Source organism: Megascapheus bottae, chromosome 15 (assembly GCF_031878675.1).
Source record: "Megascapheus bottae isolate mThoBot1 chromosome 15, mThoBot2.hap1, whole genome shotgun sequence".
In the NCBI taxonomy this organism is placed as follows: Eukaryota; Metazoa; Chordata; class Mammalia; order Rodentia; family Geomyidae; genus Megascapheus; species Megascapheus bottae.
The window spans coordinates 15,930,104-16,074,282 of NC_143523.1; the positions used below are offsets into that span (position 1 = coordinate 15,930,104).

The 144,179-nt window shown below is 39.4% G+C and overlaps 1 protein-coding gene across 7 annotated transcripts; it reads right to left on the reverse strand.

Moving 5' to 3' along the window:
- Positions 1–23,843: 23,843 nt before the first annotated feature.
- Add3 (adducin 3) lies at positions 23,844–113,838 on the reverse strand. 7 transcript variants are annotated; one of them, XM_090345918.1, is made up of 15 exons: positions 113,738–113,838; positions 54,306–54,529; positions 43,872–44,010; positions 40,755–40,906; positions 39,775–39,855; positions 38,182–38,331; positions 37,635–37,778; positions 37,423–37,521; positions 35,554–35,736; positions 33,555–33,812; positions 31,931–32,050; positions 31,425–31,511; positions 28,928–29,051; positions 27,266–27,361; positions 23,844–26,375 (listed from the first exon to the last, which is right to left on the reverse strand). In XM_090345918.1, exons 2-15 carry the CDS (start codon positions 54,498–54,500, stop codon positions 26,083–26,085), a joined length of 2,121 nt encoding a protein of 706 aa, XP_090202044.1. In that variant the 5' UTR covers positions 54,501–54,529; positions 113,738–113,838; the 3' UTR covers positions 23,844–26,082. The 7 variants fall into 7 exon arrangements, with proteins under 7 accessions (XP_090202044.1, XP_090202045.1, XP_090202047.1 ...); XM_090345919.1 differs by lacking the exon at positions 113,738–113,838 and adding an exon at positions 110,725–111,003; XM_090345921.1 differs by lacking the exon at positions 113,738–113,838 and adding an exon at positions 105,274–105,289.
- Positions 113,839–144,179: the final 30,341 nt, after the last annotated feature.

Sequence of the window (144,179 nt, forward strand, 5' to 3'; positions counted from 1 at the left end):
GGAGAATAGTAACCTGAGTTCAAGTTCCAGTATTGAAAAAAAATGTAAGTAGCTTTCTGGAATCACATTCTTTATGATTTACCTGAAGACTCATGTTCACACAAAACCTCTAAAATGGATGTTTACAGCAGCTCTCACCCAGATTTGGAAGCAACCCAAGTATCCTGTTGTAGACAAGTTGAGAAACAGAATGCAGTAGAATTCAGCATGGACCTCACTTCCTCTCAATGCCAAATAATATCCCATGGATGGAGACCACACCAGGTGTTCAGGGTCGTTTCAGTGCTGTGGATGAGGCTGCTGTGACTCTCCACCAAGACATTTTTGTATGGACACATGCTTCCAATTCTCTTGGGTGGATCTGCTAGGTCATTGGGTAAAGCTATGTTTAACTTTTGAAGAAAAGTCGTACTTTGCCAAAGTGGCTGCATACTGCCAAATGCGTGTGTGTGTGGTGTTAGGGATCGAGCCCAGGGCCTTGTGTATGGGCAGAAGTGCTCTGTCTCTGAATCATTCTCCAGCTGTGTTTTTACTTTCCATTTCATTATAGCCAACTCAGCCAAAGTGAAGTGATATTTCCTTGTGGTTTGATTTGTGTCTCCCTAATGGCTAATGATGTTGATTGTCTTTTTATGTGCTTATTGACCGTTTTGTATGCCTTCTTTGCATAGCTTTGTATTCACATCCTTTGGGTTAGTTATGTTTTTATTAAATTAGAATATGTGTATGTTCTGGGTATAAACTCCTGATGAATAAGATACAAGATTTTTTTTTTTGGGGGGGGGGTGTTGGTGTCAGTGTTTGAACTTGAGGCCTCACAAGTGTTTTACCACTTGACTCATACTTTGGTCTCAGAACCATTTTTTCCTCATTTATGTGTTTTTACTGTCTTTTTACATTCTTTCTTTTCTTTTCTTTTTTTTCTTTTGCCAGTCCCGGGCTTGAGCTCAGGGTCTGAGCACTGTCCTTGGACTTTCTCAAGACTACAGCTCTACCACTTGAGCCTCAGCACCACTTCCAGCTTTTTTTTTTTTTTTCTATGTATGTGGTACCGAGGAATCGAACCCGGGTCTTTGTGCATGCTAGGCAAGCACTCTACCACTAGGCCAAACTCCTGGCCCCTTTTACTTTCTTAATGATGTTTTTTGAGGTCCTTTTGAGGCAGGATAGCCTAGGGAAAATGAGATGCAGTAAACAGCTGCCAGGGATTAAAAGACCCAAGCTTAAAGCTTGTCCATCCACTTCCTGTAAGATTAAGGGAGCAAAGTCATTTTAGGGGAAAGGTATCCAGACAGACTAGGGAAAATGAGGTATGACTAGCTTACAGAAAATACAGGAGATATTCCTTCATATACTTCCTTTAAGATTAAGGGAACAGTGGGCCGGGAGTTTGGCCTAGTGGTAGAGTGCTTGCCTAGCATGCACGAAGACCCGGGTTCAATTCCTCAGTACCACATATATAGCAAAAAGCCAGAAGTGGTGCTGTGCAAGTGGTAGAGCCCTATCCTTGAGAAAAAATCCAGGGACAGTGCTCAGGCCCTGAGCTCACGCTCAGGACTGGCAAAAAAAAAAAAAAAAAAAAAGATTAAGGGAACAAAAGTCATTTTAGGGGAATTGAAGCAGGACAACTTAAGGAAACTGAGGTATTTAGAAACATAGAAGTGCTATCTTTGCTTCAAAGAGAAATAACAGGATGCATTTCTTCCTGAGGGACGCATTTCTCACCCAACTTAACAGCTAATTGACAGAATGTATGCCCACCTGAGAAAACTTAAGCTACCTGCCCAAAATACAGATAACAGGGCCTCCTTGTGTCAAGGAGAAGCTTCTGTTTTCTGGCAGGATGCATTTTTACCTGCAAACTCAAAGTAACACTAGGTGTAGTTAGAGCAAAGACAAAGCATCTGTCTTTGCATAACACTGAAGCCAGACCCCTTGCCTTTACCCTATAAATACCCCAACAGCCCAAGGAGCTGTGTGCTTCTCTGTCATCTCCCTATGAGAGCACCCACACTCCATGATAGTATGTGCGCCCCTGACCTTCTGTTTGTCTATTTGTCTGATTGCCTGTTTATCTACTCAATAAAACTCTGCCAAGTTTTCTTACCATAGTAACTTGTCCAGAAATTCTTATTCTGCATTGAAGTCAAGGACCCTAAAGAAAGAGTTCTTGTATTTTTATTTATTTATTTTAAATGTTATTATTTTGCCAGTCCTGAGCCTTGAACTCAGAGCCTGTACACTATCCTTGGGCTTTCTTAAGGTTAGCGTTCTATCACTTAAGCCACAGCACCACTTTTACCTTTTTCTAGGTATCAGATTCTGGTCTTCCTGCATGCTAGGCAAGCACTCTACCACTAGACCAAACTCCTGGCCCTGAGTTCCTATATTTAAAGGGAAGCATCACTAAACTTCACCTGGTGACCCTTTGTGGGGGGAGTGAGGGCAGGGAGGCACCAGTACTAGGGCTTGAACTTAGGGCCTTGCATTCTTATTTGGGTTTTTTGTTGTTCGTTTGTTTGCTTGTTGTTTTACTCAAGGCTGATGCTCTACCAATTGAGCCATACCTCTTCTTCTGGCTTCTTGCTGGTTAACTGGAGGTAAAAGTCTCACAGATTTTCCTGCCCAGGCTAGCTTTAAAGCATAATCATTAGATCCCAGCCTTGTGAGTAGCTAGGATTACAGGTATGAACCTCCAGCATCTGACTTTTGTTTTGTTTTGCGTTTTATTACTGAGGTTTGAGCTCAGGATCTTGCTGAGCCACACCTCCAGTGTACTTTTTTGCACTGGTTATTTTGAGATTGGGTTTTGCTTTTCAGCCCAGGTCTACATCTGGACTGTAATTCTATGTTATCTTTCCATCATAGCTGAGCCACAAACCTAGCTATTGGGTCAAAAGATTTTGTAAACTTTTTGCCTGGCTACCCTTGAATCATGATCTTCATTATCTCAGCCTCTTGAGTAACTAGCATAGGTATGAGCCACTATATCCATCTAAAGCTTTTCATTTTGATATGTCTAGTTGACCCATCTTTTTCTTTGGTAACTGTGCTGTGTGTGTGTGTGTGTGTGTGTGTGTGTGTGTGTGTGAGACAGAGAGAGAGAGAGAGAGAGAGAGAGAGAGAGAGAGAGAGAGAGAGAGAGAGAGAAATAGGAAATCACAGCCAAATCCAAGATCACAAAAATAGATTCCCATGTTTTCTTAGTGATAGCTCTTACATTGAACTCTTCACTGAGTTAATTTTTATACGTGGTGAAAAGTTAGAGGCCTAGTTCCATTCGGCTCTCTATCTAAAACTATTTGCTGAGGTGACTCTTCTTTTCATTCAAGACCATCAACTTTTCAATAGAATGAGTGCTACCTCTGCTCTCTTAATTCAACTCACTGATCTATTTACCTTTAGGCTAATACTACACTGCCCTAATTGCTGTTTTTTTTTGTTGTTGTTGTTGTTGTTGGTTGTGGGGCTTGAACTTAAGGTTGAGCTTTTATTCTTTCTTTTCTTTTTCTTTCTATTTTTTGTGGGTCATGGGGCTTGAACTCAGCCTTGCCACTGTCCCTGAGCTCTTCAGCTCAAGGCTACCACCCTACCCTTGAGCCAAGCCCCACTTCCCATTTTCTAGAGGTTAATTGGAGATAAGAGTCTCAGGTCCTTTTGTGCTGGGGCTGGCTTTGAACCTGGATCCTCAGATCTCAGCCTCCTGAATAGCTAGGATTACAGTAGCTAGGATTATGAGCCACCACAACTGGCTTTGTTCCGGAGCTTTTTTGTTCAAGGCTAACAGTCTACCACTTCTGGTTTTCTGTTAGTTAATTGACGATGAGAGTCTCATGGACTTTCCCCCCAGCGATGCCTTTGAACTACGATCCTCAGATCTCAGCCTCCTGAGTAGCAAGATTAGAGGTATGAGAGCCAGTGCCCAGGCCATTTGAATAAGCTTTTTTGGTTCACTTCAAAATTGTCTTAACTACTCTGGCTTCCTTGTGTTTCTACATTAATTTTAGGAACAGCTTAACAACTTTTATAAATAATCCTGCTGAAATTTTGGTAGAGACTGCATTGAATCTGTAGATCAACTAGGAAAATACTGCCATCTTCCAGTTCATAACTGTTGAAGATTTTTCCATTTATTGACATGTTTAATTTCTTCCATCATCAACTACAATTTTTATAGTTTTCAACGTGCAAATCTTGTACCTTTTGTTAAAATAATTCCTTAGTATTCTATCTTTTTGATACTATTTGAATGAAATTGTTTTGTACATTCTATTTTTGGACACTTTATTGCTTGTATGTGGAAATACAATTGATTTTTGCATATAGATATTGTTTGCTGAAACTTTGCTGAGCTCAGTTACCAGCTCTAGCTGTTTTTATGTCTGGGTAGGGGAGAGGCACATCTTAAGATTTTCTATGTAAAAGAACATCCATCAAGGGGCCAGGAGTTTGGCCTAGTGGTTAAAGTGCTTGCCTAGCATGCATGAAGACCCGGGTTCGATTCCTCGGTACCACATACATAGAAAAAAGCCGGAAGTAGTGCTCAGGCTCAAGTGGTAGAGCTCTAGCCTTGAAAAAGTCCAAGGACAGTGCTCAGGCACTGAGCTCAAGCCCAGGACTGGCAAAAAAAAAAAAAAAAGAACATCCATCAATAGAAAGACACTTCTTCCTTTTCAACTGGAATGTCTTTTATTCTCCTTTTGCTGTTTAATATCCCTCTTTCTAATCTCCAACATAATATTGCATAGAAGTGACAAGAGTAAATAAACATCATGGTCTTCGGGAAAAAGCTTTCAATTTTTTAACTATTATTTATGATTTTAGCTGTTTATTAGATAATTCTAAGTTTTCTAGGAACCATAATAAAAAAGGAAAATAAAAAATAGTTTTACTATTAAACTTAACCCAATGTGTAAAATATCACTTATCATTACAGGTATTATCAACATTATTAATAACATATTTTGCCTTGTTTACATGCTATGCCTTTGAAATCTGGCTTGTGTTGTATACTTTTCAGCATATCTCAATTCAGAGTAATTTAATTTTAAGTTGTCACTCAACTGGACAGCAGAGATCAAGAGAATGCGTGGCTCAAAGCAGTAAGAGCTAATATTTACTGAGCACTTCACTACAGGCAAGCCCTCTCCTAAGATTTTTTGCATCTATTTACTCAATCTTAACCACAGTCCTATGAGGAAACTAAGGCGTGAGGAAGTGACATTACTTGCCCCAATGGCTGGTAAGCGACTAGCTTGGCTCAGACTCCAGAGCCCCAACTCACAATTTCAATCCACTCTATTCCCACTGGTTTTCCTATTCAGGACATTTCATATAAATGGACTCAGGATATACGCTCCTTGGGGATATTCTTTTCCTTTAGCATAATACTTTCAAGGATCCTCCCTGTTATAAATATATATCCATATTCATGCCTTTACATTGCCAAATAATATTCCATTATAGAGGTAGTTGCTCAGTGGTTGGACAACTAGGTCATTTTTACTTTTTTGTCATTGTGTCTGACGTTACTAGGGCCATTTCTGAGCAATTCATTTATTTTTACCTATTTTTGTTGTGGTGATATTGGTGCTGTACCACTTGAGTTGTTTCCAATACTACTTTTTGCTTGATAACTGGAGATGGAGATTATTAAATTTTTCTGTCCTGAGTAGCCTTTAACTAAGATCCTTCAGCATTCAGCTTCCTGAGTAATTTGGATTATAAGCCTGAGCCACCAGAGCACAGCTATATATTATATATTATATACATGTGTATTTTTTTTTTGCCAGTCCTGGGCTTGAGCTCAGGGCCTGAGCATTGTCCTTGGACTTTCTCAAGGCTAGAGCTCTACCACTTGAGCCTCAGGACCACTTCCAGCTTTTTTTTTTCTATGTATGTGGTACCGAGGAATCGAACCCGGGTCTTCGTGCATGATAGGCAAGCACTCTACCACTAGGCCAAACTCCTGGCCCTGGAACAAGTTTTTATGCAGACATAATTTTCCATTTATCTTGGGCAGATAAGGAATAGAACTTCTAGCTCATAGGGTATCCCATACTTAACGATTTGAGGAACTGCTTCACTATTTTCCAAAGTGGCTGTTCCCCATTCCATTGCCATTGGCCATATCTGAGATTTCCATTTATCCAAGTCACTGTCAACACTTGTTATTGTCTGTTGTTTTCTTCACAACCATTCTAGTTAGTGGCTGTGAATTGGCCTAGACTTTTAACTATTGTTCTATGCAGAAGGCACTGAATGAATGAGTGAATGAATGAATGAATGAATAAAACATATCCTCTTTTGTCTGTCAGATGGGGGTTCTGGATAATGGAGCAAAATAGCTCCAAACTTGCTGTTAAGGCGCTGAAGCAGAAGAGGGTGCTTTCTCTCTGATCTCTTGGCTGTAGGACACACACAAGTTGGTATTTGTAGCCATCCAGACTCTGTAGAACTGTCTAGAAGGCTAGGCTATGGTGTGGAAGAGCATGGTCTTTTTTGGCATCGATGCCACTTGCCAGTGGATCAAAGATAAACAAGCAAGACTCACTGAGCACTTATCCATTGTCTCTGGACCCTCACAGGCTTCACTGACCTTGCTCAGTCTTCATATTCCAGCCTACAAGAAGGTGCTGTACGGGGAACAGAAGAGAAGAAGTCCAGCAGAGGGAAATGTGGACGATGGGGGGACTGTTGGACAGTTCCTGAGTCTGGCAGCTGACCTGACTCTTGCTGTATTATGAAATTCCGTCCTCAGCTGTGCCTCTGCCCAGTCTGGTGTCCATCTGCATGTTTGTGCTGGCCACTCGCTGCCCCTTCCAGGGACTCCAAATCAGGAAGTGGCCTTAGCACCCGAGGGGCAGCGGTGGAAACTTTTGGGTGCAGTATACCCCTCATTTTAATAAATTTGCATTGAGGAAACCAAAGGGCTGAGACATTAAGTAAAACTTGCCTAAAATCACAGAGTAATTCTTTGGAATTACTAGGTGAAGTTCTCATTTTGTTTTTGTTTACCTGTGAATGATGGCATTCCCTGAAAACACCCATGTTAAACTCCTAACCCCCCTCCCACCAAAGTAATGGTGTTAGGGGTGAGGTCTTGGGAGGAGGGAATACAGGGCGAGTGCCCCTTCTAAGAAAGGCCCAAGAACCCCTGACCTTCCCATCATGTGAGGACACTGAAAGCAGGAGACTGGCCCATCAGACACTGCATCTTGGGCTTAGATTCTCCTAGCCTCCAGTACTGTAAGAAATCATTTTCTGGGGTTTAGTGAGTGGCTTTGTGGTGTGAGGCCCTGGGTCTAATTTCCAGCATTACAAAAATAAATCAAAGTATCAGTCAGGCCTTCGTGACTTATGCCTATAACCCTAGCTACTTAGGAGGCTGCGGTTTCAGAATCATAGTTCAAACCAGCCAGGGCAGGAAAGTCCATGTGACTCTTACCCTCCAATAAACTACAAAAAAAGACATAAAATACTGGAAGTAGAGCTGTGACTCAATTGGTAGAGTGCTAGCCTTGAGAAAAATAGCTCAGGGATCGTGCCCAGGCCCTGAGTTCAAGCTGCAAGACCGGCACCAAAGGAAAAGAAAATCTATCTCAACAAAGCAGGAAATTTCTTTGAGCTACTCAGCTTGTAGTATTTCATATGGAAGCCTGAATAGACTCAGGTTCTCCCAACCGATGTGTTCTCTTTATCTTCCGTTAATGATCATTAATTTGGTGCCAAATTTGGTGGGTCCCTTTGAGGCTGTGATGAAAGCTATCTCCCATAAAGGATCATCCAGGGAAGTGGGGTGCAAGGAATTAATTCCCAGAGCTCCACATTTATGGGCACTCTAGCCTTTATGGGCAACTTAGCCTTTCTTTCTTTTTTCTTCTTTTCTCCTCCTCCTCCTCTTCCTCCTCCTCCTCCTCCTCCTCCTCCTCCTCCTCCTCCTCCTCCTTCTGCTCCTCTTCCTCCTCCTCCTCCTCCTCCTCCTCCTGACCTCTCAGTGGAGCAGCAGTTTCATAAGATGGGAGAGATGGCATCCTAGAAGAGCTAGTCGACTGCAGGCCTGGGTCTCTTCTTCACAGTCCCCAGGAGACCCGGAAACCATCAAAAGCCCAGTCTAGAAAAGCTGGCTTCCTGCGTCTCGCCTCAATTCGCCACCACTATCACCACCATGACCACTAAAAATAAGACCAAACCCAACCCAACCCTCCTGAAGTCATTCTCCTTGTGATTTATCTCCCTGCTTCCTGTTGATCTTGAAGGCTGTTTTATTTCACAGCCTCTGACTTCTGTTCACAGCCCACAGGGCACTTCCCCAGTTTGGGAGGAAATAGCAATGAAGAATGAAAGGCAAAGGGAAGGTGGAGGGTGCAAAATACTGGGATACAAACTGGGGATTGGGCCTTCATCTCTTTATCCTCCCTCTGCCCTGCCCACTCAGTGTGGCTGCCCCAAGGAACTCTCACCTAGAGCCATTTCAAACACAGCTGTTCATCTGGACGCCTGGTCGGTAAGGGGATGACGAAGGCAGCTAGCTCCTCTCCCCGAGTGGCAGCGGGGTACACCGGCACACTCTCCATCTAGGGGAGGACTGGATCTTTGGGAACACGTGGAGGAGGAGGTACTGGAGCTGGATGACAGTGATGACAACAGAAGAGCATGGATTTGGGGACCTGCTGGATCTGGAAGTTAACCACTTAGGCACGGTTTTATCATCTGTTCAGTGGAGATGATCATGAGATTATGAAAACAAATGGTTTACGCATGCCTGGAACATACCAGGTTCATTCTGCCCTAGGAAGCCAGAAAGGTTGGCTCCTGGATGAAGCTGGGTGAGGACTTGCAAGCCTAGAAAAGAACTTTGTGACAATAAACCTAGACGACTGAGTGGGTGGATAACAGAAATCAAACCAGAAGGCAGATGGGGGCCAGATCACCAATGGACTCTTTACATGCAAAGGAAGTTGGATTTCACCTCCCTTAGGAGTCAAAGGCCATAAGCTGCAGTGACAGAATCACAATTTGCATTTTAAAGAGCTCCTTCTTTACTTGGAGCGGCTGGATAGAAAGGCCAGAGGAGGGAGCAGGCAGGGGGGGGGAGGGTGGTGGTGGTGGTGGTGGTAGTGAACTCATGATTTAAGTGAATTCAGGTGGGAAATGAGGAGCTTAGACTAGGGCTGTGCCCATGGAGTTAGGAAGCTAAGGCGCAGGAGGCAAGGTCAGTGGGGGAGTTCTGGTCTGACATGCTCCCTGAGCTCCCTCCCTGTGAAGGGAGGTTCATGTGAACCATGCAACTGTGTGAGCAAGCACCCATTTTCTCAGAGACAGGTTGCAGAAAGTGACTTGTCCCAAGTCATACACAGTAGGGTAAAAATTGGAAAGCAGGTCCACGTGCATTCTTTGATGTTGCTCCCTCTGTCTCTAGGAAGGACTTAGCTGCACCTTAATGTCCGGGATACCTCTGGAAACACAGCAGTACTGAGCATTGACTCAAGATCTGGTGCTTGCTGAGCCACAGCTACCAATCCTTTTGATATTCGTTTTTATTTTTTATTATTTTTTTTTTCAGATAGATTCTCAGGCTAACTTTGCCTTGGACTGGTCTGGAACCATGATCCTCTTGAATATTTAGGATCTGAGGCATGCATCTCCATGCTTGGGCATGGTGATACAAGGCAATTCTTTTTCAGGGAAAAGAGCTTTGGCTTGCTAGGACATGCTACATCTGAGAAGGCCTTGACAAAGAACCAAGGAAGACAAGGGGACGTGAACACTTTTCTAGCCCGAGTTGGTGTGCTGCTGATTCTTTCTCTTACTCAGAGCCCTGGGCATGAGAAGAAACTTTGAACACATGAGCAGGTTGACCTAGCTGGCCTTGTGAAGGGAGAAGGCTGGACACCGGCCCTGCACACCCCCTGTCCTTCACAGGCCCATCCAGTGCTGGGAGCCTGTATCCTCCAGGCTGGGGGCCAGGCTGGAGGAGATGTCGCTGTCCCAAAGCAGCAATAGGCTGTCCCCAGCTCTGTCATCAGCAGGACCCGTAGAAACTCTAGACCTTTGCAGGAAAAATGAGAGCAAACCACATAAAACCCTAGGAGCTGCAGGGTGTGGGGGAGACGCTGTCTACCCTTCCCCCCCAGAGCAGGCTGGGAGTTCTCTACTGGAGTCTGGGGGTGGGGACACTGGAACTGCCAAGTTCACACAGAAGGGGGAACCCCATTTCCACTCCCCACTTCCCCAGGCCACACCTCCCAGGGCTCCTCCTGCAGGCTTGAGCTTTTGTCCTCCAGCTCCGCTCACTTGGCTTCAAGTGAGTAAAGGCCCAGATGGGGACGTGGCAGGGAGCCATCTGGTCTTCTCCCAAGACCCTCAACACCCCCTCTCCCAGGGCCTCAGTCCGCCTTCTCCCCAGGACCCTCCTCCCCTTCTCTGCCCTGAAGTCTTTAGGGCTGTTTGCTGTCTGTCAATGCCAGCTAGCCGAGCGTGTAGGTCCCTGCCTCCCCCAGCCCCCCACGCCTGGCTTTCCTGTGCGCCTGGGCTGGCGCTCGCGTGGGGAGGTGCGGCCTGCGTGTCTCGGGCCCTGCTTCCCAGGTGGATTCGGGGCTTGTTCACCTTTCCGGTTGGAGTGTTTCGGGTGTGTCAGGGGCTCCTCCCTGAGGCAGGGCCGGGCGCCCCGCTCAGGCCACCCTGACGCCCAGCCACGTAGAAGGAAGAGGGAGAGAAGGAATGAAAGTGGAAGAGGAAGGAGACAGAGAGGAGAGGTGCGGCAGGCAGGCATGGGTGGGGACGATGGGCGGGTCCCGGAAAGCGCCTCATGGACCCCTCCCTGGAGTGAGACAGGCTCAGGCCCTGGAAACCCACTTGCTTGATCCCCAGCCTCAACACGCAGGTAGATCTGCTGTGCTAGCCCCGCTTCCCAGCGGAGAAGCCTGAGCTCAGAGACGACATGAGCCCCAGCTCACACGACCCGTCGTCCATGGCAGAGCTTCCAGCTCCAAAGTTCAGTTGCTTCCTTGTGAGCCACAGCCAGGGCCTCCCTACTCTCTGGGGGCAGAGTCTGCCAGTGTGGATGGCAGCCCCTGCACACTCGTCCCCCAGGGCCCACTCACCAGGCTGGGCTCTGCGGGCCTGCAGGACACGTGGCCTGATCTCAGGCACCTGATCTCTTCTGGGAACGCCTGGCTCACCGCAGGGATCACGGGAGCAGCCCAACACCTTCCCAGGGCAGCAGGCAAGAGCCAGGGGGCCCTAGACAGGAAGAGGCATGGAGCAGATGAGGGGTGCAGGGGAGCTAAGTGGAGGTCACAAGTCCTCAGGTGACTTTTCTCAGAGACACAAGGGCACAAAGGGCTCAGGAGTCAGAAACACTTGCCTTGGAATCCTGACTTGCTGATTACAGTGGGGGCAAGCTGTTTAGGCTCCACTGCCTGCTGTGCCCACTCACACACAGTAAGCAGGGGACGCTGAGTGTGTGTGTGTGTGTGTGTGTGTGTGAGAGAGAGAGAGAGAGAGAGAGAGAGACAGAGACAGAGACAGAGACAGAGAGAGAGACACAGAGAGAGACACAGAGACAGAGACAGAGACACAGAGACAGAGACAGAGAGACAGAGAGACAGAGAGACAGAGAGACAGAGACAGAGAAAGTATAAGAGAATATAGGTACTGGGGCTTGGACTCAGGGCCTGGGCACTGCCCCTGAGCTTTTTGCTCAAGGCTGGCACTCTACCACTTGAGCCACAGCTCTACTCCCAGCTTTTCGGTGGTTTATTGGAGGTATGAGTCTTACAGATTTTCCTGCTGGGGCTCACTTAGAACCCTGATCCTCAGAGCTCAGCTTCTGGAGTAGCCTGGCTATGGTAGGCAGTTTGGGCACACTGCCTTCACCAATGCAGGTGCACCACGTGTGCTGGGAGACATGATCGTTCTCGTACTCCCCACCATTTGGCGACCATCTCCAGGGGCCACAATCATACTCCTGGGACCCAGGATGACATGGCAGTGGGGTCACAGGCAGGAGTTTCCCACCTGCTCATAACAGGGGGAGGGGGGTGGAAGGTGGCAGTGGGCTGTCTTTGCTTTGTTCACCACTGTCACATGTCCTGAGGGCTTACACCTGGACAGGTGGCCCTTGGAGATTCACCTCCAGATGTCGGCAGATCTGAAGGGAAGGTGTGCAGCCAGCAGGGTGTTCATGGGCTGGCTCCCTCCCAGAGTCTCCCTCTGTCCAAGTGCCAGGGAGTGGAATCCTGTCTCAAGCACATATTTCTCCAAGCTTGGCCAAAAGTGATCCAGAACCTCCTATAGGAGGTGGCCTTGCTTCCTGATAACTTACTATTTATTACTCAGAGGAGGTTGAGCAGAGAGAGAAGGGTGGAAGATCAAGTAGGGTGGGGTGGTGGCAACAACAGGCTTCAAACTCACAAGACACACCCAGGAAAAACTCGGGCTGTTGACTACATCTTCATCTTTGGCAAACCATTTGCTGCTAGAAGTGTCAATACCTACCCCAAGTATTTCATCATTCTGGTTTTTCAACCACAAATGCTATGTTTCCCTAAAAGGGATTCCAGTAAGCTGACCTCCATCTCTTCTGCCTTTACCACGGTGGTTTTACTGAGCTTCTAGACAAGACCCCTCACCAGTCACTCATCTACATCAGGGGTTGACAGTAACTCTGGACCCTCACACATGTGAACTAAGGAGAAATTCTCTGTGCAAAGAAATAGGCCTAGAACAGAGCCGCCAGTGGGAGAATTCTAGTGCGTTTTCTAGATATGAGCATCCGGCAGAATAAATAGTATTGGCCAAAGAATGTATCAGCAAAGTTGCTTTCAAGAGAATGGCCCAGCCAGTGCCAAGAAAGGAAGCAGGGGAAGGAGAGGTGGGAATTCACAGGCTTGCCCCACAGCCATGGGCAACTCAACCTGCCATCTCCCAAAGCTAGCCCTGCCCTAGGTCAGGTTCCATAGCCCAGCCAGCCACCTTCAGAGGAAGGCATCCAGGTGACAGTGGACGGGAGGAAGAGCAGTGGGGGAGAAATCTAGATTTGGAGGAGGACAGACACGGAGTTGGGCGGGTGGTTCCCTGGCCTTATCAGGTGCCCACAGTCTAGCACAGCACCCGGGCAGATGGGCTGTCCTATCTCCACCCTGCTGGACTTGGCTGGGTCCCCATAAGAGGGAGGGCTTTGCCTTATGCACCCTTGGGTTTCGTGTCATCATCCTGCTCAGTTGACCCCATTGGTCTCCATGCCACAGCCAGTTGGCTGGGGTAAAGGGACTGGGCAAATATAGCAAAGGCAGAGGCATTGGAGATGAAGCCAAAGAACAGCTCACACCTGTATGATCCCAGTGTGTGTAGGAACAAATTAAACAGCACTGCTAGAATCCATTCTACGTGGGAGTGTTAATCACATTTCTCCCTGGTGACAAAATGGCCTTGGCTTAGGTAAGTCAAGGTAGCCAATACTTAGCACAGCTGGGACCTCAGACTGACACTTACCGCTTGTGTGATACTGACACTGAGCCACTCCCTCCTCTTAAAGCCCCACTTTCCACATTTGAAAAATGGTGCTTTTATGAGATGCGATGTGATTATGCTTGTCAAATACTACAAGTTGGACCTAGAAAGAGCTCCCTACAATCCACCTTCTCTTCTTTCACTGTCTTTATAGTCTCCTGTGACTAGTTTCACCTCAGTGGACTTGATTTCAGACCCAATAAAACAATGAGATACCTAAATGTACATTCTTTTTAAGCATCTGCATTTTGGAGTCACTTGTTACCTAGCAATAGGTAATGAATACAGGTCATATCACCTTCCAACAATATTTTGAATTTGCATCTAGGTGAAGGCAAAGCTGTTACAAAATGGAAAGCTAGTTAGCGCAAGATTTGCAAGTTGAGAGTGAAGTAATAAATAGTTGAGAGGGGAACCTGACCAGAAAACCTAGCATAGTTGTGAGCCCTCTGGAAGTCAGGGCAAAAATAGGAAGGAATGTGATGGGCCATACAACCTGTTTTTGGGGTGTGTGTGTGTGTGTGTGTGTGTGTGTGTGTGTGTGTGTAGCTCTGCACAGGGACAGACACTTGACAATGTGGGCCTGTAGATAAAGAGAGTCACATAGTATGGTGGATGGTATCTTGTAGACAGACATTCTGCCTAGTGTGGGCCAGACTGGGCATGTGTAGAAAGGTAACCGCAGCCTTACACAAGGCTGGCTTATAACGATGCACCTCCTGACCGTTTTCAGGACTTGTAGTATTATAACAATGTAAGCATGCCCTGCATTAAAGTTGTTAAGCTTTTAACATAGATTCTAGATAAGAAACCAAGTTCAAAGGGCTTTCGTGAAGGCTCCATGTCATCCACGGGCTGGTTCTCTTTCCTTGTCTCCTAACCCTGTGTGATTGACTTCTACAATACCTTTCCAGTGATATTCTGTATGCATAAAAGCAAATAACAAGCTTGTTTCCCACTTTGTTATGCTACAGGGAATTTCTTTGCACCATCCAATTTTTATTCAATATTGATTTTAAGACATCTTCCTTTATGGCTCATTATTTTTAAGTTTTTGATTTTTTTTTTTAGTATTAGGGATTTGGCCTAGGTCCTTACACATGCTGGCCAAGAACTTTACTGTTTGAGTCATAACCTCCAGACTGTATTTTGTTTTTGAGAATAAGGTCTTGTTAACTTTGCCTGGGCTGGCCTTGAGTTCGAAATCTTGCCTCTGCCTTCCAAGTTGCTCTGATTGCAGGCATGTGTCACCAAGCCTGGCTCATAATTTTTTGTTTTCTGAATTTCTAGCATTTCATTGTTCAGCATGAGTCAAGTAAATTAAAAACACTTGTAATACCACCACCACCAAGAAATCACCATTGTTAAATACAGGCTGTTTGGATATGTTTATTTCTTGCCTTTCCTTTGTAAGTGTGGCTGTGTATAATATGATTAATTCTTCAAAATAAAATTGGCACTGAACTGTAGAAAGAAGTTTATATTCTTTTCTTCCCACTTACTTTTACATACTCCACTCATGCCTGTATCCATTATATTGTGAGTATACCAAAACTTTTCTTAAGAAGCATATTTATTTTCTGAGGGTCCTGCACAGCCCAGGATGGATACTGAATCCTTCTGCCTTCTAGCTGAGAACATTTTGCACAAACCTCTATCACCAGTGCATGCCCAAAATGGACCCCTGAAATCATGAAGCATCATTTAAGATTTTCTTAGATTCCTAGGGCAAAAGTCTGGGTCACTAAGTCCCCTGATGTCTAATGCCTATGGGACAATGCCCAGCCTTCTATAAGGCAAAGAGCCAGGACATCAGTCCTCTCCATCATGAGCCCCAAGGTGGCCCCATGGGAAGAAGCTTGCCAAGCCTCCATGACGCCATGAAGGCCTCTGATGGGAAGCATCTCAGGGCCTCCACCCCACCTCCCGCACCCCCTACCTTGTTCCTTTGGAGCAGTCTTGGGGAGGAGGCCGCATGAACCATTGTCTCGTCCACTACCTACCCCAGGCACACACCAAACCTCTTAACAAGGAAAAGGCAACTTGCAGCAACTGCACTCATCTTCTGTCCTTTTCCGAAGACAGGGGAACTGGTCACAGTTGTACGAGTACTTTTAGAAAGAATAGGAATGATAGCATTACCAACAGGCCATAGCAAAAATGATGAGCCACCCACAGTTTCATTTTTTTTTTTCCTGGCAGATCAAAGCGGGAAAACAATACCAATGCCAAGGGCTGTGGAGATGGCGCCCTGCCGAGTTTTGTGTATATTATCATTTTGCTTAATCCTCATGGCTGCTCTAAAAAGTTAGTACAATTATAAGCATTTTCTAGAAAAGTGAAGGGCAAGGAATTAATGCTCAGATCTGTAGGACTCCAGATAGTAAAGTCTTAACTGTTAGACTATGATGATGCGTTAGTATTGACCAAAGGAAAAATGGTGCAATAATTTCAAATGTGGAGAATTCAGGCTATTATTGGTAAAACTTCTTGACAATAAGTAGTATTCCAGGTGCCATGGTTAGAGCATCCTAGCACCAAGTTGACTGAGTAGGGGAGAAAACTTGAACTCAGTATAATGGGATGCTTCATTCGGTTGAAGTCAGCCATCCCAGAAATCTATGGTGAATGAAGGTGATAAGTAAGATAGCCAAAATTCTAGAGAACCAAGGACAGTATAAGGATAAGTTCACGTTCTAGTGCTTGGCTTTGCTACTTACTAAACTGTGTTTCCTTGGATGACTTCTCTTAAGGTTCAATTTTCTCATCCAAAACATGAGCCGTAGTAGCAGCTCTGTCGGAGAGCAGCTCTGTCGGAGGTTTGTTGTGTTGAACTTGTACATCCATTTAAGGTACGAGGTGCTCAGTATTAATGCTAGCTACCACATTTGATCCACAGAGTCACAGTAGGCTAATGATCACAACCGATGGGAGTAGCCCTTGGTTAAACCACTAGTCAAGATCCAATTAAGACAGTGTATGAGTAAAAAACCCACAGTGAGAATCAGGACGCAGCCCGCACGGCACTGTTCTGTGCTAGGCTCAAGACCAGTATCCAATCTTCTATCCTCTGCACACTTCCAAGTTGTCTTTGGCTAGTGGAAACTACATTGTATTCTTGGTGGATAATCTCTCCACTCTGGAGGAGTGAATGGCAGTGAGGTGCCCAGGCAAGTGTTTGTTTACCCACCTAGGAGCCAAGGGAGGAAGAGGGAGGCAGGGGAGCTTTGATATCGCTACATTAGAATGCCTGCTAGTGGGAAGGAAGAGTGCCCTGAGTGAATAACCTGTCAGGAAACAAGATACATATTTGAACCCTGGACCTACCACTTTCTGATGGTGAATACAGACAAGTTTCTTAGCCTTTCTCTGAACCTCAGTTTCCCTTCAGTGGAAGGGAAGTATTAAATGAGACCACATAAGTAAAACAGTACAGTGCCTACTTGTGGTGGCACTTGATAAACTGTAGCCTGACTAGTGGCTATTCCTGTCATGAGCCATGAAAGCGCTAAGTCTATTTTTGGTCAAGGATGGTTGAGGGTAAAGGATGGACAAGGTGCAGTCACTGCTTTCCCAGTGTGTGCCATCACGGAGAGGAAGCACAATCAATAATGCTAAGAGTGGTTTGAAGTGTTGTTGGAGGTTGGCAAAGGATGCCATTTTAATGGAAGGAAAAATCCCTCACAAGTCAGGTCAGGTGGAAAAGGGAGCTGGAGGGCTGGGAAGGAGCACATGGGTTATTGGAAGTCCTGCTCGCCAAGGGGAGGCTCTGTTTTGGGCAACCAGTTGATGGTGAGGGCTTGGAGCTCGTCCAAGTACCATTGGCAGGGGCTGATTTCTAGTCAGGCGGGACGAGGGAGGGGAGGGGGACATTGTTTGGGCAAACACAGCAGGACAGTTCAGAAGCCTGACTCAGCAGCGAAGGCTGTCATCACCACCAGGGGGTCGTGGAAGCCAAATCATATGGAATCTAAGCTGTTTTGGCTAGGGTAAAACCACAGGCCCATCCCATCTAGGGAGAGAGGCTCATACTCTGATCTGCTATTCAACCAGTGTTCTTTAGGTGATATGCAGTGCTCTGGCCTGGGGCTGCAGGGCAGAGCCGTCACTAGAGCTACACTTCTCTATGGGAAGCTGCCTGAAATCAGGCTGCAGGAGTTTGTAAGGAGTGAAGGACTTGCCTCTTGCCCATACATCGTTGCTCTTGCTCCTAAGTAGGCAGCCCTGTAGCACTGTTGCATGGTTGGTTCTTATCACATAAGCTGCTTCCATTGTGAAAGGCAGGGCTGCCGCTTCCTGACTTTGCAGAACTCTTCTTCTCCAATAGCTTGACCACTTGACCTGCTCACCTGACCATGATCTCTGGGACCACTCCTGAGTGGTTGTAAGACCTAAGGCACATCTAACTTCTGGCCCTAGGACTCACATCAAGCCAAGCCTGTCAGGGCTTTGCTAGGCCCCTGAACTCTGCCTTCTGTTTCCTAGTTTCTCAGCAGTACTGGGTACCTCAGTTCTGATGTCAGGATCCCCATTTGCCACATTCTTCACATGTGAATCCTGTCTGGAAGAACTGCTAACGAGACTGAGGTCCTGTAAGCCTGAGGTGCTGCCTTGATCTTGCCATTAGCCCACAGGAAGTGGAGGAAATGCTGCACTTGAAGCTTGGTCTGTGGCTGGGGCTTCTCCACATCCTACATGAATCCTACCTGGCTTCTTCAGTCCAGCTTTCCTGTTCTCATTTCTCCTCGGGACTCAAGCTTCCCCTCTCCACAGACTGCTTTATTGGACTGTTTTCTGTTGACCTGCATCTTCTCTGGGTTCCATGCTTGGTTCACTTGAGCCACTAGCCTCTTCAGCGAATGCAGCTAACACCTGACTTTGCTCAGTGAGTGGGAAGAATTTCAGAGTTTGCCCCACCCAACGTGCCCTCTCTCTGCAGTTAACTGAGCCATGTTCATCCCGCTTTGGCAAGTATATGTGCATGGACTCTTCCTCAATATTAATCTGAAAGGTCAAAGTGGGCAAGAGTCATATGCATAATGCTTTCTTATACATAGGGCTAAAGTAGACAGCCATTTAAGGGATTTTAAAACAAAGCAATGTATTTCTAAAGGAATTAATTTTAAACTGAAAAAAAAAAATCCTCAAACGCTTACCCATAGGACATGCCACATAGAGCACATGCTCCGGGGCTTCGTCCCCCCAAACACCCCCCACCTCCCATATATTTGGGATGCCCTGTTGGGTGTCTTAGCCTCAAATGACCTTCACTGCTGTTGGAACTATTGAAGCCAGCCTTTCCAAAATAGAAACCACGTCGGAAGTAATGTTTAACCTTCCTTGTTAGTCTAGTAAACACCTTTGGGAAAGTTCTCCTGCGCCTGCCAACAAGTTGTCTAGATCCACATGTTCTCTCCTAAAACTGAGGCAGTCATGTATTCTGAAGTCAAAATCTATCACGCCAGTCACCGCGGCAACCCCCCTCCCCATCCCCAGCATTACTCAACAGGAAAGGCTGAGCTATTGCACGCAACAACTACTTCCTCCATAGCTCCTGCTTGGTGAGAACCTTCCCAAACGATTGCTGTGGGGAAAAAAATAGTGGCCGGCCAGATCCTTACCAACTTGAAAAGAATATACTATTTCCAGTAAGCATACTTGACTGGCAGGTCACTGAAAAGGGCCTAGCAGAACTGTCGCTACAGGGTGGGGACTGTCACTTTTTTTTTTTTCTTTCTTAAAGCCAGAAAAGATAATTAAGTTAAGAGTACCCAAGGGAAATCCTCAGAGTCTACCTCTTAACTCCTGTATTTTATAACATACCTCCTCCTCATTTCCATCCCCATCTGCCGGGGTATCTGTTACAGCTGCTTTGGGAAATACAAGATTTTTTTTTTTTTCTTGAAAATTTCACATTATCAACCTGAGGGGACTGTTTGGTCCAAGAAATTCAACTTTTAATGCTCCAAAGTGTATGTATGTGTTGTTTTCTTCCCATATGGCTCACATATTTACTGGCTTTCTTGGCCTTTTGAGGGAAAGAGTCTAATAACAAGCAGAATCTACATAGCTTTGCATTTGATGCTACAGGTCGTATGCAAACACAGGTTCTTGCCATTTCAAAAACACATTTAACAAATCATAGAATGATTTCATTGAAAGTTGGTATTCACTGGCATATATCCAATTCAAGAACTAAAACCAAAGCTATCAATTTTTTTTTTTTTTTTTGTGGGTCATGGGGCTTGAACTGGGCCTGGGCACTGTCCCGGAACTCTTTGGCTCAAAGTTACCAGCCTACCTCTGGGCCTGGGCATTGCCCCTGAGCTCTTCAGCTCAAGGATACCACCCTACCTTTGAGCCAAGCCCCACTTCCAGTTTTCTAGAGGTTAATTGGAGATAAGAGTCTCAGGTCCTTTTGTGCCCAGGCTGGCTTTGAACCTTGATCTTCAGATCTCAGCCTTCTGAGTAGCTAGGATTACAGGGGTGAGCCACCACGCCTGGCAACGTGATTGATTTTTAAGACATAGTATTCTGCCTAGTGATAGTTCATCATCTGGGACTGAAAAGGGATTTTCCTATGAGCAAGGTCAAGGCCGGCTCTGAAGAATGACACAATCTAGGATTTTGTATGAGAATAAAACCTAGAAGCAAAACTGTCTTAATAACCTGTTGCAGCTTCAGTATTGACTTGACAGGAAATTATACAGGGCTTAAAAAGTAATTGTGGATGGGCTATATATCATTGTTTTATTTTCCTGTCAGGAGAAGATATTTTTTTAGGAACTGGAAGAAATATCAAAATTTGTCAGTTCATCATTTGAGGCATAAATGCCATTAAAAAATTTTAAGTTCTAGCCAGATGTGGTGGCTCACGCCTATAATCCTTAGCTAATCAGGAGGCTGAGACCTTAGGATCTTGGTTCAAAACCAGCCCAGGCACTAAAGACCTTGAGACTCTTATCTCCAGTGAACCACTAGAAAACCAGAAGTGGGCTGTGGTGGCTCAAGGGATAGGGTGGTAGCCTTGAGTTGAAGCTCTCAGGGACAGCACGCAGGCCCAGAGTTCAAGCCCCATTACCGACAAAAAAAAAAAAACACAAAAAAAACCCCAAGAGTAAAGAAATGATCATTATGATTCACTTCAAAAATATTCAATTACTAATAATATTCAGGCTTATTCTTATAATGAGTTTCTTTCCTATCTTCTCATTGCAAAGTTCAAAGTATTCATTTGCAGGAAAACAACTAATACTTAGAAAACTGTGTTTACTTATTCTAGGTTGTGATCTAGTGGACTGCCAAGAGACACAACAGTGCGGTAGGAAAGTGTACAATAACTGCATTCTGGCTCAGTTCCCACTATCTACTGGGCGATTCATCCTCTCTAAAAAGATTGTTCACAAGTGGGAACAAATGGGAACATTTGCTCTAAGGACCAAATAAAAGAATTTAGTTTCAGGCCAACCCTGGCAGAGATATCTTTGAAACACCATCTCCACAGAGGTATTAGGATGCAGTAGCATGCACCTGTCATTCCAGCAATGATGGGAAACCTAGGAAGAGGCTTGTACCTGGGCAGGAGGTAAGACCCTTTCCCCCATCTCACAAAAGAAACAGCAAAACAAGCAGGACTGGAAGGGTAACTCCTGCTTAGCAATTGCAAGGCCCCAGGTTTGAATTCTAGTACTTTAAAAACAATATTCAACTCTCAACTTTAGACTGCACCTAACAGTGCATCATGGAATAAAGTTCTAAATCCAAACTTGGTTATGTTGAAGGAAGTTTTCTCAATTAACTAAAATTAAATGTGCATCCACTATTGCCCCCTACTGGTCATTTCTTAGAAATAAAACCACTTTTGGAAATGTTTATAATTTTTTTCTACTTGAAGTTATTCCAAACTTATTCTTGTTCTGAACAACGTGCTCATTCTAGTCTATTCTTTTGGTTTGTCTCCAAGAACAACCACTCTAATTGCATTCATTAAATAAGATAGCTTCAGCCACTTTTAAAATTTATTTTTATTTTTTTTTTGTGGGTCACGGGGCTTGACATCTGGGCCTGGGTGCTGTCCCTGAGCCATAGCGCCACTTCCAGTGTTCTAGTGGTTAGTTGAAGAGTCTCCCATTCTTTAGTGCCTGGGATGGCTCTGAACCTTGATCCTCAGATCTCAGCCTCCTGAGTAGCTAGGATTACAGGCGTGAGCCACTGTGCCCAGTTCTTTTTTAAAACTACCTGTATGACTAGACAGGGTAAATGGCTGCCTTTTCACACTTTAAACATTTTCCTTTGGATGTCTCCCTTACTTCTAATATGGGAAGTCAAAAAGACAAACAGCTTCTTCCAGAGTCTTTGTTGTCTCTTTAAGCAAGGGCACAAATACCTTGCTCTCCAGATGTATGGCGGTCAAGAGCTCATTCCAACCATAAAGACTTATTCTGCCACTACTGCTTATCATGGCTTCTCTTAAACTTCTGTTGTGATTTCTTGGGGCACAATCTTTCAACTCAAACTCAATGCTTTACTCCAGATACATGTTTATGAAAATGTTAATTCACCATGGCTAGACAAATTTGGGGAACTGAGTCCTCCCTCATTCCCCCCTCCCAAACAAAACAAAACAATGCATACTGGAACCATCCTGAGACTAGTATGGATTGACAATAGTAATTTTGGAATCTATGGGTAGAACATCAGCACTTTCTTTTCATCTTCTACAAACATCAGTTGCATCATTTACAAAATAGGGACAATATTATCTACTTTGTTGGGATGATAGGAATGCCAAATGAGTCCATGTATGGGAAGTACTTAGCATAATCTCCATTATAGAAACCATCAAAAAAGATAGTCACTACCAACTCCTCAGTCACAAAGAAGGGAAAGAGGTCTTTCATTACCACTCATAGGCATGGAACTTCTATGCAATCAGGTTAATCAGTTTCTGAGACCACACCTCAAAAATGTTCACTGCATATCTACAGGGGATATTTACTATGGAAATGGATCCACGAGAACCACAAAGAACAGAACAGTCTATAGTGAAGAGAATGAGCAACAAATAAAATGTCTTTCACCTTCTGGTTATTTCACAAAAATACAACCTACAGTCTAAGAAATGAATACAAGTACTGGAAACACTCTAGATTATTAGTCTCTCATGCCCTCTAGTGGCTATAAGACATTTTGTAAAGTCCAGTTTGTATATATATATCTTCTCTGAGTTTAAAAAAATTAACCACTTTGCTTTCATGTGTTTTCAGCCTACATTAAAAAGAGAGAAAGAGATGCTGTCATAATTTTGTACATTTAGTTCTCTGTATTTCCTGTTGAGTACTGATCAATCAAGAAAAAGGTACTTTTCAAGCTATATTAACTCTCAAGTGAGAACTTGGGACAGCAGTCACTGTTGCTTTAGAGAAGGGTTTCAAATGAGGATCTTTCTGACATAACAATTTTTTTCAACCACAGGCTCATTTACAAGACAAGGTAACGATTAATGATGTACAAACCTATGGAATCTATTCTTTTCTGCCCAAGTTGTTTTTTGTTTGTTTTATTGCCAGTCCTAAGGCTTGAACTCAGGGTCTGGGTGCTGTCCTTGAGCTTTCGCAAGGTTATCACTTTACTACTTAAGCCACAGCACCATTTCTGTCTTTTTATGTGTATGTGGTAGTCAAGAAATTGAACCCAGGGCTTCATGCATGCTAGGTAAGCGTTCTACCGCTAGGCCAAACTTCTCACCACCTTCAATTTTTTTTATAATAGATAACTGTAGTAAAGAGAAAAAAAAAAGCTAACAAGATATGAGAAGGGATATCAATATTTGTGAAGCAATGCACTTTCTATCTGGTGAATATAATGTAACCTTTCTATTAATTACAATAAAAATATATGGAAAAAAAAGCTGATTTACCAGAACCCTCAATCAACATGATTTCTTCTTCTTATACTCTAGCAATCTATTTTTAAGACAAAATGAAAAAAAAAAAAACAAGACAGTATTCATGTGAAGGAGTTAATTTGAAAATGTCCTGAGTTATCTTAAGTATAAAGAATAGAATATAAATTATATTCACATCATGACAATCAACATTTAGAAAATATATAAGTAATCAGACAAGACCTAAAAAGGAATAAGATACCTGAAATGTTAATGTGGTAGAATGGTGAACTGTTTTTGATTCTACTGTAATTTGTTAATAAACTTAAACTAAAAGAGGGGACAGTTCATATCTTGACCAGAAGCCCACATCCTATCAAGAGACAGAGAAAAATGGTTCTATTAGAAAGTACTTCTTCCACTATGAACTGAACAAGAAAGGTTTCATTATACACACGTATTTTGCATGCTGTATTTTGATACATGATTTTTAGTGAACCTGAAAACACATTTACAAAAATATTTCTTGTTTAGTAGCAATAGTCTTACTGTAAGATGTACATTTCATCTTACTGAGATATAAAACAAAGCATAGGCTAAAGAATCACACCAAGGGGCCGGGAGTTTGGCCTAATAGGTAGAGTGCTTGCCTAGCATGCACAAAGACCCGGGTTCAATTCTTTGGTACCACATACATAGAAAAAAGCCAGAAGTGGTGCTGAGGCTCAAGTGGTAGAGCTCTAGCCTTGAGAAAGTCCAAGGACAGTACTCAGACCCTGAGCTCAAGCCCAGGACTGGCAAAAAAAGAAAAAGAATCACACCTAAATGGAAACTACAGAATACTAATTCCATATATTTAAAATACTGTTTATTTGTGATTTAACATTAATTAGCATAACATCTAAGAGCAATATCTGATAACATTTATACATTTCTTTTCCACAGGACACAAAGATTCATTGGCTCATTCATTATGCCAAAGCAAGTAAATAGAGGCATTAGCAAAAGGTGCAATAGTTTACTGTTGCATTTAAAAAATATTTATGCACATTGCATTCATTTAAGATATATATATATTTTAAAAGTTACGGAAAAGCATAGTTCACAGGTTACTGTTTCTACATATGTTGTAACACAACATAAATGATGTAGAACACAAAGCAATTCTCAAATACACAGTTAAGCAACTGAAAGTTTCCACTAGAGAATAAAACACCAATTCCAGTAGTTAGTGAGATCTAGACAGACATTTCCAGGTTCTATTTCAACTCTGTATCATATACACACACAGTCAAACAGACCCAGGCTGGAAGACACTGCAATTAATGTAATTTTCTGCATGCTAACTCACTCTCCAGAACACTTTGGATGATTTTTCCCCACTGCCATTTTCAATCACTGATTTTACATTGATTTGTGACATCACTTGGGAAAAGGAAAGTAACTATATTAAGTCTAAGTTTAAATTTGTATTTACATTAGAAAGAAAGTTAACAGAAAATATTAAAAAACTCTGTAAGAATCAAGAAGTGGTAGTTTTCTCACTTGGTGGAATTCGATCTATTGATTTCTTTTAGTGCTGACTTATAAAAATACACAAGTGGAAGGATTTGACCCTTTAAAAACTCAAGAGCAACTAAGACACTAATTTTGGCAGAGAAGCAGGATTTTGGAAATCTGGGACATGTTTTCAGTAAGACACACTATATATCCTATCGTATCAAACTAGAATTCTTTCCACATCTCATCTTTTGTTCCCTTAATTACTCCCTCTTTCTTTCAATCTTTTCCTTTTCCTTATGAGATGTTCTTCACTCATTAGCAATACTAAGAGAAAAATACACTGTAAGTTTCAAATATTAATCTAGATATGCTTCAAATATGTTCTATTCTTTAATGATTGGCTAATATGCACATAACACTTTTATACTGAATGGTATACAAACATCTCAACATACAAAAGTTGTTTTGCCAGAGTTAAACTAAATAACCTATGTTATGTGTACAAAATCCCCTCTGTGAAAAATAAGGGGCATTCTAAACTAATTAAAAAAGGAAGTTTTCAAAAATTATAGTTTATTAAAATGACTTTTCTTGGCAAATAAAAGTTACTTCAGGTGAGGGAATTTTATACTATGAATAAAATTCCAAACAAATCTTTTCTTAAAACTTTTTAAAAAATTATGTGCCAGTGTATACTAATGCTATAGATTGACTTAGATGCTTTTAAAGCATTCTGTTAATAACCCACTGAAACAATGGGAATCCAAAGGATACAGTCAAATATCATGGTAAAAAATTACAATCTGATTACCAAGCGAGGCAGGTGTTGAGAAATAATAATTCTCAGTTGTTTATTGGCAATTTCTTTCCAGCAGATATTATGGAGAAGGCCTGAAGTAATTCAGACAGACATCTGCTAGTGGTGAACTATATTATATTTTATGAAGATAGAGCTAACTAAAACTAGAAAACTTTTTAAAATTCAAAGCCAGTTTGGATAATAAAAAAAAATGAGAGATGAATTTGAAGTTTTTTTTCATGCTTTTCTTTTAGTAAAACTTCTTTCCAGTTCTTGAAGTCCAGTTTGCTACATACCCCAAATTTGATCTACCACTGTATATTAATAATCAACTTAAATGTGCAATGTCACATTGTAGAATAATTACAAAAAAAACCCTTTAGGCTTCAACTTTCTCCTTTTTTTTGTTCTTTTTCAGAAAAGAAGGAGTGCGGAATTTCTTCTTTTTCTTAGATGGTGATTTTGATGGGGAACCATCAGGTGACAGAACTTCCTCAATCTTTTCTGGTGACTTAATGGTGATCTCAATGTTCTCTATGGTCGTGCTCGTAGTTAACCTACTCACTCGCTGAGCAAGCTCATCTTCAACATCATGCAGATCATCCTTGCCGTTTACTACCATGACAGGCACATCCACACAGATGAAGCTCTTGGAAAAGAGCTCGTGGTTTTCTACAAAAGCGGGGTGGGGGCATTATTTTACATGGTTAACATTTTTTTTTGCTTATTTTAAAAACAAAAAGGGTTTTAGCAATGTACCAAGACATTGCTTTTATTCTAATGGAGATAAAACATTAATAAACAACCTATTAGTATGAAGCTAGCTTTCTTAAATGATATCAAACAGAAGAAAACAAAGCAGCTAAGTCAAGGAGTCAAGGCCAGATAATTCTGGTTTGATGGCATGACAATTTCACTGTACATCAAGTCACTGTAAGTAAAAAAGGCAGTATCTACATTTCTTTAGTTTTGGGCTCATTTGCAATCAAAACTGGAAACAATTTCATGCTACTGACTAAAAGATGCATGTCATGACCCATTAATTTTAATTCCACAAATTCTTATGAACTTTGGAACAGTATCATTTTTTTTTTTTTGCCAGTCCTGGGCTTAAGCTCAGGGTCTGAGCACTGTCCTTGGATTTTTCTCAAGGCTAGAGCTCTACCACTTGAGCCTCAGCACCACTTTCAGCTTTTTCTAAGTATGTGGTACCATACTTACGGAATCGAACCTGGGTCTTCGTGCATGCTAGGCAAGCACTCTACCACTAGGCCAAACTCCCGGACCCGAGTATCATTGTTTTTGTAACTGTCATGTTGAATTGAAAACCCTCTGTACACCTATATAAATACTAATTTTAAAAACTATTGGTTGATGAAATCCAGATTAAGTCTATAAATGTTGAGAAGTAGCACCACATTAATAAAATGTAAGATTTCTGAAAGGGTTAAGTAAAATTCATAGTACGCTTACCAGGAACAAGCATTTAGTATCTTATATAAAAACTAATAATGGGACAGGCTCTCAAAAACACTGAATTCGACAGAAATTCCATTGAATACCTTCAAAATTTTCAGGGGCATTTTGCGGTGACTGACTCTGAGACTGAATTTGTGAAATAGATGAAGCGTCATCTGAGAGTAATTCCTGCTCAGCGTCTGTTGGATAAGAGTTTAGTTAAAAGCCATGCAAAACAAAAGAAGTATGAGATTTCAGGGAGGTTAGTGAACATATCAAATGACTATATACAGAGACGATAAATTCTTCAGCTATGATTAGAACATGTTAATAGTTATTCCATAGGCCAATAATTATACATCAAAAGGAGATTAGTGTATTAAGACTGCTGGCTGTCAATAATCATTATATGCATACAGAGTTACAAAGGAAGGACAGCTGTTGGCAGCCAGGCAAATACTTTGTGTGTATTTAGGTAGTGTTAGGAAACCAAAATTGACTGAGCAGTCAGAAGAAGAGAATTCTGAGGCCTCACTAGTGCTGCCATATTAACAAGGCAGAATGTTTCACTAAAATTTTGAAGATATCAAGTTAATAATCGCTGTTAGAGCAATCTTAGTGAGTTAATTCAGGAGGTGAGTAAATATAAAACAAAACTACTTATAGAGTACAATATTTGTTTTACCTGGCATCATTAGGCTTTCAAAAAGTAAAGGTTAAAAAGGGACATTTAACAAAATACCAAGAGGGGGGGAGGGAAATGGGTACCAAGACATGTGAAAGGGTATCAATGTATGTGAGTTAATGCACCTTCTATCTGGCAAATATCATGTAACCCTTTTACTAATTACAATAAAAAAAAAAGAAAAAAAAACAAAATACCAAGAAACAGAAAGCTTCCTATTTTATATCAGAAAACAAGTTCAATAAGCCACTCAGAACGTTTAGTGTAAGTACATTAATTCATTAGGATGACTTTTTAAAAAAACTTTTGGTTGGCTGTGGGGTCTGAACTCTAGAGGGTCCTGGGCGCTGTCCCTGTGCTCTTCAGCTCAAGGCTACCGCTGTGCCCTTGAACACAAACACTTTTCAATGACTTGTTTTGTGACAAAGGAATTAACACATGGATAAACATTCTTTAATGGCTTTTGCTTCATTCTGCATAAAACTGATAACTGTATATTGTAGATGAGCTAAAGCAAAAGTGCTCAATCTCTTTTTAGGGTTATGAACTTAACCCTCCTCTCTCTAAAGCCCTCATTTCTACATGCATATCATATACAATTCATCCTATACTTTTCAGGTGATTCATGGACTGTCTGAAACTTATTGAGGATCAGTGAAATGAACTCTAGGATATAGAATAGCTTGATTTTGTGTTTGTCCCCCTACCCTCTTTTCTTTTTGTTGTTTTTGTTTGGTTTCTCCTTGTGGTTTATCTCATGTTGTCATTGTATCTCACTTTGGTACCTGATATAGTGTATATATGTTTATTTGAAATAGGGAAGGGAAGGGGGAAAACAAGATGATTGGGAGGGGGTGGGAGGGTAGAAACTAGGAGAAAAACGTCAGAAGAGGTATCAATGTACAAGAAGTAATGTACCCACCACCTGACGAATCTAACTGTAACCCCTCTTTACATCAACAATAAAATACAATTTTTTTTAAAAAGGTATGTTTAAAAACCATGAATCCCTTTTATCACCCAACTTGTCTTCTAATGTTATCAGTGTGGTTATCCAGGCTTACTCTAAAAATCAACTAACCTTCCAGACCTTGCTGTTTCCTCTCGACTGTCTTCTTATACTCTTCAAGTTCTCCTTCTGTGAGATGACTGAATGGGTTAGGAGGAGCTGGCGGGCCATGATCATCATCTTCAAACTGCATGGTCTTACAACGAATAAAACTAGATCCATTATTCTGTTTTCCACCCATCTGTCCACCGACCCATGCCTCCATCCATGCCAATACTCATACAGAGCTCTACACATGCAGAAATGACTACGTGATGTCTGTGACTCCCCACTTCAAAGCAATGATAAGAAATGACAAAACAACTCATTGGACTACTGATCCAATGAACTAAAATTCTAAAATTGTTACTAAAGTCTTACTATAAAGGTGAAGAGGAAAGTTTTATTCCCCCTCCCCTCTCTCTCTTTTTTTTTTTTTTTTTTGCCAGTTCTGGGGCTTGAACTCTGGGCCTGGGGTCTATCCCTGAGCTTCTTTGTTCACAGCCAGTATGCTACCACTTGAGCTATCGCACTACTTCCAGCTTTTCTGAGTAGTTTTTTTTTTTTTTTTTTTTGCCAATCCTGGGCTTGGGCTCAGGGCTTGAGCACTGTCCTTGGACTTTCTCAAGGCTAGCACTCTACCACTTGAGCCTCAGCACTACTTCTGGCTTTTTGCTATGTATGTGGTACCAAGGAATCAAACCCGGGTCTTCGTGCATGCTAGGCAAGCACTCTACCACTAGGCCAAACTCCTGGCCCTTTTTCTGAGTAGTTTAATGGAGATAAGAGTCTCAGACTTTTCTCCCCAGGCTGGCTTGAGCCTCTTTGTGCTCAAGGCTAGTGTTCTACCACTTGAGCCATATCACTACTTCCAGCCTTTTCTGTTTATGTGATACTGAAGAATCAAACCTGGAGTTTCATGCATGCTAGGCAAGCACCCTACCACAAAGCCACATTCTAAGCCCATATATATATATATATATATATATATATATATATATATATATATATATTTTTTTTTTTTGCTGGCTCCTAGGGCTTGAATTCATGGCCTGGGTTCTGTCCTCATTGAGCTTCTGCTGCTCCTGCTCAAGGCTATAACTTGAGCCATAGCACCACTTTTGGCCTTTTCGGAGTAGCTTATTACAGTCTCATGGACTTTCCTGCCTGGGCTGGCTTTGAACCATGATCCTCAGATCTCAGCCTGCTAGGATTATAGGCAAGAACCACTTGCCTGGCTTTAATTTTGAAATAGACCCTCACATTTTCTTATTTTTGAAATTGAAAATCAACTTGTAATTTATGGCTTCCTACAAAATAATTGGCAATGTTTTTTTTTTCTTTTAGTGATATATAAAGTAATGACACTGGTGAGGTCTGAAGTTGATAAATAACAAGAAAATGCTGTGTGTGTTTGTGTGTGTGAGGAGAGAGGAAAGACAGAGAGAGAGGGAAATGGGGAGAGAGAGATGGGGGAAGAGATAGAATGAGTCAGAGACAGAGAGTGAGAGAGACAGGAACAGAATGAACACCTTACAATAGCACTATGAATATTCGGTATAACCAACCAGGTTATACCTAGTTGGAGGTATAAACCTACATAACAAGGATCTTATTATGTAGCTCTGGCTGGCCACAAACTTGCAACCCTCCTGCCTTAGCCTCCAAAGTAGCTGAGATTATAAGTGTGCATGCCCATCTAATAAATGTGTTATATAGAAACATGAAGACCAATGTTAGAAGCATTCTAAAAAAAAGTGGAAACTTCTTACCCCTAGAAATTGGGGGTGGCATTCGAAGTTTTCTGGACTTTTCACTTGGGTTATATTAACTTAGCTCACTAACTTTAAAGTTAAAAATATTCCTACTTAGGGCAGAGAGTTTGGCCTAATGGTAAAGTGCTTGCCTAGCGTGCATGAAGACCCGGGTTCGATTCCTCGGTACCACATACATAGAAAAAAAAAAAGCTGGAAGTGGTGCTGAGTGGTGGTAGAGCTCTAGCCTTGAGAAAGTCCAAGGACAGTGGTCAGGCCCTGAGTTCAAGCCCAGGACTGGCAAAAAAAAAATTCCTATTTAAAAAGCAAGGTTCGCAGGGAAGTGGATGAATCTAGAGCAAATCATTGAGTGAGACAAGTCAAGACCAAAGGAACAAAAGGCGCATGGTATCCTTAATATGTGGCTATTAGATCCAAATAGTACAAGAGAGAGGACTCAATATTTGCGTACCCAATGCTATGGACATGGTATTGGAAATATAAACATAATTACATAGACATAAAAACCTATGACTTTATAGACATAATGTTTTATTTCATAAATTAATATGTATCTATGGTATACAAACCCTTAGCCTAATTTTGATTATGTTCTAAAAACTAAGTGCCAGTGATTATAGAGATTCCCTTCTTGAATATTAGTTTGTTAAACATGTCATTTGAAATATGATGTAAAAATCAATGTTAATAAATTCTTTAATAAAAAAAGCAAAGTTATGTGGCAAATAAAAAAGATTATGTTGCTTCATACTTACAGAAGGAGGTTTATCCACAACAATTCCAGCAAGCAACTGAGACTGTGGTCCAGCTGTTTTCAAATCATATCTGTTTTGTTCTCGAATCTGAATTGAAACACAGTAGTGACAATTTCTTGGGGAAAACTGTATAGATAACTTTTGCTTCCTTTTTGCCTGAAAGCTTATTATTGGACATTTCCAAATAAGAATCTAATCAACTTACACCTTTATAAAGACCCCTTTCACCATCTACAACACTCCCATAAATCTCCATCCTTCTTGGTATGTAATTTGCTATTGTCTTCCACTGTTAGTAACACTCTTTAAGGCAAAATGATGTTTAATACTTTATCTTATGTAGCTTGTTCACCAAGGAAGAGAGTAGAATTATTTGATATATGCCAATATTACCAAATAAGTTTTTCTGTATTTAAACTTCTAAGCTTGTTATTTATCATATTCTATCACGAGTGATTTAAACAAAAAAGAGAATGTCTCATTTGGCCACAGAGACATTGCCTTACCTTATTTCTCTTTTCTAGCACCTCATTCGGGTTTGTATTTAAAGGAACAAATTGATTGGGATCTTCAATTTTGATAGGTGTTCCGCTACTAACTTTAGAAGAGTCCTCTGCTTTCATCCACTGAAGAATAAAAATTTTTTTAGAATGAAGTTTTTCATCAAGGAAATATTATTAGGTATTGAGGAACTATAATCTCCAGGGGGAACATACCCTGACAATCTTTCAAAGAATTTCACTTAGCAATATCTTGCCGGTCAATTTGTATCTCACAATTGTTAGACAACGCATTACAAAAGCATTCACTCAAAAAATTATCAAATGCGGGCCAGGAGTTTGGCTTAGTGATAGAATGCTTGCCTAGTATGCACAAAGACCTGAGTTTAATTCCTTGGTACCACATACATAGAAAAAAAGCTGGAAGTGGTGTAGTGGCTCAAGTGGTAGAGCTACAGACTTGAGAAAGCCCAAGGACAGTTCTCAGGCCCTGAGTTCAAGCCCCAGGACTAGCAAAAAAATATCTATATCTATATCAAATGGTATTATAGTTCTCTTGAACACTCAGTCACACTATTATTTAAACTTTCTCCTCTTGATAACTTGAAAAGATGACAAGGAAATAATTTCAAATACAGCCTGATCTTGTATGCACTCACATCCAGAGTTTTGCTTTCTGTATTGAATTATATCAAATGATGGTCAAGAAGTCAATGAAAATGATTCAACTGTATCAGGACACAGTTTTCTAGAATATTTTTTGTAACTTATTTACTCTATACTACAACCCTTAGAGAAGGGGAACATTTAGATTAAGGAAAAACATTTTGACGCCTAAAGCATTCCTACTGATGTTACTGATTTAGGATAATCTAATTTTGAGTATCTAGAGAATATCTGGTATTGTACTCTAAAACCAAACTAAACATGAAACAAAATTCTAAAAGGTAAAATAACCTATTTCATCTTTACAGATCTTATATTTTATCTTGTAACTTTGGTACAACTTAGTATTGATAGTTTTTACAGTTTTACTGTTGCAAAAAACTATATTGTAATATCATGTAGTAAACAACAACTAGGCTTGAGTTAGATTATTGGCATTCAAAGTCTGACTATCATCAGAAATGATTAGTTAGCTCTCTTGCCTTTTCTTTTCTTTTTCTTTTTTGCCAGTCCTGGGGCTTGAACTCAGGGTCTGAGCACTATCCTTGGGCTTTCTCTGTGGCTTTACCACTTGAGCCACAGCATCACTTCCAGCTTCTTCTATGTATATGGTACTGAGGAACTGAACCAGGGTCTTCATGCATGCCAGGCAAGCACTCTACCACTAGGCCAAACTCCCGGTCATGTTTTCTCATTGGTAAAGTAGGGAGAAAATAGCATCTATTTTATTTTAGGAGAACTAAGGATGCTAATTCATACATAACACTTAGAACAGTGGCATAAACAGTGGCTATTACACAGTGGCTTTACTACCTTGTAAATGATATACTACCTTGTAAATGATACTAATATTATTCATAATGCTATTTTCTACTTTCTCAATAATTGAGTCACAGAATATTCAGTTCAAGAGTAACTACACAAAATACTTAGAAATGGCAAATAATGTAAAACAGTGGCATACTGTGATTTTGGTTCTGGGACTGGTTTCCCCGTTCCGAGACTCCTCAGGCACATTCACTTTCATGTAAGTATTTGGGGAATTCAGCCACCTCGTTTTTTCACGCTGCTGTCTCTGTGCCATGTATTTGAGAGGAGAGAGTGGCATTGTATCATCTTCAAAGGAAAAAGCAGTCACAGTTGCTGGGATTTCCACATCGCTTTTGTGTCTGGGCTTCTCTCGAATGAGAGGATGCCTGTAAGCATAGCCTGTTCTATATCCCTAAGGAGAGAGAAATGACATTTGAAACAATCAAACCTGGACTAATACAGCATTTAGAGATTATTTCTTTAAACAACAAATGATGTTTTCATTGAACAGCAAAGGCGAAAACATTTTCCTAAACCTCACATATCTCTATATAATACTGAAGTTAAAATTAAGCAAATTTCAAGATCTAATTAAAACTGATTCCAGATGGCACGGCAGCTTCCAATCATACTACTGTGTCCCTGACAAAAGCAATTTCTAAACTTCTGGCCAGAAACATTTCCTTCCTATAAAATGGTTTTGAGAAACCAAATCTCAGTGCTCATTTATGACCTTATTTCTGGTCTGAGGGCTATTTGCCCTCTGACCTTCTTCCATGTAAGAGTATAAAATCTATGATGACATTTGCCATACCATATATCTGATGATAAGGGCAAATGGCCTGAATAAACATTTCTTTAAAGTTAACACTCCAATGGCTAACAGGTATAGGAGAAAAACATTCACTATCACCACTGTATCAGAAAATACAAGTTAAGGGGCCGGGAGTTTGGACTAGTGGTAGTGCTTGCTTAGCATGCACCAAGACCCGGGTTCAATTCCTCGGTACCTCATACATAGAAAAAAGCCGAAAGTGGTACTGAGGCTCAAGTGGTAGAGCTCTAGCCTTGAGAAAGTCCAAGGACAGTGCTCAGGCCCTGAGCTCAAGCCCAGGATTGGTACAAAAAAATACAAGTTAAGAGTATCTTTTACGGTATCTATTACTAAGACATGAAGAGATAGGGTTGGAAAAGTGAAGACAAAGGGAATCCTTGTGCCCAACTATTATGGAATTCAGCATAGACTTTCCTCATAAAATTAAATATAGAACTAGTATATAACCAGTAATTCTATTACTGGATATGCATCCAAAGAGATGAAATCACTATGCTGAAAAGATATATTGCATAATCAGTCACAATGGCTAAGAAAGGGAATCAACTTAAGTCTATCAGTAGATGAATGGATAAAAAATGTGGTACATATACACAATGAACTATTAAATAACCTTGAAATGGATAGAATTCTGACACTTGTGACCCTATGGATGAGCATGGAAGTGAAAAAAATAAGACACTGAAAGACAAACACCATATAAACTCACTTATATGTAGAATCTAAAAAATGCTAATCTCATATAAGCTGAATGTAGTTGATAGCTGCCAGAGGGTAGGGTGGAAAAAAGCTGACTAAGGGATATAAGCTTTTGTTAAATAAGAGTATTTCATGAGATACCTTGCACAATGTAGTGAATATAATTAATGACAGCATTGTATTCCTGTAGAGAAAAAAAAAAGATGACATCTGCACCTGTTACTGTGATTTGGGGGATGGGTGGAGGTCACTCATGGGCTCAGGCCCTGAGCACTACAGTTGAGCTCATTTTGCTCAATGGAGCCACAGCTCCATTTCCAGTATTCCAGTAGTTAACTGGAGATAAGATTCTCACAGATTTTCCTGCCTCGGATGTCTATGAACCATGATTCCTCAGAGCTCAGCCTCCAGAGGAGCTAGGCTTACAGGCCTGAGATCCTAGAGCCCAGCTTCACTGACTCTTAAACAAGTGTTCACATTATATCAAAATGTCTTCCTAGGGTCAATCTCTAGTCTTGAAAGAGTAAGGAACATGTTCTAAAACTAAAAGGAGACACACATAATGTCTCTTAAATATGAAGACATATATAACGAGTTTATGATTAATTTTTTTACCTACCAAATTGTCCAGAGTCCTCATCAGCCCTTCAAACTCAATCTCTCCAACCTTCCACTTCTGATGGGAACCCATATTAACACCTCCTCCTCCCGCTGCTGCGATATTATGAGTGAAAGCTTTATACTTCTGAAGATCCAGTATAAGAAGATTATCTACTCCACCTGCCCCCGCTATTGCCCGTACCTGTAACCAATGGTAAAAATACATAATAAAGATTGTCAGGAGTACTTTACTATCAAAAAGGCACAATCTCAATTTGGCAAATACGCATAATGCTTGTGGGCTATTATCAACAAAAAGAAAGTAACACTACTGTGCAAACAGGTAGCCAAGTGTTTTTTTGTCACTCAATCCTCGAGCTGCTTTCTAGAATTCTGATCCTCTTTTTGGAAAACATATTCAGACTGATATCTTAACATATTTCAAACAACAAAAAAAGCTAAAACAGCTAAAAATTCAGGATTTTTTTTCTTTTTCTTTGCTCATTCAAATAAATTAACATTTGCTTCAAGAGACACTGGTTGATTTTTTTTTTTTTGTGGGTCATCGGCCTTGAACTTGGCCTGGGAGCTGTTCCTGAGTTCTTCAGCTCAAGGCTACCATCCTACCCTTGAGGCAAGTCCAATTTTCTAGAGGTTAATTGGAGATCAAGAGTCTCACGTCCTTTTGTGTTGGGGCTGGCTTTGAACCTTTATCCTCAGATCTCAGCCTCCTGAGCAGCTAGAATTACAGGTGTGAGCCACCACGCCTGGTGACAATGCTTGATTTTAAAAGGTAAATTATAGTCTCAGCTTCTCTGAGGAAAAAATAATAAGCAACCAAGCTATTATAATAAAAATACCAAGGAACTGGTGGGCACTCTGAATTCATAAAACTTAACGACATTAGCTGGGTACCAGTGGCTCATGCCTATAATTCTAGCTACTCAGGAGGCTGAGATCTAAGGATCGTGGTTTGAAGCAGGAAAGTTTGAGATTCTTATTACCAAAGAAAAGTCCAGAAGTGAAGCAGTGGCTGAAATGGTAGAGTGCTAGCCTTGACCAGGAAAGTTTAGGAACAGTACTCAAGCCATGAGTTCAAGCATACAGGACCAGCGCAAAAAAAAAAAATCAAATACACTTATGAAATTAATCTTAATTTAAAAAATGGCTACGTGGGGGAGGGAAAGTGGGAGAAAACCGTGGAAAGGGTTTTCCCAATATTCAAGAACTAACTTACTCACTACCTTACAAATGTAACTGTAACTCCTCTGTACATCACCATGACAAAAAAAGAAAATTAAAAAAATTCAGCCAGGTGTGGTGGCTCACACCTGTAATCTTAGCTACTTAGGAGGCTGAGATCTGAGAATCGTGGTTCAAAGCCATCTAGGGCACTAAAGACCTTGAGACTCTTATCTCCAATTAATGATTAGAAATAGGGAAGTAGGGCTGTGGCTCAAGGGTAGGGGAGTAGCCTTGAGCTGAAGAGCTCAGAAACAGCACCTAGGCCCAGAGTTCAAGCCCCACGACTCCCCCCTCCACCCCGCCCCAAGCTACAAAACATATGATTTTTTATGATTTGCAGCTGCTTTTTATCAATTAGTACCAATAGTACAGTGAGAAAATGGAGAAAGTAGGATTAGTGGGAAAACTGCAGTTATAAGGTTTCTGGTGTGGTGTGATGTGGTGGTGGTGTGTGTGTGTATGCATACATGCCAGTTTTAATTTCTTATTTTCAGTGCAAGAGCTGATGTCCCTTTTTACTTGGATAAACTAGAACTTTTCAAACAAAATGTGACTTAGACAATAGAGCTTTGGAAATAAACAGAAAATCAAACTAAATAAGCAAATAATAAAGCAATAAGAAAGGGAGAATTGTTTCTCCTACCTGAATCTCACAGGCCATTTGTACACTAAAAATATAATGAAAAGCTTCTTCAATTGTTTCTCCAAGCGCTACCACTCCATGATTTCTGAGTACCAGCACCTAAAATAGAATCCCCAGGGCCGTCACTTTAAATAACTGGCATAGTTCTCATACTGTTTTCATCACCAGTAGCAGCAACAAAAGACTTCTGACACAGGGAATTTACTCGATACCTTACAACTTGGACCCAGAACTTTCTGCAGTTGAATTCTCTCCTCCTGCTCATCAAGTGATCCTTGGTAGTCATAATAAGCCACATCTCCCAGGATAAGGGACTCCTGAGAAATTGGAAGGATCCCACACTTCATCGAGGATACCTGTTTGATTAGGAACATACCAAAGATAACACATTTAGCTACTGCATACACTTTTGTAGGAAGCTGATTCAGCTCAGGGAGCACTGACCTGAGGTGGGGGGGTGGGGGAACCTAGGGTATACAACACAATTTAAATGCTGTGCTAAGTATTATAAAAACAAAAACTCTGCCCTAAAAAAAATTTCAATAATCCAATTATCAAACAGATTAGTTTTTAAAATACAAATGCTATTTCTTTAGTTGTTTCCATGAACAGCAGCATTTGGTCCCCAGAGCATTTTACTTCATAGGTATGCAGCAAATTTCAAACAATTTTGAATGGCAAGGTCTAAAGGAGTGCAGATAAATGCTCTGAAAAGTCTTTTCCAGAATCTTTATTGATTCTAGTTCTCTGTTGACTTACAGCTGCTGTAGCAAGGGTGTGGATGTGTATCACACATTTAACATCAGGGCGTGTTGAATAGATTGCAGCATGGGGACTGAATCCGGTATGGTCAATGTTCAAATTAGTACTTCCCTGGTCAACCACTTCTCCTATTATGTTGACTTTCACCTGGAAAAATAAAACATACTTAATTGGTTCACATGTATAGATGTTTTTTGTGTGTGTGTTCTACAAGCCAATCCACAGAATGGTAAACACGTGGTGCAAAAGGCCATATAGTAAATATTTTAAACACAACTATTCAATTCACAATTATAGTAAAAAGGTAGCCAAACACAATTTGTAAAAGAAAAGGTATGCCTCTAATCCCATAAAACTATTTACAAAATAGGTAATCTATGATAAAAATAGTTAGCAAGAAGTAGTTTCTAAGGAAGAGGATAACTTAAAGCTCTCATGGGAGGTGTGGACAATTCTAGTACTTATTAAAATTACCAGAAAACCTTAACTTGCTATCTTAACTTGTATCTCTAGCTATTCTATGACACGATGACTGGCTAGGAATAGTTATTGCAAAAAGGAAATAGTATGTCAGATCCTATGCTCCATACCAAACTACAAAGTGTACATAGATGGTATGTGCATGTTTAAAAAATGTTTTAGTGTGTACAGGATAGAAATAATTTTGAATGTTCCTTTCAAAACATAAATAGGAAGCTAGATGCTGGTGGCTCATGCCTCTAATTCTAGCTGAGAAGGGTGTTATTTAGAAGATCATGGTTAGAGGTTAGCCTCAGAAAGAAACTCCATGAAACTCAGAGCCCATCTCCAAAATAACCAGCACAAAGTGAAGCCCTAAGTTCAAACCTCAGTACTGAAAAAGAAATTCCAAAAAACAAAAACAAAAAAACCCCCCAAAATCCAACTATGAATAGATTAACTGGTAATTTCAAATCTTTATTAGCCTCTTCAATCATCTTACTTTTCTTGAATTTTAAGTTTTCTTAAAAAGAAATATTAGAGGATGGGAGTTTGACCTAGTGGTAGAGTGCTTGCCTAGCATGCATGAATTCCTGGGTTCAATTCCTCAGTACCACATACAAAGAAATGCCAAAAGTGGTGCTGTGGCTCAAGTGGTAGAGTGCTAACCTTGAGGAAAGCCCAAGGACAGTGCTCAGGCCTCGAGTTCAAGTCCCAGGACTGATAAAACAAAAAAAATATTTTCTAAATCTAATTATTTTTTCTTAGTATATGTTTTTCTGTATATGATTTTTTTTCTTGTTCCATCCTGTGCTAAAAGCTGAAAACTGAAGCTGGGCGCCATTTGCTTATGCCTATAATCCTAGTTATTCAGAAGGCTGAGATCTAAGGATCGAGGTTCAAAGCCAGCTTGGGCAGAAAAGTCACTGTGAGATTCTTATTGCCAATTAACTACTCAAAAACTGGAAGTGGAGTTGTGACTCAAAGTGGAAGAGTGCTAGCCTTGAGCAAAAGAACTCAGGAACAGGGCCCAGGCCCTGTTCAAATCCCAGGCTTCAAATCCCACTACCAACAAAACAATGCCCCCTGCCCCCCAGGGAAATACGAGGGAGCTCAGGATGAAAATTATACCAAACTGGAGGCTGTGGCTTCAGAAAAGGATAGGCCTCTGGGAATTATTATAATGTGATCTTGTTCTTTACTTATTCTTACCTGGAAGAAAAAAAACAACAGGAATTTAAGACATTCATATTTGCAACATAAATATACTACAAATACTATATTATACATGAACCATTTTAGGGCGTTTGGGGAAAAAAAAAAAACCAAGGAAAAATTCCAGGTCTACAGTGTGAAACTGTCTTTGAAAGTTTCTTCTGACTCCTAAGTACTTGCAAAAAATTTGACATTATTTTCCCATCTATTGTACTTACATAAAGTGCTATTTTAGGATTCTATGGCTGCTTTAGGGTCAGCTACATTCATGAAAAACAAATGCCAATATCATTCAGTTCAACACGGCAATGAAATTAATGGGAATTGACAGGAAAGGGAACAACATCTCTTCTTAGGAAGGAACTTAGGTGAAGATGTAAAAGAAAACTTAAGAAACTGAAAATAAAGGAAGACTGCTGATACACTACACCATGTGTCTATGCCATTATCACACAGTATTTTAATACTTTTTTCATTTCAAATAGTATCTTGGTTCCAAGTGTAGAAAGGCAAAAACAAGATGGTAAACAGAAAAGGAGTATTTAAAAGATAAAAACCAGGGAGGAAATTTCCCTGACCCTCTTATTTTTCTAGTCCTAAATGCTTTTTAATGGCATTGTTGCTCAGAAATATTTAAGATGGAGAGAATTTTGCTCTACATTTCTTCCAGTATAGCTTCTATAACTGTTTTACATCATAAGAACAACTCAAGATAGTAAAGGGAGTAGAAAGCTGGGGGAAATTGTAGCCTCTTTCTTGGAGAAAAGATGAAAATTAGCAAGGATCCTAGATGCCTGATTCAAGGAATGAAGTCTGAAAACTGAACTTTCAAGAAATGGTAAGAGCACAGTTGTCAGTTGGAATTTTAGTAAGGAATGAGAAGCTACAGAACTCACTGAGATGTACGTATTTGCTAGGTGTGCCCATCCAAACAAATCTGCAATTCTGTACAGGCTGGCAACTTTACAACGAGTAAGTTTTTCTCCCTTCACATAGGAGGATGTATCTGCACCATGAAGGTCATTAATCGGTGTGACCATGCCAAGACCTAAGAGGAAAAATTGTACAGAGAAATCCAAATCAAGCAGTCTTACACCTGGAGAGTAGCTAGCAGGAAATAAGTAGTTTATATCTGAAAGTATCCCAGCCTTGTAATAGTATGATTTGAAATTTCTTAATACATATTATGTTTTATTAGCTTATCTTCTTCCAGAAAAGTTTAATGAGAGTAAAAGTAAGTTTAGCTCCCCACCTTTACACTTGCTTCTTCCTTCCTTCAGGCTCTCTTTCCCCTCCTTTCTCCAACTGGAGCTCCCTCCAAAGCTCAGGCCTTTGCTGTGTTTGTCATTTCACTTTTCTCCATGAAAATAGTATGTATTCTCAAAGTCTCCTCACTGTAATTTTGTGTTAATTACATATGCTCTTTAATTTTGAACCCACATTCTTCAATCTGCAATTTGTCATCATGGTCTATCACTTTTTCCCCTTCAAGGTCTCTCATTTTTCTACTTCAGTTCAGGACTATCTCATATGTCAACCTCTGCAATACGCCCTCTCATTCTGGACTCTTGTCAGTCTTCTATGAAGATCCATCTGCATGAAGCCATCAGGTTAAGTTCGTTAAAGCACTATTTAACGAGCCCAGTAAGAACTTTTAAGTGTGAGATTTTCTTATCTGAAATGTTACAAACTAATTTCAAAGGTATAGTTTTAATTAAGTGCAAGTCTCACAAAGAAGTATACCTTCTAACAAAAGAATCAGTCATTACCCCTTTTCTTACACTCCTTTACCCTTCTAGCTTTCTTCTCCCTCACCTCTACCACCACATAAATGGTCCAGGGAGAGTGATCAATTTCTACTTTCTGACCCCTGAACACTGAGACATAGCTTTTCTCCTGTCACTCTGTATAAATTCCTGCAGCTTCACATTCTTGTCCTGGAATCTAGGACACTCACAGGACAGCATCCCTTATTGTTTTCTTTGACACAACTTCTAGAAATGTTCTTTGGACTCTTTCTTCTCTGCCTATGCCTTCTCATGTAACTATTTAATCAATGCCCACTGCTTCACACAGTTCTTCTGTATATCCATTTGCCAAGTTCCTCTCTTAAGTACTCAGGGTGCACTGCCAACTACTGCAAAGACTTGGAAACTCAAAGGGAGGAAGCTGAACTTCTTTTTTTTTTTTTTTTTGCCAGTCCTGAGGCTTGAACTCAGGGCCTGGGCACTGTCTCTGAACCAATCTGTGCTCAAGGCTAGCGCTCTATCAGTTGAGCCACAGCACTTCTGGCTTTTTGTGTATATGGTACCAAGGAATCAAACCTGCTAGGCAAGCACTCTACCACTAGGTCACTCCTGGCCCCTTCCTCCATTTCTTAAGTCAACTATATTCCTAACTCTGGACTTTCTAATTTCTTCAATTTTTTTTGGTGCCAGTGGGCCCTGAATTCTTTTGTTCAAGGCTAGCACTCTACCAGGTGAGTCACAGCTCCACTTCCATTTTTCTGGTGGTTAATAGATCAGAGTCTCAGACTTTCCTGCTCTGACTGGCTTTTAATTGTGAACTTCCTCCTGAGTAGCTAAGACTATAGGCATAAGCCACCGGCACTAGGCTTCAGTTTTCTTAATTTGGTAGGATATACATTGAATTCTTTTTTGTTTTTGCCAATCCTGGGTCTTGAACTCAGGGCCTGAGCATTGTCCTTGGGCTTTCTCAAGGTTAGCGCTCTATCACTTGAGCCCTGCACCACTTCACTTTTTTTTTAAACGTATGGGGAATTTGTGCATGCTAGGCAACTACTCTAGGCAAAACTCCTGGCCCCATACATTGAATTCATGACTGCATTCTCCTTTACCATCTTCTCTTCATTGGTCTATACTCTCTCTCCTTGACCCTACCCCACCCATTTTAAGTATACATTTCCTGACCTCTGACTTTGCTTTCCTAAAGGATCATATTATTTGAGTTCTCCCTTGAATCTACTACATTTCAGTTAATATACCTGCATACACTTGCATATCACCCAAGGTATTTCTATTTAAGACTTCTACCTCAGGACTCAGATGTACCAACATGATGTACATCTTGCATGTTCCTACCATCATGTCTCAAGTACTTGGAAACTACTTAAATTCATTAAAATCCTACTTACAAATGGGTAAAAAAGGGCAACAAATGAAAAAAGAAAAAAAAGGAACAAAAAAAGCCTTTATCCTTTGAATGTGGCCTAAAATCGTCTCTGGCATTTTGATCTGTCTCTGCATACAGTGATTTCTGTGTATTTCTCATAGCAGAAAGGTACTACAATGGAGTTTAAGTATTTAGGATCGGGCTGGGAGTTTGGCCTACTGGTAGAGTGCTTGCCTAGCATGCACGAAGACCTGGGTTCGATTCCTCGGTACCACATACATAGAAAAAAAAAGCTGGAAGTGGTGCTGAGGCTCAAGTGGTAGAGCTCTAACCTTGAGAAAGTCCAAGGACAGTGCTCAGGCCCTGAGCTCAAGCCCAGGACTGGCAAAAAAAAAAAAAAAAAGAATTTAGGATCTTGGTATGTGTAGAATGTCCAACTTTATTTGATGTATTCACAAAAAACTGTTGACTAATGTCCAAACCCATGTTTTTTAACAAGCTCTAATTATTCCATCCTTCAAAAACTATGTTTTCTCAGTATACTTCTGGACTATAATCCACTTCAATTCTAAGCTCTATGAATGGTCATTAGAAAATTTCTTGTGAACTGTATTGAGACATTTTTCTCCACAGTTATCTCCTAGGATTAATTAAAATACATTTATCTGAGTCTGGGACCATGCTATATAAAATTTTATAATCCATCAAGGTCTAGTAAATGCCTGATTGTATGAAAAAGAAATGATAATACTATGCTACTATGTTAAGTATTCGATGTTATAACCTTAAGGACTGAATTTAAGCAAAATATGCTGCCAGAGAGTACAGTATTCCAAAGTAGAAGACACAAATAATTTAAAAGTTCTCCCAAACCGACATACTGAGGGGAGGGGAGGAAAAGCCTGAGAAAGAATTGGCCATGATGTAATCCGCAATCTGTTGTAATGCTAATAATCCAGTTGGGTTATGGCCTTTCTTCATCTGTTCTTGAATAAGACATTCCAAGTCTTCCCGAAAGGCCTGCAATACAACAAAGATAACCAATGAACATGTGTATTTCACCTGGAGTAGAAGGGATAAAACTTACTCTGATGTAATCATTTTCTTTTTCTTTTTTTTTTTCCCCCCAGTCCTGGAACTTGAACTCATGGCCTGGTTAGCATCCTGAGACACTTTTTACTCAAGGCTAGAGCCCTGCCATCTGAGCCACAGAACCACTTCTGGCTTTTTCCGAGTATGTGGTACCAAAGGAATTGAACCCAGGGCTTCATGCATGGTAGATGAGCACTCTACTACTAGGCCAAACTCCCAGCCCTTCTTCTTTTTTTTTTTTTGGCTAGTCCTGGGGTTTGAATTCAGGGCCTGGACACTGTCCTTGAGCTTTCTCAAGGCTAGAGTGAAGTGGTGCAGGGCTCTACTTTCTCAAGGCTAGAGCACCACTTCTGGTCTTTTCTGTGTATGCGGTATTGAGTAATCGAACTCGGGTCTTTGCACATGCTAGGCAAGCACTCTCCACTAGGCTATGCTCCTGGCCTGTAACATTTTCTAAACCTCTTGTGAATGTTTTACCTATATTATTTACAAATATAAAACACAAAGTAAAAATAGTTGGTTATCTTTCTAGCACATATGACCACCATTATTTTTATTAAATTTATCATTTGTTCTCTTGATCATGTCATTTTTGTTTTGTTTTATTCTTTTATCTATTTTTGGTTCTGGTACAAGGGCTTGAACTCAGGGCCTTGTGCTCAGCTTTCTTGCTTGCAGATATTGCTCTACCACTTAAGCCATCCATGCCTGCACTAGCCAAATTTTATTTACTTTAAATACAAAGGTGCTTGTATAGTCAAGGTTCTTGTTCTTCCATTTGAAATTATATATCAGAATTATAGGAATTAAATTGAAATTTCCCCCTTTGACCCGAAAAGGGAGAAAGAAGAAAAATATTCTGAAATCGCTACTGGCAAGAGATGTAGGTATGAACACAATGGAAATCTCTGGAGAAACCTCGTTAAGAAAAGAGAATCTCTTTTGAGGTAATGACAGTACTCTTCTGTACTGTGGTCCTTATTTACATGTACTTGTAACATGCCAGAGGTCTAGGACTTACTTTGTTTGATAATGGCATAGGATCCCTGGATGGTAAGGGAAATATGGTCAAGGATAGAGACAGATGTTAGGATCAGACCTGACTCAAAGCTTGTGCTCCTCTTAGCACACAGTTGAGTGGTACCTGTGACTGACAATGAATGAAGACTGGGTGCAAGCAGCTACCAGATTCCATGGAACTGAGCTTAACAAAGGAAGGTCGTCCTTCCCGATACACTATGGTGGCCTGCACCATGAGGCAGGAAAGTACAATGGTATAGATAGGTTGAAGTCTGTCTCTCTCTGTCTCTGTCTCTGTCTCTCTCTCAGCTGGTTCTAGGGCTTGAACTCTGGGCCTGGGAGATATTCCTGAGCTTCTTTTGAGAGAATGCTCTACCACTTGAGCCACAGTGCTACTTCACCAGTTCTTTAGAGTAGTTATTAGAGATAAGAGTCCCACAGTATTTCCTGTCTGGGCTGGCTGCAATCTCCAGTCTTCGGTCTCCAGATTCCTCAGTAGCTAAGATTACAGGCATAAGCCACTGGCATGTAGTGTATCTCTTTGTTACAAACACAGGTGCTATGTACACAGACCATATATCACTCCTTAGATATGAAAGTCACTGATAAACTCTTAGGAAATGTATAAGCTTCTAGAGTTTTGAGGACTATTCAGGGAAAGAAGGACATTCAAAAGGAAGATGTTATACTTTCTACTGACAAGGCAGGTGGATATTTGAGTGATTATAAAAAGTACAACTTGTTACCATATTTGAATTCTGAGCTCATGAGAAGTTTATACTAGTTATAATTTTTGTTTTCAAAATTTAAAGTATGTTATATGTAATTCATTAAAAATCTAATTCCTGGAATTATATCTAAGTAATTTAAATATATGACTGAAATAGAGAAATTGTACCATAAAATACTCCTACAAAGACATATTACAATTATCACAAAATTCCACTAATACTTGGATCCTAGGAACATAAAATGGTTGAAAGTTGTGTGTAAGATGAAGAGATGCCTTCATGTTACAGATGAGTAACAAGGATATCTTACTATGATCAAAGCTGAAAGGAGAAGAATATCCAGATATCTTCATTTATTTGTATACAGAGAAAAATTTCTGACTATATGACAACATATAGTCAGAATATACTGTTAGAAGCTTTATTTTTCCTTTAAAACCAAACTATTTAAATTTTCTTCAATTCAAAGAGTCTATAATCACAATCAATGATATCTGCTATATATAACATTCAGCATTATCTATTTTATTAAATGCCCTTGGTTTATGTTGTTCTTCCTAGAAGAACAAGAATTTAAGGCAGTTCCTTTAGGGTTAAATGCTTTAAAAATAAAAAGAATAAATCAAACTTAGGAGAAAAATAAGCAGGAGGTAAACTAGAGGCAGAAAAATACTGAATGACATGAATACCTACTTGCAAGAGATGTACTGTGATCTTAATCTTCAAGCCAACATGAATTAAGACCACCTATGTAGTGTGCTAATTTTCAATGGCTTTATGATTCAAAAGCAACTTGTGCCTAAGAGAATCAATTACTTCCTTAGGGTGAATGACAAAGCTAAATAAGCAAAATCTGAAAATCTGTTTTAAGGTTACTATAGCAAATGCTACAGGTAAGGATACAGGTAGATTTTTTTTTTTGGTTAGGAAAAAATATTTTCACTTTTATATACTCCATAATATATATAGTAAGGACTACCTTGAAGCTTTGAAATTTTTTTTTGCCTGACAGCGATACAAGAAAGCCTATCTGAAATCAATTATGAACACCTTCTTTAAGACTATTAGATAGCCTCTGTGCAGAAATAAAAAATAATTTTTAAAGTAAATGAAATTTCTCCAGTCCTTTAAGATGGTGCTTTAACAGTTAATAATCGTCATAATGCAAGAGGTTTAATTTTTTTCATGAACACCTGTAACTCAAATTTTGTTTCACATGTTTTTGAAATATTGTTCAAGTAAGTACCCTAAGCATCAGTAAGAATTTAAATTACTACTAATATAATCTCATTTAGATGACTTAAAATCTGTCAGTAAATTAATAAGCTTTAAAACTATTAATAAACAGGGGCTGGGAGTTTGGACTAGTGGTAGAGTGCTTGCCTAACATGCACGAAGACCCGGGTTCGATTCCTCGATACCCCACATACATAGCAAAAAGCCAGAAGTGGTGCTGAGGCTCAAGTGGTAGAGTGCTAGCCTTGAGAAAGTCCAAGGACAGTGCTTAAGCCCTGAGCTCAAGCCCAGGACTGGCAAAAACAAAACAAAAAAACTATTAATAAACAATTTATCTTTGTGGATAAATGATCACATTTCTATAAAAATCCAATGTTAACACTTTGTGATTGATTCATCTGGATCTCACAATGAAGTCTTGAAACAGGCAGTAACTTATTAAAGGCTGCAAAGCTAATAAGTAAATGGAATAAAGATTCTAATCCGGCTTTCAATTGTGCACGAATTTTTCTCTATTTTATGAATTGAAATTAAATGTAAGGCAGTAGGTTTGTTGTGATTAGAAATGTTGAGTAAAGTCCTTGGCTACATTAAAGCATTTGGTTGTTTGGTAGGTAAAACAAAATTACACAGCAGCAGATTATGGTTAAATATTCAGCAGGATAAATATGTGCCTTCTTGACGGGTGCCAGTGGCTTATGATTATATTTCTACCTACTCATGAGAATGATACCTGAGGATCATAGTTCCAAGCCAGCTGGGGCAGAAAAGTCTGTGACTCTTATCTCCACCAAACTACTTAGAAAAAGCCAGAAATGGCGCTGCGGCTCAAGTGGTAGAGTGCTAGCCTTGAGGACAAAGAGGTTCAGGTACAGCGCCAGGGCCTGAGTTCAAGCTCCAGCTTGGGGTAAGGGAGTAGGGGGGAGGGGAGAGAACACTAAGAATTAAGAATTCATCAGAGCATTATGAGAAGTATTTTATGAATGGGATGGTAAAATCACATGCTGGGAATCTGAAGCTGGATTAGCCAATAGTTTTCTGGAGTCTCTATTATAGTAGGATCAGGTTAAAAGATACACAAACACCATAAAAAAATCATGTCTTCCTTCTCTGAGAGAGAAGAGCAAGTACAGGAGGTTGTCATGAATAGCACGACAAGCAGTGTGCTGCTGGGATGACATGTTCTTTAAAAAGCAAAGTATAATCTATGGAATCACATTTTTAATCTTCAAAGTATTGTCACAAAAACATATACTTTTTTTGTTGTTGTTGGTTTTATGGCTTCAACTCAGGGTCTGGGTGCTGGCCCTAAACTTTTTCATTCAGATCTCAGCTTCCTGAGTTGCTAGGATTACAGGTATGAACCACTGCTGCCTGGTGGCTAAATATCTAAATTAGCAATTTAGATTACAATTCTAGTAGTTGCCTACTGTGTGCTAGTTACTACATTACATGGTTTTATGTGATTTCATTTTATTCCCACAAGAGTGTGAAGCAATTTTCCCATCTTACAACTAAGAAACTTATGTGCAACATACGTATATTTCCTAATGTCAAGGGGCTAGTAAGTGGTGAATGAGGCAAGATTTGAACTGATATTCAAAACAAGTTTTGTATATAAATGTGGATTAAAACTTTTTGTGTGAACTGGATTTGAACACAAGTCCTGGGGCTATTCCTAAATTCTTTTGCTCAAGGCTAGCACTCTACCCCTTGAGCCACAACTGTTTCCAGGTTTTTGCTGATCAATGGGAGGTGTCACATGGACTTTCCTGCTGGTTAGCTCTGAGTCACAATCCTTAGATCTCAGCTTCCAGAGTAGTTAGAATTACAGGTGTGAGCCAATGGTACCTGGCTCTAAAGTTCTCTCTTTTTTTATTTTTTTGGCTGGTCTTGGGATTTGAACTCAGGACCTGAGTGCTGTCCCTGAGATTCTTTGTGCTCAAGGCTAGTGATTTATCACTTGAGCCACAGGGCTACTTTTGTCATTTTCTGAGTAGTTTATTGGAGATAAAAGTCTCATGGACTTTTCTGCCCAGGCTGGCTTTAAAACTGTGTTTCTCAGATGTCAGTCTCCTGAGTAGCTTACAGTAGGATTACAGGTGACAGCCACCAGTGCTGGCTTCAAATTTTTTTTTTTTTTCCAGTCCTGGGCTTGAGCTCAGGGCCTGAGCACCGTCCTTGGACTTTCTCAAGGCTAGAGCTCTACCACTTGAACCTCAGCACCACTTCTGGCTTTTTTCTATGTATGTGGTACCGAGGAATCGAATGCGGGTCTTCGTGCATTCTAGGCAAGCACTTTAACCACTAGGCCAAACTCCCAGCCCTGGCTTCAAATTTTTTAAATACAGAATTTAAACTGAAAATGGTGAGAAAATGTGTTGACTCTTAATTTAGATCAAAATAGTTTAGCACTACAGGGTCTATTATCACCTTTATTACATAATTTTGAAGTATTACCATCATTACTACACTACCACATGCTACCACAAAATCATCCAGCATTCTTTTTTTTTTCTTTTCTTTTCTTTTTTGTCAGTTATGGGATGTGCACTCAGCACCTGAGCACTGTCCCTGACTGAGCTGTTTTTGCTCTACTACTGTGAACCCCAACATTACTTCTGATTTCTGGTGTTAGTTGGAGATAAGAGTCTCACAGACTTTCCTGTCTGGGCTGGCTTTCAACAATGATCCTCAGATCTCAGCATTAAAAGCATGAGTCACCAGCACCTGGCACACACAGCAATCTTTAATCACAACCTGTAATTCTCTCTGCTTGCTCTTTCCATTTCATACAATATAGGCAATGCTTCAACTGTTTTCCTTCCTTCTTTTATTTTAACACCTGCCTTAAATACAACTTCTTTTTTTTTTTTTGCCAGTTCTGGGCTTGATGACTGACTTTATACCTTTTACATTTCTAAATCCTTCTTCATTGTATACTTAAATTCAATTAATGAAATGATTTGTTGTTCCTTTTCTTTTTATTTTCCTAGATATAAAGAAAGTAAAATAATCTGGTTGTAATCTTGACTGATAAAAAATTCATTCTGTCAGTTGTTAGAAAACAGTCTTGTAAGTGCATGAAGAATGTGAATGAAGAATTTCTTATACAATAAATAAGCAACAACTGTCCATCATTTATAGGGAGAAATTATTTTATAAATAAAATCATATTCATTATGTTATAAAAATTAGTTATTTAATGTTTCAACTCAAAAAACTTATTTGAAAACTTAGCTTGATCTCAGTGTATTACAATTTAAATAAAGTTCTCCCATAAGACATAATACAATTATAATAATGCAATATATAATAAAAATTCAGTATGTGAAAAAATATCTTAGTTTGGAGATGAGATGCCTTAAAAGCCTTAACTGAATCTTTCATCCTTTCATTTTATATATTTTTGTTCAGTGTTGAATGAGTGAGGGTTTCAACTTTGAATTCATAAGGTATGATAGACTTAAGAGTCTTAAGGCTCTGTATGTAAGATAAAAATTTTTAGGCGAGTGGAAATGGATGAAATATTTTTTAAGTCACAGAAAGAGGGCCAATTGTATAAAAAGAAGCTGATGTGATAAAAATGATTCCAGACAATAAAATTAAAATAATCATAGTCATATTTTAATGTCCACCATAGGAAACCTGAGTAATAAAATACTGACCATTATCGGAGATAAATTTTAGGTATAACATCTAGATGCTCTACTTCATAATAATTACTAGAGAAGAAAATAGGGGCAAAAAAAAAAGATTATAAGCCCACTGCTCCCAAGGAACTCTGCAATAATGTTATTAGATATCTCCTAAAGTGGGATTAGGAGCATAACAAACTTACTTAGAATATCTCCATTAAGAAATGTATTCATTTGGAAATAATTAGGACTGGCCCTGTTGAAAGGAGAAAAAACAAATAAACCAATTTTTCTTTTGGATGGTCTTTCTTCTATATTTAAATCTAAATATGAAGCTAAAGGTTAGAAGAGTAACTTTCCCTGAAGCTGGCATGTAATAAAATAAAAACAAAGTTAAAAAAGAATATTTATATCTTAAACTGTAAATAGCTAAATAAATCATGTTGATTTTCATTAATTTTTTAATTAAGGTATCTAACATTTAGGCCTTAATTACAACTATATACTAAAATATTTATAACTTGAAGTCTCTCTTACTTTTGAAATAAGTTTGTAGCATTTGTTCCGGTACTTAAAAATACTAGTATGTCAAGTAGTTGAAGAATACTTCCTGTGTTTATATATTTCTGTTGCCTTCTTCTTTCCAATACATCGCAGATGTATCAACAGGGACAGATCATTTTCTACTGTGTAAGGTGTAAGAAATCCACTATTTTCCATTTGAAGCAGACAAATTCAGTCCAAGCTTGAATCACACTAGAATGCTTGAAAACTCAAAGTCCACTTAGCTATTCACATATCTGTCTATGTATTTAGAATTTACTAAACATCTACTGTGTTCAATATTTGCTTCCACTTATATACATTTTTAACTTTATTTAACCATAACATAATTCCAACAGTTTGTCCTAAGTACTTCATTTAGAGAAAAGGGGTAAGTTATAATCTAGGATCTCCACAGGCATTAGAATAGAGGAATACAATGATCAAAGAGAATCTTTGAATTCTGTCTACTGAATCCATAATCTTAAACTAGACTGGCTTATCCAAGAGTACTTGATTTCTAAGACAATTCTTTTATAAAAATCTTAATATGAGCTGGGCGTGGTGGCTCATGCCTGTAATCCTAGCTACTCCAGAGGCTGAGATCTGAGGATCTAGGTTTAAAGCCTGCCCAGGCACAGAAGGACCCGAGACTCTTATCTCAATTAACCTCTAGAAAATGGGAAGTGGGGCTTGGCTCAAGGGTAGGGTGGTAGCAGGAACAGCACCCAGGACGAGTTCAAGCCCCATGACCCATTAAAAGAAAAATCTTAATATGAAAAGAACTGTGATTGCCTAGAAAGAAGTAATATTTCTTGGGGGTTAGAATAAAACAAATCCATTTTTACTTTTATTTTTAAGGTCAAAGTATTTTTTGTTATCCAAATTAGCATTGAAATCAAAATATCTTGTGACTAGAAACTCTTCCTGGGTTCTGTTGAATTAACTTAAGCAACAGAATTTGATGATAAATGTAAACTTTTTTCACTGTTAGTGAATGATGGAAGTGATTAAGAATGTGTGTTCTGGAGTTAAAATTCTAACCCTATCATTTAACAAAGCTGCAAAACATTTAGTAAGTTATTTAATGTGTCTAAGGTTCAGTTTATTCATCTGTAAAATAGGGATCACCATACATACTTAATAAGTACCTGACACACAGTAACTGTTTACTAAAACAATGGACTTTGCTTTACTAGTTCCTGATTTCCCTTCTTTTCAAATAATTGAGACTTTTAAAATAGATGGCCTAAATTTACAGCTTATGAATATGACTAGAATATTTTCCTATTAATCTTTATTGGTTACAGATTTGTCTAATAAAGTAGCTCCAAAATTTACAGCAGATCTATAAAATTTTAAAGAGAGTTTTATTGACAGGCACACTGCAAACCTGGACTGAAAAGAACAAAGTCATCACAAAAGCAAAAAGAGGACTGTGGACTTCTAAAACTCTCTATAAGAAGGCAGTACATTGGGGCCGGGAGTTTGGCCTAGTGGTAGAGTGTTTGCCTAGCATGGACGAAGACCCTGGTTCGATTCCTTGGTACCACATACATAGCAAAAAGCCGGAAGTCGTGCTAAGGCTCAAGTGGTAGAGTGCTAGCCTTGAGAAAGTCCAAGGACGGTGCTCAGGCCCTGAGCTCAAGTCCAGGACTGGCAAAAAAAAAAAAAAAAAAAGAAGGCAGTAGGCAGAGAGAATTGCAGAGAAAGTCTGAAAACAGACTACCTGCAGGGAATTGATGGCTCATGCCTGTAATCCTTACTGCTCAGGAGGCTGAGATCTGAGGATCATGGTTCAAAGCCTGTGCGATGTTTATCTCCAATTCATCACCAGAAAACTGGAAGTGGCACTGTGGCTCAAAGTGTTAGAGGGCTAGCCTTGAGATACTGACTAGGGACAGCACCCAGGCCCTGAGTTCAAGCCCTGTGACTGACAAAAACAAACAAAAAACCCTTTAGGAAAAGGAAGGGTAATTCAAGCAGTGAAACTTAGAACCCAATGGCACAGAGACATTTCTGGTAAACAGTAGGACTGAGCCCCAATCAAGAAACTGCCAAAATATTTGCCCAAACAGATTTCATAATTGCTTTGAATAACTGACTTTCTGGTACTTCTACTAACTACAAAATTTTCTGGTTTTGAACAGAAATAGCAGTTACCCAAAACCTGTCCTACCACAGTTTGATTCAGGTTTATGTGCAAGTAACTTGGCTCCCTACAGTCAACAGATTGAGAGGAATTGTACCTGAGGATCTGTATTTAAGGAACTAAATACAGAAGGATAATTTGCCCCTGGACCATATACAGATTATGAGATACTGAACTTAAAGTTAATTTTGTAATTGAAATGAGATTTTAGGGCATGTAAGGAGATGGATGAGTGTTAGTTTGTATTTTGAGGAAGAAAACAAAAAGCTAAAGAGCAGTGCTTTTCAAAATAAATTGTAATCAGAAAATTGACAATTATCTCCTAAATAGGTGATTGAACTTTCCCTTTGAGTAAGGACTGGAGTTAGTGATTCACTTCTATCAAATATGGTGGAAATTATGTTTATGTGATAGTTGAGATTAAAAATAGACTTTCATGCTAGGCTAGCTTTGAACCATGATCTCAGATCTCAGATCTCAGCCTTCTGAGTAGCTAGGATTACAGGCATCAGCCACCCGTGCCTGACTCAAAATCTTTGTCTTTCTAAGCTTTTCAGTGTATAAAGCTACTCAAAGAAAGAAAACATGTGCATGGAATATACGTTAGTTCTTGGTTCCTATGTTTTGAGTTATGCTTTTCTTTCGTATTTAATCTGAACTGGGCATCCTTAAATTCAGTGAAACTATTCTTCTTCAATGAAACATCACATCCAGAAAACACACAAAGATGAATATTATCTAATGTGATTTGTTATACATCTCCACAAATCAAATATATAAATTAGCTATCAATTTCTAATAGTTGTTCATTTTTATCTATTTTAATCCATGTAGTTGAAGGTAGTAGCTACTACTTTAGAGTTTCCATAGAAAAATTATAGGTTTATAATTATTTCAACTCACAGGACTCTGGAGAATCTGAGTAACTCGTTTCCTCTGCTCCATCATATTGAAGTCTTGTCGTAGATCAGGAGACATGTTTCTCTCTCGTATGTATTCTGGGTCATTTTCATTAATTCTATCAAAGTATCTCTCCTTGTGAGGCATACTGGGAGGAGGAGGAGTAGTGATCACACCTTGACTGGTATCTGAACTCATGTTTCAAGTCTGTAGATTCTCCTTATTCTCTACATATAAACACAAAAACAGGAGGATATTCATTACTAAATTCAAATCTCACAGAAGTCATGAAGAATTTTTTTTAAATTTGCTTATCAGAGAAACACGTGTAATTATCTTTATAAATAAGTACCTTCTGAGCCAGGTGCAGGGCTCATACCCCCTAATCCTACATACTTAGGAAGTTGAGATCTAAGAATTGTGGTTCAATGCCAGCCTATGTTAGGAACATCTGTGACCCTCTATCTCTGATTAACTAGCAAAAGGCTGGAAATAGAACTCTGGCTCAAGTGATAGAGGGCCAGTGGAAAAGCTAAGGGAAGCACCTAGGCCCAAGCTCCAGAACTGGCACATACATGTACACACACACACACACACACACACACACACACACACACACACACACACACACACACACGGCGCTGGCTCACACCTGTGATCCTAACTATTCAGGAGGCTAAAATCTGAGGATCACAGTTGGAAGTTTCCTGGGCAGGAAAGTCTATGAGATAACCTCTCTAGTTAACTATCCCCACTCCCACCCTAGCCACAAATGGAGCTGTAGCTCAAGTGGTAGAATGCTAGCCTTGAGCAAAAGAAGCTCAGGGACAGTGCTCAGGCTAGCTCCCCAATCCTCACCCCAAACTCACCACTAAAGAGTATAGTTTAAATGGAAAATAGTATGGTGTGTGAGTTACATCTCAATAAAGCTGCTGTTTTACAAATCCTACATGAGAAACTCCCGAGCACCTGTAACATCTGGAAATGGAGATCTTTTGTGTAATCCCCACAATGGCTGGGTGTTCCTTAAGTGAAATCAACCTAGTTTATATTATCACTACATTAAAAATGTTATAAGCAATCTTTTGAAAAGTTATTGCTTATAAACTGTTATTTCAAACTCAACATTTCAAAATTCTTGGCAGTTTTAATAGTTTTCTCTAGAATAAGCAAAGACATAATTGTACTTTTTTTTTTTTTTTTTTTTTTGTGGTTCATGGGGCTTGAACTCCATCTGGATGCTGTCCCTGAGCTCTTCAGCTCAAGAAGCTACAGCCCTACTCCTGGGCCTGGATGTTGTCCCTGAGCTCTTCAGTTCAAGGCTACTGCCCTACCCCTTGAGCCACAGTACCACTTCCCCTTTTCTGGTGGTTAGAGATAAGGGTCTCACGGCTTTTAGTGCCTGGGCTGGCTTTGAACCTTGATCCTCATATCTCAGCCTCCTGAGTAGCTAGGATTATAGGTGTGAGCCATTGCGCCTGGCTTCAAGTATTTCTACAGTGAAGTTAATATGAACTTGAATGAAACCTAAGGCTTGACATTCAGAAATTTCACTATCAAACCAATAATAAATTAAAAAACCCCTTGTTACTGATTAAATCATCTATACAATATAATCTGAAGTATTAATGACAAATTCCAAGCTTTTAGAAAAGTGAAAGGACGCTTCTGGATGGCTGTTGTTCATCCTGAATATTAACTGCCTTACAGGCTTGTTGCTTCATTTAAAGAGCTCTGAAAAATAGGATTTCATTTTGAAAAGTGAGGTTTAGTTGACCTGAGTAAGAATTTTGAAACATGTGCTTATGTTTTGGTATTTGGTGATACCGAGTTAATTCACTTATGAGAAAAAGGATTGAAATTCTTTTCTGATATGTAGATATAGTAAGGAAACCAGAAATAAGTAGATAAAAAATGAAAATTCAAAATTTTAACCAATGTTTGTGAGTTTTAAATAAGAAAATTCAAAAGAAGATCTAAACAGTATAATATTTTTTTAAATTTTTATTGTAATTAGTAAAAGGGTTACATGATATTTGCCAGATAGAAGGTGCATTAATTCACATACACTGATACCCTTTCACATGTCTTGGTACCCATTACCCTCCCCCCCACCCCCCCAACCCGTCTTGGTTTTCCCCCCTTCCCTATCAAATTTCAAATAACCAAATACAAATAAATTCAATATATTAGATAACAAAGTGAGATACTGTAACAATATGAGATAACCAAGAGACAGCAAAGGAGATGAGAGACAACATAGTATATTAAGGACAACAATCATTCGTTATATGGCTTTTGTTTCAATATCCTGGAGGTCCTTTCAATTAGCTTCATACTATATGGCCTTATTAAACAGTATAATATTAAATTCAAAAGAAGAAAGCACTAAATGGATTCATCCTTTAATTTGTAGAAACGTTTATAAAAGCAACAGAAAGATTCTGAAAGTACAAAGAATATAACATTTATATCTTAGGAATAATGAAAAAAAACATAACTGATGAAAAATACAGATAATACCTAATTACAATAGAAAGGAAAAGAATATCCTTACATATAGGAATTCTTCATGCTATCTTCACAACTCTTCTATAAATTCAAAACTGTTCTAAAAAGTAGTCTGTCTAAAAAGAGAGAACATCCTTGGATTTAGAGATATTGTAGTGATGTATTGTACTTGGTCATTTTCCATATGATGAAACATTCTGAGAGAGGATGTACCTTGCCCCAGCCACTCAATTTATCTTACTCTATAAGATATACTCTATATCTTACTTTCACATGATCTAGATGTACAGAATGCGGAATGTATGCTGTATGACTTGTCAATATAAGAAAGATCTAAATTAGAACTGCACTAAAAATACTTCCTTTAATGAAAGATTTTTGTAATAAATTCATTTTTAGAAGTATAGCAAATAAAGTGTCAAAGTTTCTTGAAAATCAAGTTAATTTCTCAAGTTTCAATTTCTTGATTTTAAGGGATTTGTATGTATTTAGGGCTAATAACACATTAACAATTACAGGGGAGCAGAAGTTTGGCCTAGTGGTAGAGTGCTTGCCTAGCATGCACAAAGACCCAGGTTCGATTCCATGGTACCACATATATAGAAAAAAGCCGGAAGTGGTGCTGTGGCTCAGGTGGTAGAACTCTAGCCTTGAGAAAACAATGCTCAGGCCCTGAGTTCAAGTTTCGGGACTGGCAAACAAAAAAACTATAACAGGGTGTTTTCACAGGAATTTAAATTAATGTATAACATTTTAAATAATGAGAATGGTTTTCTTGCAAGCTTTCCAGGTGATTTATGAGAAATGACTGAGCATTTTTCTGCCTACTCATACATGCTTGAAGAGTTCACTTAAATTGCTTGCTACATTTTAAATTCAGGCATGAAGTAGGATTTTTGTTCTTCTAATGCTCACAAAGACTATACTCACAGCTTAGTTCTACAGTGCCTATTTAGCCTGACTTAAAGCCTATACCAAGTACTTTATTATCAAATGTAATCTTCATAGTTAAGAAACTTAAGTAACTGTCTAGAGTTTGGCAAATCTTTTCAATGTACTCAGTAGCTATTGTCAAGGAATAGTTCTACAGCCTTGCAAAGAGCTGAAAAGGGTTATTTATTTAATTTTGTCTTTTGTAGGGCTTAAATTCCAATCCCTGGCACTGTTACTGAGATTTTGTGGTCAAGGCTAGCATTCTACCACTTGAGTCACAGTTCCACTTCAGATTTTGAGGTGGTTAACTGGAGGTGAGAGTCTCACAGACTTTCCTGCCTAGGCTGGCTTCAAATTGCAATCCTCAGAACTCAGTTTCCTGAGCAGCTAAACTTACAGGCAGAAGCTATCAGTGCTTAGTTTGAAAGGGTTATTTTAAACATCTAAAAGACAGGATAAGTGCTACAAATCTGGGGCCTTTGGTTGTAATTCAGAAGCGCATAGACTCAACAATTTTGACCTCTATTTGAAATGCTAAAAAACAAAACACAAAAACAAAAAAGGCTAAGAAAATACTTATGAAAAAGGGTGCAGGTACAAAAAGAATAAATAAATCTATACTTACTGCTATGTTCTGAGGCCAGATACAAATAATACTACAAAATACAGTCTTCCAAATCCCTAAACACTCTGATTTAACTAGCAAACATTAAGTTGTCAGAGAAAGAGTATAAAGAAACATGGGGCACAAGTCCAGTTTTTTTTTTTTTTTAAACCATAAGGACTTTCTAATTTAATCATGTAGAAAACTAGGACCTGCCCATTTGAAAAAGTTACTGGCAGTAGAAAGCAGTTTATGACAACTGCCAAAAGATAGTATGTGTAATCAGACACACCCAAAGACAATGATATCCAATAGTTGAGGATAACTAATAAAAAGAGTTTTGGACTAAGATAGCGAAGAAAATTACAAAGGTAAAATGTGAATTTCTTCACATATAAAGTAAGATTTGGGCACATGATCTCTAGTGTTTCCTTTCAGCTCTGAAATTTTATTATACTCTTATCACATACAACATTACTTTGGCATTCTACTTTATAGTTCTATGAAAATAACACAGCTTTAAAAGTTATCCATCCCAATAAACAGTATTACCCAATATATTTTAAAATATAAATACCCCAAACTGAATATGGCAGTTCACAAAAGTGTTTAATATTTCAAAGAGAACCTTATTTGTAAGCGTTTTTCTTTATATAAAGTTCATGGAATGGTTCTCAGTGCTCAAAATAGGATTTAAATGAACATTTTTTTTTGTACCTCAAAGATGTGCTTGAAACAATGCATAATGTCTCTATGCACAGGAAGTGGATAGAGAAAGGCTGCCAACGTTCTATACTTTTCTCTCCACCCTTTTAAATTGTAATGGTTTTTATATCTAGCAGCTACTGATAGTCCAATGTATTCTCTGAAGCCCAACCAAAACTTTTTTTTGGAGTAATATTCAAAACAAAGCAAATATTGGCTTAGTTATGACACTTGTTGTTCTAAAACGTTAATAGCCCATTGTTCACTGTCGTTGCCTCAACAAGATAATACATTGAAAATCAGCATTTCCTGATAGGAAATGAATTCCCACTGTGTGTCACAGGACTAACCAAACAGAGCTACAAAGCAGAAAAAGCAATTCCTTTTGGGAATGTGCAAGAGATCAGAGTAATGTGGAGATAGTCCCCTTCCCCCCTTGCTGTCATTTAAAATAGCTTTTTCCTTCAACTCAACCTACAATTTGCCTGATTTTGCTATCACAGGACTGTTTTCCTAAAATGGCTTCAAATGCTTCAAAGTTTGTTCAACATCCTGTAGATAGCAGTATCCTGTATATTCTTATTGTAAATGCTACAATAGATGGGGTAGTTTGACAAAGAAACTATGGGGAGGTACCATCAAAACAATGTAAGATCATTTCCAAGCTCAGTTTCATAAAACAACTGTTGAAAAAGTACCACTATATAAAGCACAATAATTGTAACAGGCTTTTATATCTCACAATTTAGTAGGCAAAAAGTAAAGCTCAATTACTTCCAGTATGATAACATTTTTTAATTAATAAAAAAGTCATTAGCAGATTTATAAACAGAAAAGCCTTCAATAGTTGATAGCTATCTCAACAGGACATTAAAACTTTCATTAAAACACTGAAAGTTTACATTGTTTTTTCTTATTTTTTTCAGACTCGAATTTAAAGAACTTTTCCTTCTCATTTCCACTCACTAGTGGATATTAGAAAATTCCAAAAAATGAAAAAAAATTAGTAAGTTACTTTAAGAAATTCCAATGATAATTTCTCAGTCACTTAGATACTCTTATTCATTTAATGCTTAATTTCTAAGGCTATGCTAAATGGAACCATGTGTCAAATAATTTGTATATAAAGTAACATTAAATGTCACTAATTATCTAATATTATTTAAAAATAATCTTGGATTTTTAAAAAGTATTCTTATTTAAGGTCAATTAAATCTTCTGTCAAGAAACTAAGATAACCAGAACACAAAAACACAGATATTACCTACCTTCAGACCAAGAAAATGTTTTTTATATGCTAGTTATAATCACAAAATTCAAATGATGAGGTTTTCATGCCACTTGCTTTTAGGATAGATGTCATTTGACTAAATTTTGAGATTATAATTGTGAAATGGGCTATGCCAAACATGCAATCTATGATTCAGCAGAAATTCCTTCTTTTGTTACTTTATAACTTTGCTATGTAACTTTATAACACTGCTGGCAGGATAAAGGGTACAATTCATTTCTAAGGCCGTTTGGCCTTCAGCAACCAAGTCAGAAAATGTCATCTATGTCAAGTAATGTCAATTTCATCATTCAAGGAAACAAGAAAATTGATTAGAAAGGTAAAATATGAAAACATTTTAAACACAAAAGTTACAGTAAAATTTCAAAGCATTAGAATTAGCATGAAATAGCTTGGACTCTGAAAATTGCAAAGGTCCATCTAAAAAGCAAACATCACTTCACAGTTTTTTCCCAAGTATTTAAGCCTGAATAAACATCTGCCTTTATTTCATGGAATGTTTTATACTGCTGTGTATTATTTTTTTTTGAAAAGGACAGTTTCTGTAAAACAAAGGTTCAAATGGTTTAAGATATATAGTAGGCAGTTAAATAAATTATAGACCATGCCATATGTTCTTAACTTAAATAATATAAATTTCATATAATTTGGATTACATAGCTTAAATCAATATTTCAACAAAATACTATGCAAATATTCAGCTGAAAAGAACATTAGAATTCATCTATTTCAAAATCATGCTATAGATAGTAAAACTGCTCACAAATATCATTTCACATAACTCAAGTTGCCTGATGTGAATCTAACTTTCTTTCACTACTGTACTGAGCAATATTCCCTTCCAGAGAAGTTCTTATCCACTAACCATGGCTATAACACTGAGGCCTGCTGTGCATGGCCTAATCAGATAAAGACAAGGAAGTGAGGGACCTCCATCTCCACACAGTACTATCATCCCTTCACAAGGGCCTTTGCCTCCTGGGTTCTGTCCCACAATGGGATTGAAAGCAAAAGCAGATTTCGTAGAAGGATCATGGAAATAAACTTGGAAATAATCCAGATAGATGTCAAAAGAGCAATGATCGATTTATATGACAGAAATCCATATTTACTGAAGTTCTGTTTAGTATTAAACATTCTCTTAGAATGAGGTAGGCCTGGGCCAGAAGTGTGGCTTAGTGGTAGAGTGCCTGCCTAGCATGCATGAAGTCCTGGGTTTGATTCCTGAGCACCACACACACAGAGAAAAGGCCAGAAGTGCTGCTGTGGCTCAAGGAGAAGAGCACTAGCCTGAGTTCAAGTACCAGGACTGACCAAAAAAAAAAAAAAGATGAGGTAGGCCTTCTGGGTAAAATGACAAGATTAGAAACTTCTTTTGTGTTACTGTAGATGGGAAGTTTGGGAAACAAAAGACATAAACAGACTCATGCAGCTTCAGCCACTTGATTCTTGACAAGGTACTGAAACATACAGAAGAGAAAAGACAGCCTCTTCAACAAATGGTTCTAGAAAGACCAGCTATCCACATGTAGAAGGCTGAAGCTAGATGCTTATCTACTACTTACCATGTAAGCCAATTCAAAAAAGATTAAAAAATTTAACGTAAGACATAAAACTTTGAAACTACTAAAATGAAGAATAGGGAAAACATATGCATACATGACTTTCTGAACAGGACCATAATAGCTTAGGAAACACAAGCAAGAACTGACAGATCCAAATAAAAAGCTTTTGCAAAGGAAAATACTTATCAAAGTAAACAGGACAGCCCATGGAATGGAACAAATTGCTAACAGGGGATTCATATACAGAATATTTTTTAAAAAACTAAAAAATTTAACACCAAAAGAAATAATTCAATAAACGCACAAATGAATTGAACAAACATTTTTTTTTAAAGAAGTCCAAATAAATCAAAACATGAAAAAAGGTCCAATTCCTTTAGCCACTACAGGATTGCAAATCAAAACCTCCTCATTTCCAATTGTAGCAGAAACTATAATTTCATCTCACATCAGTCAGAATGGCTACCTGAAAGACTATCAAGAAGCAGTCAATAATGTCAAAATTCCTAGAGCTGATAAGCACCTTCAACGAAATAGAAGGATATGAAATCAACACACAAAAACCAGTAGCTTTTCTGGAATACCCCAATAGGCAGATGGAGGGGTAAAGTAGAATTGTTCCTTTCAGGTTCAAAACAAAAACAGAATAAAAAACAGTAAGGAGGGCCTTGTAGGGCTGAGGGGGATGGTGAAGAAAGATGAAAGGAATGACATCAATCAAGATGCATTGTATTCATAAATGGATCTGTTGAATGGTAACTCCTTCGTACAACTAAAGACGGTAAAAAGCTCAGGGGCAATACCAGGCCCTAAAACAATATAAAACAAACAAAAATCAAATAAAAATGAGAGGCTGGGAGCATGGCCTAGTGGTAGAGTATTTGCCTAGCATGCATGAAGCCCTGGGTTTGATTCCTCTGTACCACTTATATTGAAAAAGCCAGAAGTGGTACTGTGGCTCAAGTGGTAGAACACTAGCCTTGAGAAAGCCCAGGATCAGTGCCCAGGCTGTGAGTTCAAGCCCCAGGATTGGCCAAAAAGAAAAAAACAAAAATCTAAGAAATCCCTAGGAATCAACCTTAACTAACACATGAATGACTGCTACAACGAAGAGAGAAGATAGAAACATCTCCCAAGTTCATTAATTGGCAGAATAACATGAAAATGGAACTGTTCTACCAAAGGTGAGCTACAAATTAAATGCAATATTATTCATCAAAATAACAATGTAATTCTCCACAGAGATAAATCAATTTAAAAACTCATATGGAAGAACAAAAGAACTTGAATAGCCAAAGCAATTCTGAGTACAACACAGAACAAAAACCCCAAACAATGCAGGCAGTATCACAATTCCAGCCTTCAAACTAAACTATACTACAAAGTAATAATAACAAAAACTACTTGGTACTGACATAAAATCAGATCTTCAAACCAAGAACAGACAAGAAAATCTAGAAATAAACCTCTAGCTATCTGATTTTTTTAATTTTTTTTTTTTACAAAGGAGCCAAGAATATACGTTGGAACAAAGAATAGCCTCTTCAACAAATGGTGCTGGGAAAAATATGTACCTATAGATGACTGAAATTGGATTCCTAATTCTCATCTTGCACTAATTCATTTATTCAAAGTAGATCAAAGACTTCAAGTTAAGACCTAAAACTCTGCAACTAGTATAGGAAATAGTAGAGAAAACATTAGCATAGGCAGAAACTTCCTGAATAAAATTCCAGAGGCTCAGCAAATAGAAGAGAGAAGTTGACAGATAGGATTACATCAAGTTAAAATGCTTCTGCACCATGAGGAATATAGTTACACTATGCTCAAGACACCCTACAGAAGAGATCTTTGCTAGCTACATACCAACAAAGGGTCTAACAACCAGAACAGACAAGGAGCTAAAATATTAAAATCCTATAAGAATCATTAACTCAATTAATAAATGGGCTTAAAAGAGCTAAACAGACACTTCTTAGAAGTACAAAGGGCCAAAGGCCAAAAAGCATGTGAAGAAATGCTCAACATCCCTGGCCATAAAGAAAATCTAAATTAAAAAAAACACACTATTCTATTCATTCTAGTTAGAATGGCCATCTACAAACAACAAACACTGGTAGAGATACAAGGGAAATGGAATCCTAATACACTGCTGGTGGGAATGTTACTAGAGCAATCACAATGAGAGGCAGTATTTAGATACATTAAAAAAAAAAGGGGGGGCCCAGGTTCTGAGTTCAAGCCCTATGACAGACCCCCGCCCCCTAAAAAAATGGGTACATAAATTCCTTGCTAGGCATCAGTGGCTCACTTACATCTGTAATTCTAGTTACTTAGGAGGCTGAGATATAAGGACTGTGGTTCAAAGCAAGCCTCGGTAGAAAAGTCTATGAGACTCTTATCTCCAATGAACTACCAGAAAACTACAAGTAGCACTGAGGCTCAAAGTAACAGAGTACTGGCCTTGAGCGAAAAAGCTTAGAGACAGTACCCAAGTGCTGAGTCCAAGCCCCATAACCAACAAAAACAAAACAAAACTAAACTAAAAAGAAGTTTACACTCTGATCTGTAATGCCAGTCTTGTGAATTTAATCAAAAGACTACAAATCAGGATATAATAAAGATACCTGCAGACCCTTGTTCATGTGGCATTATTTACAACAGTCAAATTATGGAAATAGCCCAGAAACCCTAAAACCAATGAATAACTTTCAAAAATGTGTTTATATATACATTATATATAGTGGAATTTTATTCATCCACTGGAAGAGTATTTTGTTATTTGTAGGGAGATGGATGGACCTGGAAAAAAATGTACTGAATGAAGTAAATCAGGCTCTGAGAGAAAAAGGGTTCATGTTTTCTCTTCATGTGAAAGATTAATATACACATACATGAAAACATACAGGCCATATGTATACATATATGATCAAAGTGACATATGCAGGGGTAGGTTTCCATTTAGTAACTCCTTTGAACAATGAAAAGAGTTGAACAGAGCCAGGTGCAGTGGCTCACTCCTGTAATCCTAGCTACTCAGGAGGCTGAGATCTAAGGATCATGGTTCAAAGCCAGCCCTAAAGAAGATAAGACTCTTATCTCCAATTAATCACTAGAAAAGGGGAAGTAGGGCTGTGGCTCAAGGGGGTAGGGCAGTAGCCTTGAGCTGAAGAGCTTAGGGATGGCACCCAGGCCCAGAGTTCAAGCCCCATGACCCATTTAAAAAAAAAAAAAAAGAGTTGAACAAAATGACTATCAGGACGCTGAGACAGGTCTTCTGGTCTGTTTTCTGTCTTCTGACAGAACTTGTTTCTGAGACTCGGTGGTACATGACTGTATCGGATCTTGATATAACATGTATTATATTGGGAAAAAGTCTGAAAGCCTCTTCCAAAGCTAAGAAATTTTAAAACTACATTGAGCAAGCAATGGAAGGTAAACATCTCCACTGTTGTTAGAAGCTGGCTGTGGGGTGAGAGATAATAGCCAGATATATTCCTCAAATATTAAAAAACAAAATTCCTCAGAAACACAACTTATTTAAACTTGAAGCTTTAATTTTTATATCATTTGTAAGAATTAATTCTGAATTATCATCTAAACTTTTTTCTCAGTCCCAAAAACATTCCCTTTAAAGTTTTGAAAAAAATGTATAGTTTCTTGAAGAGGTTTAGGGCATTCTAAATTGGAAAACATCTTGGAAATAGTTTGAACTTTAGCTTAGCACAAAGAAGTGAATCAGTCTCTTGATTCCCTGGCTAGTGTTTTTCTCTGTGATCCTAGGTTTGTACTTCATTCTTACCTCCTTTGAAGTTATAAGATTACTAAGTAACATTATAACTAAGTTACAAAGAGAAAACCAAAGCAAGCTAGCCATGTCAGGAAATCTCAGCCAGAAAAGGATAAAACAAATGTCACCTGGCAAGCATTATAGAAACCTGCCATTTTCAACATTCAGATTTGAGTGCAAGTCAACTTGCGTAATTCATTGCACTGCATGGGTATATCTACTCTTTTAAAAGAGTGTCCAATAAACACAAAGAAGAGGGAGACAACATTCAATACAAACGTCACAAAGCTCAGCCTTCTCTGTACATGCCCATTTCGGTACTGAATAATCAAACACTTCACAGGCATTTAAACCTCAGTTACAGCCCAGTATGTGAGAAGGGAAAGTCAGACTCCTTTGCAAAGAAAAAAAAAAATCAACCTCACTGAACAATAATTCTCCTATAGTTCGGCTTACCATTCATGTCACAAACTCTAGAGAGAAAACAGTCACGCAACTGCAGAACTGCCGAGGCATGGAACAGAACTTTGGGCTACAGCCTGCTCCAACTCTTCTGACAAATACTCAACAGCAACAGGACAAAGCATCATTATGACAGAAATAAAGGCTCTTTAGATGCTGCTTTTTTTTAATTCAATGAACCCACTCTTACACACAAAGTTCATGCCACGATGTCTCGAAATGCAGTAGTACCAGATTATGTTATAAAAGGGTCCAAAAAACTCAGTGCAAAACACTACCTCAAACACTTTTATGATAAACAATTAGTAGTTGTGAGACTACTAGTATTTTCCTTCTTGTAAACTGTTAATGCCATCACCAAACTGTTAAAAATAATTTTAAGGAAGGAAAAACCCTAGACAATTAAAGAAAATAATGGAATAAGAAAGCCACAGGTTTCTTCCAAAGAAAAATACTGCAGGTTACTAATAGCTGGCACAAAATTAACCATCTATCTTATCCATGCTTCTCTCCAAACTGTGAGCTATCAGTAACACAATAGACAATCCATTACTTACAGAAAAAAAATGAAACTGCTGTACATTTCTTAAGCTGGTTTTTGTGTGGCAATTCTGATGCAATGCTGCCCCAAAAGTGAACTTTGTTTTAAACAGCAAGATATCCTCACTGGTGTGGTTGGAGCAAGGGTGGAGCCCGCTCTGGGGGAAACAACACACCCAGGCAGATTTCAGTGAGTATGAACTACACATCAACATCACTCTAACATTGTCCAAGGCCTCAGAGTAAAAATTAATTGGTTAATCCTGCTTAAAGAAACAGGGCAAGTTCTTGTTTGTCCATCAGCTTTCCTGCTTATGGATACATACAAGATAAAATACAAGATAATTCTGCAATTCAACCAACACAAAGTTAGGTGGAAGTAGATTATTATAAAGGAAGTACCAACTTCTAAGTTTAGTAACAGCAGTTTTTACATTACTCAAGGTGTCAGAAATAGTTCATTCTGTACATTCTTTAGCCTCTTTTGGGGACAAATGTGAAGACAAATCACCTACTTTTATCTTCATTAATGTTCTGCATCTAGTAATGACATAAATGGTAAGTTGAACTACAGAATTATTGTTTGATGAAGTTCACGTTTAATGATTTTATTATGAAACATCAATTGCCACTGCCTTTAAACACAGGGCTGTTGACCTACAGGCTTTCAATAAAAAGCACTAATATACATATTATATTAAAAAAAATTTTTTTTGGTGGGTCGTCAGGCTTGAACTCTGGGCCTGGATGCTGTCCCTGAGCTCTTTAGCTCAAGGCTACCACCCTACCCCTGGGCATGGGTGCTGTCCCTGAACTTTTCAGCTCATGGCTACCACTTTACCCTTAGAGCCTCTGCCTCACTTTCTGTTTTCTAGTGGTTAATTAGAGATAAGAGTCTCACCTTCTTTAGTTCCCAGGCTGGTTCTGAACCATGATCCTCAGATCTCAGCCTCCTGAGTAAGTAGGATTACAGGCATGAACCACCATGCTGGGCTATACTTTAAATTTTTAAATAAATATATTTTCAGATTTGATAAGAATCTTAAAGTTTTATAACTTACAAATAAAATATTTATAGATTATAGGCATAATGATTATCTAAAAAATCTTTGTCAGTATCAAAGCTATCATAAAGTGATTTTAATCATTACCACTTTATGTATATGTACATACAGAGAAATATTTTTCAGTCAATTCATAAAATAAATAAAAGATAAGGTTCTCTAATTACAATATCCAAACATGTACAAAGAGAAATGTAATTATTTTACAGGGGATTTGAAACAAGTAACGGAAAAGGTTTTGGGAGAAAACCAATAAAATATTGTTTTTAGAGGAGAATATTGTTGCATTTCCCTCACCAACTGTTATTCCCTCATACAGAAAGAATAAATCAGCCTGCATTATTTTTGATAAAAGCCTAGAATACCCTCTTTCAGGGCCCTAGGGAAGGAGTGCTGATTGATCTAGTCTTTGTTGAATTATGAGGCCACTCTTATCGTGTGATTAATTAACCATTCAAAAATATTCCTTTCATTGTCCGAGTACTTACTTTTTTCTAACCATATACATAATCATACACATAATCATAATACATATACATAATCACAAATCATCTGCCATTTTTTGCTCCTTCTCATTTCACTTTAATCTGAACAACTCTAAGGCACTAGTTGGACATTTATTAGAAGAATCTCATCTTCTGTATTTGCACTGTTGGAATGATTTGTTTTCAAGTCAAACTTTCACTTTTTCAGCTGGAAAGGAAATGACAAGAGAAGAAAAACACAGCCAATATATATCAGCAATTAATTCCATCCACAACTGTCCAGCTGTTTGTGCATGGAAGAGTCAGTCTGTTTCCTTTTGGGGCTTTCATCACTGAAAATTGATACTGAACATTCAGAGACATAAGCTGTTTGTCACATGTCAGGAATGTGCACAAGATCACACAGAGTTGAAGAGACAAAATGAAATCCAGATTCAGTTTTCTTGGGAATTTCCAGTATTATTTCAGAGCTTTACAAACTCATAAAAACACCCTGGGTCATGAGAGAAAAATACATTTAAAAATTCTCCCTTCTGAATATCATCCTTCCAATAAAGAGGAAAACCTACCAGTGACATCAGATTTAGTATCAAGAATAGTCACTCTGATATATCGACATAGGAGAGGTGTGACATTCTTGGGAATCCACATGCCCTCAGCATGTTAAATCCAACCAATACTTTGACCACACAGCTGCTTGTCCAATGTGTAGATTAGTACCTTTAAAAAAATCCTTATAAATATGTGTAGGTGGTTGGAAACCAATGCTTTCCTCTCAGTTATGTAGTATAGCAAATTTTTGTAGTGCAGACATTATTTGATATCCATATACCTGCCAGTTTCAGGTACTCAGATATTCACAGATAAAATCTTTTGAGGTAACTTTTCCTTCTTTCTCATTTATCATCAGGTTTGTGAATTTTGACTAAAAGTACTTTTCTTTTTATGAAGGTCCTGGGCCTTGAACTCAGGGCCTGAGTGCTGTTCCAAAGCTCTTTTGCTAAAGGCTAGTACCTATCTCTTGAGCAACACCTCCACTTTTGCTGGTTAATTGGAGATATGAGTCTGATGGACTTTTCCTGCCTGGGCTGGTTTTGAACAATGATCCTCAACTATCAGTTTCCTGAGAGAGTAGGCTTACAGTTGTGAGCCACTAGTGCCTGGCTTAAATATGCTTTCTAAGCGGGAGCCTGTGACTCATGCCTATAATCCTAACTACTTAGGAGGCTGAGATTTTAGGATTGAGCTGAAGAGCTCAGGGACAATGCCCAGGCCCAGAGTTCAAGCCCCAGAGACCCCCCCCCAAAAAAAAAGTACTTTTTTTTTTAAGCTTTTTTTAAAATTTTTTATTGTAATTAATAAAAGGGTTACATGATATTTGCCAGATAGAAGGTGCATTAATTCACATACATTGATACCCTTTCACATGTCTTGGTACCCATTACCCTCCCCCCCACTTCCCCCACACGTCTTGGTTTTTCCCCCCTTCCCTATCAAATTTCAAATAACCAAATACAAATAAATTCAATATACCAGATAACAAAGTGAGATACTGTAACAATTTCTAAATGAGCACCACAGGGCTTACCAATGATGGCATGAATTCATGCAACTCAAAAAGTATTCTATCTCTTTTACTGTCCACTAATTCCAAAGTAATTCTAATTCTATTTTAAACATTTCTTTCACTTAAATCTTATAAAATATTCATTTTGTTATACTTTATTTTTAGTATGTAAAATCACATACATCCACTTTCAATACATACAATGACATTACACTGTCACAAAAGTTAGAGAAAAAGAAGGAAAAGAAACTTGTTTTGAATACTGGTCCTGGAATTTGAACTCAGGGCTAGCACTCTACCACTTGAGCTATAGCTTCATTTCTGGAAAGGTAATATTTTTTAAAACAATTCCAAACAGGTGGTCTCTGGTGGCTCAAACCTGAAATCTTACCTATTTAGGAGGCTGAGATCTAAGGATCTTGGTTCAAAGAAAGGCAGGGTAGAAAAGTTTGTGAGATTTTTTTTTTTGTAGGTAATCCTGGCTTGAACTCTGGGCCTGGGTACTGTCCCTGACCTCTTGAGCTCAAGGCTAGAGCTCTACCACTTAAGCCACAGTGCCACTTCCAGTTTTCTGGTAGTTAACTGGAGAAAAGAGTCTCACAGGGGCCCGGGAGTTTGGCCTAGCGGTTAAAGTGCTTGCCTAGCATGCACAAGGACCCGGGTTCGATTCCTCGGTATCCCACATACACAACCAAGCCGGAAGTGGCAGAGACGAGACACAACCAAGCCGGAAGTGGCCAGGAGCGTGAGGGAGCGAGCCTGACCGGAGCGAGTGGGGCCGGAGCGAGCGGGGCCAGAAAAGAGAAGGGGGCCAAAAAAAAAAAAAAAAAAAAAAAAAGAGTCTCACAGACTTTCCTGCTAGGGTTGGCTTTGGATCTGAGTAGCTAGGATTACAGGTGTGTGCCACTGGCCCCCAGTGAATTTGTGAGACTCTTATCTGAAATTAATCACAAAAACCTGCAAGTGTAATGGCTCAAGTGGTAGAGTGTCAGTCTTGAGTGAAAAAGCTAAAGGACAGAGCCTACACTCTGAGTTCAAGTCCCAGGACCAAAATACATGTGTCTACACATACACATACACATACACAAATTTTGTTTTTCTTTTAAAATTAAACAGCAAAACAGGTATCTCTATCAGCTACTTAAGTTTATATATTCTCAAACACAACATGGATGTGACATAGATGTGCCACTGTGGGCACCTCTAGGGCCTAGGGCTTATTGAATATAAGATAAACTATTTGGAATTGAAGAAGGAAGAAGGAAAGTCCTCGAGTGGGAGGGAGAGAGGGAGACAGTGAGAAAGGGATTGGAAGAGAGAAGAGGAGGATGAGGAACAGAGACAAGAAAGAAGAAGAGGGGAGAGAAAGGGGAGGAGAGAGAGGGAGGGAAGGAAGGAAAAGAGATAGAAGAGTTATATAAACAGAGAATTCAATCCAGGATGATGATAAGTGGTTAGCATGAACACATACTGATACAATAGCTGGGAGTATCATGGCTTGGTGGGAAATATAAATAGGAGGATAACGGTCCAGGCTGGCCATGGCAGAATGTAAGACCCTATCTCAAAAATAATCAAAGCAGGGGCCAAGAGCATGGCCTAGCGGTAGAGTGCTTGCCTAGCATGCACAGAGACCTGGGTTCGATTCCTCATGTACCACACACACAGAAAAAGCCAGAAGTGGTGCTGTGGCTCAAGTGATAGAGCACAAACCTTGAGGAATGCCCAAGGACAGTATTCAGGCCCTGAGTTCAAGCCCCAGGACTGGCAAAAACAAAACAAAAATAACCAAAGCAGCTGGGAGTTTGGCCTGGTGGTAGAATGATTGCCTAGCATGCACAAAAACCAGGGTTTGATTCCTTAGTACCATATATATAGGAAAAAAAGCTGAAAATGGTGCCATGGCTCAAGTAGTAGAACTCTAGCCTTGAGAAAGCCCCAGGATAGTGCTCATGTTCTGAGTTCAAGCTCCAGGAGGGGCAAAAAAAAAAAAAAACCCACAAACAACAAATAACCAAAGCAAGAAGAGGTAAAGACATGGCTCAAATGGTATGGTACTTGCCTAGTAAGTGCAACCCTGAATTCAAATCCTAGTACTGAAAAAAGAAGGATATGCATGTTAAATACCAAAATATATGTAGAATGAAAGCCAAGTACATCACCATAAAGGGCCTTTTCTTTTATAGCAATCATCATCTGGTGAAGAATATACCCAGGGAAGGGGAAGAAAAGTTTAATCTTTATCTGATGGTGTCATTATATCTAAGAGCATGGTAGAACCATCAATGACTAAAATAGCCACAGAGATGAGCTTGGCTTGGCAAGCTTCAATTCTGTGGGACATTCAGTCAAGCTTGAAATGTTTTCAGGAAGGAAATTCCTCATCTACATGACTAGTTAAGAAAAGAAGAGCTCTGTCTAAGCAGTTTAAATCGGACTGCTTGAACTCATGACAGTCTAAGCCTAGGCTGGTACTAACAAAAGACCCTTTAAGGAAACCTTTAGTATGAAATTTAAACATGAATTATCCATAATTTTAATAAGATATAAATTTGATTATAATTTCAAAACAAAAATTTGAAAGTTTTACAATAACTGTAATATTAAACATCACCTAGGTTTTAATACTGTTACAGTATACTCTTTGTTGTATTCTGAATTCACTTAACCCTCTATCCATCTATTAATCTATTCTTAGTATATTTTCAGGTAACAATAGATATCACCACACTCCTCCACCTAATATTTCAAACTCCTATACATACACAGAACAATAACTGCACCTCCATGAGTTCCTTCATGCCTTTCTCCAGGTCCCACAGTCCCACCTGCTGCAACCTCCTCACTAGAACATTTTCTGTTCTGTCATGTAACTTACACTTGATCACACACAATGACAACTGGGAGACATGAACAACAGGAGGAACTTGGGAAGGGATCATATAGCTAAAAGAAATATAAACTGTGCTACCTATACACTCAGTTTCTTAGATGAGAGAAATGAAATTCAGAAAGTTTTGGCTGCCTGTCACAATCACCCACCTAGCTGTTGTTTTGGCAGGGCCTAGTCTACCAGGATTCTTTGGCAAGAGAAGCTAGAGATATGCCAGCTCAGAACAAGAGCTCTTCTACTTACTGGCTATGGATGTTAAATATGTTCTCTGATTAGCTTCTAACTCTTTTGATACTCAAAATTTCCCAGCTGTGGAACAAAAGAAATCTCAAGTCATAAAATTGCATGGATTAAAAGAGAACATTTGCAAAGTGCCTGGCATTTAGTAAGTGATCAAAAGAAACATGGCATTGGGGGAAAAAAAAAAAAAACAACTGATGGCTAAGTTCAAGAATTAGTACAATTAACTTGTTCAACCACTATGGAAAGCAGTATGGCAGTTCCTGTTGCTCAAAAGGCTAAACATAGAGCTCCCCTATGACCCAGCAATTCCACCACTTGGCATTTACCCAATCTCCAGAAACAAGTACATACTAAAGCCACTAGCACCATGATGTTCATTGCGGCACTATTTACCATAGCAAAGATATGGAACCAACCCAGATACCCCTCAGTTGATGAGTGGATCAACAAGATGTGGTACTTATACACAATGGAATTCTATGCTGCTGTCAGAAACAATGACATCTCCCCATTTGTAAGGAAATGGAAAGACTTAGAAAAAACCATACTAAGTGAAGTAAGCCAGACTCAAAGGAACACAGGCTCAATGGTTTCCCTCATTTGTCATAACCAGTAGAAACCTTGGGCTCTCCTAGCAGAGATTTACAATAGAGCAAAACCTAGATACATAAGGCCATATAGTATGACACTAAATGAAAGGACCTCCAGGATATAGAAACAAAAGCTATATTATGAGTGATTGTTGTCCTTAATGTACTGTTATCTCTCATCTCTTTTGCTATCCCTTGGTTATCTCATATTGTTACAGTATTTTACCTTGTTATCTGATATACTGTATATAGGTTTATTTGGTTATTTGAAATAGGATAGGGAAGGGGGGAAAACAACATGAGGGGCAGGGGTGGGGGTGGGAAATGGGGACCAAGACATGAGAAAGGGTATCAATGTTTGTGAAGTAATTCACCTTCTATCTGGTGAATATAATGTAACCCTTCTAATAATTACAATAAAAAGTATATGAAAAAAAAGAATTAGTACAATTATAGCCGGGCATGGAGGGGGAAAAAATTTATGGTTAAGGTACTGTTCAAGAATTAGTACAATAATAGCCGGCTGGTGGCTCACGCCAGTAATCCTAGCTACTCAGAAGGCTGAGATTTGAGGATCAAGGTTCAAAGTCAGCCCTGGCGCAAAAGGACCTGAGACTCTTATTTCCAATTAACTCTAGAAAATAGGAAGTAGGGCTTGGCTTGAGGGTAGGGTGGTAGCCTTGAGCTGAAGAGCTCAGGGACAGTGCCCAGGCTGAGTTCAAGCCCCAAGACCCACCAAAAAAAGAATTAGTACAATTACATATTTCTTTCTATTATGCTACCCCTTGTTTGACTCAATGCATTCTGCATATGCAAGGAAAATAACAGCAAATTACATCTAGCTGTACCTCCATATTTTAGTCTATGATGGAAGGAACCATCTATGTCTGCTCTATGGGTATGTCTGGATAATAAGTATTCAGTTATAATCAAAGTAGGAAAAAAAAACCCCTAAGATGAACATTCATCAAAAAGAAAAGCAAATTTTAGAAAAATGGGGGATAAGGAGACTTTACTGCCCAAGTGGCTTTGAACTCTGATCCTCAGACTTCAGCTTTTTGAGCAGCTAGGATTACAGGCATGAACTACTCACACACAGCTTCATTTATTTTTATTAACAGTCATTTCACACATATTAAGTATTACAATGAGGCAGGTAGTAGACTGCAAGAAAGAGGATCCCTGGCTCCAAAATATTAGCAATTTGGTAGATTTTAGGAGGGGGTAAAGGAGAAACAACATATTGAATAATAATTACTGTGTTATAATAGATGTATTGCACATTCAGAGAAAAGAACCCATATGAAAAGTTGTGGGGAAGCTACTTTGGTGTTTGGTCTAAAAATGGTAAAAGAGAGGCACGGGGAAGGAAAAAGCAAGGTGAAGGTAACATGTTCAATAAAACTGTTTTTATCATATGGCTTTACTTTAAATTAAGATTATTAGATACTACAGCTGATCTAAAAAGTCAAAATAGTCACTGATTAACAATTTGTAAAATTTGTAGAATTTAACTTAAAGTCTATACTCTATGAGTAAACCACACAATTTTATGTCATGTGCTTTTGCTTTCACTGAAATCTTTTGACCAGCATACTAAGAAACAATGATATCTCTCCAGAGACAATGTTTCTGAGGTAACTAATGATTTAGAAGTAATTAAGGCCAATTATCTTAAAAGTCAGTCAAACTGTAATATGGCAAAATATCAACAAGGAAAAAGATCTAAGAATGTTCTAGGTTAATACCAAGGTCCCAAAACAAGGCAAGGTCATTGTGACAGATGTACACCAAACTACATGAGCTTAAATTCTTAAATGTATCAAGTATGTTAGATTTAACAACTGTTAGATTTAACAAGTATGTTAGATTTAGAAACCAGCCACAAACATTATTTAATAAGATTAAAGTTCACTAGCCCCTAAAGATGTCTTTTGTATGTTGATACAAAGAGAAAGGTGACTTTTGTGGATTGAAAAAAAGGGCTAAAATAGAGTTGAAACATGGTTCAGTGGTAAGTTACCTACAAAATGTGTGGAAAGGTCTTAATTTGATTTCTAGCACTGGCACACGCGCATGCACGCACACACACACACACACACAGGGAGAGAGAAAGAACTAAGTGATAAAAATATACACTTATGACATATTAAATTGCTGACAAGAGACCTCCCATGTTTATCAAGTCATTATAGATGTGAAAATTCTCTTATATTTGTTCATGCTCTGCAGTACAAACAGATCTCCTATGTTTATGTATTGGGACTACAAAGTCCATTTATAGAATATATTACCATAAAAATCTGAGAGAAGAAAACCTCCTAAAGCAGAGAAATTAAGACAGTATTACTCATATGAATTCTTTAAAGACAATGCCAGGTTCACGTAAATATTAATCTCTCCTGCAGTTAATTAACTAGGCTACAGCCAACTTTGGAGAACAACTACTTTACATAAAGCACCATATGTGATTTATATTCATTAATTCACACTTGTAATATCTAAGCTTTGACAAGGAGTAAACAACTGTCTTATCTTTCAGTGTGTTCATACTAGCTTAATTTTGAACCAGGAATTCGTCAATGAAATAAGTATCTTTGGACAATGTGCAAGTGACCTACTCAGAATATTTAGAAGGGAAATAAAATGCTCATAAAAACTTCTCAGACTTAAGAGCAATACAAAACACTAGCTGGGAAGGAAATAGGAGGAGCTAAGATGCAGCAGAGTAAGAAGCCCAGGGTGATGTGAGATAAGGAGATCAAGTAACTGTGGCCAGGACACACCCAGGCCACACCCACAACTATGTGGCTTATTTCTAGGGGGTGGAACAATGAGCAAGAAAACAATTTTGGTTTTGTTTAACTGAAAGGTTGCATAATCCTTCAAAAGGAGGAAGGAAAAAGAAAGGATGTTTTTCCAATATAGAAAAAGTGAATATAACAAATGGCTATCACTTTAAAATATTAAAGAATGAGAAATCAAAGAGATATGAAAAACTAAGGGAGAAAGACCATATGTATACCTTATGCGTGAAAATGAAAACAGTGAGAACTTTCAGGAATAGTGATATAAACTTCATGTAAACTCAGGGCATTATTTATTTCTAGTATGATAAAACTCTTTAATCCTATGGACCATGCCATTCTTCAAACAAAACACCTAAAAAGTATACTGACAATAATTTTAGAGCATATGAATCAGTGTAAATGTTTTTTTTTTATTTTGGGAGCTTATAGGAAAACATCCTTAAATGCTGGGCTTTCAAAATTTATTCAAAGATCAGCAGGACTTGATTTCCATGGACTCCTTCTAAAATGCCAAGACATTATTAATTTGCAACAGCTCTCAAACCCTTTAAACTGAATCTTGCTAGTCCAATATTAATATAATATGATGCTTTAAATAAAAAAGAGGGAAGCAAAGTCCAAGCTAGTATTAGGAAAATTGTTTCTAAAGGTTTACACTTACTGGTAAAATGCTTACTGAGCATGCAAGAGGGCCTGGGTTTGGTCGCCAATGAGAACATGAATCATATATAGCCACTACCACCAATAGCAACAAGAAATGTTTAGCTAGGAAACAAATATACACTTAGTGCTATATTTTTTCAATCATATGGCTACAACAAGCAGTTTGGAAAGGCCTTTAGAGGAAGATAATTCTTTTTTTTTTTTTTTTTGCCAATCTTGGGCTTGAGCTCAGTGCCTGAGCACTGTCCTTGGGTTTTATCAAGGCTAGAGCGCTACTACTTGAGCCTCATAACCATTTCTGGCTTTTTTTTTTTCTATGTATGTGGTACCGAGGAATCAAACCCAGGTCTTCGTGCATGCTAGGCAAGCACTCTACCACTAGGCCAAACTCCCGGCCCCAGGAAGATAATTCTTCAATCTCAAATATAATCTCAGAAATGAAAAGTTCATTGCAAGTGAACAATTTTGGTTTTATTTGACTAGTTTAAAAACACAAAAGTAATAGAAAGACTTGGAAAAAATATTAAGTGAAGTAAGCCAGACCCAAAGGAACACATGCTCCATGGTTTCCCTCATTTGTAATAATTAGTACACATCTAGGATTCTCCTAGCAGAGGATCACAATAGCTCAAAAGCTATGTACATATGGCCATACAGGATGAGACTAAGAGAAAACAACTCTAAGATATGAAAACAAGAGGTTCATCTTTGTGATTGATGTTCTTAATGTAATATGTGAAGTTCTTCCTTTCTTTCTTTCTTTCTTTGGCCAGTCCTGGGCTTGAGCTCAGGGCCTGAGCATTGTCCTTGGACTTTCTCAAGGCTACAGCTCTACCACTTGAGCCTCAGCACCACTTCCAGCTTTTTCTAAGTATGTGGTACCAAGGAATCAAACTCTGGTCTTCGTGTATGCTAGGCAAGCACGCTACCACTAGGCCAAAGTCCTGGCTCCTTTTCTTTTCTTTTCCCCCTTATGGTTTATCTCATGTTGTTACTATATCTGACTTTGTTACCTGGTATATTGTATATACATTTATTTTTTTATTTGAAATAGGGAAGGGAATGGGGAAAACAAGATGACTGGGGGGAGGGAAAGTGGGAGAAAAACACGAGAAGGGGTATCAATGTTCAAGACAAATGTAACTGTAACCTTCTATATGTTACCATGACAATAAAATACAATAATAATAATAATAATAATAAGTAATGTAGCTAGGGCACAAAAAAGAGTTTAAATATGTAAGTCTCTTTCAATATAGTCATTATACAGATGATAAAATTAATAGTACTCATGAAAATATTATAAAAATTCTAAGCTTAATTACATCTCAAAGCAGTATAAGCACCTTAAAACTTACAGAAGAATTTCTACATCATAGTTGATAATTTAAAAATCATGTTATCTTCAAGTCACAAGTTTGGGTTAAGTGGAAAGAAGGTTTTTCTATAAAGTAAGGAGTAGTTTAAAAGATTGTTAAATAAAGACAGAACCTGTATAGCAAAGGACATAGCTAGTAAACTAATTAGGAAGCCTACAGAGTGGGAGAAGATCTTCACCAACCATACAACAGACAAAGGCCTCATATCTAAAATATATCAACAACTCAAAAAATTGAATCACTCCAAAACTAATCTGCAAAGTAGCAACCATCCCATTAAAAGATGGGCCAAAGACTTAAAGAGAGTCTTCTCTGAAGAAGAAACAAAAATGGCCTATAGACACATGAAGACATGCTCAACATCTCTGGTCATAAAAGAAATGCAAATCAAAACAACGCTAAGATTCCACTTCACTCCAGTTAGAATGGCCAGGATCAAGGAAACTACTAACAACAGATGCTGGAGGGGATGTGGTCAGGAGGGATCACTACTACACTGTTGGTGGGAGTGCAAACTCGTTCAACCACTATGGAAAGCAGTATGGTAGTTCCTCAAAAGACTAAACATAGAACTCCCCTATGACCCAGCAATTCCACCACTTGGCATTTACCCAACCATCCAGAAACAAAGACATACTAAATCCACCAGCACAACAATGTTCACTGCAGCACTATTTACCATAGCAAAGATATGGAACCAACCTAGATGTCCCTCAGTTGATGAGTGGATCAACAAGATGTGATATTTGTACACAATGGAATTCTATGCTGCTGTCAGAAAGAATGACATTGCCCCATTTGTTAGGAAATGGAAAGACTTAGAAAAGATCATATTAAGTGAAGTAAGCCAGACTCAAAGGAACTTAGGCTCAATGGTTTCCCTCATTTGTCATAATCAGTAGAAACCTTGGGCTCTACTAGCAGAGATTTGCAGTAGAGCAAAACCTTGATACAAAAGGCCATAGTAGGACGCTAAATGAAAGGATCTCTACGATATAGAAACATAAGCCATATAATGAATGATTGTTGTTCTTAAGGTACTATGTTATCTCTCATCTCTTTTGCTGTCCCTTGGTTATCTCATATTTTTACAGTATCTCACTTTGTTACCTGATATATCGCATATATTTGTATTTGGTTATTTGAAATTGGATAGGGAAGGGGGGAAAATAGGATGAGGGGTGAGGGTGGGGGGAGGGAAATGGGGACCAAGACATGTGAAAGGGTATCAATGTATGGGAATTAATGCACCATCTATCTGGCAAATATCATGTAATCCTTCTGTTAATTACAATAAAAATATATGAAAAAAAATAAAGACAGAACCTTTAAGGGTTATAGCCTTAAAGGTACACAAAACATTTCGGATGCTGAATTGGAAGTATTCTAAGTACCAGCAATTTGAACTATACAGTAAAACCCTGCTCTAAAAACTAAATCACAGGGGCCAGGAACTTGGCCTAGTGGTTAAAGTGCTTGCCTAGCATGCACGAAGACCCGGGTTCCATTCCTTGGTACCACATATATAGAAAAAGCTGGAAGTGGTGCTGAGGCTCAAGTGGTAGAGTTCTATCCTTGAGAAAGTCCAAGGACAGTGCTCAGGCCCTGAGCTCAAGCCCAGGACTGGCAAAAAAACAACAACAACAAAAAAAACAACTAAATCACAGACAAATACAGACAAAAACATAATCTGTTCATTATCAAAGAGAATTAAAAACAAAATGGAGTCCCTATCTCAGAATAAAAGGATTAGAGGCATGACTCAATGGTACAATAACTGTCTAGTAAATGCAAAGCTCTGAGTTCAAAACCCCAGAACCACCCAAAAAAAACCCAACAGCAATAATAGCAAACTGAAAAGTTTTATGCCTTTCCAAAATGCTAATTAGGAAAAAGAAAATTTCTAGATAGTTTTAAAGAACAGGTCTATTCTTACAAGGAGGACTTAGACGGGAATTTATATGGTCAAAAAAATTCTAAGCCAAGAGAACCTGAAGTGGTCTTAGGCTTGTAGTAACTTGAGACATCTGGACAAAAGGAACCATAAACCTTATGCAGAAAAAGATACCTGCAAGACCAACTGCTTCATACCTCTGGGGGCAAAAACTGCCTATTATGGATGAGGCCCTGAGTTCCATTCCTGGCAAGGAGAAAACACACAGACATAGACACAAACAAAGACACAGACACAGGAACAGGCACAGGCATAGACAGACACACAAATTAAAAAAGAAACTCCACAGATTTTAAGGATTCCAAGGGATAAAATTCTATCAACTCATAGGCAGGCACTAGTGACTCACACCTGAAATCCTAGCTACTCAAGATGCTGAGACCTGAAGGACCATGGTTCAAAGACAGTCTGGGTAGGAAAGTTGTGAGACTCTTATCTCCAACTGACCACCAGAAAACTGTAAGTAGAGCTGCGGCTCAAAGTGGTAGAGTGCTAATCTTGAGCAAAAAAGTTCAGGGGCAGTGTCTAGGCCCTGAGTTCAAGGCACTAGATTCTGAGATGTGGGAAGAGGAGAAATACTGAAGAATAAATTTCATTCCTCATGTTCTAGAAAATATGGGACAAACTAAAGCACATAGAAAAACCTGGGGAAACGTGAAAAAGTATTGCTGTCCACTTCACTGAAAGCATAATATATTCCCACATGTGAGCAGGTATTTTATACTAGTAAACAAATTGCTATTTGAAAAACATGAGATGAATTATAAAGTAAACCACAGCCAAATAAATAATTTCCTTACATACTATTTTCTTATTATGAAAAAATAGTCATGTGGTCGATCAATCTTCTTGGGTAAACTTGACAGAGGATTAACCACCTGACAGACATTAAGGAAAACAAATCTTAAGAATTTCAATAAGAAGGGGCCGGGAGTTTGGCCTAGTGGTTAAAGTGCTTGCCTAGCATGCATGAAGACCCGGGTTCGATTCCTCGGTGCCACATATAGCAAAAAGCCGGAAGTGGTGCTGAGGCTCAAGTGGTAGACCTCTAGCCTTGAGAAAGTCCAAGGATAGTGCTCAGGCCCTGAGCTCAAGCCCAGGACTGGCAAAAAAAAAAAAAAAAAAAAAAAAAAGAATTTCAATAAGAAAAGACAGTTATTAAGGATGCAGCTCCCTGAAGTAAAATGCAGAAATTCATGTCACTCTTTTCCATAAGCATTAGTTTTGGTTTTACTACAGGTTTAATCACTGCAATAACATTTTGCAGAAAGCAAGGACACTTGCAGGGAAAGTTCCCTGCACTTGCTTGAGGACGGGCAGGATGGAGAACATTTCCATCAAGTTTCTACCTATTTGGAAAACAATCTGATTCCTGTCAAAGAATCCTTTTTTCCCCTGTCCCTGCCCAATGGTAAGTGCCTCATCTGACCTTGTGGTTCTGGAATTAGACAAGCAGGAACGATCATGTGCCAGGAACTTTTTTTTTACATTTTTTAAAGCAGTTGTAGGGCTTGTACTCTGGGCCTGCGCGCTGTCCCTGAGTTTTTCAGCTCAAGGCTAGTGCACTACCACTTGGAGCTATAGCTCCACTTCTGGTTCCCTGGTGGTTAACTGGAGGTAAGAGTCTCTTAGACTTTTGTGCCTGGGCTGGCTTTGAACCTGGATCCTCAAATCTCAGCCTCCTGAGTAGCTAGGGCTTGTGCCAGGAACTTAATCTTATCTAATCCTTACAAAAATCCAAGAAAGTAGGGAGAATCAGAAACATAAGAGGGAGGAAAGTGTATGAGAATGGTTTTACTGTTAAGAGGTCAGTTACTGGGCAAGGTGGCTCACGCTCATAATCCTAGATACTCAGGACTGCAGTTCAAGGCTAGCCTTGGGAAAAAGCTAGCAAGATCTCGTCTCAACAAAACATGGTTTCCTTACTTTTCACTTTTCATTTTGTTAAGAGTGGGCCTTCTGGAGCAACAGGAACTAGAATAATAAGAGAACTGCTTTGCCCTAGCAGAAAGCTCAGGCTTAATGAATAAATAGAGCTGAAAGGGCCTTAAAAGACATCTAGTCCAGCTGGGTATGGTGGCTCAGGCCTAGCTACTCAGGAAGTTGAGGTCTGAGGATCAAGGTTCAAAGCCAGCCCAGGCACAAAAGGACCTGAGACTCTTATCTCCCAGAAAATGGGAAGTGGGGCTTGGCTCAAGGGTAGGGTGGTAGCCTTGAACTGAGAGCTCAAGGACAATACCCAGGCCCAGGGGTAGGGTGATAGCCTTGAACTAAAGAGCTCAGGGACAGTGCCCTGGCCTAGAGTTCAAGCCCCATGACCCACCAAAAAAAGTCATCTAGTCCAGTTCTTTTCCTGTGAGAATTCAGTGGTGCCCTGCATCACTATCTAAGGACACATAGACTATGCATCTCCAAACCTGTATTCTTCCCACCCACCCCCAACCCCATCAAAGATAAAACTCAAATTTAATTTTCCCTCCTTGGAACATGTCTGACATTCCACATCAACTGAGATACTAAAAGACCAACCTCTGTCAAAATGCTAAGAAGTAAATCTGTGTTGATTTGAACAATTTACTAGTGTATTAGGCTGAAACAGATATCAGGAGGTTGTTCTAAATATTTCAGAGATAATAAACTAGTGGGATAGTTACAATATAGACCAAGAATTTGATTCTTCATTAAAAATAACCTTAATATTCTAAGTAAACTGTGTGGTTTGTAAGAGAAATAGGACAACTTCTCCAGGTATAGTACTAGCCTAAAATATTCAAGTACTATTGGAACTTTCTTCTAAAATTCATTTGGGGGGGATTCTCTTTGTAATTCAAGTTTTGCAACATATATACCTCATATTTAATTCATTTGCTGCTTATAACTTAGTATTTAGCTATTGTTAAGATTCTCATCTAGACATAAATCCAACGTCTTGCTCCATGAAACACTAGAATGAATGTTCATATATTAGGAAAGTAGAAAAACTAAATGAACAGGAGGGAAAGTTAATATATCTTCACACAAAGTACAAGATGATACAGCTGTGATCTGTCAAGCTTACAGGACTCTTTTTAGCTTACAAGTTACAGGGCAATTTCCTCAGCCGAACAGGAAATAGCAATCTAAAAAATACAAATGTTTCCAAGCCCCAGCTTTTCTGCCTTCATTTCACATTTCCAGGACACATTTACCCTCTGTGACCAGGTCTGTATGACATACCCCTCCAAGCTGTCTTGATGAGGTGTCAGCAAGTCTATATGGATGACAAGTATTTTGGAAGTCCACAGAATAATCTTTAATCATGATGTTCCCAAGCAGAAAACTATTAGGAATTACAAATTGTATCAAGAGTGAAAAAAACTACCTTTGGCTCTTAGGAAATTCATATTTGTATAGATGATCTTATAGTTTCTGGAAGCTGATTCCATGCTATCAGAATATACTTTAAAATTCAGAATTTCTTTTTCTTATGCTCACAGACAAGGCACCTAACCCAGGCCTAAGGCAATGGAGGTGTAATGAAAGAATTTCACAATAGAATTAATAGATGATTTATAAATCATATATATCTTACAAACTGTAATTTAAAAGGATAAGTTAGTCAGGCAAAGAAGTAGCAAGATAGTGCTCTCAGCACTTGGAACAACATACATAAAAGCAATGGCATATTTTAGGATCAATGATAAGTGAACAAGACCATGGCAGATACTTCCTACCACTGCATTTTAGAATGAATGGGTTTATGGGGGCTGGGCATAGCTCAAGTATGTGCTTAACTTGCTTAGCAAACATTAGCTGCTCTGTTCAAACCCTAGTTAGTCCAAAAAAAAAAAAAGAATGGGCTTATATTGAAAATAAAAATCAGCTGTGAGTACTTAGACAACCAAGGTATATAAGCAGGAATTTTATATTCTAAATGCTGGTTTTATATACATAAGTAAGAAGGGCTTGAAACAGATGAAACAGTTACATAAATTATATGCTTAAATGAGTGAGTTTAGAAAAAGAGAGGAAGTGGTCAAAATTTTACAAAGAAAATGCTATAGAATTACTTTAAAAACAATGCCCCTTTCTTTTCAATTTGTTTTAATTTCCAAACTTACATTTTCCATCAGAGAAAAGCACATCAGTGTTGCCAGAGTCCTCACCAAGTACTAACACCATGGGTCTGATATACAAAACAGAGCTCATACTGAAACAGGAAGCCACTAACTTGTCATTTAGGTGAAACACAAGAAATGAAAATATCATCAGTATGGAAAAAGCGACAAAAGAACATATGGCAGAGAAATGTAACCTGGGATTTTGTTCTTTCCTATTGTAAACTCCACAATTTATGAACAGCTGGAAAATTTCCTTCTCTGCAAAGGAAAATAACTAGATAATTCACTTTAAAGTGGAAATGACAAGAACTAATTGTATCACATAGCAAAAAGGTGTTTCCTAAAGGAGGGAGGCAGAGTACTGACTCCCCTTTAAAAACCATGCACACTGTGTGTATGGGTGCCTTTGTAAGACATGAAAGAGAAAGTAACTACATCTAGACAATGTTGAGTTAGCGTCATTGTGATGATCATTTTTGTCCTAGTGGACTATCTTAAATTCAAAAAAAATTTAAGTTGGATAACCACATAATTCTACTTTATATTCATGTAAAAAAAAAACCCACAGCTTCAGCTTTTCCTTCTTTGTCTTGTGTCTTGTACTCTGTCCCTCCCCACATTTCCTTATAATTTTTATCACTAGTTCTTAAAATTACGATTATTTCAAAGAATTGAGGCTTAAGTGATTCATTCCTCTCCCTCTCCCCCCATCTGTGAGTCTTGAACTCTGGACCTGAGCGTTGTCCCTGAGCTCTTCAGCTCAAGGCTAGTGCTCTACCACTTGAGCCACAGTGCCACTTCTGGTTTTCTGGTGGTTAACTGGAGGTTAAGAGTCTCATGGACTTTCATGCCTGGGCTGGCTTTTTTTCTTTTTTTGGATAGTCCTGGGGCTTGAACTCAGGGCCTGGTCACTGTCCTTGGACACTTTTCCTCAAGACTAGCACCCTGCCACTTGAGCCACAGTGCCACTTCTGGCTTTTCCTGTGTATGTGGTACTGACGAATGGAGCCCAGGGCTTCATGCATGCTAGGGAGGCACTCTACCAGTAAGCCAAATTCCCAGCCCCCAGAGGAGGATTGAACTGCAATCCTCAGATCTCAGTCTCCTGAGCAGTGAGGATTACAGGTGTGAGCCACCAGCACACGGCTAAGTGGTTCATTTTTAAGTTTTACTGGTTCTAGGTATATTCCTTCAACAAAAATTATTCTATTTTATGTGTTTATGTCAGAAATATCTCTTTATTAGTGATAGTGCTTTCTAGATGAAGAATTCCCCTGAACAACTTAGGGAAATGTACTGGTAATCAGCAATATAATACATTTAATCTAGTAAAAGATTGGCTGCCACTGAATAGTTAATTTTAAGAATGTGGAGTGTGATTAAGAGACTGATTAGAATAGAACTGAGAATATAAGTATCACATTTTTTTTTTGCTTATTTTTTATTTTTTGCCAGTCCTGGGGCTTGAACTCAGGGCCTGAGCACAGTCCTTAGGCTTTCCTCATGGCTACCACTCTACCACTGGAGCCACAGCACCACTTTCGGCTTTTCTGTGTATGTGTTACCAAGGAATGGAACTCCAGTCTTTGTGCATGCTAGGCAAGCACTCTACCACTAGGTCAAACCCCTTCCCCTCACATTTTTTTTTAAAAGAGATGCACTCCACCTCTTAACAACAAAGGAATTAAAAAGATCCTGCAACAACAAAGGGACACTTGAGGAAATAATTGGAAACTGAACAATAACCTAACATTTTCTTCTACCACTGACCACAGAAATCCAAACAGAGCTGGGTGCTGGTAGCTCATGCCTGTAATCCTAGCTACTCAGGAGGCTGAGATCTAAGGATCTAGTTTGAAGCTAGCCTGGGTAAGAAAAGTCCGTGAGATTCTTATCGCCAATAAACTACTCAGAAAAAGCTGGAAGTGGCACTGTGGTTCAAGTGATAAGAGTGTTAGCCTTGAGTAAAAGAAGCTCAGGGATGGTGCCCAGGCCCAGAAACCACAGTACGCACAAATGATGATGATGATGATGATGACGATGATGATGATAAAGGCAGAGATTGGGAAAGAACCAAAAAATTAATTATAATTTCATCTTCCTGCTAATATAATCATGGCCCCATTGCTGTGAAGGCTGAGGAAGAACCACCAAAAGAACACGTTTTTTTAATTCTAGGTACGTGGTAAAGATATGTCTAAGAAAGTAGACTGCAAAGAATTTCATCATGTTTTACTGGGTAGAAGCTGGGGGCAAGGATCTTAGAAATTAAGTTTGCTCCAGTAGCTTCAAATCTAACTCTCTCAAGAATTTATTCAATGTTGATCAGAACCCACCAGACCCCCAAAATCTGATGTATATTCTTTCCATTTCCTTCTATTTATGCTTGGCTGAAATGAAATGCTAAACCAGGATACTAATTTGTCATTTTCTATCCTAAAATCTGTATAATTATTTTGCAAACCATTCACTTCCTTTTCTACTCACAATAGTAGATAATCAGAACTCTGAACTGTGTCTGTTTAAGTATTAAGTCTTCCCCTAAACCTTGGAGCAAGGAGGATGGCAGTGATACAGCTAATCTCAGTAAGAATGTTTGGAAGGGAGGCTAAAGTAGGAGGATGTAGAATTTGAGGCCAATCTAGGTGACAAAGCAAAACTGTCAAGAAGCAAACAACAATTAGCATTAATAACAAAAAACAAATTAAAAACAAAACCAACCACCTTGGAATTGTGAGGTGATTTTTGACCAATTCTTTGCAGACTTAGGAAAAAAATTTATTTGCGATTCAACAGCCTTAGTTTCTCTCTGCTTTTTTGTTACTACTTTGAAGAACTTATGGGAAGTAGAGCTGTGGCTCAAATGGTATACAGTGTTAGGCTAGAGCAAAAAAGCTCAGGAACAGTGCCTCGACCTTGAATTAAAGCTCCAGGATCAAACAGCATACACAAGAGCACACACACAAGAGGCACAGATAATCTTATACTGTAGCACTGACAAAATTCCAACTGCAGTATCATTCTGCAACCTCATCTGTCTAAAAGAAAGCACCTCTCACCTCAGGCAAACAGCATCAAACTTGTCAAGATGCAAATTACTAGTCTTTACTCCAGAGTAAAGGACTCAGATGCTTTGGGGGTGGGAGGGTTAATTTTAACAAGTACTCCCTGCTACCACTCACTGTAGAATGGAGAGAGGGTCAAAGGATAGATAGCAAACAGATCCCTGCAAATGAACCTTTTGTTTAGACAATCTTCAGTCTAGTTGGATATAAAGCTTTTGATCCCCCTTGTTGGGAGTTCTTTCCTAGAGGAGTCTGTTGTTAAACTAATCTTTAGATTTCTTCATAGAATAATGTTCCTCAAAATAAAAACTGTTCTAGTAAATGTCTAAAACACAGGATGCTGAAAGATGAACTGCAAATGGAGGTGGAAAGGTAGCATGGGCAAAGATACAGCAGCAACAAAGAGGCATTGAGTGCGGAAAGGATGGAAGAGATGATGACTTCAAGCCCACTAAAGTAACACTAAGGAAAAGTGTTTATCTTATGTTTAAGCATGAAGGAATTCCTTTCTCAAAATTTGACTTGATATTTGATGACTGAGTCAAAAATACTACTTACCATTAAACATAACACTTTTAGTTATTCAGCAAATGCTAAGCCAGAATTATATGATGTTTTCTAAATATTACTGAAAATAAAACATTATCTCATAATTTGGTTTGGTGGTTAATGGCAAGAAAACTATCTTTTTTCTGGTAGGTTATATTTACAATACCACACTCTTCAAAATCTGAAATATAGCAGTGGCTCATGCCTGTAATCATAGCTACTTGGGAGGCTGAGATCTGAGGATAACAGTTAAAAGCCAGCCTGAGCACTAAAGTCCATGAGGCTCTTATCTCCAATTAACCACCAGAAAACTACAAGTGGGGCTGTGGAGAGCTCAAGTACAGTGCCCAGGCCCATAGTTCAAGTCCCATCTCATTCTCTCTCTCTCTCTCTCTCTCTCTCTCTCTCTCTCTCTCTCTCTCTCTCTCTCTCTCACACACACACACACACACACACACTCACACACACACTCACACACACACACACACACCACAACACAGCTAGTTAAGCTTTTGGGGTTTAATTTACGTAACTTATGCACTTAGAAGCATATCTATTCTAAGGTTCTATTACTCACAAAATGGCGTAACTTCCAACCTAGGGATGACTTAGGGCCATTTTCTGTTGCAACACTTAAAAAGCACATTCTCAGATGATGTTTTTAAGGAATTCATGGAAAGCAAAGAAATGCTTAAAAATCCTTCATGTATACTCAGGTTCAAGTTAGACTAAATAGCAGGCTTTGGTATAATTTGAATGTTCTTAAAATATCATTATAGAATTTGAATGAAAACCCTCATTTAATATGACTATATATTTGGGATTATATATGAGATTATAGAAATATTTGGATTTATTTTCACAGCTCTTTATATTTATTTATTTAATTTATTTTTTTGTGGGTCATGGGCTTGAACTCGACCTGGGCACTGTCTCTGAGTTCTTTGGCAAAGGCTACCACCCTACCCCTTGAGCCAAGCCCCATTTCTCATTTTCTAGAGGTTAACTGGAGATAAGAGTCTCAGGTCCTTTCGTGCCCAGGCTATCTTTGAACATTGAACCTCAGATCTCAGCCTCCTGAGTAGCTAGGATTACAGGGGTGAGCAGCCACACCCGGCTTCACTTCTCTTTAATAGTTAAATTTAACTGTAGTATAGAGAATGGGAGGATTATGATCGGAGGCCAGTCTGGGCAAAAAAAATAGCAAGAACTCATCTTACCAAACAAGAAAGGTGTAGTGCATCATCCCTGTAATTAAAGCTATTAAGGAGGTATAGATTGAAGAATTATGATCCAGGGCTAATCAAAAAAATGAGACACAATCCAAAATGTCTAACTAGCACAACAGAAGATGTGGCACAAATGCTAGAACATCTGTCTAACAAACCTGAGGTTCTACGTCCAAAACCAATACCAAATATCACATATATATATATATACATACATACATGCAAAATTGCAGTTTATTCTTAAGAAAACATATAACTTAAGTTATAAAGTAGCTTGATAAAGAAATTATTTGGCCTATCAGATATAAATATAAGGTTTTTAAGCAAAATTATACATAAAGCATTAAAATGTTCCCAGATGATATACATGTGAATATTAATTCAAACATATATCCCATAGAATTAACATCTATATGTAAAATTACCTTATAAACACTAATTTTAAAATATAATCTTTAAGCAGGATATGACTCATACCTGTAACTTTAAGTGTGTAAAACACACTTAATATTACTAGAAAAAGTTATCTCTGTGATACAGTGATGTATGAAAGTGGAAACAACTAAATTTTAACCAAATGAAAAAAAAAATGGTAAGACCAGTACTTGACAGCAGTACTTTTTAGGGTTTAGTATGCTATAATGTATTAAGAATCTTTAAGAGGATTTAGAAGAAAGTTTCTCCATGTGAAAATACAATATGTTGCACTTACAGTATATGTTGTTAACCTCAAGATTAAAAAGGACCATGTATGTTCTTTGGGTCCAATCCTCATCTGTAATCCTTATCAGTTGTACTAAGAGGCTGTCTGACTACCCCAACCTACCTGCTTATCCTAGAAGAGTAAACAAAGATTTCTAAACCAAGATTACTGCCTATGCATTTTCTCAGGTTTAATTTTTGTTCAGAAAGATTAACAGAAGCAATTTGTCATCAAAACTCAACATAGAAGTAAAAACAATTGAATATAGTACAATAAATTTATTGTCCCTGTTATTTTATGTGTCCAACAGTAAAAACACATGTAAGCAAAAGTATTCCATTATATACATGCTTTTAGCATACACATTTTAATATAATTTCTAAATTAAAAATTAACAAATTTTAAAAGTAACTCTTGTTTAGGAACACTGCTCCCACTATGAAATCCTACTGCCAAAAATAGGCCCATCTGATTAACACAACTGATCTGCCAGCTGGATGCATTCCAAGTAAATGTGAAAGTACCACTTGGCAAATTTTCCCATGCCCAGCATTTTACATGGTACACAAACTAAAGACATATTCTAGGGTTGTCCTAAGAACCAAACACTTGAATAGTAATGATAATGTGTTGTATTTATCCTTCGTATAAAATATGATATATGAGCAGTTTAACACTTCTGCATACATCTTTTCTGTCGTCTTCTGGCATTCTAGCACTGGATTAGGAAAGCCTGCCATCTGGTATTTATAGCGACCCTTTATTAATTTGGAAACAGAAGACCAAGAAATGCCCAGTAATGCAAACTAAAATTATTACTATGAATGATCAAAATATTTTAAAAATAGCCATTTAATAGGGTTTTTTTTCACTTAAATACCATGCATACACATATATGTGTCAAGTCTTTTATTATTAAGTGGCTATACAGCTGGGTGCCAGTGGCTCTCATCTATAATCCTGGCCGGGTATTCAGAAGGCTGAGATCTGAGGATCATTGTTTGAAGCTAGCTCAGTCAGAAAAATCCGTGAGATTCATACTTTCAATTAACTAGCAAAAGAGGGGTAGGTGGAACTGTGGCTCAAGTGGTAGAGAACTAGCCTTGAGCAGCAAAAGCTCAGAGATAGTACATAGGCCTTGAGTTCAAGCCTCAGGACTGTCACAAAAAGAAAATTAAAAGAAATAGAAAAAAGAAAAAAGAAGAGTGGTTGTACAAAGAGTGCAATTCCATATGCCAAGTTATGAGTAAAACGAATCTTGATCAATGCCGTAACTACAATTGTTCTTCCCTTTTTTTCCCTCCCATCTCTACCCTTTAATGTACAGTTGCAATTTTCACATAATGTACAATGACTCCAATTGCTCACCCTTCCTTCCTCCTTTCAAGTGCCTCTTTCCCCACCCCACCCCAAGCATATGCAAGTCAATCCTTTAAAGGTGTTTAAGGAATGAATGACAAAATTAATTAAGTTCATATGGTCTGTCTCTGTTATAAAGCCTAGGAATGAGAACCAAATTGGCCCTGTTTAGGATGATTACTTGATTTAACTCTCATTTCTCATTTCTCTCGCAATGTAAATATTCTTGGGAATACAATTTTTTTCTTCTCAAAGTTTCAGGTAGACAATATTTAGATTAAATGACAGTACAAAAATAATAAAAGGCATATGAGCATAAACGAAATGTATTTAAGTTTGAGATTATAATATAAAGACAAAAACAGGAAAGACAATGATTATTTCAGATTCTATAATTTCCTTCTATGAAACAGTTATGATAACAATCAAAGAAGGAAAACTGAATTCATACTACCTAGTGAGAAATTTCATTTCACTTCTAGTACATCAGTTTTTGTTTTCCCTGAAATAACAGTCTTCTACAGTTTACATGGCTCTATTGTAAATATAACATACACTTATCATAGTATGGTGTGCTTTGGTTTTTCTCTTGCTATGTTATCTCGACTGACCCTAAAGTTGCTTACATGGCTCAGGTTAGCCTTGAATTCATAATCCTCCTGTCTCAGCCTACAGACTACTGGAATTCCAGATATCCATCATGAAAAATGATTTTTTGCTACGACTGCATGATGAAATTAGTAAGGATAAGTCTCTTCTAATTGTGTATGTGTGTGAGTGTGTGTGCATGTGTTGTGCATGCTAGGATTTGAACTTGAGGCCTATTACTACTTGAGCCATGTCCAGCTCCTCTTTTGTTTATAATAGCTTAGTTATAGAAACAGTCATTTTCCTCTGTAACCCTTTGTTTAAAGACATGTAACAGACAGATTTGGATACAGTGATTTTATAAATGTATGAAACAAAATATTGAATTTGACAGAATTTTGCTTAAAAATTAATTATTAAAGAATGTTTGAAACAACTTATTAAAAAGCAACTTGACAAAATTTTAAGAACATAAAATACAATGAGAAGAATAAAATCCAGAAGTATAAAAGACACTCTTAAGCCTTGTGGTTTAATTAAATACATAAGATCAATTTTTAAAGATATTTGAAATTAATATTTCCATATGCTTAATCTTTTTGGCAGTGCTAAGGCTTTATGTCTTGACTACACTAGTCCTTTTTGCTTTGTTTCTCAGTCTTGCACTTTTGTCCAATGCAGGCCTCACTCAGATGAAAATCCTCCTACCTCCACCTTCTATATATAAGCTGGGGTTACATTCATATATCACTTGTTTTTTCAAAATAGGGCCTTGCTAATAATGCCTGAATTGGTCTTAAACTGTAATGTTCCTATTTCTCCCTCCTATGTAGCTGGGATTAGAGATGCTCTGCTTCTTAGGTGCTTACTTTTGAAGTTTTGAGACAAATGAATACATTTTATTAAGGAGAAACTGAATTCAAGATGATACGCTAATTTCTTGCAATAATGATACACTTGAAAATGCAATACAAGTGCCTTCAATTATTTCTTTTTCTTCTACCACACAGAAGTTTAAAACCGCCAGGCGTGGTGGCTCACACCTGTAACCCTAGCTACTCAGGAGGCTGAGATCTGGGATTAATGTTCAAAGCCAACCCAACAGAAGTCCTGTGATTTTTTTTTTTTTTTTTTTTGCCAGTCCTGGGCTTGAGCTCAGGGCCTAAGCACTGTTCTTGGGTTTTTTCTCAAGGCTAGAGCTCTACCACCTGAGCCTCAGCACCACTTCCGGCTTTTTTCTATGTACGTGGTACCGAGGAATCGAACCTGGGTCTTCATGCATGCTAGGCAAGCACTTTAACCACTAGGCCAAACTCCCAGCCCCTGTGATTTTTTTTTTATTAAAGAATTTACTAACATTGATTTTTACATCATATTTCAAATGACATGTTTAACAAACAAGTGTTCAAGAAGGGAATTTCTATATACAATCACTGGCACTTAGTTTTTAGAACATAATCAAAATTAGGCTAAGGGTTTATATATCATAGATACATATTAATTTATGAAATAAAACATTATGTCTATAGAGTCATAGGTTTTTATGTTATGTAGTTATGTTTATATTTACAATACCATGTCTATAACATTGGGTATGCAAATATTGAGTCCTCGGAGTCTTGTGATTTTTATCTCCAATTAACCTCTAGAAAACGGGGAGTGGCCCTGTAGCTCCAGGGGTAGGGTGTAGCCTTGAGCTGAAGAGCTCAAGGACAGCGCCCAGGCCCAGAGTTCAAGCCCCATGACTGATCCAAAAAACAAGAACAAAACCACAACATAGGGATGCAGCTTTATCTGGAAGCAAAATGATTGTTCTTTAATCAAAATACTGACTACTTACCCGTTTCCAAACACACAAATGAAAACAAACCAGACTGGACAACTAGGTAATAACTGACAAGCACTAAAGTAGTTGAGTTTCTAAAAAATCTTAACATATGGAGGAAAAGACTTCAGACTTCCCAAATCTATCCAGTTTCTAGTAGTACTGACATTACCTTTTCTCAATCATAAATCAAAGTAATGAAGAAAGAATAAAATGAACATTTAAATTTTTACCCACAACAGCGTACAGAAAATGAGAGAAAAGGGGTAAGAACTAAGAGAGGGCCTGGGGGAAAGGTAGGGAAGAGAAGACATTGCATGAAAGGAAATGTACTAGTGGTGCTATGGCTCAAATGGTTGAGTGCTAGCCTTGAGAAAGACCCGACTCATGTAATTGTAATCCCTCTGTATATCACCTTTATAATAATTTTAATAAGGAGACAATAGGGGCCGGGAGTTTGGCCTAGTGGTAGAGTGCTTGCCTAGCATGCACGAAGACCCGGGTTCGATTCCTGGGTACCACATACATAGAAAAAAGCCAGAAATTGTGCTGAGGCTCAAGTGGTAGAGCTCTAACCTTGAGAAAGTCCAAGGACAGTGCTCAGGCCCTGAGCTCAAGCCCATGACTGGCAAAAAATAAATAAAAAATAAGGAGACAATAAATTTAAAAAGTATAGCAACAACAATCTTCAACCTCTCTTGCTCAGCAAGTTGTGGTGAGCTTTTGCCTTCAAAAGGTCCTATTCCTTCTGGTTGTAGCTATTCAAGCTGCTACAATATAATACAGGGGAGGAACAGACAGCCACAACATGTATGCTTCTTATCTGTACTGACAATCTTGTATGGCCCACAAGTGATATTATAAATATCCAAACAGTCCTTGGCAGAAAAATCCTTACCTCTGATCAGACAAGAGGGCTTACAAACTTCAAATACTTATTTCTCACAGTTCTGGGAAGTTCAAGATGAAGAAATCAATGGATTTTCTGACTGGTAGCCAGCTACCCTGTTTACAGCATGGCCATCTTGTCATTTAAGTACTCTAATGTAGGAACAGGGAAGGGCCCTTTCTGGTGTTTTGTTTTATTTTTATATAACACTAGTCCCACTTACGATGGCTCAGTCCAAAGGATCCCTCTCAAAATGTTCTCAAAGCAGGAAAGAGGGAGTAACAACATTAAGATTTTGGAAGGAGTTAACTGTTTAGTTTAGCATTCCCCTTCTATCCCAAAGTCATTGCCTTAGTTCATCTGCTTGTCTCTAAATGTATCCTACCTTGACTCTTTGACAATACTCATTCCCTTTATCAAAACATTTTCACTACCAAATCTCAGATACTTTTTGTTATGCCACTAATTAAAACAGGTGTCACAGAATAAAATTCTCTATTCTTAAAGAAGCACCCAGAGCCTGCACTATCTGGTACTCTTACTTAATCTACTGCTCCTACCACCTTTTTCACCACATTTACTCCTACAGACCTGTAGGACTTTGTGTAATATACTCTCCTGGCCTGTATTTCACCTTCATTGCCAACGTCTAAAATTCTGCTGGATGCTCTCAAATCAAATGCCACCTGCTTCCTCTTTTTTCCCCAACAGGACAAATATCCCCTCTGTGTGCCATCTGTAGTTCCTTTAAATTATTGTTATAGAGTAGTTCCTGAGTGGTGTCAGTGTCAGTTACATGTCCAACATTATGCTGTAATTCTTGTCAGGTTCACATATGCTCTTGAAATGCTAAAAACATTAAGTCAAGCACATTATAGCCATCAAATAATACGTACCTTTGCTTTTGATAGGTTTCCACTGTAATAAAGGAAAGATACTCTTAGAAATATAAACCTAGGGAGAAATTTTTATGCCATATGAATATCTCAATAAAATAGCATTAAGGGGCTGGGAGTTTGGCCTAGTGGTTAAAGTGCTTGCCTAGCATGCATGAAGACCCGGGTTCGATTCCTCGGTACCACATACATAGAAAAAAGCTGGAAGTGGTGCTGAGGCTCAAGTGGTAGAGCTCTAGCCTTGAGAAAGTCCAAGGACAGTGCTCAGGCCCTGAGCTCAAGCCCAAGACTGGCAAAAAAAAAAAAAAAAAAAAAAGAGTACAAAATAGCATTAAGGTAAATGGTATATAAAAACTAATCCAGGGGCCAGGAGTTTGGTCTATGATAGAGTGCTTGCCTACTGGGTTCGATTCCTCAATATCACATATATTTTAAAAAGCTGGAAGAGGCACTGTGGCTCTAATGGTAGAGCTCTAGCCTTGAGAAAGTCCAAAGACAGTACTCAGGCCCTGAGTTCAAGTCCAGGACTGACAAAAAACAAACAAAACCCAAACTAATACTCCTAAATAAGTAATTATCTGCGTTTTATTGGGGGGGGGCGGTCAGTCATGGGACTTGAACTCTAGGTGTGGGCACTGTCCCTGAGCTCTTCAGCTCAAGGCTACTGCTCTACCTCTTGAGCCCTAGCACCATTTCTGGTTTTCTGCTTAATTGGAGATGAGTCTTAAGGGACTTTCATGCCTGGGCTGGCTTTGAACTGTTATCCTGAGATCTCAGCCTCCTAAGTAGCTAAGATTACAACTATAAGTCACTTGGCACTGACCTAAACAGGTGATTTTTGATAGTAATATTTTAAGAAGATATTAACCTTTGGACTGGTGAATTTTTTTTACAAATTGCATATTCTGTATTTTAAAATTGTAGGTATGGAGAAAAACAGACCAATTTTACTAACTTAAGATATCAAAAATTTATATAAGCTGGTTCCTACTTTTTGAAACCCATAGAAATAATAAACATAGATCCTTCCTTAGTTCATCTAGTCATTCTCTAGAAAACAGATATTAAAAATATTAGATATATTCATAACTTGTCAAAGACAGGATCACAGGGCTAGGAGTTTGGCCTAGTGGTAGAGTGTTTGCTAGCATGCACAAAGACCCGGGTTCAATTCTTCAGTACCACATACATAGAAAAAAAGGCCAGAAATGGTGCTGTGGCTCAAGTGGTAGAACACTAGCCTTGAGGAAAAAGTCCAAGGACAGTGCTCAAGCCCTGAGCTCAAGGCCCAGGACTGGAAAAAAAAAAAAAAAAGATAGGATCACAATTATCTTCTAATTTATATCTGAGCAGGCTAAAAATCTTAACCTCTTTAAACAATGAAGTTAAATCAGATTGGGTGTGGTAATTTTAGCTTCATTTAACTTTCTCCTGGGAAAGAAGTTGTGTTTGAAATGTGGTATACCTTGATTTTCAGCTGTTCCTGTGTATTTATGACTTTGTATGTATACAATTTATTATTTTTTAAAAATGGAGACAATCCATGTATCTTTTTGAACTACACATTTTAGTACTTTTTAGTATCTTCAAAACTGTGAGCCTGGTGCCAATGGCTCATACCTGTAATCCTAGCTACTCAGGAGGCTGGGATCTGAGGATTGTGGTTTGAAGCCAGACTGGAAGGGAAAGTCCATGAGATTTTTTTTCCATATATTTTTTATTGTAATTAATAGAAGGGTTACATGATATTTGCCAGATAGATGGTGCATTAATTCCCATACATTGATACCCTTTCACATGTCTTGGTCCCCATTTCCCTCCACACCATGAGATTCTTATCTCCAATTAACTATCCCCCCAAAAAGCTGAAATGTGGTTATGACTCAAGTGGCAGAGTGCTAGATTTGAAGGGAAAAAGAAAAGACAAAAACAAAACCCCAAACTATTTCCAGAACCTTTTTGTCACTCAAAAACAAACAAACAAACAAAAAAAACCAACAATTCAGTAATCACTCAGATGGTGATTCCATATTCCTCTCTGTCCCAATTCTTGCCTTCCATTAATCTTATCGATTTGCCTACTCTACATTTTCCATTCATTATGTGCCCTTTTCAAAGTGTTTGATGTGATGGAGGATTGATCTGAAGTTAAACAAAAAGCCACAAACTGGCTATTAGAAGACTGTTTAGTGCAGAAATGTCCAGGCTGTAGAGGCCTGACTCCTCTCTCCAGTCTCACGGAGATAAACGTCCCTCTCTTCAGTGTATGGCTGCCCACCTCTGCTCTCCCAGATCCAGTGCCTGTGACTCTAGAGTACTTTATTCTCAATGTGGTGACAAGTCATTTCAGCAAGATACTGGATCATTTTGCTCTGTGTCATTTTTAACAGCAGAACTGCAGGAAGACCATTCCATGGTTCTAATCCCAGAAAGTGGCTAACTGATCATTTCTCCCTTAGAATGAGCCTCGGACTGGCTGGCACCAGCAACACCTATAATCCCACCAAAAAGTCCTCTCTAGTTTTGTTTTATGCTAAAAACCTCCACTTTTCAGATGGAGGCTGTAAAGATCTTACATTCTCTTTTTTTGTTGCTGTGTGTTTTATTGTTTTTCTATTTTTGTTTTTACCATCTTATTTTCTTTTGGGACTTTGTCAGCTCATATCTTCTTGAGGACACGTTTGATTATCTGTTTAATGTGGCTGTCACTATTCTTACCTGAAAATAATGTAGTTTACCATAAGTAAAGGGGCAACTTGGCTCTTTAAAAAAAAGTGTTTGGGGGCCTAGCGGTAGAGTGCTCGCCTAGCATGCATGAAGACCCAGGTTCGATCCTCGGTACCACATATATAGAAAAAAGCCAGAAGGGGTGCTGAGGCTCAAGTGGGAGAGCTCTGACCTTGAGAAAGCCCAAGGACAGTGCTCAGGCCCTGAGCTCAAGCCCAGGACTGGCAAAAAAAAAAAAAAAAAGTGTTTGATTGCTATCACTTAACATAATGTGTAGTTTTACCAGTACTTCATTACCTTTTTATGACTGAATAATATTTCATTTTATGAGTATACCACACTTATCCATTTGTCAGGTACTACACAGATGGGCAGTTTCTATTTTTTTGGCTATTATGAATAATGCTGCTATGAGCACTGGTTTACAAGTCTAGATGGGAACATACAATTGTAGGATTATAAAGATAACTCTATGATACTATTTTTGCCATGCTAATCCAGACTATTTCATCTACAGTATAAACATTTTTAAAGTACAGTTATCTTGCTATTTTTTAATTTTCACATTTAAAAGCATAGTGTTTTAATCTCAAAGGAAAATACTTCCTTTAGGACAACTGTCTAATAAGCTGCCTGATGAAATCTGCTCTCTGTGCCTGTCATTTAGCAGTAATCACACAGTAGCAAATATAACCTCTTTTGTATTATTGTCTTAGCTGTTGCCATCCTTTCTGGTGTTTGACAAGATTATCAAACTTCCAAGAAGTTATGTATTTTATTTCCTATGGAAGTTTTTTGGAAACAACTTGGTAAAGTATAATCCCCTAAAAGGCTAGAAGAAGACTTGAGTGACTGGCTTAGAATATACTTCATAAACCAGGCAACGGTGGCTCATGTCTGTAACCCTAGCTACAGGAATCTGAGATCTGAGGCTTTAAGCTAATCCAGGCAGAAAAGTCCTTGAGATTCTCACCTCCAATGAACTTCCAAAAATTCAGAAGTGGAGCTATAGCTCAAGAAGTAGAGCAAAACGGGGGGAGGGAATATTTAGCGTTACTGTCCCTGAACTATAATTTCAGAAGCTTTCAGTTAGGACATCAAAACTATTCCCAGCCCTCTAAACCAATAAGGATGTCATTTAAAATAAAAGTATGTTTAAATAAAAATAAACAAGGACATCACTCAATAGTAGCTCTTGATTTAATCTCTTGATTAAAAAGATACATGAATTCAATAAGATATCAATATATATGAGCTATGGTATACCATATGTTAGACACAGCATACTTAGTATGTACAAGAAGTTGAGGTTCCCCCAGGAACACAGCCTCGCATATAGATAAACTTTATTTTTGCTGTAGACGTGGATTATTCTGGCCTTACTATAGTACTATCATCTAAAATATTTAAGAGTGAGCAGAAAATACTTGAACTAACTCAACCTTTCCTCCCAGGAAGTAGTGTATTTTAAGCATAATACCTATGGTTTGTCAGACAATTAACTCAGCTCATGGGTCAGTAATTTTTTTCTTATGGTTTTAAATCGGTAAGACAGCAACAAGAACAAATAAATTTACAGTATGTGAAAACAAATAAAACATGAAATTCCAGCCTTGAGTATTTCCTGATTCTAGTGAAATTTTAATCCTGTCTATTCATTTATTCACCTTAAAAAAAGCAATTTTCATATCTGTGCAGTCATTAACAAGAATTAATTAGCTTAAATAGATCAGCAAAACAGCATAGTGCTTGGGACAAGAGCTCTGAGCTCAAATCTTGATTCTGTCATTTATCAACTATGTGATCTTGGGCAAGTTTCTTCATTAAACTGTAGCGCGTTTTAAGGACTTACATTACTAATTAATAATAGGTATATAACAACAACCAAGATACTCTTACTTTCACAATTTCAATGCTTTTTTTCAATTCTTATTGTTAAAGTTCCCTTTTATCTGGCTCTGACAGGCCGATTCTAGGTACTTTAAACTTCTACTGAGCTGTAACAAAGGGTAATACTACATACGTATAGTCCAGAAGACAAGAAAAAGAAAAAAAACAGGTACTGGGAGTTTGGCCTAGTGGTAGAGTGCTTGCCTAGCATGCACGAAGGGCCAGGTTCGATTCTTTGGTACCACATACATAGAAAAGGCTGGAAGTGGTATTGTGGCTTACATTTCTTGCCAGGTGTGGGGGCTCACACCTGTAATCCTAGCTACTAAGGAGGCTGAGATCTGAGGATCATGGTTCAAAGCCAGCCTGGCACGAAAGACTGAGAGACTCTTATCTCCAACTAACCACTAGAAGGAAAACAAAAAAATGGGAAGTGGTGCAGAGGCTCAAGGGGTAAGACTTGAGCTGAAGAGCTCAGGGACAATGCCCAGGCCCCACGACTGACAAAAGAAATAAAGAAATAAAGGAAGGAAGGAAGGAAGGAAGGAAGGAAGGAAGGAAGGAAGGAAGGAAGGAAGGAAGGGAGGGCAGGAAAAGAAAAGAAAAGATGGAAGACAAATTCATCAAAACAAAATTCTCCTTAAGTGAATTCACTCAAGTAGAGATCACTGCCTCAGAAACTGAGAAAAAGCAAAAAAAATAAAGCATTCGAGTACTGTCTGCTGGAGCCATCAGCAACCAGACCTACTGATTTTTTTTAAAAAGCCTCATTAAAGTAATTGTCTTAACTTAATAATTATTTCATCATTGCTAAGACTTTTTAATGTAAGTCCCAACTTCTTAAGGTTTCTCCTTTCCCATGCATTCCAGTAAGTACAGAATTGGTTCTCTACCAAGCATTTAGGCCTCCTGCTGGGAAACATAATTAAAATTAAGCAGGCAGCAATTCCACTTGGTACTAAGATCCTTTCAAACCCTCAAAATGAGGCAGGGCTTGTTTTTCTAGGAATTGTCTGAAAGTTCTGCAAGGAAAACTGAGAAGCTGCTGCTCAATTTGATACTGGCCATTCAGTAGATGGCACTCTTCACTCAGAGCCCAAATTAAATAAGCTCCCCAGATGCATGATATACTATGACTTTGGGGTGTGATATAAAGCAAGGAGCACTTAAACTATACTTAAGTACTTAAAAGTACTTAACTGACAGTCATAGTTCTTCTAGGATTGCATTCATCTAAAAGTGATGTCTTTTACATACACTAAAAGAGCCTAGGGAAGTTGAGATGATCATAAGATATCAAATACAACATAAAATCACCTAATTGGAGGGATTACTAAAATAATCCGTTTCTTGGAGCCATTAACTATGGCAAACAAACAGTTTTTATCTGAGCTTAAAACATTCTTTCCCTTTTCTTTTGGGACAGCTTTCCAGAGGCTTGTCTAATAACAGCAAAGTAAGTATTTAGAGAAACAATGATTTTTACTATTATCAATATTCGCTAAAACAAATCAATATCTTGACTGAAAATATTTTTTTTTTGGTCGGTTGTGGGGCTTGAACTTAGGGTCTAGGTGCTGTCCTTGAGCCTCTTCTGCTCAAGTCCAGTGCTCTACCACTATGAACGAAGCTCTACTTCCCGTTTTCTTGTGGTTAACTGGAAATAAGAGTCTCATTGACTTTTCTGCCCCATTTAGCTTTGAAACTGGATCGGATCCTCAGATCTCAGCCTCAGCCACCAATGCCTGGCCCTAAAAAATAATTTTTCATGTCCACATAGATATAACAATTTAATAAAAAAAATCACTGCAGATCTGGTTTTGAATAAAAATTCACAGATGAGTATTTGGTGACAAAGTTTTTTTCACATTTCTGCTTTCAAATCTTTCTTTAAAAGTGAAAAAGTAGACAGCTGTGAAATGTTAGAAGAGTCCTTCTAATATAATATTCAGTGATAGCGAGCTTTTTTGGCAATCAGATAGGAACCATCTTAAATTTTTCTACCTTTCTTTTGAAGTCTGGTGATGCACCTGCAATACCTGCTACTCAGGAAAATTGGGGGATTGGAAGCCAGACAAGGCAAAAAGTTGAGACTCCATCTCAACAAGCTGGGTGCTTGAAATCCCAACTCCATGGCAGGAATAGGTAGGAGAAATGCAGTTCCAGGCTAGCCTGGACAAAAACAAAAACAAGACTTTAACTGGTAGATAACTAGAACAAAAAGGGTGGAGGCATGACTCCAGTGAAAAACTCTGCCTTTGCCTTGAGGAAACAGTATACTATCTTGATTTTTTTGGGGGGGATGGGGGTGGGTTGGCCATGGGGCTTGAACTCTGGGCCTGGGTACTGTCCCTGAGCTTCAGTTCAAGGCTAGTGCTCTACCACTTGAGCCATAGCACCACTTCTGATTTTCTGGTGGTTAACTGTAGGTAAGAGTCTCACAGACTTTTGTGCCAGGCTGGCTTTGAACTGCAACCCTCAGATTCAAGCCTCCTGAGTAGCTAGTATTACAGCCATGAGCCACCAGTGGCCAGCTAGTGTCTTGATTTTTAAAAAGGCATAGGCAATATACAAGAGTAATACACTATTTTAAAGTTTATTTTTTAAATTAGTAATTGAAGTATAGTTAAAGAACAATGTATCAACTTCCCTATTATTCTCTTTTCTCTTTCCACTGTACACTTGTGCCCCTCATTTCAGTACAATGCGGCACTGCACTATCCAAGGCCTTTGTATATGTTCTCAACACTACTTGAGCTCTCACCAGTTGTTGACTTTTCTGAAGAATTAAAAGCTTTTTTTTTTTTTTTTTGGTGGGTCAAGGGGCTTGAACTCTGGGCCTGGGCGCTATCTCTGAGCTCTTCAGCTCAAAGTTACTGTCCTACCCTTGAGCCACAGCCCCACTTCCCATTTTCTAGAGGTTAATTAAAGAGTCTCAGGTTCTTGAGTACCTAGGCTGGCTTTGAACCACGATCCTTAGATCTCAGCCTCCTGAGTAGCTAGAATTACAGGTGTGAGCCACTCAGCCTGGTAAAAAGCAGTGCTTCTTAAAAGTCCTTAGAAGACTTTGGGCACATCCCCAGCACATACATTTTAGACATGAAACACACCTATTGATTTACTGAAATAAGCATAATTATCTTCTCTATAAGGAGACTTAGTAAACCCATCTCTTTGCTACCGTATTTAGTCATTCCAACAAATCAAAAAAAAAATGACAGGATGAGTATATAGTATAGAAAAGGAAAAGGGAAATGCTGTTCTTGTACAGGGAGAGCTGAGCCACTGTGGAAGAGCACCACAGATACACAGCTGAGGGTGACAAAGATATAAACCAAGTAACTAAAACATTTAATACTTCTCTAACCTGCTTATTTGTCTATATTGTTGGAATTTCTAGTTCTTTGGTAGGCAACCAACTAACAACCACAGGAGTTAAAACAGGCTGACTAACATCTGTATTTCTCTCCCTTTCCATCCAAAGAGGTAGTAATACTTGGTAGGAAAGAGAGCAGGGAACAATTTATGGGGATTGGGAGTCCAATAAAGGGAAGGGAGGTTTGCTAAATAGTAAAATACTGACTTTATGTGTCTTACATGGGAATTAGGTTTTAATCTTGCTCGATACAATGCTTGCCTTGATTACTGATGTACTTTAAAATATGTGAGCATTAATATCATCTTATTGCGCACACGCACACACCTTCCTGTGAAACTGATTTGTTTTCTTGTGCTAGTACTTGGGCTTCAACTTCATCAGGGCATTGCATACAAATTCTATGAAGACAGTTCATTCAGCATTTTTACTGAAGCTGGGGTGTCCCCACTTCAGCCATAGTTTCATTTCTGGTGTTTTGCTGGTTAAGTAGAGATAAAGACTTCAACAAACTTTTCTGCCTGGGTTGATTTTGAACCCCAGATCCTTAGATCTCACCTCCCGAGTAACTAGGATAATAGGTACAAGTTACCATGAAAAAGTAGTTTTAAGATCATTCTATAATTGCCCTTCAACTGATCATATTTTTACCCTCAACTGTTTTATGTGTGTATAAACACAAACACCCACAGAAATTTCATAACTTGAAATTGAAACCATGGTTTTGTTTGAGGAAGTAACAATCTTAAATGCTAGTTATGTGCTGCATATGCACACCAGTATCTTCAGTTCTAGTTTCAGGAAATTTGAAACAAAGAAGTTTCAAAGTTCATCTGATAACAGTGAGTCTTAGCACTACCAACCAAGGTTTAATTAAAGCCAATTTGAAATTTTTAAAAAGAGAAAGGAAGAAACAAAAGGGGGGGAAGGGGAAGAAGGGAAGGAAGGGAAGGAAGAGAAGAAAGGAAGGGAAGGAAGAGAAGAAAGGAAGGGCAGGAAGGAAGGAGGGAGGGAGGGAAAGGAAGGAAGGAGGGAAGGAGGGAAGGAGGGAGGGAGGGAAAGTAAGGAAGGAGGGAGGGAGGGAAGGAGGGAGGGAGGGAGGGAGGGAGGGAGGGAGGGAAGGAGGGAAGGAGGGAAGGAAAAGAAGGGCAATGTAAGGAGGTGAATTGGACCAGTCTGACTTCAGGTAAAAGCTCAATTAGTATCTAATCTCATTATAAAGGTAAAACCATATACTGAAGAGTTTAACTTTGTATAGTTAAGACTAATAATCTACACTGTATTCTTAAAATGCAAACTTAAAAGAGTTTCAAGTCTTTTTAAACCAAAGGTATCCTGGTTTCATTCCATTTATATATTTGATGATACTACCTTTTGGACTATGATGGACAATTCTGGAAAACATATCATTCTTTAAGTTTTCTAGGATATTTTTCAATAAGTATAGTAAGTAATGTCCTAGAAACCTAAGAAAATAGTGAATGCAGATTTTCAAAGAAAACAAAAAATACTTTAAGGAAACAGCCTCTGATTCTCATCTATATCAACATCTAAGGCTTTAAGGTAAGTTGAGCAGTACCTTCCTAACATTCAACCATCTTTTTAACTGCAATTCATTTAATTTTGAACCTTATTTTGAGACTTGTTTGGCTATACAAGACAACATTATTAAAGCACACACAGAATGAACAAAATATCCACAAATCCTTTCTTGTCCAACACTTACTTTTTTTTCTAAAACTCTTGGTACTCAAAAAACATGTACTGAATGGAATGGTGAATACTTTTACCTGAAAGGACATAAACACCAAGCAGAATAGTTACACAAAAATATAACCACACAGGAGCCCTCATAATTTGCTATTGATAGAATAATAGAATAGTTCCTTTTTATACTGATGGCAAATATTGTTACAGACTAGTATATGTTTTTCCCTATGTATGCCTATGATAGAGTTTAATTTATATATTAGGCACATTAGGAGAGTAACAATAATAAAACAATTATAACAATATGCTGGAATAAAACATAAATTATTTCTAGAATTTCCCATTTATTTTGGGACTGTAGTTGATTACCAGTAACTGAAACTTCAAAGGCAAAACTAAAGTGGTGACTACTACAAATTCATTTAAGGGATGGCAAACGTTTTCTTTCAAGCTACGGTCAGTGAAAGAATTAATTTGTTTTAGAGAGGCTTCTTGATACATACAACACATTACAGTAAAAATTTGAGATTTTCTGGCTTTGGGCCAAGAAATTTAATCTCTGGCAGAACTCAAAAAACTTCATAGCACTCTTACTTCTATAAATAATGTGGCACAGACCCTAAGTTCAGATAATAGAAAATTAACAGGAGAAATGAAAGAAAATATGAAGGCACTGCCTGAATCTCAAGGATATGCCTGACAGTGTAGGCCCAGGGGCCTTCTCTCTCATAGTTTAGCATGCAGCTTAGCAGGTCCCTGGCCCAGGCAGGACAGGACTAGGCTCATTTGGTCAGAGCAGTAAATAAATACCCAGTGCTGGCCCCTGTCCCCTGCTTTCTCTGTTCCCTGTTCTCTCTCTGCACAGCAGAACCAGGCACAGTGATTAGGGCAATAAATAGCTATCTCCCACCCACCATAAACCTTCCTAATTCTCATGCCTACCACAGGGGTCTGCATCTTCTCTCTGTTCCCTAAACCCTGCGGGTTATATAGGTCACCCCAGGCAATAGCCGGCACTTCTTCTCACATGTGGTCTGAGAAGGGGTCTTGCTGGCTCCTTTAGCTGGCAATAAACTTTCCTTATGTACCCATGATTTTCTGGGATGGTGCTTACAATGACAGACTGTGATTGCTCAGCTAATTTCAAGTTTGAGTAATTTAAAATGACTATTTTTAAAAGGAAAAACAACATTGTAGACTAGTCATTTAAAAGCTTTTTTCCAGTCCAATTCTACATAGCTAATATTTTTGAAGGAATGTGAGATAGCAGTAAATATTAATTACATCAGAAAGCATTAACAATCTGTGTCTTTAAGACAGCTCGTATTTTATTTATTCAATGTATATTTGTTTTTAGGCATTACTCTCTAACATTACATTTCACTAAATTATTAGCAAAAGCATATCAGCTATGTACAATAGTTGTAATAGCATTAAACAGCTACTAACTTCATAATTTGCTTGACGTATCAACTATGTGACACAATGGCTCCTTGGGGAATGTGGGAAAAGTGTAATAACCGCAATAACTTATAACGATTTTTTTTTCCAGTCCTGGGGCTTGAACTCAAGGTCTGGACACTGTCCCTGGGCTTTCTCAAGGCTAGCACTCTATCACTCTACCACAATACCACTTCCATCTTTTTCTGTGTATGTGGTACCAAAGAATCAAACCCAGAGCCTTGTGCATGCTATGCAAGTAGTCTACCACTAGGCCATGCTCCCAGCTCTTTTAATTTACCTTTTATTTTAGGAAGCAACTCAGGGGAGATATTTAGAGCAAGCTTCTACCTCTGGTTGATACGGTTTTGGTAATCAGAACAAAGATCAGGCCTGCTAATATAGTGAAGAACCAAATGGCATCACTATCTCGTAAAGTCTTATTTACTAATCTAGAAAGCATTAAAAAAGTACTCATTAATATTTAAAATACTCCAGCCCAAACACAGTCATATTAAAAAAAACACACACACACACATTTAGGGGCCAGGAGTTCGGCTTAGTGGCAGAGTGTTTGCCTAGCGTGCACGAAGACCCAGGTTTGATTTCTTGGTACCCACATACATAGAAAAAGCCGGAAATGGTGCTGTGGCTCAAGTGGTAGAACTCTGGCCTAGAGAAAGCCCAAGGACAGTGCTTAGACCCTGAGTTCAGGCTCCAGGACTGGCAAAAAAAAAAACAAAAACAACAACAACAACAAAACATCTGTAGCTCATGCTTCTGATCCTAGCCACTTAGGAGACTGAGAGCTGAAGGATCATAGTTCAATGCCAGACCTGACTGAAAAGTCTACTAGAATTCATGTCCTAAAACTAAACATCAAAAAGCAGAACTGGACGTATGGTTTAAGTGGTTGAGTATCAGAAGCTGATCTAGATAATTGTATGCATATATGGACATGTCAAGATGAAATCCCTTTGGAGAAGTAACTGGTGCTAATAAAAAAAAGTGGGAAAATAAACCCTTTCCCAAAGTCAAAAGGTGACTCTACTCAGTGCAGGTTAATCATTATCCTTCAGGCTTAAATATGGCCTGATGACAGTATTAACACAAGAAGATATAAAGGTGTGGTTAACCCTAAACCAGATATACACAGCTCATAGGTTTAGGAATACAGAAAAGTTTTTTTCAGTTGGTAATGGGGCTTGAACTCAGGGCCTGGGTGTTGTCCCTGTGCTCTTTCACTCAAGGCTAGTTCTCTATACCACTTTAAGCTACCTACTTCCAGTTTGTTTTCTGGTGGTTAATTAGAGATGAGTTGCATAGACTTTCCTGCCCAGGCTGGGTTTGAACCAGGACCCTCAGATCTCACCTTCCTCAGTAGCTAGGATTACAGGCATATCTGGAATTACTACCTCGTATCTAGAATTAGAGGAATGAACCACTCGCAGCTAGCTTTGGTGAAGATTTATTGATTTTCAACCATTACCAGGAGTGAAATAGCAGCATTACATAGGCTTACTCTTCAGCGTGAGTCCAGAATCAGTAATTAACCAGTAACTAATCAGTAGTCACTCTGTGCCTTTGTTGAGTTACTGGGTTGTTGGGAGGATTAAATAAATCATGTACAACTCTTAGAAGAGTGCCTGGCACAGGGATAAAACAAATAAATATTGGCAGTTACAAATATTTGTATAGTCCATCAATCCCAGGTAGCATGATATAACTGCCTTCAAAAGATGTCATTTTAAGCCAGGCATGGTGACTCACGCCTGTAATCCTAGCTACTCAGGAAGCTGAGATCTAAGGATTATGGCTTGAAGTCAGCCCAGGCAGGAAAGTCTATGAGACCCTTCCAATGAAGCATCAAAAAGCTAGAAGTGGAGCTGTGGCTCAAGTAGTAGAGTACAAGTCTTGATCACAAAAGCTCAGGGACAGAGACCAGGTCCTGAGTTCAAGCCCTAGGACTCTCACATGTGCACACAAGATGTTATTTTATACAGTGATGAGGACAAGGACATGAAGCACTTGACTTACTGAGTCTAGGTTCCAATCTGATCACTATACAAGTAACACCTAGGTGAAACCGAGATTCTGACAGGATCACCACCCCAAAAACAAACTCAGCTGGTTTAGAGTTGGGTTTCCAGGTTTTCACCTGATTTCTTTCCTCAGTGATATGACATTCATACATATTGCTCAGTATTGTGAGCACACTGCTTTGAGATAGGAGTGATTAAAAAGCCAACCAACCATCTGTAGGTAGGTGATAAAGTAACTCAAACTAGCCTATTTCAAGAAACTCAGGAAGATTAAACTCAGAAGCTGCACAACTCTCTCTTTCTATTTAGGATTTACTATAGGAGGTAGACTGCTGCTAATGTGATACTCTTAGTACCCCCCCAATTCTATTAGACCAAATCTATCACTGAACAGAACCCAGAACAATGTACTGGGGGAAAAGAGGGGGGGTTAGAGATAGCAAAGTGTACAATGCAATTTTCTCATTTTGAAAATGAATAAGAACCTTGCATTCAGAAAATATAATCCTATCACATAGAATATATGCTGTTTACCAAACACTTCCCCATACCATATATGTAGAAACTTGCAACATATTAAATCTCAGAACCAAATATCTCAAGAATTCCTTAACCTATGTTTAACATTTAAAATAAATACAATTTTCTTTCCTTAAAAGCTACTATTACTAATGCCCTTTCCCCGGGTCCTCTCTCCATAAACTAAATCTCATTTTAAGCAAAAGAAAATTATCTGCAGAACAAGTAAAACATAATGGAGCTTTAGACATAAAATATTTCTATAAATGCTCCAAAAGTAACAACTCTATAAATGAGTCCATCTTCTACCTTAATATCACAAATCTTTTACCAGTCAACTGTCCTAATTTTAAAACAAATTACACTTTACTCTTATTCTCTTTAACAACTCTCACTAGATGACTTCTAAAACCCAGCACAGGATGTTTCCAGCAGATGGAGATGAAATCCATCCCCAGAAAGACAACCATTTTTATACTGCTGAATATAAAATTTGCATAATTCCATGTAAACAACGAACACATTTGTTTAGGTCGCTGATTCCAAGCTCCAGAATCTTCTCAGTTTCTTCATCAACCTTCTCCATAATCCCCAAAGCCTCTTGATTGAGTTAAATCCCACACCACACTTAGCAGGTCAACTGCAAGAGCACAAGTGGCCAAGGGTATTTAGTGGGTTTCCCTTATGCTCCCATTTCAAAGGGGCACCCACTTGCAATTAAATCTCTGCAATAACAACAAAAAGGTTCCCTTGAGGCCGTTCTTGTGGTCTGAAGGTTGGTCCAGGGTATTCTACCTATCTGTGGCCTTGACTTAGCTGTAACAGCCTACCTCCAAAGGTAGGGCTCAAGCCCCAAACACCAGCAAGCTAGACCACTGCCAGCTCTGCTTGTCACCCAGGGCAGGAAGCGCAACCTAATATGCGTACTGGCGGGAGGGGGACACGGGTGGGGTGTGTGTGTGTGTGTGCCCGCTGAGAAAATGGGGCCATGGGTCAGACAAGAATAGTGGCTGAAAACTTTCAACTTGTAAAAAGTTTTTGTTTAGTTTTGCTTTGACTGAATGGGAAAACAAATCACGGAACCATCTGACTTTCCCCGCCACCTGGTGGAAGCGCGGGAAGCTCCCTTGCTCCCGGTGCGCACCTCCAGGGCTGAAGGTCTGCGAGCGAGTCACCGACGCCTCCCGCAGTCCCGGGTTCTTAAAAAATCCCCCCCCACACACACCGCAGGCGACAGCCCGAGGGCGGCCCCGACTGGGGCCCGCTCCGCGGTGCCCCGAGACCGCGCCCCGCCGCCCCCCGACCCCTCTCCGCCCGTTTCGCTCCCTGGAGCCCACGCGGGGCCCCGCTCTCGCCCCGGAGAGGGGTTCACCTGAGGCCGCGGGGATAGCCAATGGCGAATCCCCTCTCCGAGCGCGCCCCGGCGGGACGAGGGGCCGCAGCGCCTCCGCTCCCCGCAGGATTACCTCGCAGCGTGCAGCCGGCCTGGTGCTCCCCGCCCTCCTGCTCCGCGGCCGCCGGGCTGCAGCGGCCGCTGGGTCCGCCGCAGAGCCCCGCTCCTGAGGGGAGGGCTGGGGAAGGGGGGGGGCTGAGGAGGGAGGGACTGCGACGCCGAGCCCCGGGCAGCAGGAAGCGGCCACACCGAGTCGCCGAGGCCTCTTGCTTTTGTTTTCCGTTAAAAAAAAATAGAATTTAAATCCACTCCTTCCACCTCCGTTCCTCGCCCGAGCGACCGTTACCGGCGGGCGGCTCGCGCACTGGCCGGGACTGGCCGAGCTCCCTCTGGAGAGTCCTAGGCCCCGCCCCCAAGAGGCCCCGCCCCAAACGCTCTTGACTCCTCCCACACACAGGCAGGCCCCCGCCTCGCAAACCTCTGAGCCTCTGGCCCCGCCCTCCAGACCTTCTAGCCCCGCCTTCGACAGGCCCCTCCCACAGCGGGCCCGGCGCACCTTCTGGTCCCGCCCCGGGCGGCCCTCAAGAGTCCTGGCGCCACCTCCTTCCGCCCCTCCACCCCGACCTCCTCTCCTGGGCCGCCCCCTTCTGGCCCTGCCCTGCGACCCTCCCCTTGGCCCCGCCTTCCACAGGCCCCGCCCTCCGCGCCCTCTAGCCCCGCCCCGGGTGGCCCTCCAGCGTCCTGGCCCCGCCCCCCGCGACCCTCTCTCCGGGCCGGGCGCTCCGCGGCGGAGCGGTGGCGGCGGCGCGGGAACCTACGCAGTCCCGGCGCGGGAGGGCCTGTTGCGGGGCGGCTGCCTGGCGCCGCCCCTACGTCTCCTTCCCGCTGTGCAGCTCCGAGTCGCAGCCGCTGGACAAACGACCCCCCACGGAAGCACGGCCGCGGCGGGGAGGAGGGCGCCTGGAAAGATCCCCCTGGCCTGCACGAGCCTCCCTCCCCCCGCGAGGTTGCGCCTCCGCGGCCCTCGCGGGCTGCCGGGTTTTCGGGGAGGCCGGCGGGGAGGTTTGACCCCCTCTCTCCCTACACCCCGCCCCCCGGGGCCTGGCCTTGCTTGTCCGCGCGCTTGCATTTGGGGGCGCCCTGTACGCGTCACGCGTACCTCACGTCTGCCGAGGTGCGGGTCGGAGACTCAGCCCCGCCTCCTCCGGATCCCCCCAGAAATCCGAGCTCCTACACGGGCCCCGGGTAACCTCGGGAGGTGAGGAGTCCAGGCGCGGCCAGCAGCCCTCGGAGGCCGGGCAAACTTTACAACAGCCCTCGACCGCAGGTCTGGGGTCCCCTCCACAGGTGACACGGGGTCACCCATGCCTGGGGACCCCTACACAGGCGACCCGGGGTCACCCACCCCCAGGGCCTGGGGACCCCTACACAGGCGACCCGGGGTCACCCACCCCCAGGGCCTGGGGACCTCTCCCCAGGTAACACGGGGCCACCCACCCCCAGCGCCTGGGGACCCATCCACAAGTGACACGGGGCCACCCACCCCCAGGGCCTGGGGACCTCTCCACAGGTGACACGGGGTCACCCACCCCCAGGGCCTGGGGTCCCCTCCACAGGTGACACGGGGTCACCCACCCCCAGGGCCTGGGGACCCCTCCACAGGGGACCCGGGGTCACCCACCCCCAGGGCCTGGGGACCCCTCCACAGGGGACCCGGCGTCACCCACCCTCAGGGCCTGGGGACCCCTCCACAGGGGACCCGGGGTCACCCAGCCCCAGGGCCTGGGGACCCCTCCACAGGGGACCCGGGGTCACCCAGCCCCAGGGCCTGGGGTCCCCTCCACAGGGGACCCGGGGTCACCCAGCCCCAGGGCCTGGGGTCCCCTCCACAGGGGACCCGGGGTCACCCAGCCCCAGGGCCTGGGGACACATCCACAGGGGACACGGGGCCACCCATCCGCCAAGTATTCTCGACCTAGACCTCCCAGCAAGCCCCCGGCACTTTTGCCACCCAGGACTCCAGCACATCCCTTCTGCACACACGTCCTCCGCCCCGCACGAATGCACCCGCAAGCACACCCCTCCGAGCGCCATTGTAGTGATTCACGGTCCCTGGGGTCAACCCCACCCGACACACACCAGAAACTTCATTCCCCACCCTTATCTCCCCAGCGTTGCCAAGGCACCGTGGGGACAGTCCACTTCATTTCCTTCCTCATCTGCAGACTCTTCCCCCTTAAATGCTTTCGCACCAGCCCCTCATCTTCATCCCCCACCTCTCTTCCCTAAAAGGGTGCTGATTAAAATGTAGTTTCCTCTCCCCTTCTATGAAGTGTGGAACACGAATTTTTGCCTTGGCACAAACTGTGATTCATTTATATCCTTGTTTCTCTCTCTCTCTCTCTCTCTCTCTCTCTCTCTCTCTCTCTCTCTCTCTCTCTCTCTCTCTCTCTCTCTCTCTCTCTCTCTCTCTTCTCTTTTTCCTGGACTAAGGCTAGAGAAATGTGAGTCTGCCACCATCTCCCATTTGTTCAAAAATAATGTAACCATGCCATATTATTTCTAAATATACCTAAGCAATCATGAGCAAGACTTCGTGGGGGGGGGGAATAGAAAGCGACATTTAGAAAATTCTTGGCCTGTCGTTTTATTTGGCATTTAAAAATATCTGCAGTATTTGAGAGAGAGAGAGAGAGAGAGAGAGAGAGAGAGAGAGAGAGAGAGAGGGGGGGGGGGGGGGGAGAGGGAGAGGGAGAGGGAGAGAGATATTGGGAGTGGCTGGATGTTTTCTTGCATTTGAAAAGCAAAGCAAAAAAAAAAATCTAAAAAAGCTTTACGAACATCAGGCTTAACCTTTTTATGAATAGCCAAAAAAAAATAATGTGTGTGTGTGGGGGGGTCCACACATCAGATAATAAGTCTCCACTGTACAGGGCATTTGCTAGTCACAAATTTAGACCCCATCCCCACCAAGGAAAGCAAATTCACAGCATTATTTTAAGCACGTCTGATTTTAAGCCTGTCCACGACCATTCCCTTTCCCACAGTTTCTGAACAAAATGGATTTAAAAAAAAAAATGACTTACTCGGCGACGACCCGAAGCTTTCCGGTGTGCAGGATGGTGGATGAGTGTCTGCCTTCCACTCGTAGGTGTGGATTCTGCAGTGCTGCAGCCTGGGACCGGCCGCGGCGGCGGCAGCAGCAGCAGTCACAGCAGCAGCAGCAGCAGCAGCAGCAGCAGCAGCGGCGGCGGCGGCGGCGGCAGCAGCTTCCCCCAATGCAGAGTAGTAAAGTGTTTGACTTAGACTCCACAATTACCATTAGGCGCTCTCGCTTTTAAGCGAGGAGGCGGAATCTTCCTTAAAGGAATGGGGTTTTGTTTTTCCTTTCCACGCTATTGCTTCATCAGAGGCAGAAAAGGGTGGAATCGAGGAGTTTTTTTAGACCGAGCAGAGCCAGCAGAGCTGTGGGAGGTCAAGGTTAAAATTAACTGGGTTGACAAGAGGGAGGGACGAGGGACTGAAATTAGTGTGAGTCAATGAAATGCTTAGAAGCACTAGTTTTAAAGGGCCCTGCTTCCTTCAGATATTGGGGCTCATAGCAAAAAAAGAAAATTAAAGCCATGTGTCTTGCAAGTAACTAGCAAATCGTGCTAATATTTAATTTCCAATCATTGTAGTAAAATAATCATGGAGAGGGAATCCACTTAGCAACTAGTACAAATATGGAATAAAGTTCATACATGCAAATAAAGGAAATGGATTCAAATCCTACTAACATCTGTGAGCATATCTGGAATGACAGCTAATCCCACTATTAGAAATATATGATTGACAGATTTTAATGTGTGTACATGTTAAAAAAAAATCTCTATTTATTTGTAGAGAATTGCTGAAAAGGGGAAGATGAGTAAGAGCAGATAAGGGGATGTAATTGGGGGGTGAAGTGGTTCAAGTTACATTATGGAATGGAACCCCTTGCACTAGTAATGTATGCCAATAAAATGTTTATTTTTATTTATTATGTTTTATTGTTTATTATTTTGTGCCAGTCCTGGGGCTTGAACTCAGGATCTGGGCACGGTCTCTGAGCATTTCTCTTGAAGGTTAGCACTCTAGCACTTGAGCCATAGCTCCACTTTTGAATTTTTGGTAGTTAATTGGAGATAATAGTCTCATGGACTGGTTATGAACCATGAACCTCAAATCTCAGTCTTTTGAGTACTAGGATTACAGGCATGAGCCACTGGGGCCTGGCTAAAAGTTTATGTTTTTAAAAAACATAAAGCATGGGGGGGAGGGAAATGGGGACAAAAACATGAGAAGTGGTATCAATGTGTGTGAAGTAATGCTCCTTCTATGTGGCAAATATAACTGTAACCCCTCTATTACAATTTTAAAAATTAAAAAAATAAAGCATAATGTCTAAAATAATCTTAGAAAACGATAGCAAAGTATTATGTGATTTCAAAGGTCAGAAAAAATTAGAAATCCAAGTGGCTGAGTTTACTTTAAACACAAGTGCATCTACTATTTATACTATTAAAATGTGTTGTACCCATACTAGTGTGCATTATAACTTCAAATTTCATTTTTAATAACATTCTTTGATTTGAGCATTGAATATCTATGACTATTTTCTAACAAAGCTGTGAAAGTGTAGTCTCCAAATAAGAACAGAGAAAAATATTGAAAATATCCTGCCATTGATTTTCTTTGCACATGCCTCCTCAGTTAATGTATGATTTTGAGCAAGTAATTAATTTTATTTTGTTTTTAGTCCCTATATTAAAATAAAAAGTAGAATAGAAACTTGCAAGGCTTCCTTGGCATTCCAAAGACAGTGTGATTTTTGCAACATTCACATATTTACATGTCTGTTATTTAATGTCAGGATGTCCCACTCTAAATTCCTTTCCTGAAAAACATGTATTATGTCTTCCTTTTTAATTTACAACTGGAGTTTATGATTTGCAATTTTGAAACTACTTTGCAAAAATGATTTTATGAAGTGAATAAACATAATTATCTTGGAATTACAATGGTCTATTGAACTCTGACCAATTTTCCTGAGGCAGAACCCTACCTAAGCCTGGTCAGGAGTACTAAGAGTTTCGTTAATTGTAATTGGACCATTTCAGAGTTGGAATATCATTGGATGGTAGAGTTGGAACAGAGTTTAGAGCCCACCTACTGGGAACCTGTAATTTTACAAGTCAAAACTATAGAAAACCCAGAGAAGGAAAATAGGGGCAAAATCAAGGACACGGTTGGTTAACACGGAGTCTTTATTCTTAGACATATAAGGCAAATAAGTGATACATATTATGAATATGGTGCTTAAGCCTATAATCCTAGCTACTTGTGAAGCAGAAATCAGAGGACCATGGTCCAAGGCTAGCCTGGGCATAAACGTTGGTGGCACTTCTCATTCAATGACTGAGTACTGTGGTACATTCCTGTCATCCTCAGTGACATGGGGAGACACAGGTAGGAGGGTTGGCAGCCCAGACAGACTGGGGTGTAAGTCAAGACCCTACTTCAAAAAATAACAAATGCCGGGGAGATTGACAAGGTAGGTCAAGTAGTAGAGCACCTACCTAACACCCTAAGTTCAATCCTTAATACCAAAACTAATAATAGTGATAATATAATAATAATAATAATAATAATAAATGCATGAACATACACACTGTTTCACATAGTCTCTTCAAGGGCTAAGCAGTACCTGTCATATCAACAGCAAAAATAGCCTCAATGTTTGTGTGCATAAAGAAATATATTCAATAAGAACTTTTAATGTGTATAAACATTAACACAAATAAGTAAAGAAATTTTCCAGAGACTGTTTAAGTTAAAAAAAAAAAGTCTCCTGGGGAACTGTCACTACCCATTAGTAAATTCTTGTTTCTCTTTCACCTAAATGACAAGGCCTTCAACCACTTCTGTGGGTTGTTTCCATGCACTCATTGGAGCCTCCTTCCTTCATCTACATCCTCCAGCATGCCTACTAAGAGAAAACGTTCTTTTGGGAGAGGAAACTATAGTAGAGACATCACTAGCTTTCAGAGATGCTTTCTGGAACCTTGCAGAAATCTAAGCCAGTCTCCCTAGGTTCAAGGAAGCATTAAGGTTAAAACATGTGTTCTGTTACATGACATAGCAAACTTGTTGTATATACCTGCAGGGAAGTTTATCACCTTGACTTTGAAAGAAAAAAATGTCTCCTACAGGGAGAAAATTGAAGGAAATTAGTTGCCCAGTGTCCTTCATCTGTTTCTGCTTATTTTTCCTCACAGCTTGAAAAGTTTTCATCTAAGTGGTAAGGAGCAATGAATAAAATGGCGATTGTCTGTATAATTTAAAACAACTAAGAAAAAAAAGTTAATTGTGCCTTCCCAAAGCTCTGAGCAGACTCATGCAGATAAAAGACATTTAATAAATACTTTAAAAAATAGCAGATCTAATGAATGGATTGCCCCCCCTCCCAAATCCCCTGAAACTGATTACAAAGTGTTTTTGTTTGTTTTTAATTTGCATTGTGGAAAACAACTGACTCTATTCTCTATGACCCTTTTGCTAAGGCAGTCATGATGTAAAAGACACAATCTCTGTTCTGTAGAGCTCTTTAGGCTTGCCTGATTTGTATTCTCCAATTAAATTGTAGCCACAAATCTCTGCACGAACTCTGGGTAGAGCCAACAGTGGCAGAGTCACTTTCTGCCAAGAAAACACTGGCTGGAGTTTTCAAATCCTGATGTGTTGGTTTCTGATTGTGTGACCAACTGGTTATGTGACTCAAACAAGTTTCTGGACATCCTGTACTTTAAACCATCTTTTAAGTGGCAGTTATATCCCCAGCTCTACCTACTTCATGGCATTGTTGTGAGGTTCAAATGAGTACATGAATGTAAAAACTGCTTTGAACTTTAAAGCAGTACATAAATATAACTGAATACTCATTCAAAATTAATTATCTAGTTTAAGGGCCTTTACCCTAAACTACTTATTATTTCAGAAAGCAAACATGTTTTCTCCCCCCCCCCTCTCTCTCTCTCTCTCTCTCTCTCTCTCTCTCTTTCTCTCTCTCCCTCCCTCCCTTCCTCCCCTTCTCTTTCTCCTCTCTCCTTGCTGGTCCCAAATTATCATCAGCCTTGGCAATTCACCCCTGGCTTAGCAAATATGTATCTGTAGTTGAATATGAAGAGCCAAGAATTTACAGAGAAAGCTCACCCTGTCCCACTCCCCCAGATGTAAAGTTCTCAGCCAGAAAAGTAAACTGAACAAAGCATGGCAGCCTTCTCATAGTACGCAATGCCATGTGTTCAATCAGTGTGGTAGATGAGCCATTCATTTGAAACTTGGCTGTGCTGCATACATTTTGATCACTTTCTTTATGCCAAACCTGTCTAGAAAGTACTAGGAGAGCAAGGCAGGGAAGACTGACAAGGAACTCATACTAATGAATTCTCCATTCCCCAAGGAAATAAAATCAGGGCCAAACAGTCAAGGATTCATCAACATATTTTATTAGTACGGTGTGACCTATATGGCTTATTTTAAAGGAATTACCTCAGCCAAATACCAGACAGATCCTTACAACTGTTTAAGTAATCAGACTTAGTAAGTCCCAGTAATTTTAGTGGAATATCACTCTCAGGACCCTCCTTTGCTAAAATGTTCATTTTAATGTATTCATTTCCTATTTAGTGACTTTTAATCACCCTGACTAAATAAATAAGTAAACAACTGAGACAAATATTATACTCTGAATGAGAGGCCCATTCACAGGCCGAGACACATGTGAGCTTAAGAATCATAAAGAAACTATAAAACAAATTCAAGTGATATGATTAATTGTATTATACCCATATATGTATATGCACACCAACTGTAAATATAGACTACATCTTTTCACACATGGCTCTGTGCCTTAACACTCGAATCACTAATTTCCAGTATGCACATTATATAGTATTACAACAGGTATTTTAACTTCTTTTTCTTCTTCTTCTTCTTCTTTTTTTTTGCCAGTCCTAGGCTCGAGGTCAGGGCCTGAGCACTGTCCTTGGACTTTTCTCAAGGCTAGAGCTCTACCACTTGAGCCTCAGCACCACTTCCGGCTTTTTTTCTATGTATGTGGTACCAAGGAATCGAACCCGGGTCTTTGTGCATGGTAGGCAGGCACTCTACCACTAGGCCAAACTCCTGGCCCCAAAACAGCTATTTTAACTCTTATGATTGAATTTCTAGGCAGGCAACACCTGCAACAGAATCACTTGGAATGTTTCCTAAAATGTTGATTCCTGGGCCCTACTCCAAGATTTTTTCATGATAAATTAAAATTAGAATCTTTGTGGTATGCACAGGTGGTTTATGCCTACAGTCTTACCTACTCAGAGGATCAAGGGTTAAAGCTACCTTGGGAAGAATATTCTGAGACTCCAATTAGCCAGCAAAAGCAGGGCTGGAGGCATAGCTCAAGTCATAGAGCACCAGCCAAACATGCAGCTGAGCAAGCATGAGATTCTGTGTTCAAAATCGTTATTTGCATATACACACTCACAGACACAAGGTGGGGGGGAGAGATAGAAAGAGAGAGAAGAGATAGAGAGACAGAGAGACAGAGAGAGAGAAGAGAGAGAGGCGGGGGGAGAGAGGGAGAGAGAACTGAAGTGCTCCAGAAGATTCTCATATGTATCAGTTTGATCACTACTGTCCTAGGAAACAGTACAGCATGTGGAAATCATAAGTGAGTTGCAAATGGATTCCTTTTCTTTAGTAAAATGGATTCAGATGAAGATGAACCTGGTTACCTTTTCTGCTGTGTAAACTTGGATAAGACACTTAGGCTTTCTCAGCCCTAATGTCCTCACAAGTAAGAATACCTGTTGTGAAGGATACACAAAATCTCATGTGTAGAGTGTCTGCTCTAATGCTGAAACATAATGGAATTGAAGTATGTGTTCATGCCCTCTTCCCTTTTCAAAGATTCATTTCCAAGTGTATTCTTTTTGTCTAGTGCTCTTGGTATGCTTGGTAAGTAATATGAACTAATAAGGATCACTGCTAGCTAATATTTTGAGCGTTAAAAATGTATTAGAACTGAGTTGGGACTATAGTTTAATGGTGGATCACCAGCTTGACACATACACTTCTCAGCACACCTCCCCCAAGCAAAAAGAAAGCACTGGTTTAAAAGATTATTTTAAAAATCATTATCTTTAAGTAGTTGCACAAAAGGGTGATTGTTCAGCAAATCACTTTATAACTACAATGAATGTATCTTGAGACACTGAATATTTTATGTATATTATCTAATTTCATACCCATAATAATCCTTAAAGATAGGCACTATTATTTTCAGATCACAGATGAAAGAACTGAGGCCAGAGCCTTAGTGCTACCTATGTAACTTATCCAGAGTCTCAATGCAAAAAAAATAATAATAACTAGAAGCTGAATTCAAAGTCAGTCTTTCTGATTCCAGAACCTAAGTGAGCATTATGCTGTGTGTTCTGTCTGTTCTCCAAATGCCTAGACTCCAACATACAAGCCAATCTCTTGGGAAAAATAAGCAACTGAAAAGTAGAGTTTATAAACATGCCAGAAATAGTGACAAGTTAATACCATAATTTCCTTATTTATTTGATGAGGCGTTGCTGAGGATTGAATCTAGGGCCTCACACATGCTTAACATGTGTTCTACCACTGGGCTACACCTCTGACCTCCTAATTTCCTTGTTGTAGAAGCCTTTTCTAGTTGCCTCTAACATAATACAGTGAATAGAAGATGTTCAAGGCCTACGTTGAATGAACAGGAGGCAGAGGTTATGCCAGCTCACTATTTAGGCAGCTTCCCTGTCCAGATTTAGGTCTATAAAACAAAAACTACAGACCAAATGGATCTAATTTTCCAGATCAGCTTGTAGTTTGACAGAATGTAAGTCTCTGAATCTCAGAGCTATATATAATTGCATGGTTTGCAACACATAGTTCTTGGGCCTTTGATATGAACAATAAACTAGTCTGACAAATGGAGGATTATACAAAGAAATTTAAAATATAAGCTCATTCCCTCATCATTAATTTGGGAAGGGAAACACAAATGTATGAAGCAACTTGACTGCAATGTCATCCCATCTGAGATAATAAATATGAGGCGTGAAGAAAATGGTACACATGGAATAAAAACTTGCCTTTAGCAGCAATGTTACGTTCAACTTCAATAATTGTCAAGACCTAATCACAGTTTCACTAAGAATAGGAAGAAATCATCATTGGTACAGCTACCATTTAATGGCTGATTATATGCCCACCACTGTGGATGGAGAGCTATGCATGTCACATTGACATATGATGTCTACTTGTTAAGTCAGTATCTTTAGTCCTCTTTCTTCCCCCACCAGGGGAAGAAACTGAGGCCAAGAGAGGTTAAAGAGATAACTCAAGACACACACTTTGGAATTATTACCAAAGTCAGAGAATATAAAAATGGAGTCAAGAAGAGAGGTCAGTTTCTACTGGAGAAGACAGGGATGGCTTCTCTTGAGTGGGAAGAGTAGAATACAGAAGTGGGGAAAGAAGGGTCTTTGGCTGGTGGTAGCATCCCCTGGCACAGTCTCCTAGTTCTGTGCTCCAAGCTGTGTCCATGGGGGGTACAGGCCTCTGTTCTCTTCCTTGAAAAAGGACAGGAAAGTCTGAGTTCTTTTGTTGGAGTAAACCTGTTTGCCTGGGGGTAGAGTATGTGTAGGGTAAAGTTAGAATTTATGTATTTTCCAAGCCTGTAATCCTGCACTTGATCTTAGCCAAAAGCCCAGAAGCGATTAAAATCTATAACCCTGAAACTCTCAGCCTTCATTTACCAAAAGCCTGTTTAAGTCACTCCATCTCCAGTTACCTTCCATTAACCATTTATTTGCACTCTGGGAGGCAACTGGCTACTTTTCTGATGGCTAGAAATAGAGCAGTGAACAAAAGACACACACACACACACACACACACACACACCAAAACAAAACACATATTGATATGCAAATAAACAGATGAATAAGGTCATTATAGATGTCAAATAAAATACTTTGGACAATAACTGCAGTCAGGGATAGATGGATATCCCTTTTGTTAGGATGAGTGGAAACACAAATGATCTGTACTTGGCACCTGAGGGACAAGTAGTAAGTTCAAAGTCTTTAGGCTGGAATGAGCTTGGTGTGCCTGAGGGATTGAAGGAATGTACTGCGAATAAACATGGAATTAAAGGGGAAGGGAAGTTGCAGATGGGCCATGTAAGCCTGGGAGATGAGGTAGGGTAAGGGGCTTAACTTTAGAAGACTCTAAGCTAATGTGGAGGTGGGGATGGGGAGAAGGTAGATAGAGTGTCATTTATGTTTTTGAAACTTCCCTCTGGTTGCTGTGTGGAGAATGATGGTTAGAGACTGGAAAATCAGTTAGGAAGCCATTTTAAGGTCTTGTATCCAAGAGGAAATGGGGTCATCTTGTAAGGGTACCTGTGGAAAGGAGAAGAATTGGATAGATTTGGTCTCTTTTGAAGACAGAGCTCATGTGACTTGCTGAAATAGTACATGGAGTATGTGAAGAGAAGGAGAAAGGAGAGGGATGTATGTAGAGTGGTCTCTAAGCCTGAGTACATGGGTGGCTGGTGGCATCAATGTTTGAAACAGAGAAAATTTGAAAAATAATAGCATAGCAGGTAAAAGTGAACATTTCCATTAAGCTTGAGATTATCCTCTTTCCTTCCTTTCCTGCTTCCCAAGTACATATAAATTATAGTAGAATCCTGTAATTATCTTGCTACCTTTCACTACTTATTCATTAGTAATTTCTTCCACATGAGATTTAAGAGGACAAGAGCTTTGTTTATCTTGTTGTAGGCCTTCCCTTACTCCAGAACTCTGAGGGGATACATAGGAAATGTTCAATAAATATTGAGATTTGTTGAGTCTGGCTGAGCATTTTTCAGGCACACCTTAAAAACATCTTGTCAGCATATCGGAAGCTTAGACTCAGAGCTAGACTGTCCCCACCAAAAACACTCTCAGTGCTTTACTTAGGACCTGGCATGTCTAGTTAGCACTGTAGACGGGTTGGGGGCCCCATGGTAAAGCAGTGTTGTAGAGGTATTAGTACTCATCCAAATATTTACCTTAGAAACCACATTTCATGGTACAGTTAATACACATGAAAAGAAATGAGCCATGGGGAAGTAAAATTGGTTCTGTTGAGGGAGTGAGTACCAGAGGGAGGGGTTTTTGGTTAACAAGAGGACAAGAGATGACTGTGATGAAAGTAGTTTGTTTGTATGGCGAAACTGTTTGAAGAAATGGAGAAGGGGATAAAGAGGCTGCTCGAGGATGTGAGGTTTGATTGGGATATATGAATGTATGAACATGTCACAATGAAAAGCCTCCCTTTTAAAACTAATTTATGTTAACATGCATATGTAGGTGTGTCTGAAGAATTCAAGTAGTTGATGCTTATACTCCTTGTTTTTAGAGGCTGAGGCAGGAGAATTTGGAGTTCAAGGTCAGTCTGAGCTTCCCAATGAGACCTTGTGTCAGAAAATCAAGGGATATAGACAGAGCTCAGGAGTGGAATGTTTATGTACGACAGGTGAGATCTTGGGTTGGCTCCTTAACACTACTCACACACACACAAAAATTCAATGATATTCCAATCAAATGCAGTCAAATTACAAGGTGTTGATTTAGAAATGTTTGATCCTTGGAACACTAGCGATTCAAGCCTATGATCCTAGCTACCCAGGAATCTGAAATCTGAGGATTGAGGTTCAGTTAGAAGCCAGCCTGGGCAGAAAAGTCCATTAAACTCTTATTTCCAATTAACTAGCAAAAAGTAGAAGGGTGGCTCAAGTGGTAGAGCAACCAGCCTTGGGCAATAAAGTCAAGTGAGAGTGAAAAGTTTTAAATTCAAGCCTCAGAATTGGCAAAAACAAACAATAAGTCTTTCTATCTTACTTGACTTACTGTCATTGACTTATTGTCACAAGACACCAGGAGTCTTGAAAAGGTCCAACACAGGAAGGAAAATGGCAAAATGCTAGTGGCATGAGCAGAAATGCATTCCTCTTATTTTATGGCTCCAACATGTCCCATTTACAAGTATGTAAAACTCCTTAACTTAGTGATTACAGTAAATTATGGGTTTTTTCTTTTTGCAAAATATCTTTTTATTTTTCCTATAAGACTGCCCCTGTATTCCTCTGAGGGACCTGTCCCCTCACCCCAGTGCTACAATCTTGGCACCCTGCCCTCTCCAGAGATAGGGGTTGATCCCAAACTGGACCAACCAGATGTCTCTCCCTCTCCCCAACATTTGAATTTGGAGTAGAGAGACACAAAGACTTAAGATCAGAGCTCTGCTCAGGGGAGGTCCCTGCAGAGAATGTGATTAGATACTACTTCAAAGATCTCACAGAGCTCATTTGACTCTTGTGCTTTCCCAGGCCAGAATTCTTTAGCTTTTCCTTCAATCTGAGCTGTGAGAGTCTTACTCCTTCAATAAATTCCTATCTTACTTAAGTTCCAATGTTCTCAGTTGCTTGCAATAGAATCTAAGACCCAGTGATAAAACCTTATAATCTACAATTAGAGATAAAGCTTTCGAAACAAATTCTTTCAGGGAGCAGTAACATATTGACCTGACTTTTCACTAACGTGTGAATGTCTGATAATAGAAGCAGAAGAGAGTAAAGAACTTCATGGTTTGTTATCCGTTGTACTATTCCAGTGGGAAGAAAAAGAATGGCTGACTCCATTCCCACTTTACAAATTGCCCTGTGTTTACACTTAGGATAAATACCTTGCTAGAAACTCTTCTTTTATTTTATAGCTCCTATGCAGCATTCTGAGCTACTGAATTTCTACTTTCAGGAGAAGCTTTGCCAAAGCAGGGCATAATTACTAGGACACAAAAACCCGAAGAACATCAATTTGTGAACACGAGGGCTCCTAACATTAAATTTAGTTCTCATTTCCTCCTGCAGTCCCCAGGGGGGAGAAAGGACATCCTGTCCTTTTAATCATTTGGGTTAAATCTTTGTCATTTGTTGATCTCCCTTTTCTCTCTGTTCTTTTTTTTTTTTTAATTTCATTTAAAATACAGTTGTATGCTGGGGTTTTGATTCTCTTGAAGAATCTAGGAAGTTGATCGCTTCACTGGTGTTTTGTGCAATAATATCCTCAGAAAATCTCATTCATGAGAGGATGCTGCACAAGACCAACAGCCTCGGAGTGTCAGCCACACCCAAGGAGAGATACCAAGCATGTTATAGTTTAACAAGAGCCATAAAAATGAAATCTAATCACTTGCGGATTATATGTAGTATAAATAGATACCAAATGTAAAAAATGAGTCTAATTAACTTTCTTATTTTATATATTTAAATAGTGGTTGCTATTTGTACAAACTAAAACTAACAACAATTTCCGGATATAAAACTGTATCGATTCTGTGTAGTCAATGGTTCCATTTCAAATGCAGAGTCAAGGGGACAAGGATCACCAGTTTTTGTTGTTGTTTTTGTTCTTTTGGTTTTGTATTCTATTGTCAGGGTAATGTACAGAGGGGTTACAGTTGCAGGATCAGCTGCTGTTATGCTTTAAACATATCACAATATTGGCAAGCTTTGCTGAAGGCTGACTCCATTTCAGGTAGTCCTGTAAATTCTGTTATTTCACTTAGTACTTATAACTATGTCAGATGTAACACTAATGTACCTGTCCAGAAACCATGAAATAGCAGCCCTGACAACCTAAGTCACTATTCCCAAATCAAAGAACCAGTGAATGACAGAGACTGGAGTTTTAATCCCAGCAACCAAATGGCTCCGGAATCCTGTCTCTCAACCCTTCTAGTCTTTCTTATTTAACATGACTTCATCAGCTAGTGAAACCCAGTTTTGAGGTCCTTCTAACTCCCTCTTTTGAATATTTAAATGTCCACATAAAAAGCCCATGAGAATCAGGGAGTCCAAACAAATAGTCTTTCTGGGAATCAGATTGCTTGCATATTAATTGTTAACTCTATGGTAAGTTCTCACTAGCAGCTTCTTACTGCAATTGACTTAGCTACATTTTACATTCAGTTAAATAGAATTTAGGCATCTAACCTAAATCAAGCCTTCAGACACACCAGCAAGGTCCTCAGGTTTCAAATACACTGTCTACTTTGGAAGAGAATTAGGAGTACATCTGGGGTCAGAGCAGTCTCACTCAGCAAGGCAAGTTCTCCTGATGCATGTTTTCATTCCTCTGCCAGGAAACTACCTGACCAACAGCCTGGGCCTCACATCTGGGAGTGACCTGGGTATGGCAGGAGGGTTGTGCACACAATAAACCATACAGCCTAGATTTTGTTGGCCAGTCTTCCTGAAATCTGGCTGTGATACAGCATGCTTCAAGCCCAGATAATGGTGGTTTCAGAAAGACTCTCTTTTTGGCTTTTCTTTTCCTTTTTCTCTTTCTTTTCCTTTTCTTTTCTTTCTACCCACATGGGACATTAGAATTGATATGACCCTGCTTTTTGTTTCAAAAGATTGTCAGAGAGTTTGCAGGATGCACCTGTGGTTGGGGTCGGCTGTTGGATTTTTCTGGGAGTACTCCAACCCCTTTTTCTCATACTCTCTGTATTTATATATGTATGTATAATCAAGTGTTTGGTTACAATGCCAGATTAGGAACCCAAAACATTATAAAAGTAGGATGATGTAGGGTTACATCGAACTGTCCCCAATGTTGTAACTTTTGTCTTTGTTTTGGGAGACAGAAATAGAACACAAAAGCATGGTCTTCCTTGCCTCAGATCATATATTCATTGTAGAATATCAAGGTGGAGATGCAAGCCGAGTAAAGGGAGTCAAGTGTCTGCAAACAAGAAGATAGAAAGCCTGGAGACTTGGGGCCAGGAGTGTAGCCTAGTGGTAAGAGTGCTTGGCTAGAAAGTCTGCAAACTTGAAAGTAGCTGTTGTCTGGTGAATGTATCAGTAGAAGAGTATTTGACTAAATCTGTTAACAATTGTGTGCTTCTCTTTGCCTATCTCTAAAACGAATGTGGAAGGCAAATTTTACAAACATCTGTACTATTGTGGAGAATTCAGAAGTCATTTGATTCAGCTTCTGATTCACTGTAGAAATTTCATCTCCAATATTCTTTTGGGAGGAAATGGGATATTGGATCTTGAACTCAGGGCTTTTCATTTTTTTAAAAATATATTTTTATTGTAATTAATAAAAGGGTTACATGATATTTGCCAGATAGAAGGTGCATTAACTCACATACATTGATACCCTTTCACATGTCTTGGTACCCATTACCCTCCCTCCACCCACCACCCACTCCCCGTATTGGTTTTCCCCCCTTCCCTATCAAGTTTCAGATAACCAAATACAAATAAATTCAATATATCAGATAACAAAGTGAGATACTGTAACAATATGAGATACCCAAGGGACAGCAAAGGAGATGAGGGGCTTTTCACTTTTGCAGGGATTTTTTTTTTTTTTTTTTTTTTTTTACCTACCACTTAAGCCATACTTTTAATTCTGGGGTTTTGCTGGCTAGTTAGAGATAAGAGTCTTGAGGATTTGTCTACCTGTGCTGGCTTCTGATTCTATCTCAGATTATGCATGTGAGCCATCAGAGCCTACCTTATTTTCAATGTTCTTGACAGATGACCTATCATTCGCCCTCTCACGAAAGGGCACTGATCTCCTTGTTTTCTTCCTGTTGAGCCAAGCTCTGCACTTCAGCACTGCCATTCACAGGTCTTTATTCCCTTTATGAAGCTCTGAGGGGACAGCTTCCATGGTAAAAGTACCCATGCAGACTGAACTAGACACCAACTAAAGCATTTTGCTAGTGGCAAAATCTTGATCCAATTACATGCATTCTTATTTTTTTTTTTTTTTTTTTTTTGCCAATCCTGGGGCTTGATCTCAGAGACTGGGCACTGTCCTTGGACACTTTTTTTTTTCTCTGCCACTTGGGCCACAGCACCACTTCCGGCTATTTATGTGTATATGGTAACAGGGAATCGAACCCAGGGCTTCATGAATGCTAGGTGAGCACTCTACCACTAGGCCTTGCTCCCAACCCAGTTGCATACATTCTAATGAGCCTTGCTTTCTTCATCTGTCTGATGGAAACATTACAAACACCACAGAAAATCTGCTTGAGAGGATTAGAAATAATTTCTATGACATATCTTGACATAAAGAGCATTTAATAAAATAAGTAAGATGACTCTTTTTCTTAGAATACAACAAAATCAATATTTATTGAGCCCTGAGTTGTTTATGGCATGATTTCAGGTTCTTCTTCCAGTGATTCATTTTGCAATTTTTTTCAACTAAAATATTCCTTTGCTCTATTTCTGAATAATTAATCACTTCCCATGCATTTCCAGCATTTCTATTACTAATCATGCATGTTCTTTTGCATGTACCTTATAAAAAGAGAATGAAATTTCTATTTTTTTGGTTTAAGTATTTGGTTACCTGCTCCTTCATTTCAGGAGTCACTCTGGAGAATACTTTTCTAAGGAAAAATGAATAAACTTAATCTGCTTCCTTTGGAGAAAAAGAATCTCAGAACTGAAAGACAGTCTGGTTTAGTTCCCTGTAGAGATAAGTACTCACTTATGCAAGCCCTCAAGACCAGAGAGGATTCTGGGATTCTTGAGATTCCAGGAATCCTTCACACCTCTTCACTGTCTCCATTGGATGTCAGAGAGGGCAAAAAGTCAGGAGTGAAGTGTGACACTTATCAGTGAGTATTTTACTTGAAAGAAGGAGAGATATGCTAATCAGATCATCCACAAATAACAAGATCTGTGCTAAGCATGGGTGATTGTGAATTAAGTTCTGTGGTCCAAAGTTTAACATCTGACAAATAACATAAGAGAAATGCCTGTTCGATTCGTTATAGAATATTGGTGATGAGCACTTGAGTTTACTTTAAAAATAATTTTTTTAGCAAGGGATCAAATTGCCTCACACAAATCATCTTCAACAACCAGACTGCACCTTGAATGCTAGCCATTTGTTTCTTGATAATGTTCCACTAATCGTAAAACCTAGTGGAACAGGGAGTGCCATTGGTCAAGTTTATTCATTTATGCATGAGTCTCTTCAACAGTACAGCACTGACCTTGTCAGTCAGTTGAGGGTGGGGGTTCAGAAAGATTTCAGTTTGGATCCATGGCCTGGCACTGATTGACTTTAAAATTGTGACAAGTTCTATAATTTATCAAGGTTTATCTGATTATACATCAATACACTGGAGACACTAATGGAAAGGTTCCTGAAGATTTAAGGATATCTGAAGCACTTAGACTGTCCAACATTTGCAAAACTCTGGGTTCCATTCTCAGTGCTATAGGAAAATCAGACACTTAATACCATACCTGGAACATACTATATAAGTGCAATACAATTTAGCCATCATCATTCATAAGTTTGTCATTCAAAAAAATCTGTATTGGGCATCTATTATATGTTAAGTTTTGTATCATATGGTCAATTTTTACTATAGTTAAGATATAATCTTTTCTTTGTTGCATTTAGATCAGAAGTCCTTAACCAAATAGAATTTTTACCATTCATGGGAAAATTTTTACCATGGAGGGGGGTAATCACATTTTCTCCTAATCTCTAACAAGCTGAGTGTGGCGATCCGGGCTTTTAGTCCAAGAACTCAAGAGCTGAAGAAGAACGAAAATTCAAGTCTCTGCAGTCTGGATAGAAGATACATACAAGATTCTACACCAAAACCAGAAACCCAAACCAAACCAAATGACAACAACAAAACCCTAATCCCTAGCCCATTTAACATTTCCTTCTATGATGAATGTATTCAACAAACTATAGTGCAATGACATTATGCATGGCTTGGTCACCAATAGAAATTACATGTAGTTATTTTTTTAAGTAACATATTGAAAGCTGGCAAAATTTTCAGAAATATCCTTTATGTATATCATTACTTCAAACATTTTCATCATTATTAGATTCTCTGTTGGATCTAGGAATTCTATAATGAAGAACATAAGTATATGTCAACTTTTGTTTTCATTTGGAAAACTGTGTAAATTATCTTCTTTGACCATGTGTATCTTATTTTAGGAATCTAAAACATGTTCTGAAACAAGCACATGCATGTATTAACAGCATAAAGTATTATTTAAACTACAAACTGAAAGAAAGTGAAACGTGAGACCGGGAGTTTGGCCTAGTGGTAGAGTGCTTGCCCAGCATGCACAAAGACCTGGATTCAATTCCTTGGTACCGTATACATAGAAAAAGCCAGAAGTGGTGCTATGGCTCAAGTGGTAGAGCTCTATCCTTGATAAAGCCTAAGGACAGTGGTCAGGCCCTGAGCTCAAGACTGGGACTGGCAAAAAAAAAAAAAAAAGTGAAATGTAGAATAAATTGGCAGTGGTGTAGTGACACCATGAAATACCACCCAGAGATGATAATCAATAGATAATTGTTACATTCAGAAACATGGGTAAATCTCAAAGCTAACACTCAAGAAGAAAGCCAGAGACACAAAGAAACATACTCCATCACACTATTCATGTATTTAAAAACAGATCCAATAATCTCGGAGGTTGGAAGTAAAGATAATTTATTCTTCTATGGAATAGTGGCTGGGAAGAGATAGGTGGGGCTATAGGTTATTTATTGGTCCAGATGCTGCAAAGATGAATGTGTTCACTTTGTACAAGTTCTGTGAGCTGTACAGCTATGATTTGTTCACTAGCAGTCACACACCAGTAAAAACTTACTTCAAATGGGAGGCAGTAGTTTACAGGCTTTTCTAGTTTGCCAAGAGGGTTCATGGCACAGAAACAATGAAGATGGAGAAACCAATTCAGAAGTATTACTGCGTGGATAACACAATATATTTTACACAGCCAGGCCACCATGAGTTCAGAATTCTATCCTATTGCTCCCGTAAGTATAACTGATACTTTTCAGACTATGTGTTTTTTGATTTTTGTTTTATATGAGAAGTATGATCTTTGAAACCATATAAAAGAGATTCTAAGTACTGTAGAAGTACAGAGAAGGGAACCATTAAATTTGCTGGAGGTGGTCAGGAAGAACTCTCCTGGAGGAGGTGATATTTGAGTGGAGCCCCAAAGGGTAAGCCAACTTTCAGATGAAGCTCTTGCTGTCATAGTGAGCTGCACAGAGGAAATCCAGGCAGAGAGCTGGGTTTGGAGGACATCAAGCCATCTGATGTGACTAGTGATTGATAGAGGAACAGATGACTAAATGACTAAATGTCCATGCTAAAAGTGAAGTGATCAAATGCTGTCTGCTTTTATATTTTATTTCAGAAATAGACATAGAGAAGAATGCCTCAAAATGAAGCTGGATGGATGTTTACAAATGGAATATACAGTATCTACTTTCTTAGTGCCCAGAGTAAGAAAGAAGGCATTGACCTATCAAAAGCCCCAGTCATGTTCTCTGCCAATCACCATGATTCCCCACACCTGCCAGTATCCTGCATTCTAACACCACAGATCGGCTTTGCTTGGGTTTGTGTTTCATTTAACGTGTGTCTTTTTTGTGGGTATTGTTTCTTTCATTGGGGCAAATAAGTAAAACATAATGCTCTTACATGTAGTTGTGAGTTGTTGCTGCCTAAGGCTTAGAAAGAGGAGAGGCCTTGGCTGATCTCTGTGTCAGAAAAAAACAAAACAAAACAAAACAACAACAACTACAAAAACTCTTGCAGTTTTAAGGAGGGTACAGTGGAAGACAAGACCCACAGAAGGAGCTAGAGAAGTAATCTAAGAAAGAGACTTTAAGTCTCTCACCCAGAGCTCAAGTAGTGGGAAGGGAGAAGAGATGGAAAGATTGGCGTTCCAGAGAAGCAATTCAAAACATGTGTTCCATGTACAATGCCCTTCAATGCAGAAGAGGAACATGGAACTCCAGCTACATTAATGGACCACAACACTAGTTTGGGTGCTTTTCAATTTTTAAATAGAACAAGCTACATGCCTCCAAGGGTCCATTGTTATAGAATGACAAAGATGAAACAGATCAAGAAGCCATCGACAATGTGGAGAAATGAAGGGAATCCCTGGAGACCTTAATGACCTTAAATGTTATTGGAAAAGTTTTGCTGTTATTTTTCCTAACTATTCCTTGTGTCATGAAGTTTCACTGTAAAATTTACATCAGTTAGAAAAACAAAATGAGGACTGAGAAAATGAGAGAGGCTAAAGGGGACTTCTTAGCAGGAAGTTGTGGGGGATGTGGCTATGAGACGGGTGGAGAAGACACACAGATGGAAGAATGAAGTGAGAACTCACCCAACATCTATCTGCACCTCACATTTCTCAAATTCCAGGAGAACTTAAGCCACTTAACAAACAGGGTATAGATTGTTGGAGTATTCATTTAACCCTATGCGTGGCGAGAAAGATGCCATTTATATGGAAGCAAATAGTATGTTATGGAATAAAATACAAATTGGATGTGAAGTGTCAAGAGAAAACATACAAGTTCAAGTTTATTTGGAGCCAACTGCATTGGCCTTCAGCCCCAAGGCTCACTTTCCATTAGGTGAAAGGCAGAGAAGCAGTTTTTGAATCTCCTCTATTACTATGTTGCTACACTTTCCATTGAGCTCTTTTCCAGACTGTGCTGATACTTCTTCAACATTCTTTCCTTTCTCTACTCACTCATTCCAACCATTTTAAGTAAAGGCCTACCACATACTATGCTTTGGTAGGTGGTTTTATCCTGTAAAGAATTATAAGCTCCAAAATGGACATCAAATTCCATTTTTAAAAAGAAGTTTAGCCTCCCTCTCAGCATTTTTCAAATCCTGCAATATTAGATGCTCTATAAATATTTGTTGACATGAAATGGGATCTTTGCCAAATCTTTGCAAAAACCCAAGGAGGAATTAGGAGATGAGAAAGAAAGGGGAGAGAAAGAGATGAGTGTATATGAATTGTTAACCACTATAAAGTAAATACATGATTTAGTCCATGAACAATTATGCAGCCAAGGAAACTGAGGCTGACAATGAATTATACAACTTTTTTGAAGTTATAGGGAGTCAGAGTACAGGTTTATCCCCATTCTCTCTAGTAGGGAAGTCCATGGAAAATTCAGGAACAGAAAATATATGTACTCCTTGACCCAGTAGTTCTAGTGATTTATTCTGTAGATATATTCAAATAATAAAACACAAAATGTCTTTGGTACCACCTGTCAGAGTAGCAAACTGGAGCCAATCTAGACATCCTTTATCAAAGTATTAAATAAAATAAATATTCAAAAAGAAGTATACTTCCAAACATTAAGGTGGGAAGCTGTTTGGAATATATTGCTAATCGAAGGAGAGCAAGTTGCAGAACAGTATGTATTCTGAGATTGCATTTATCTTTTTAAAACAAATGTGTCATCACAAGCCTGGCACTAGTGCCTCATGCCTATAACCCTAGCTATTCAGGAGGCTGAAATCTGAAGATCGCAGTTCAGAGCCACCCCAGACAGGAAGGTCCATGATACTCTTATGCCAATTAATCACTGGAAAACCAGAAGTAACGTTGTGGCTCAGAGTGGTAGAGGGCTAGTCTTGAGGAAAAGAGCTCATGGACAGAGCTCAGGCTGAGAGTTCAAGACCCATGATGGCCAAAAAAATGGGGGTAATCAGATGCATGCCTATGAAAAAATTATGGGGGTTATATCCCACTTTTACAGGTTACACCTTGGGAGTTGCCTCTGGTTAGGTGGGAACAAAGTTAGAAGTCACTGTCATTTTACTTTATTACTTTATGCACTACACAAAAATGTACTTTAAAATGATAGCATATGGGCTAAGAGTTTTGCCTAGTGGTTAGAGTGCTTGTCTAGCATGTCCAGAGACCCGGGTTCAATTCCTCGGTATCACATACATAGAAAAAGCAGGAAGTGGTGATGTGGCTCAAGTGGTAGAGCATTAGCCCCGAGGAAAAGCCCAAGGACAGTCCTCAGGCCCTGAGTTCAGTCCCCAAGATTGGCAATAAAATAAATAAATAAATAAAATGATAGCATATACCGCTTTGACAATAAATCAGACATGTTACTTGAATTACATAAAAAATAAAGCTAGGTGCTGGTGGGTCACACCTGTAATCTTATCTACTCTAGAGGCTGAAATCAAGGGCAGCCTGGGAAAAATGTTTATAAGACTATCTCAGCTGATAGCTGGGCCTGCTGGCTCAAACCTGTCATCTCAAGCGAACTAGTAGACTGAAATTTAGAGAATTGTGATTCTAGACCACAACTGGCAAAAATGTTTGCAAGACTCCATCTTTGAGACCTTCTGAGGGAAGCATAACTAGAATTATGGTCCAGGTAAGGCTGGAGCAAAAAGCAAATAACCAGAGAAAAAATGGGATAGAAACACTGCTGAAGCAGTAGAGTGCCTACTGAGCAAATATGAGGCCCAGAGTTCCAACAATTACATTAATAAAACCCCAACATATTTTAACATATCATTATACATGAAGTGATAATCTCAAGGGACTTAACCTCAAAACTTAGCAAAAAGAGCAGGAGCTAAGAGACAAAACAGTCAAGGCAAAAGGAAATGGAGGGATGAGCAAAGCTCGCATCAAAGTCCTTGATAATTTTTTATTTATGGCTCAAGCAATTGAAATGTGTTGCCTGCACAGTTCTGAAAGTTACAAGTCCAAGGTCAAGATGTCAGGCAGATTGGTTTCTTCTCAGGGCTCTGAGGGAGAACTTGTTCTGTGGCTGCTGGTATTACAGGTAAATCTTCATCATTCCTTGTTTTTCAGATCTTGGCCTTCATGTTCACACCATGTCTTCCTGTGTGTGAATCGGGGTTCAGCCTTGCACTTTTATTCTTTTTTAAAATAAGGAAATAAGTCATGTTGGATTGGGGCTCAACCTAGTGGAGTATTTTACAACAATCTTATTATCTATACCTACAACAATCTTACTCCTCAAAGACCACATTTGGAAATACTGGGGATTAGGATTTTCATAGGGCTCCAAGACAAAATAGATACACAAACCCTTCTAAGCAAGGAGGAAGATGGTGGTTGAATACTGGGGAACTAGATTATGATTATGAAGATAGAACAAGGAAACTGGAATTGTTGTGGGAAGGGGGAAGGAGGAGAGCAGGAAGGTTAATAGAGGGGGTGAGATTGATTTGAATACATTGTAAACATGGGTAGGAATATTGCAATATCCCCCCAACTTGCATAAAAACTATAAGCCAATATTAAAAAATATAAGAAAAGAAAGGACAAGTAAAATATTCTTTTGAGAATGCTGTCACTTCAGAAAAATTGGAGTTGGTCCATTTTAGAGATAATTGTATTTTTTTTCCCCTGTGGATTCAAGAGACCAAATTTTGAGCATGGGTCAAAAATCAAAATTTATACAAAGAAAACTCTGGGGAGACTTAGAAAACCAGAACACTTATCTCTATTTGATGGGTAGTCAACATGTGCCCAGAAAAAAACCTCAGAAATGCAGGTGAACACATGTTCAAGGTTTTGAGTGCTCTTTTCATCTGCTAGGTACTTACACTGCTTCAAGCTCCTGCTTTTGGCAGACTCCACGACCTGAGATCTCAACAGAGCATCAGGCTACTGTGACTATTCCTGAGACTGAAGAGATTATTCACAATAGCTGTTCCTACGCTTGGGATCAACTGCATGAGACTTAGGTACCACTCTCCCTGTCTTTTACATCTTAAAAATTAAAATACATTAACTGTGATGAGAGACACATAACAAAACTTACCACCGGAGACATTCCTAAGTGTACAGTTAGATGTTGCAAAATATAATCACACTGGTGTGAAATGAATTTCCAGAGCTTTTTCACCTCACAAAACAGAAACTTTATACTCATGAAACAATACCCTATTTTCCCTTTCCTGAGCCTTTCCCCAGCTAACCATTGCACTTTGTGTGTTCTTTTTTACTCTGTGAATTTGTGTACTGTAGATATTTCATATAATGGGAATCATACAGTATTGGTCTTTTTTTCGTAACTAACATACATTACTTAGCTTAATGTATCTGAGGTTCATTCATGTTACCTTGAGTCAGAATTTCTTTTCTTTTAAACCTGAATAGTATTTGATCCTGGGCATCTATACATCTTTCTCTGTCTAACCCATCTGATTTACACATTTATCTGCTGAAGGGCATTTGGGCTGTTTCCTCCCTCTTGACTGCTGCAAACAATGCTGCTAGGCATGTGAGTATACACATAGCTCTTCAAGACTCTGCTTTTAATTCGTCTGGATATGGACTTCTCACGTGATTTAACTCTTTGAGATGCCCATACTGTCTTAAGGCTTTAAGGTACACATGCATTGCTATGCTAAAAAGACAGAAGAAAAGAAGGTGGCTGCTTCTCGATATCTGAATCACACAAACCCCAGGGAAGTAGCCTTGTTGATACAATCAAGAGGTTTAAAGAATTGCGTGACATCCAAAGCAGATGGAAGAGCAGGCTGTAGGCTGTTTTCCTGAGAAGTCAAGAAGAAAAGGCAATTGCTGACCAAGCTGTACAAGGAACTAAAGTACTTTCTACTGGGAAATATTTATCTGTTTGGTGGAGTTTGCAAGTTCTGGGGTGTGTCCTCTTTAGAAAACAGCTGATGATTCCAGGAAAACTTGAAAGAATCACCATGGTAATGAAGAGTGACCCATTTAAAATGTAAGGCCTATTGTGAGTACAACTTGAAAAAGATGTCCTGTATTAGAGCTTCTCTTTCATTTTTCAGTGGCCATCACATATGAAATAAAGTAGCGTTCTCCTTATTATCTTCACTCCTCTCATTGTGGTGTACCAGGGAGGACCCCACGCTGCCTTGAGAGCTGAGCCGTAGCTTGGTTCCCTAGCTGTGTAACAAAGGTCACTTAATCTCTTCAGCCTCAGAGGGCTGGTCCTCGGAATCCCTCCTGTCTCTTGAAGAGGTGGATTTACTTCTCTGGATTATGTACAATGGCCTTAGCTTCCTTTCGTTTATTACTCATGTTCTCTGGATCTCGACTATCCAGAAAGCTCATCATCCAGTAGAACACAGTAGAGAATGAGGAAATAAGTTAAAAGGTGTCAATGGACCAGCCATGATATTAAGGTTCATTGTGGTAAATGCCCCCTCTCCTAATTTCTTTGCTAGATCTTAGGTGCGTGGAGATGGGTTAATCACACTTACGCATTCACATGTTCTTTTCATTGATTTGGAGAAAGCCTCTCTCTGCTTACTTTTTATACTTTTGCCTTTTTTCCTCCTATTCCTTTCTAGGTGTTGGATTTGGTAGTATAAATGAGCTATCTTACTTGTTTCTAATGACAGCATTAAGAAGCAGACAGTAGAATCAGAATATAAACCCAATCAGGCCCAGAATCTATACTCCTAAACATCACACCAGCTAACTGAGAAATCTTGTTTAAAATACAGCCTGTCTTGGGGCCAGGAGCGTGGCCTAGTGGTTGCCTAGCATACACAAAGCCCTAGTTTCGATTCCCTGGGTACCAGACACAGAAAAAGCCAGAAATGGCACTGTGACTCAAGTGGAAGAGCACTTGAGAAGGCCCAAGGACAGTGCCCAGGCCCTGAGTTCAAGCCCCAGGTTTAGCAAAATAAAAAAAAGGACAAAAAAATATAGCCTGTCTTTAGATTATTTTGAGCCATCAGTATGACATCTCCCCACATTATTGAAAAGAAGTGTTAACATTTCTATTTTGAGGCACTTTCTCTCTCTTCTTTCTTTTGCAGGATTTTATAACAGAGGCTGTTTTAAAAAAAAGCTGGGATCGCTGTCTCTTTGGATATCCTTTTTCTTTTTCTGTTGAATTTCTCTTGCAAAACTTAACAATTGTCAGCTGTGCCTTGACTCTGTGGCTTTCTGGAGACATAATTGGAATGATATTAAGCAGCATTTCCTCTCCTCAGGCAGAACACCTTTCCATTTCCATTTTCTCTTTCTGTCTTTGTTTATAAGATGACCTTGATGGGTAGTGTATGCTCTTCAAGTCTCATTTCTGCCTTGGGTGGATGAATGGTGCAGAAATTTATAATGGAATGGAGTTGCATGCCACCTTCACGGGAAGTCCGCACATACATGATGGCTGCTCCTGCTTCTCTTAGCACCTCCACTCTATTCTTTTTTTTTTTTCTTGGCCAGTCCTGGGGCTTGAACTCTGGGCCTGGCCTCTGTCCCTGAGTCTGTTTGTATTCAAGGCTAGTACTCTACCACTTGAGCCACAGCATCACTTCTGGCCTTTTTTTGTTTTGTTTTGTTTTGTTTTTGCCAGTCCTGGGCCTTGAACTCGGTGCCTGGGCACTGTCTTTGTGCTTTCTCAAGGCTAGAGCCCTACCACTTGAGCCACAGCACCATTTCTGGCATTTTGCTATGTATATGGTACCGAGGAATCGAACCTGGGTCTTCGTGCATGCTAGGCAAGCACTCTACCACTAGGCTAAATTCCTGGCCCACTTCTGGCCTTTTCTGTGTATGTGGTTCTGAGGAATCGAACCCAGGGCTTCATGCATGCTAAACAAGCACTCTACCACTAGACCACACTCCCAACCCATCTCAGCACCACTCTAAAGTGTATTGGGACAATGTTAGTTAGCACTGATTGCCCTTTGTGTGTGAGTCCTGGTGGAAGGGGAGAGTGATCCTAGGGCAGATACAAAGACAAGAGAGAATAAGTCTTTGGTTGAATGGAAAAGGTCTTTTCACTGATCTCTGAGCACGAATGACTAGGACAGGACATCAGATTAGAATGAAAGTGGCCAAGTTGGAAATTAATAATAATGTTGATGGTGATGACAATAATGACAATGTCAAATGCTGTTGAGGGTTTCTGTGTGACAACAGGTTTTATTATTTTATTAGCCTTATCACACTTAAGCTTAGCATCATCAGATAAGTACCATTCAGTACTATATGATATTTTCTACACTGAGATTATTATAATTTATAATTATTATCCCAATAGTCATATGTATATAGGTACTATACCTATCACAGTATCTATACAGTGAAATTATAGTAACAAATGTTAGGGATTTTGATAATGTAATAGAGACATAATCTCTTTGATGAGAGTCGTTGAGAGAGGGTCTAGTGGATTGTGTGAAGGTTTTAAGTCTTGCAGACATTCACCCAAAAGAGAAGAAAGAATACATGGGAGAGGTCCCTCTGGTGGGGTTTAGCAACAGGGGACTATGTAAAATAACTCTAAGAGCCCACACCAGGGCTTTGCTCTGTGGTCAGAATCATCTCTTCACTAGCTTTTCTCAATTTGAAGCCATGCTATTGCACAATTTGTATATAACAGTGAAGCATGGTTTCCTATTTAAAACAATTAGTCATATTTTAGGTTGGATAGGTTTCACAGAGTAAAAGACTTCTTTCTTCAAGTGAGCAATTTTTCCTGTTCATGTTAAAAAGGGCTTGCAAGTGATGAAATCAAAAGTATTCACGAAGAGAGGGGCCCCTAAGCTTTGCCAGGCTTTATTAAGTATGAAAACCACATTTACCCTTCTCCCACCCTTGCTCTGGGCAACCCAAGCACTAAGTTCATGTAGAGTCCTACTAAGAGCATTCCTTAAAAATATATATATTGTTTTAATGAAGGGCCTTTTATTTTGTACTTGGTTACTCTGTAACCAATTTGTTACTGATTTTCAAAAAATGGTAAATGTATCCAGAACATTTCTTTCTTTCTTTCCTTTCTTTCTTTCTCTTTCTTTCTTTCTTTTCTTTCTTTCTTTCTTTCTTTCTTTCTTTCTTTCTTTCTTTCTTTCTTTCTTTCTTTCTTTCTTTCTTTCTTTCTTTCTTTCTTTCTTCTTTTTGGATTTTGTTTTGAACAGCTACTCAGAGGCCAAAACCAGTAACTCTAAGCTTTCCAGCCTGCTTTGCTCTGAAGAGAGAGTTCTTCTTTGTTGATCACAAGCTTTCCTTCCCCAAGTGAACCACTCCCAAAGAGCGGAGGGGCTAGCCCACCAGAAAGGCTTAATCTGCACAGCCTTTCTAAAACACTACACAGAAATTATTATTATTATTTTTAATACTTATGTGCTATTCTCCAGGAAGGCCTGAAAACAGTAATGGAAAAGGAATTTAGGGACAATCCCAGTTCTCTCTGTGATTTATTAGGTATTTGAATCTAGAATCCTTTGGAAGCCTTTCCATGAAAGTTTTTTTAAGCAGAGAAGTTGACCTGAGCCTCACCATAAAACTGTGGTTGGGTACAATAACCAATCCCAAGGTTTAGTCAAAGACAAATTCACTTGATGCCAATGAGGCAGGCCAAGGGTGAGAGTGAGAATTCACCAGAACTTTTATGAAAGCATTCCAATAAATTAAAACACAAGCAACTTTGTAAGAAAAAAAGGGGGCGGGGGAGGGGAAGAATTTGCTAATGCTGTCTGGTTAGAGCGCCCCCATGTGTCTCAGCATGGTAGTGTCATTTTAGGGATCTCCTATGCATAAAATGTCACCTTATTCACTGTTTAATGGCGGTCTCCTCTTTCATATTCATTTTCAGGGCCACACATGGCACTCATTCTTTTCTGGTGTGTGTTTCCACTTCCAGAATGGTTATGATTTTTATGAGAAGCTGTAAGTATATGGTTATTTCATATTCTGGACTCCACTCATGTACATGATCAATATATTCTGACCGAATTAGGAACCATTCAAATTTCAATTCAAGTCAAAAAAGTGAAAATAGAGCAAATGCCTATCAACTAATGAGTTGATTAAAAAAACCAATTTAAATATATCCAGAACATTTTGTTTTGAGCAGCCATTCAGAAGCCCAAACCAGCAACTCATAAGTTTTTTAGCTTGCTTTGCTGTAAAGATAGTTTTCTTCTGTTTTGATCACAAAGGTCTGTGAATTTCTGGTACATCCATACTACAGAGTATTACTTCATAATAAACAGGAATGCACTATGGAGCCAGACAATAACAGAAAGCTACAGATGATGAGGTTCCATTCATGGGATATTCTGGGATACAGCTACAACTTATTAGTGCTAACCAGGTGTGGGGGTGGGGAGATGAGATTACAAAGCAAGTTTCTTGAAGAAATAGAAATGTTCTACATCTTACTTGATAGCTGTCCACCTGTACCTTGACTATCTACCTGTCTATCTATCTAGAATTGGTGGTCTCATGCTCATTCAATTATATCTTCAGAAAGGGTAAAATTTACTATCTATAAGTTATACCTCAATAAACTTCATACTTTTCTTTTTCAGTTCACCAATACATCATCATGGACTTCTTCCAAAGTACCAGGGGTTTATTATCCTCTTGACCTCCTTTGAGCTGGTCTGAAAAGGACACCCGGATGAACTCTCATGAGAGTCTGCAAGGTCAGCCCCATTGAAGGCCCCAGGGAGGCCAGACTGCATTCCAAGCAGCCAGCTCCTGGCTCCTGCCCTTGTGTTACAGGGACACCACTGTACTGTGATATGGAGCTGCCTGGGCATTGGGTTAGTGAAAAGGAAACCATTGAAGCTGCACACCAGTATTGGCTTGTCCAGCGGCTCCTTGAGGGGCAATGAGATTTAGGTCCTGAGGTTGAATTCATTCTGTCAGTTTGCTACTGTTCTGTGGGCCAGATAACAAAACCCTGTTGCTCCTGGAAAGAATCCATGCTTTATCTATAATGTTCTGTCCCCAGCAAAGCTGAACAATGGCTTCTGCAAAATGGCTTTGGCTCCCATTACTCTCAAGATTGTCTACCTCTCCTGGTTCCTGACAATGCTTAGCATTGATTCAGGCCAGGGATTCTTAACTGTCCTTGAGCTCAAGAACTGCCTAAGTAGTGCATTTGTAAACATCATTTCTCAGTCCACTCACACAATGGCATTTGATTCTGAGGCAGGGAATTTCAAGGCCACACTTTAAGAAATGATGGAGCAAAGGCCTAGAAAAACTCATATGTGGACTCTTTTTTTTTTTTTCTTTTTAACTTGAAAGGTTGAACCATCGATTCCTTGGAAGTCTTGGATCCATTAGATGGTTGAATAGCTCAGTGTTAAGATTGAGGCTCTGGAGTGGGTTCCTTGGTTCAGGGCCCATCTCCACTTCTTATCCCAGCAGTCTTATACAGTTACATAATCTCTCCTTGGCATGTGTCTAAGAGGAGGTAAGATCAAATGGACTAAAGCTTATTGAACACTTAAAATAAGTGCCAGTGAGTATTAGATAAACATCATTATCATTCAACCCAGATCAATATAGAAAAGAGTATTGCAAACTATGAACAAAGAAAGTTACTTCAAAGAGCTTTTCATTTAAAGCTTAGACATCTCCAAATACTTTCAATGATAGAGGGAAATAAGCCAAATTTCCTACATTCCAAATGCCATTGCACTGTTTTAGACATTAAAACAAGGCTAAAAGAATACATAGGCTTATATATATATGTGTATATATATACATGTTTTGAGCTTATCTACTTTTTTGATTGATTAAGGAGCTTATGATAACTCACATGTATTAGTCAATTCATTTTTACAAGTTATCTGTAATCTTTGGCTAGTATTAAAGATGCAAATCAGAATCATATGCAGAGGTCTGCATATGATTTTTGAGAAGGACAAACTCAATATTCTAAGAAAAGAACAGCCACTAATGGTGGAGGCCAGGAAAATCTACTTTAAAAACAAAGTCAAGCTGGTACAGTGGTACATGACTCTAGTTCCAGTTCCTTAGGGAGTTGAAGTAGGAAGATCCCTTGAGTCCAGGAATTCAAGATGAGCCTGGGCAATATACTGCCCCAAGGAAAGTCACAAACAAAACTGAAAGTGTTTTGTCAATGCCACTCAGCAAATTATTTGTAGAGGCAAGAATCAGAGTTTTATAAGGAAATCAGCCAAAAATTTGCATCCGAATTGAAAAAAACCCAGAAAAAAATTTGCACCTGTACTGAGCATGTAGAGACTATAGACTTCTTTTGTCAGTGTTCTCTAAACAATCCACTACAACTACTTGGCAATCATTTAGACTGCATTAGGTATTATAAGTAACCTAGGAAAATGTGAGAATGTTACATGTAAACAGTACACAATTTTATATAAGGGACCTGAACATTCACAGATTTTGGTACGTGTCTGTGTGTGTGTGTGTGTGTGTGTGTGTGTGTGTGTGTGTGTGTGTGTGTCCCCTGAAACCAGTCCCTCTGATAGGGAGGGACAACTGTAATTACAAAGTTAGCATTCTTTCCACTAAAGATTATATAGTATAAGTTATTTGTATAGGGTAGGGAAAGCAAAGTAAACATGCCAGTCTGTTATTTACTTTTGAAATACTATTATGATCTGAATGTATGAGGTGAGAAATTCTAATCTAAAACCCTGAATTAATTTATCTATGTGTGTATAAGAGAGGGGGAGGGAGGGAGGGGGGAAACGGGGGGGGGGAGAGAGGGAGAGAGAGAGAGAGAGAGAGAGAGAGAGAGAGAGAGAGAGAGAGAGAGAGAGAGAGAGAGAGAGAGAGAGAGAGAGAGAGAACTAGTGCTGCCCCTGAGCTATTTTGCTGAAGGCTAGCACTCTACCACCTGAGACCTAGATCTATTCCCAGGTAATGTTTTTGTGGTTAATTGGAGATATGAAGCTCATGGACTTTCCTGCCCCAGCTCACCAGCTGATGTTGAATGGCAATCCTCAGATTTCAGCCTCCTGCATAGTCAGGTGTGTGCCACGGGGCTGACTTTATACTTTAGCCTTTTACCCACATACCCTCATTAAGACACTGGAAGTGTGAACCAGCGGCACCTCATGAGGACATAGGTCAAATCCCCGAGGGAAATAAGGTCATGTATTTGAAGACTGGTTCTTCTCCATTCTTAGAACATAAGCATCTTCAAGGGCCATATTTTCATCATGAAAGTATCTAAGATAATCTGGCACATGGAACTTAAAAAAAAAAAAAAGCAAGGATCCCACCAGATCATGAACTTAAGAATGCCCTGCAAATCAACTCACAAATCACTAGGACATGAATCATAAATAGCCAAGAGGCCATATTAGAGGCTAAAACCAGTGACATTTTAATGACCTCTGGCTTGAGGTTTTTGTGGATTCCCTTCTCATCTTAAAACATGTGTAACCTCTGAAGTCCCTCACAAACCATTTTCCTTAATGTATTATCAGAGAAGGAAATCTGTCAAATTAAAGTCTCGTAGGATGGGGTGGGGGTGGGGAAGAGGAGGAGGCCAGGACTCAAATGAAATCACTGCTGAACCTGAGCCAGGGAACCAAATTGGGGCAGTTTCATTTTGCCTGCAAAATGGCCTGGCAGGCTTGAATCCCTGCCTGCAGACCTCCACACATCACCAACCTCCTGCTAATAAAACCGACCCTAAGATTGCTTGCTTCTTGGCACACACTGGCTGCTTTTCTTTTAGATTTTCTGTTGACTATTTTTCAATATCCTGCCTTTGCATT

Coding starts and splice junctions, on each gene's coding strand:
- Add3 (XM_090345918.1), bottom strand. CDS start 54,500: ATGAGTTCAGATACCAGTCAAGGTGTGATCACTACTCCTCCTCCTCCC. Junction 40,907..43,871: donor CTTTTCCTCCCCTCCCCTCA/GTATGTCGGTTT, acceptor TTTTCCTCTTAG/GTCTTGGCATGGTCACACCG. Junction 35,737..37,422: donor AAATGGCCTGTGAGATTCAG/GTAGGAGAAACA, acceptor CATTGGTTACAG/GTACGGGCAATAGCGGGGGC.